We start from the raw sequence: 111,140 nt of genomic DNA, 5'->3' as shown, positions 1-111,140 counted from the left end.
AGCTGGGATGAAGAGAACAGGCAATCATCAGGTGATTCATCCCCTGTCACCCACTTCCAGGTTCTGGAAAACAGACCCTCTGGACATGCCGAACACGCCGAACACGGTGTTGGACTCCTGCCCATCCTGTCAAATAGCCACTGATGGGCCTATTGTCCATGAACTTATATAGTTCTTACTGGAACCCTGTTCTAGTTTTGGCCTTCAGCAAAGAGCTCCACAGGTTGTCTGTGAAGAAATTATTTCTTTCGTTTATTTTAAATCTGCTGACTATTAATTTCACTGGGTGTCCCCTTCTTTTTGTGTTATGTGAAGGAGTAAATAACATTTCCTTATTCAATTTTTCCACACAAGTCATGAGCCCTGTCTCATATCCCTGGTGTGACAGAGGTCCCCCTCTGCCTTGGTGGATCCTGCACTTTCTGGCCGATTTGCTCACCTCAGAGGTTCACGGCAGCCCTCAGTTTGGCTGCTTTTGCTAGAGGTTCAAACGTGCCATTCACTCAGCTAACCTCATGGCTGGCCAGCATGGGGGAAAGGGAGAGCAATCTCCACAGTCTCTGTTGTCGCACCTAGTGGGTCGGGGACAGGTCAGATTCCTCTTCAATTTAGACCTTGCCCTGTGATGAGACTCACATTCCAGGTCAACTCCTCCTGTGTCAAACAGGGAGTTAGGCGGATGGGGAGAACCCAGGCCCAAACTGTACTCGGTTCCAGCCCAGGGCCCTGTGAATAGCAGCTTTCTGCTGTGTCTCCTGCAACATCCCCTGAACCAGCTGCATGACAGCTACAACTCCCTGGGCTACTTCCCCATGGCCTCTCCCAGCACCTTCTTTGCACTGCAGGACCTTTTTCCTGTTGGCGCTCGTACTCCTCCGTCCTCCAGCAGCACGCCTTCTCACTCCCAGCTCCTTGCGTGCCCCTCACTAGTTGATGGGAGGTCCTTTTTCAACCAAGTGTCCTGATTAGCCTGCCTGCCTTAACTGGTTCTATCGGGTTCCTGATTGCTCTCAGGCAGCCCGTGCTCTGGTCCCTCAGGGAACAGGAAACTGTTCATCCGGTGGCCAGTATATTTGCCTTCGACCAGACTCCTGCACCCCACTGGTCTGGGTCTGTCACACTGGTCAGTCATCTCTTTCCCAAGCTGAGAAGTCCCAGTCTTTTTAAAATCTCCTCACACGGCAGGTGTCGATACCTTTTATAATTTCTCTTGCCCTTCTCCATGTTTCCCAAATCCAACATATCTTTTCTGAGATGGGGTGACCAAATCTTCATGCTGTATTCAAGCTAAATTAGACCCTATCTTTTTGTATGTATAGTTGGGATTGTATTTTGCCATGGGCATTACTTTGCTTTTATGAACACTGAATTTCATCGGCCATTGTGTTGCCCAGTCACCAAGCTATGTGAGATCTCCTTGTATCTCTTCGCAGTCTGCTTTGGACTTAATTGTCTTGAGTTTTGTGTCATCTGCAAATGTTGCCACTTCACTGTTTACCCTTTTTCCAAATCTGTTATGAGCATGTTGGACAGCACGCCTCCCGCTACAGACCCTCCCCTATTTACCTCTTTCCATTCACACCATTTATTCCTACCCTTTGTTTCCTATCTTTTAATAGGCGTGCCTCACAACAGGTTCAGGACCATCTAATGAGCCTTAATTTAATTTAATGACAAAAGCCTTTTGTTTTCTTAATCACTCTGCCTCTGGCTGGGAGCAGCACAGAATTCATCACATATCACCTTCGAGCTGTATTGTAGTTAAGAGCTTCATTTGGGGGTGGGCCATGCACTGTGAGCAGACCTCAGGTATGAAACTCAGGGAGGATGGAGCCCCATCTCACCCCCCTAAACAGTGTCGCCCACCCAGCTGGGCTCTCCCTGCTCTGGAGCTGGGAGATGCTGAAGCCTGAGAAGCAACCTGCCTGCAGGTAGGAAGCAGCCCCGGCTGAGAAGAAACTGGTGTGGGTTTATGACCTGATATCTCCCTGCAGTAACTGAACACTGCCAGGTCTCCCTTTCGACCAGACTTTCCAGTTGCAAACCAGGTATCTGGCAACCCTAAATGGCACCCAGACACAAAAGACAAAAAACGGAGTGTCTCGGTAAAAGCCAGATGGTTGGAAACATTATCAACCATGTTTGATTTTATAAACCATCTGTATCCTTATGTCTTTGGGCTCTTCCTGTACTCTTTGCTCATGCATTTTGTGCTCAGAGGCAACAGGGTGGGGTGTAGGTACCTGTCTATAAATAGGCTGGCCATTAATGACTATCAGCCCTAACGAGATCTCCTCGGGAGAGAAGAAAGGAGTAACTGCATTTATCATGAATATAAAGGAAAAGGTAACAATCTTTCTGTATGCAGTAATATAAAATCCCTCCTGGCCAGAGGTACAAGTCATTTACCTATAAGGGGTTAATCAGTTTCATTAACCTAGTTGGCACCTGACCAGAAGGACCAATGGGGAAAGAAGATACTTTCAAATCTGGGGGGGAGGGAAGGTTTTGTTTCTGCTCTTTGTTTATGTGTTCTCCCAGAGCCAGAAAGGGGCCAGGGCAGGAAAATCCATCTCTTACAGAAAATCCTGAAATGAGTCTCTAATATTACAAAAAGTGTAAGTAAGCAATGCAAGGTGTTAGATTATCTTTTGTTTTAGCGTGTGAATTTTCCCTATGCTAAAAGGGAGTTTTATTCTTGTTTTCTGTAACTTTGAAGCTAAGCCTGGAGAAAGGTCCTCTGTGTTTAAATCTTTTATTACCCTGTAACTTTACCTTCCATTCTTAGTTTACCGAGGTGATTCTTTTACTTTTTTTTTAAATAAAGAATCACCTCTGTAAACTCAGGATGGAAGGTAAACCAGCCAAACAGAGTGATTGGGGACTCCTTACTGAGAAGAATAGACAGGCCTGTAATCAGAGCTGATGCAGAGAATAGAAGGGTGTGCTGTCGTCCAGGTGCTAAAATACGGGATGTGGACCTGAGGTTGAAAAAGATCCTAAAGGGAGCAAGAAAGAATCCACTGATTATCCTTCATGTGGGAACAAATGATACCGGTAGATTCTCACTGGAATATATCAAGGGAGACTATGCCAGGCTGGGGAAGACGCTTAGGGAAATCGAGGCTCAGGTGATCTTCAGTGGGATTCTGCCTGTTCCTAGAGAAGGGCAACAAAGGTGTGACAAGATTATGACTATCAACAGATGGCTCAGGCAGTGGTGCTATAAGGAGGGCTTTGGGATGTATGGCCTCTGGGAGGCATTCGAGGACAGAGGACAGTTCTCTCGGGATGGACTTCATCTGAGTAGGGAAGGAAATAGACTTCTGGGATGGAGGCTGGCACAACTGATTAAGAGAGCTTTAAACTAGGAATTTGGGGGAGATGGCTGGGAGATGTCCAGTGTTAGAGAGCTTATTCCTTCACTCTCCCACTTCCCTGGTCCTTCTCGCATGAACAGAGAGCAACAATACCCAAAGTCCGAAGGTGCAAACAATTCGATGTTTATTGGGGTGAACTTCCAGCAAGCTTAAATCCAAGTTCCTTTTTCCTTATTTTTGAATCCCAACTTACTTCCTGTTTGCCCCTAATTTATATAGTAATATTCTTAGCTATACCTTCACCAATCATTCTATTGAAATTTACCTAACCAATCCTAACATAGTGTAACATGATTAGCTAACCAATTATATCCCACCACCTTAATGAGTTTACACCCAGCAAAATTAATTATACAGCAGACAGAAACAATCCCAGAACCAGACAGAGACCATGCGAATAAACAATAGCAGAGTGAGAACTATAATGACAAAACAATACAGAAGTGAGGATTTCACGACATCTATAAAAACATAAGAGTTTCCCAGCTGTGTCTGTTGATAAGTGAGTTCTTACCAGACAGAAAACTATCAACCTAAATGTCCTTTTACATCTTCTAGTCTCTTCCCTTTCTCTGGAGGTGATAGATCGGATCACCTTCCTGACAGCCCCATATTGACTAGTTTGGAATGAGAGGAGGTGACCGGTCGCCTCCCAGCTTATGGCTGCCTCTGCTGCTTAGCCAAAGGCATTGGCCTAAGAACAGGGCCTCAGACTGTCACAGTGAGAGAAGGACCTTACACAGATTCTTTCTTGTGTACCTCTATCACTAGCTAAATGAAAAACATACACCTGCATTCTTAAAGTACAGGCCTTTACAGGCAGGCCTGAATATCTATATCCTAACATCCGGGTAATCTCCATGCTGGATTTTAGCATTGAGAGGGAAGAAAACAAAGTAAGAAAGGATACAGCCATGGGTAGGAGAATGGACATAAGGAGGAAGGGCAGTGTGGATACCAGTCCAATAGGTTATACTGGCTGTACAATGTCCGTGCCTAATAGGGTACAGAATGTGAGCGAGGCCAAACAGCAAAAATTAAGATGTTTGTACACCAATGCGAGGAGCCTAGGTAACAAAATGGAGGATCTAGAGCTACTGGTGCAGGAAGTGAAACCAGATATTCTAGGGATAACAGAAACAGGGTGGAATAGTAGTCATGACTGGACTACAGCTATTGAAGGGTATGTGCTGTTTAGGAAAGACCGAAATAAAGGTAAAGGTGGTGGAGTAGCATTGTATATCAATGAGGAGGTAGAATGTAAAGAAATAAGAAGCGATGGAATGGATAAGACAGAGTCCGTCTGGGCAAAAATCACATTGGGGAAGAAAACTACTAGAGCCTCCCCTGTGATAGTGCTTGGGGTGTGCTATAGACCGCCGGGATCTAATTTGGATATGGATAGAGCCCTCTTTAATGTTTTTAATGAAGTAAATACTAATGGAAACTGTGTGATCATGGGAGACTTTAACTTCCCAGATATAGACTGGAGGACAAGTACTAGTAATAATAATATGGCTCAGATGTTCCTAGATGTGATAGCTGATGGATTCCTTCATCAAGTAGTTGCTGAACCGACTAGAGGGGTGTGACGTTATTGACATAATCTGGGACCTGTCAAAGTTTGACTCAGACTCACAATTTATCAGACCACTCTGTTTTATTAGCAAAGCTGCTCTGCTAATACATTTAGAAGTGAGCCCCCCGAGTGGGGCTTATGTCTCTTAATTTATACAGTTTTTTGGAGAACAGGTTACAGAGAAGTTACAGACAAAAGAAGAAAAAGATTTTAGTCACCACCCTTCGAGATCCCTGAGACCAGTCATGTATCTTCAATTACCTGCCACCCTTGACAATCTCCTTTAACAGCTTCCAGTTAACTTAACTAATTGCCCTTCACACCTTCCATTCTGATGCCTGCTTCTTAGACGTGCTGGCTCTATCTTAATTGCTTCTCCATTCAAAAGCTAACTGTCCCTACGTGTGCTCCCTCAGATACTTTGTAACATGTTTTGGCATGCCCTCTCATATACAATGTATCCAGCATGTCCCCTTATACAACGTTATACTTATACAATGTTATACTTCCACAGACCATATAGATCATTGTTGCAATCAAAGTCCTGTAGTGGCACCAAATCTTATACAAAGGGGTTCAAATGAGGTGTCTAAGACAAGGTTATGGTTTGCTGGTTATGATTATGCTATCTGTTTGCATGTATCATTTTTGTAGTTGAAGTTATGAATATTGGCTCTATACTGTCTGTATTTCAAACTTGTGCTACGCTTCTGGGGAACACTCCAGACAAGTTGGTGTCAGCTCTGCCTAGCCTGCTGGATGGCCAATAAAGGACCATCAGCTACACAACTGACCCATTGAGAGAAGGCAGACATGCCTTGGGACTCAGCCAGGAGTGCAGGGACATGCCTAAGGACAGAACTCTGAGGTGTTTCCAGGCCATGGGATGGGCAGCTTGTCTTTGGGACACAGACAGCAGAGACCACATGGCAAGAGACTATAAAAAGCTGCTGCAGCTCCTCCATCTTGTCTTCAGTCCTGCTTCCTACCTCTGGAGGGATTATGCTACCCTGAAGCTCTGAACCAAGGACTGAAGGATCCATCCCAGCTGTGGATGTTCTCCAGAGATGGGATTTGAACCTGCAGTTTATTCCATCACTGCTGCGAGCCTGAGCCAAGAACTTTGCCGTTACTGTGTGTCATTGATTCCATGTAACCCATTCTAGCTCTCATCTCTATCCTTTTCCTTTTATGACTAAACCTTTAGATTTTAGATTCAAAAGGATTGGCAACAGCGTGATTTGTGGGTAAGATCTGATTTGTATATTGACCTGGGTCTGGGGCTTGGTCCTTTGGATTGAGAGAACCTTTTTTCTTTTACTGGGGTACTGGTTTTCATAACCATCAGTCCCCATAATGCGTGGCACTGGTGTTGATACTGGGAAATTGGAGTGTCTAACGGAATGGCTTGTGTGACTTGTGGTTAGCCAGTGGGGTAAAACCAAAGTCTTCTCTGTTTGGCTGGTTTGGTTTGCCTTGGTGTGCATAGATACCCCAGCCTGGGGCTGTAACTGCCCTGCTTGAAGCAATTTCTCCTGAATTGGCACTCTCAGTTGGGTCCCGCCAGAACTAGCATCGTTACACTGGGTATTTAGCTTCAGGGGATGTGGGCACACACATATAGGACCCCCAATTTTCCGATGCAAGATCACAGAATGTTGGCAAAAGGACCAAAGGACAGCGTGTCAATTTAAGGATACCCCCCTAGAACAAACGAACCATTCTATTTCCAGGGCCTCGGATGGATCTGTTGAGAGTCACAACATTTATGAGGCCGCTAATGGGTTGGGAGAGTATAGGTGTGGGAGAGCTGGGAAGTTTTCATTAACCTAATAGTGTTTGTAGATGCATGATGGATGGACGTTCCTCCTCTGCTGTGGGAAACTGGGATGGAGGGACACTATTGTCAGGAACACTGTGTACACCCAGTTAAACGTTTTCATTGTACTGAAAGACGATGTTATAACCTGACCACTTGTGGATACTTCCTGCCTTCTATCTGTCCGGCACTGTCCCCTACCTAAACAGACGGCATTATTCAAGTAGGCCCCCACAAAGCACTTTTGCATGATGCCTTTGTGGTCTCTGTTCAGGATAAATACCATTTGTCCAATTTTTCGGCACCCTTGAAAATGTGTGCTCAGACCACCCCAGCTCCCTGTAATGGCTTCAGGGCGAGCTGCAGTTTCTAATTGCACCAGTATGCTATTGGGCCCGCACAGCCAAAGGACAAAAAAGTAGCATTCTAAGTGATATTGGAGGATTCTTTGGAAGCACCAATTCTATACTAAATCCACTTAATCTAAACTCTAAATGGTCATACAATTCTTGGCTCAAAGGCCAAATCACCCAAACCCTTAGACATACTAACACAGGTTTATCCTACTGAACTCTTAGGCAAGAGTTAATATTAAGTTAGCAGTGAGACAGAAACCCACGTAACTAAGAAGCAGAAACACCGGAAGCCCAAGGACACTGACAACTGTAAACACTTGATCATAAAATCATAGAATATCAGGGTTAGAAAGGACCTCAGGAGGTCATCTAGTCCAACCCCCTGCTCAAAGCAGGACCAATCCCCAACTAAATCATCCCAGCCGGGGCTTTGTCAAACCTGACCTTAAAAACCTCTCAGGAAGGAGATTCCACCACCTCCCTAGGGAACCCATTCCAGTGCTTCACCACCCTCCCTTGATAAACTTATATGGTCAAATGTCTATCCAGTAACTCGGCTCTCAGAACAGAACAAACCCTCCCTTCGCAGTCCTCTGGATATCTGTAAACACTCACCTCCACCCCACTCCTTCACCACAAGGTAGTCATGAATAATTGATGGAATCAAAACAGTTTGATGCGTATGTTGTGTTCCTGTCACTGTCACGTTAAGTGCGTTCTCTGTCTCTGAAACAATGTTTGTCTCTGTAAGAACAAGATAAATGCAAATGAAGTGATAAAAGAAAGGTATATAATTGGTCACTGTAACCCCACACCTTGGACGCTGTTTAGCAGTCTTCCCAGTACCGTGAATAACCCCCCTTTAGTATTGTCTGTGCCTGCCTGATTCTTGGGAAAAAGAATCTCTTTGCTTCACCATTGGATGAATGGACGATAAGGTGGTTAGAAAGCTGGCTAGATTGTTGGCCTCAATGGTTAGTGATGAATGGCTCCATGTTGAGTTGGCAGCCGGTACGAAGCGGAAGGCGCCTGAGGTTGGTCCTGGGGCCGGTTTTGTTCAACATCTTTATTAATGATTTGGATGATGGGATTAAATGCACCCTCAGCAAGTTCTCAGATGATACTAAGAGGGAGCGTAGGGATAGGGTCCAGAATGACCTAGACAAATTGGAGGATTGGGCCAAAAGAAATCTGATGAGGTTCAACAAGGACAAGGGCAGAGTCCTGCACTTCGGAAGGAAGAATCCCATGCACTGCTACAGGATGGGGACTGACTGACTAAGCAGCAGTTCTGCAGAGAAGGACCTGAGGATTATAGTGGATGAGAAGCTGGATATGAGTCAGCAGTGTGCCCTTGTTGCCAAGAAGACCAATGGCATACTGGGCTATATTAGTAGGAGCATTGCCAGCTGTCATAAATATAAAGGGAAGGGTAAACCCTTTTGAAATCCCTCCTGGCCAGGGGAAAGCTCCTCTCACCTGTAAAGGGTTAAGAAGCTAAAGGCACCTGACCAAAATGACCAATGAGGAGACAAGATACTTTCAAAAGCTGGGAGGAGGGAGAGAAACAAAGGGTCTGTGTGTCTGTCTATAGTCTGTCTTTGCCGGGGATAGACCAGGAATGAAGTCTTAGAACTTTTAGTAAGTAATCTAGCTAGGTACGTGTTAGATTATGATTTCTTTAAATGGCTGAGAAAAGAACTGTGCTGAATAGAATAACTATTTCTGTCTGTGTATCTTTTTTGTAACTTAAGGTTTTGCCTAGAGGGGTTCTCTATGTTTTGAGTCTAATTACCCTGTAAGGTATCTACCATCCTGATTTTACAGGGGGGATTTCTTTATTTCTATTTACTTCTATTTTTATTAAAAGTCTTCTTGTAAGAAAACTGAATGCTTTTTCATTGTTCTCAGATCCAAGGGTTTGGGTCTGTGGTCACCTATGCAAATTGGTGAGGCTTTTTATCCAACATTTCCCAGGAAAGGGGGGGTGCAAGTGTTGGGAGGATTGTTCATTGTTCTTAAGATCCAAGGGTCTGGGTCTGTAGTCACCTAGGCAAATTGGTGAGGCTTTTTACCAAACCTTGTCCAGGAAGTGGGGTGCAAGGTTTTGGGAAGTATTTGGGGGGAAAGACGTGCCCAAACAGCTCTTCCCCAGTAACCAGTATTAGTTTGGTGGGTGGTAGCAGCCAATCCAAGGACAAAGGGTGGAATATTTTGTACCTTGGGGAAGTTTTGACCTAAGTTGGTAAAGATAAGCTTAGGAGGTTTTTCATGCAGGTCCCCACATCTGTACTCTAGAGTTCAGAGTGGGGGAGGAACCTTGACACCAGCAGATGGAGGGAAGTGATTATTCCCCTCTATGCGGCACTGGCGAGGCCACACCTGGAATATTGTATCCAGTTTTGGTTCCCCCTCTACACAAGGGTTGTGGACAGGTTGGAGAGAGCCCAGTGGAGGCAATGAAAACGCCCTGACATTCCAGCCATGGCTGTTTGGGGTTCCCCCATGCCACAGAGTGGGGTGACGTGTTTCCCTTTAATTTTGTCCTTATTTTTTAAATTGGTTCCTGTTTAATCACTTATATTTGCTTGAGCTACATGTAATGATCAATTGGTCAGAGAAATGTAGAGAGCGGAGAAAGCACCGCAGAATGGGGACACCCTAGCCACTGCCCTAAGTGACCTCCACAAGACTGGGACATAGCCCTGTCCACGCCCGTGCTTCTGTTAGTCAGGGTGTGGTTTGTCACACATAAGAACATAAGAATGACCATGCTGGGTCAGACCAAACATCCATCGAGCCCAGTATCCTGTCTACCGACAGTGACCAATGCCAGGTGCCCCAGAGGGAGTGAAACTAACAGGTAATGATCAAGTGATCTCTCTCCTGCCATCCATCTCCACCCTCTGACAAACAGAAGCTAGGGACACCACAACCTTCACCGACAAAAGTTTTACCAACAAAAGTACTTGTGTAAACAAAGCCTGAGTTGCAGGCTAGTAAAGTGTCCATCGCCTCAAGCCCTGCAGTGTTTAAGAAGATTGCTATTTTCTGCTGGTCTTTCTCACCAACCCCTGCTGCTTGCATAGACATATCTCAAAACTGTCTGAAACTCTTCCTGGAGTCTGCTGAATTACCAGAATGTTTCATCTCCCTGGGGGCTTTCAGTTGTTCCATCTCCAGGATGGCTCCTTCCTTCCTTCACCTCAGCCCTGTTACCTCTGCCCTCTCCTCTCGTCTCCCCTCTGGTACCGGGGTTGTCCTGGGAACTCATCAGAAGGAGGCTCAGTCTGCACTCGAAGGAGGGAGGCGTGATCAGAACTAAAGCAGAGTTACGAGAGCTATCGGAGAGCCACGCGCTCCCAGCTGTGTGTCTGGTGCAGCCGCCACTCAATGGCCGTTCTCGCGAGCCCCAATCTAGTTCCCCCGAGCACGCGATCTGCTCTTAGAGGCCCAGACACACTTCCCACAGCCAGGCCAGGACCGTGCATTTGCGCTGTCTCTCACCCACCCAGCAGCCTATGTAACCACCCAGTCTTAGCGCTGTTACTCCCCCATCTCCCCGCCTCCCCCCGTCTGGTTTGTTACACACAGTATCTGTGTCCTGTTTTAACCTAACCCTAACCCTGATTTCATTTATACGCTCCTGGGGCAGGGTCTGTTTCTCCCTCTGTGTGTGCGAAGGGCCCAGCACAAGGGGCTCTGAACTGGAGCGGGGCCTCTGGAGGCTTCCACAATACAAATGATGATCAGAAATAATAAACACAACAACCCAGCCAAATGAGGGCCTAGTCCTCCCCCCGCCCTTTGCCTTTAGCTACGGTCGACAGACAAAGGTCAAACCCTGCTGGCCAGCTACAGAGTGTTAGTAACCTGAATACAGGTGGACACGGTGCCCCTGTTGGGCTCGGACAGGAGAATTCGGTCCGTCTCCTTGCAGTGCTGAAAGCCCAGGTGCTGCATACCGGGATTCGCCAGAGGAGAAGGCAGAGAGCTCAGCGATGGGAATCCAAGCGCCCTCCAGCTGGGCCACCCCTGGACAGTCTGACTCAGCCTGGAACATTAGATTTCAGTCCCACCTTGGACTCCACAGGGAGGGAACTAATCCAATGGAAACTAACCCAGTCTCTATCCTGCCTATCGGGCCCCCCTTGTTCCAGGCTAGGTGTGTGTGCGGTGAGGGGGGCTGCACTTTATCCACAGGAACATTCTGTCGGTGTTGCTTTTACTGAGTCTGTCCCCCCAAGGGACCCCAGTGTCTGTCATGCGTTGGCAGGTGTCTGAGTGGCAGCGGAAGTGCAGTCCTGGAGTTCACGCCTCACAGGAGCGGGGAGCTCACAAACTCCAGCTAGTCCTGGCTCCCTCTTCCAGCCTTTCCTCTGTATCCTGCCAAAAACCAGCCCCTCCCAGAGTGGGGGTCCATTTCCCTCTTGGCATGATGGAGAGACCGGGCTTACAGCAGGGAAGCCCGGACTCCCAGGGTCTGTCTGTCATCCTGTCACTCATTCTCTATCTGACCTTGGTGAAGGCCGTGCCTCAGTTTACTTATCTGTAAAATAAGGGGATTTGTTCATAGTGACTTTCCTTTGCTCGGTGTTTTGAAGATCCTTCAGCGAAAGGTGCTGCACAGTATGATGATAGTTACTGATGAGAATTACCCGTCTCTGATAACTTAGCAATAATCCTGCGTGTTTGCAGAAAGTGTTTGTGTCTCCCCACTCTCATCTGCCTCCAGATTTGTCTGTCTACTATCTACCCATCCGTCTTGGGGATTTACAGGGTATCAGACCCTATGGAAATCTAGGCACTATCCTCGTTTATTGCTAATCATCTATAATTGTTAAATATATACAAATACACAGAGCAGCCAATTCCTGTCTCACTCAGCAGAGAGCCCAAGAGTTCTCATCTCCCTTTGGGAAGGGCCTTTAATGACTGTTTACTCCTCAAGCTGGTTTAATAGCACAGAAGTGGAGACATGGAAACAGAGATATTGGCTAGAATGTATCAGGTCTCCAATTGTTTACATCCAGATGTCGCTTTTCCCCGGGGGCTGAGTGTCCCCACTGGTATTGCACAGAGCTATATTATAAACGGTGCACACCCCTGTGTCGGCTCTCGGCGTGGGATGCTGCCGCAGATGCTGGGGTGAGAGAGGTGTGGGGCACGGCTACCTGAGGGAGATTCCCAGGGAAGACACTTCCCTCTCAAGATTCACAGGTACCATCTCTTGCTGCTCGACACACCCACTACAAGGTGGGCATGAAGAGAAAATAGGTCTGTTGTTCTTTCCGCACTACACAAGCATGAAGCCTCCCAGGGCCCTTGCCACAGGGGATGAGTTCAGTCCAGTAGCACTGGCCAAAATGTCTCTCCTTGCTGTGCACCCCCGCCCTCCCTGGCTGATGGCCTCCAGCCCCGAGGTGGCTGCATTTCAGTGGCCCAGGGGATCCTTCATGATGAAAGGTGTTAGTAGTTGTTCAATACAAAACCAGATTCTGAGGCTGCGCGGAGGCAAAGTTCCCCTTGGAGAAAGACCTGAGTAAAGACCTTAGGAGCGAGCTGAGTTTTAATGCGCAGAGACTGTCACTTCCTCCTCTTACCTGACTTTTATTGGCTGGAAAGCACGGAGGTGCTAGGGCTCCTCACTGGAACATAAATGCCTGATCGACTTTCGTTATCGATAAGTTTATAGGGATCAGACTCAGAGGAGATTATTAGATCATCCCATCTGACATCCTATATAACACAGGGCATTCAATTTCACCTAGTTACCCCAGTATTGAGCCCAATGAGTTGTGTTAGATTAAGATCTGCGGTAGACTAGGATTTTCCACCATTGAATCGTAGAGGCACAGGCTGAGAAGGGACCACAAGTTTAACCCCCTGCCAAGATGCAGGATTTGTTGCGTCTGAACTATCCAAGACAGATAACTATCCAGCCTTCTTTGGAAAACCTCCAACAAAGGAGCTTCCACAAACTCCCAAGGCTTCCGCTCCATTGTCCTTCTGTTCGGGCAGTGAGGAAGGTTTTCCTGAAATTTCATCTAAACCTGCTGTGCTGGCATTGGAAACCATTGACTCTTTTCCTGCCCTCTCTGGTAGAACGATAGAATCATGGAAGATTAGGCTTCGAACAGATCACAGGAGGTGATCTAGTCCAACCCCCTGCTCAAAGCAGGATCAATTCCCAACTAAATCATCCCAGTGAGGGCTTTGTGAAGCCAGGCCTTGAAAACCTCTAAGGAAGAAGATTCCACCACCTCCCTAGGAAACTCATTCCAGTGTTTCACCACCCTCCTAGTCAAATAGTCTTTCCTAATATCCAACCTAGACCTCCCCCACTGCAACTTGAGACCATCGCTCCTTGTTCTGTCATCTGCTACCACTGAGAACAGCCGAGCTCCATCCTCTTTGGAACCCCCTTTCAGGTAGATGAAGGCTGCTATCAAATCCCCCCTCACTCCTCTCTTCTGCAGACTAAACAATCCCAGTTCCCTCAGCCTCTCCTAATAAGTCATGTGCCCCAGCCCCCCTATAATTTTTGTTCCTCTGTGCTGGATTCTTTCCAATTTGTCCACATCCTTTCTGTAGTGGGGGACCCAAAACTGGATGCAATACTCCAGGTGTGATCTCACCAGTGCTGAATAGAGGGGAGTAATCACGTCCCTCGATCTGCTGTCAATTCTCCTACTAATACAGCCCAATATGCCGTTGGCCTTCTTGGCAAAAAGGGCACACTGCTGACTCATATCCAGCTTCTTGTCCACTGTAACCCCTACGTCCTTTTCTGCAGAACTGCTGCCGAGCCACTCGGTCCCTAGTCTTCTGTCCTAAGTGCAGGAGTCTTCTCTTGCCCTTGTTGAACCTCATCAGATTTCTTTTAGCCCAATCCTCCAATTTGTCTAGGTCACTCTGGACCCTATTCTGACCCTCCAGTGTATCTACCTCTCCCCACAGTTTAGTGTCATCTGCAAATTTGCTGAGGGGGTAATCCACGCCATCCTCCAGATCATTAATGAAGACGTTGAACAAAACCACCCCCCGGACTGATCCCTGGGGCACTGTGCTTGACACCGGTTGCCAACTAGACATCAACCCTTTGATCACTGTCCGTTGAGCATGACAATCTAGCCAGCTTTCTATCCACCTTATAGTCCATTCATCCAATCCATACTTTTTTAACTTGCTGGCAAGAATAGTGTTAGAGACCATATCAAAAGCTTTGCTAAAGTCAAGATAAATCATGTCCACTGCTTTCTCCATATCCACAGAGCCAGCTGGGCTTTCCTCTGTTCTTCTCCGCTGTAGTAGAGAGCCCATTCTTACCCATGGATTTCTCCCCTTGAGAGTCTCCGTCTGACCATCCCTTTGATCAGATAAATAGATGAAGCTCTTTAAGTCTCTCACTATCTGGCATTTTCTGCAGCCTCCAATCCTTTTTGTGGCTCTTTTCTGCACCCTCCTGATTTTTCAGTCTCCTTTTTGAGATGTGGACCCCACAACTGGACGCAGTCAGTTTCACCCAGGCCACGTGCAGAGGTACAATCCTTCCATCCCTCCAGTTCACCACTCCCCCATTTATACATCCCAGGATCGCATCAGTCCTTTTGGCCACAGCATCAGACTTGGAGCTCACGGTGAGATGGTTGTGCACCGTGACCTCTAAATCCTTTTCAGGGTCCTTGCGTTGCATAATACAGTGATCTACTCTGTTGGTCAGGCCTGGGTTCTTTCCTAATGCAGAACAAAACTATTTCTACCAATGTCTTTAATGTTCCTTATCAATGTTCATAACTTCTGATTGATATTGATTGCTATCTGTTTTTTCCTTTTTCCCATTTGTTATATATTGCTTCCCCCACCCCACACCCGACCAATTGCCGACTTGATTTTGTCACTGAACTGGGTTTTAAACCAAAGCTGTTCACTTTCTTGACTGTAGAATTGTGTCTTTTTAGCTATTTAATAAACTCTTCTTAACAGATTCCCGGTTGTCACTGCCATTTTTCTGTCTAAAGTTTCTCTCCCAATCCGTGTTTTCTGATAATTTCCACCAGCTCTGGGGAATTAGCTCCTCTGCAGCACTAAGTATCTAGAGAGATTACTGTGTGGGAACTGTTCTCTGTTTCTCCATTGGAATGTAATCAGCTGCAATCTTTAATCTCGTTCTCCTCTATCATCTGACCCCTTCTTAGTCTCTCTTCTAAACTAAAGAGTTCCAGACTTTTCAGTCCGTCCACCTCTGGCAGCCTCCCCCATTCTCAGCCTGTCTGGGAAACCTCCTTTCTATCTGCTACGTGCTTATAGAGACTGGGTGAGCACATGTGCAGAGCAGGTTATTCTCTGTGCCATTCCTTAGGCATCTGAACATTGTCTTTGTGTGGGCCACTTCTGCGACTGAGCAGGTGTTTGTCAATGACACTGAGGGATTTTCCCTGTGGTGTGTTCTAATTGGGATGTTTCCCCTGGTCTACGTTTTGGAAAAGGTTTGGTGTTTTTTGCACTCTCATGTTTTGACTAACCGGGTATATGGGTAACGACCCACTACAGTGGCTACCTAGCCTGGCTCGTGTTTCCTGCTGGTGCCTATGAAGGTTTCCCACACCATGATGTGAAGGAAATATTGACACATGGAGCACCATGAAATATGGAATGGGCAGTATCTGGGTCAGCTCTTCAAAATTCATTTCTCTGAATAATGAAAATAATATTTTTCAGTGTGTGAAGAAGAGCACCCAATCTGCTTCACCCACGAGAACAGCCCCCAGTAGTGCATGTAGTGTCTCATATTCACATTGTCTCTCCGTCCAGGAATTACCCTAGAGCCTGGGCACATACAGGAAGTCAGGGGAACGTACGGTACAAGCAGGAGACACCGTTCTGCCTCAGAGTTGGACACCTTCTCCCCTACTCCATGTCAGATTCCAACACAAGTGACTTCACCAACCCTTCCACCTTCATCCTGCTGGGCATTCCTGGCCTGGAGGCAGGTCATGTCTGGATCTCCATCCCCTTCTGCACCATTTATGCCATAGCCATCATGGGGAACTTGATGATACTGTTCGTTGTGATGATGGAGCCCAGCCTCCATGAGCCCATGTACTATTTCCTCTGCATGCTGGCTGTCACGGACCTGTTACTGTCTACGTCCACCATACCCAAAACACTGAGCATCTTTTGGTTCAATTCCAGGGAAATCAATTTCAGTGCCTGCCTCACCCAGATGTACTTCATTCAGTGCTTCTCAATGATGGCATCTGGGATCCTTGTGGCCTTGGCTTTTGATCGTTACGTGGCCATCTGTGATCCCCTGAGACATTCCACCATCCTCAGAAACTCAGTGGTGGCCAAGATCAGCTTGGTCGTGGTTCTGCGTGCTGGCATGCTCCTAATGCCCAATCCCATCCTGGCAAGTCGGTGGCCATATTGCAGAACCAACATCATCCCCCAGACGTACTGTGAAGGCATAGCTGTGGTGAAGCTGGCCTGCTCTGACATCCGCATCAGTAGTTACTACGGCCTCTTTTTGGCATTCTTGGTAAGTGGTGTGGATATATTTTTGATCACAGTGTCCTATATCCACATCCTCAGGGCCATCTTCAGTCTCCCCACAAAGGATGCCCGGCTCAAGGCTTTTAGGACCTGTGGCTCCCACCTCTTTGTCTTCTTAATCTTTTTAATCCCACCTTTTTTCTCCATCCTCACTCACCGGTTTGGCCAGAATGTCCCCCTGCACTTCCACGTTCTCATTGCTAACATGTACCTCCTGGTGCCTCCGATGCTGAATCCCATCATCTATGGGGTGAGCATCAAACAGATCCGGAACAGGCTGTTCCAGCTCTTCACTCATAAAGGGACCTAAAGTTTTCTCCACGTGCTCTGACTCTCAGACCGAGCTCCGTGCAGAGCTGGCTGGTGCATGGTGCTGCATCCTCTTCCCTGAATCACTGACTGGACAGTCAAAGAGACCTAAACCTTTTCCTGATCATAGTGTGCAGTGTCAGCGTGAGAACGTGGGGAATTGGTCTATGTAGAACTCATTGGGTTGCCTTCTTTCTAATTGCTGGTAATGGACCCCCAAAATCCCACGCCATACCCCACCTCTTCTGTCAAGGCTCTGCCCCTGCTCCTCCTCTTTCTCTTATGTCTTGCTTCTCTACTCCCTACCCCCATCACACACTGGATCATTTTCACCTTCCTTACCCACCCTCAGTTGCAAGGGAGTCGTTTCAGATTTTGGTCGGGGTGAGCAACATAACTGTGATTCCCAGGGCTACCTAGGCTCTTGAAAACTCTAGTTTTTTGGCAGATAACTTTGCAAAATTTGTGGCAGGAGCACTGTATCTAATTCCAATATAAAAGACAGAAAATTAAACAAATATTAGACCCACTCCACTAACATGTTCTGACATCTGGTGGCCACTCACATAAGGGACACTGGTTAGGTTTAAAATTTATATATATATATAGACTATTGTTTAAACAACGAGGAGTCCTTCTGGCACCTTGGAGATGAACAAATTTATTTGGGCATAAGCTTTCATGGGCTAGAATCCACTTGAAGTGGGTACTAGCCCATGAAAGCTTATGTCCAAATAAATTTCTTCCTCTCTCAGGTGCCACAAGGACTTCTCATTGTTTTTCCTGACACAGACTAACACGGCTAGCCCTCTGAATACTATTGTTTATTACCAATCTGTCCCTCCCTCAATGCACCAGCCCCCTTTCATGAGCAGATTTCCCTTTACACTTCAAACAATGCACTATTTTAGGAAAAAATACAAACCACATTTGTTAACTACAGAAAGGGAGCTCTTAAGTGGTTATAAGTAATAAATGTAGAGATCAATGTAGATTACCTGAGAAATAAAACAAAATCACAATCTGAGTCCTATAAAGTAGACAGGATTTGAGTCAAGCCATGTCTCACCCTAAGGGTACCAACAGTTCCCCAATCCTCCATATACAGGCCGGGATTTCTCCTTTCCCGCCGGCGACCACCTGCCCAGTCAGAGTCTTTCATAGCGTCTGCCCTATGGACGGATCTTAACTTTTCCAAGCAAAAGCCCCCAGTACAGTTAGTGGGAAAGTTCAGGCACAAGAGGGAGTCCAGTTTTACATGAGCTGGTCACTTGTCCTTTCATGCTTCGATGTGTCTTAGTAGGGACCGTTATCCATATTCTGGCTAGAACATCCACAGGAAAGTCCATCAGAGGTACAGAAAAAGACAACAGAAATCATTAGGGGCATGGAACGGCTTCCATAATACACACTCTAAAGATTGGGCAACACGGGGCAGTCTTCACCCTAAGCCTGTCAGCCCCAGCCCTACCCCTTGCATCCCCCTGCACGCTAATCCTTTCCCCCAGCCCTGAGCCCCTTCCTGCTCCCTCAACCCCTCATCCCTGGTCCCACCCCAGAGACAGCACCTCCAGCCTAAGTCCTTGTACCCCCACACCCCAACCCTCTGCCCCAGCTCTGAACCCCCTCCCACACTGCAAACCGCTCAGCCCCACCCCTGCCACACATCACCCCCATATTGGTCCACATACCAAAATTAATTCCACCCAGGGACTTAAAAAAATGAGAGGGAACACTTGTCACCCAATGAAATTAACAGGCAGCAGATTTAAAACAAACAAACAAAAGTTTTTTTTCACACCCAACCTGTGTAACTCTTTGCCAGGGAATGTTGTGAAGGACAAAACTATACCAGGATTCCAATAAGAACTAGATAAATTCAAGGAGGATGGGTCCATCAATGGCTATTAAGCCATGGTAGGCAGGGATCCAAAACCATGTTCTGTGTGGCCCTAGCCTCTGTCTGCCAGACCCTGGCAATGGGCAACAGGGGATGGGTCACTTGATGATTCCCTGTTCTGTTCATTCCCTCTGGGGCACCTGGCATTGGTCACTGCGGAAGACAGGACACTGGGCTGGATGGACCAATGGCCATTCTTAGGTTCTGATGTTTTTATACAGACGGCAGATGCATCTGCCCCCGCTGTAACTCCCTAGATCCCACTCCCCTCCCAGCGCTGAGATGGAACCCAGGACTGGCTCTCTCTCTCTGTAGAGTTAGTAGGAAACTAAGAATACTTATTAAAATGTTTAAATTTACTCCTAACCAGTGTCCCTTATGTGAGTTGCCATAACATGTAAGAGCTGAATGGGTCTAATATTTATTTATTTATTTTTCTTATATTGGGGAATTAGAAACAGTTTTCAAATGTCTCAGCAGCCCCTCCCCTGTCCCGGCCCAGCCCCGCCCAGCCCAGCGAGAGCTGCCATAGTAGCTGAGAGGCGTCCTGCCCGTTGCCTGGTGCCTCTCCCCCGGCCCCAAGCTGCTGTGGCAAGAGAGGGCTGGGGGGAATCCTGTCTCCCCGCTGCAGCCCTGGGCAGCCTGAACCCCAAGGCCCTCATCAACGGCCCTTCCTCAGAGTCCGCACTCTCAGCCAGAGCCCTCACCCCTTGGAACAAGGGGTGCTCTTGGGAGACACACTGAGAGTATCAATGCAGGAGAAATTTCTTAGAGCAGGGCAGTCACAGCCCAAGGCTGGGGTTCCTTCACTACTAAGGCACCAAATCAGCCAAATAGAGAGGTCTTCGGATTCACCGCACTGGCTAACCAGAAGTCATAGACTCATAGAATGAGAGAATATCAGGGTTGGAAGGGACCTTGTTAGAGAGCTTATTCCTTCACTCTCCCACTTCCCTGGTCCTCGCATGAACAGAGAGCAACAATACCCGAAGTCCAAAGGTGCAAACAATTCGATGTTTATTGGGGTGAACTTCCAGCAAGCTTAAATCCAAGTTCTTTTTTCCTTATTTTCGAATCCCAACTTACTTCTGTTTGCCCCTAATTTATATAGTAATATTCTTAGCTATCCCTTAACCAATCATTCTACTGAAATTTACCTAACCAATCCTAACATAGTGTAACATGATTATGTCACCAATTATATCCCACCACCTTAATGAGTTTACACTCAGCAAAATTAACTATACAGCAGACAGAAACAATCCGAGAACCAGACAGAGACCATGCCAATAAACAATAGCAGAGTGAGAACTATAATGACAAAACAATACAGAAGTGAGGATTTCACAACGACATCTATAAAAACATAAGTGTTTCCCAGCTGTGTCTATTGATAAGTGAGTTTTTACCAGACAGAAAACTATCAACCTAAATGTCCTTTTACATCTCCTAGGCTCTTCCCTTTCTCTGGAGGTGACAGATCGGATCCCCTTCCTGACAGCCCCAGATTGACTAGGTTGGGATGTGAGGAGGTGACCGGTCGCCTCCCAGCTTATGGCTGCCTCTGCTGCTTAGCCAAAGGCCTTGGCCTAAGAACAGGGCCTCAGACTGTCACAGAGAGAGAAGGCCCTTACACAGATTCTTTCTTGTATACCTCTATTACTAGCTAAATGATGAACATATACCTACATTCTTAGCGTCTAGGCCTTTACAGGCAGGCCTGAATATCTGTATCCTAACAGACCTCAGGAGGTCATCTAGTTGAACCCGCTGCTCAAAGCAGGACCAATCCCCAAATAAATCATCCCAGCCAGGGCTTTGTCAAGCCTGACCTTAAAAACCTCTAAGGAAGGAGATTCTACCATCTCCCTAGGTAACGCATTCCAGTGTTTCACCACCCTCCTAGTGAAAAAGTGTTTCCTAATATCCAACCTAAACCTCCCCCACTACAACTTGAGACCATTACTCCTTGTTCTGTCATCAGCTACCACTGAGAACAGTCTAGATCCATCCTCTTTGGAACCCCCTTTCAGGTAGTTGAAAGCAGCTATCAAATCCCCCCTCATTCTTCTCTTCTGCAGACTAAACAATCCCAGTTCCCTCAGCCTCTCCTCATAAGTCATGTGTTCCAGTCCCCTAATCATTTTTGTTGCCCTCCGCTGGACGTTTTCCGATTTTTCCACATCCTTTTTGTAGTGGGGGACCCAAAACTGGACACAGTACTCCAGATGAGGCCTCACCAATGTCGAATAGAGGGGAACGATCACGTCCCTCGATCTGCTGGCAATGCTTCTACTTATACAGCCCCAAATGCCATTGTCCTTCTTGACAACAAGGGCACACTGCTGACTCATATCCAGCTTCTCGTCCACTGTAACCCCTAGGTCCTTTTCTGCAAAACTGCTGCCGAGCCATTCAGACCCTAGTCTGTAGCAGTGCATGGGATTCTTCTGTCCTAAGTGCAGGACTCTGCACTTGTCCTTGTTGAACCTCATTGGATTTCTTTTGGCCCAATGCTCCAATTTGTCTAGGGCCCTCTCTATCCTATCCCTACCCTCCAGTGTGTCATATCCCCCCTTAGTCGCCTCTTTTCCAAGCTGAAAAGTCCCAGTCTTATTAACCTCTCCTCATATGGAAGCCATTCCATCCCCCTAATGATTTTCATTGCCCTTTTTTGAACCTTTTCCAATGCCAATAAATCTTTTTTGAGATGGGGCAACCACATCTGCGAGCAGTATTCAAGATGTGGGTGTACCATGGATTTCTAGAGAGTCAATCTGATATTTTCTGCCTTATTTTCTATCCCTTTCCTTGTGATTCCCAACATTCTTTGACAGCTGCTGCCTATTGAGCGGATGTTTCCAGAGAACTAGCCACCATGACCCTTGGATCCCTGCCTCTTACCCCGCTTCTCCCCACAAGGCCATGCCCCTGGTACACATCTTCCCTCAAGGCCACAGCCCCTGCTCCACCTCCTGCCTCTTTGCCCCACTCCCTTTCCGCCTCTTGCCCCAAATGCCCACTGCTGCTGCTCGCTCTTTTTCTCCCCTCCCCGTCACTCGCTGGGTCACCTCCACCTCCCTGCCCCCCAGTTGGGCTCCATCTGCTCCGGGGCTGGGACGGGAGCTGCTGCAGCCTGGCAAGGACCCTGCAGTGAGTGCAGCGAGGATGCCGCCTTGGGGCCGACAGCCCGTCGGGATCGGCGAGGGAAGCCAGGAAGCCGTATAAAAGCAGCTGAGGGGTGGGAGAAGGGCTGTGTGGCAGGCAGAGGAGGTTGTGCACCACACAGCTTGTGGGCCCTGAAGCTCAGCTACAAGGTCCTGAGGGCAGAGACCATTGTGTGGCCCATTTCCTTAGCTTTCAGCTCCCTTGTGTTCCTCCCAGCTGGGGGCCTGCAGAAGGCAGGGTCCCTGCAAAGGGGATGGGCTGGGAGCCCTTTGTCCTGAGCCAGGCCTCGGGAGCAGGGCAAGGGATCAGCTTTGAAGCTGGGAGGACAAGAGCTGAGAGAGGCAGAAGGATCAGCCCCTGCATTAGCTGGGAAGACGGGATGCCGGGCAGAGGTGGGGTGGCTTCCATAGCTCACAGGGCAGGAGATAAACTGCCCACCTGACATTAGCCGGCTATTTACACAGGTATACGGACACCTTATCTGGAACTGCAGGGGACGCGTTGCCCAGGGGCTGAAGCTGGACAGGGAAGCTGAGTCTAACGTCTTCTCTACATGACGCTTTTGATCACTACATTTAGAAGCTCTGTAGCTAGGCTGCTAGGCAGCGTTATCCCCGTGTCATGGATGGACTGAGTCCTGCAGAGGTAAAGTGATTTACCCAAGGACACACAAGGAGTCGGTGGCAGAGCTGAGAATAGGAACTGGGAGTCCTGACACCGCCACAGGCCCCTCCCTCCCAGCACCACTGCTCTGGCCATGAACTGGCATTGTTCCTCTGGGTTGTATGAGACACGCTGAGGCTATTTGTGTCTCATGATCAGTGGAGCTGCAGTTCTTAAACGGGAGGAATTTATAAAAGAAACTGTGGCCACAAAGCAGGTTTCCGCACAGCTCAGTTTTCAGTCCCCTCTTGCTTGTTTACCAGGGACGGCACGTCGCCTGGAACGCTGCACAGTGCATCGACCTCAATGATGTGCTGCAAGGAACTACATCAGTGCAGTGCGCGAGTCAGCAGCCCTGATTAGGGCCCTTTGCTAGCAGAATACAAACCATAATAAATAGTCATCTTCCCTCCCAGCTCACTGGTCTCTGCTGATGCTTTATCTCCAATTAAATAACTTGGGCCAAATACTCCAATGGTGTCAGTGGGTGCAGGGACCCTATGAGCCAGGTCTGAGAAAGACCAAGCGATGGGTCAGCAGCTAGGGACTCATGAGCTATATTCTTGGCTTAAGACACTTCCTTTCATGCTGCCGCAGTTTCCCCATCTGTAAGAGGGGGATACCTCCTGGGAGTAGTGAGCAATAGCCTGTGAAGCACCTGTCAGCGGTGTCCATGTGTCACCGCGCCTCAGTGGCAGACAGCCGAGGACGCCAAATTCAGAACAAACTGCTGAGAAATGGGGCAGACTCACCCCAGAGGGGTGGTTGTTCTATCATTAGATTAAACCAGTGGTTCTCAACCTTTGCTGCAGCCGGCATCCCTTGGTTCTCAAAATGTGTTCTCGCCCCCCTGATCAAAAATTGTTGAAGTAGGTCAGTTCTTTAAACCTGTTTGTATATTACAGCAATCGTTAAAAATGTATAATGTTAATAAATACATAGGTTTGGTAGTTGTACTTACGAGCCTGTGCTTAATTTGTGTTTTCGATGATTTACCTTCTAAAAAAACCTGGCATGTCTCGCACCCCCTGAAAGGGCATCTTGTACCCCCAGGGGCTGCGTGTACACCAGGTTAAGAACTACTGGATTATACCAAGCCAGTAACAAACGTATCATAGAATCCTAGAATACCAGGGTTGGAAGGGACCTCAGGAGGTCATCTAGTCCAACCCCCTGCTCAAAGCAGGACCAATCCCCAACATCTGTCTCACCACACTAGTTAACTAGAAGCCAAAAATGCAGTGTCCTGATGCATCCCAGCCCTTGGCTCACCACCCGGACTCTGGACACCACGATGAGCACTCAGTTAAAATCTATTTCACCACATTTAGCTTCCTATCTCAAGAGACACTTAAGGTTAAATAGTAAAAGAAAAGAAGAAGAGTTACAAATGGTTAATAGATCAGATACATGCAAGTGGTCTTTCAGTGTTCAGAGATGAGTTTCATAGCAGTGATGGAATGCACTCCTAGCTTGAAAAGTCTCTAGAAATTACCGAAGTAGGTTGGGGATCACCAGCCTTGTTCAGAGATTCCTTGTTGGAAACCCAGTGCAGAGAAATGAAGACAAGATGGAGATGTCTCAGGGGTCCTTCTATATTCTCTGTCCTCTGCATGGAATTTTATAGCCCCAAACAAAGCCCACAGCCCAGGTGTCTGTAAAATTACTGGCCCAAGTGGTCCAGGATCACATGAGCATGTCACATCCCCTCACATCCTTTGATGAGTCACAAGGGAAGCCATTGATAATATTTTTGCAGAGGTGTGTTTCTTCTATGGCCATTGTGAGAGCTCAGTGATCTTGTTGGCTCTCAGTTCATATCTGCCTGGCCTTATCTACCTAAGGGGTTGTCAAGGTTCCTTCCCCACTCTGAACTCTATGGTACAGATGTGGGGACCTGCAATAAAACCTCCTAAGCTTACTTTTATCAGCTTAGGTTAAAACTTCCCCAAGGTACAAATTAATTTTACCCTTTGCCCTTGGAATTTCCACTGCCACCACCAAACTTTAACTGGGTTTACTGGGAAACGTAGTTTGGACACGTCTTTCCCCCCAAAATCCTCCCAACCCTTGCACCCCACTTCCTGGGGAAGTTTTGGTAAAAATCCTCACCAATCTGCATAGGTGACCACAGACCCAAACCCTTGGATCTTAGAACAATGAAAAAGCATTCAATTTTCTTACAAGAAGACTTTTAATAGAAGTAAAGGAATCACCTCTGTAAAATCAGGATGGTAGATACCTTACAGGGTAATTAGATTCAAAACATAGAGAATCCCTCCAGGCAAAACCTTAAGTTACAAAAAAGACACACAGACAGGAATAGTTATTCTATTCAGCACAGCTCTTCTCTCAGCCATTTAAAGAAATCATAATCTAACGCATACCTAGCTAGATTACTTACTAAAAGTTCTAAGACTCCATTCCTGTTCCATCCCCAGCAAAAGTAGCATACAGACAGACACAGACCCTTTGTTTTTCTCCCTCCTCACAGCTTTTGAAAGTATCTTGTCTTCTCATTGGTCATTTTGGTCAGGTGCCAGCGAGGTTACCTTTAGCTTCTTAACCCTTTACAGGTGAGAGGATTTTTCCTCTGGCCAGGAGGGATTTTAAAGGGGTTTACCCTTCCCTTTATATTTATGACAGGGGTGTTACCTAGGAACATAACACATGCGAAAGATACAAGTCCATGGCCAATAATCATAACTTCAGACAGAAAGATGATACACACATTTACACAGGATAATCCTACTTAACAAATCGTAACTTTCCCTTTGACACCTGAGATGACATACTTTGTAAAAGATTTATTGTAGTTGCATATCTGTGTCAGCAGCGATGACAAAAAATGTTCCATCATACAGCACCACACCGTGTTCTCATTCCACGATGGTGCTACAGCTGCTACCCACAATTCTGGTGGGATTCTCCAATGAGGTGTCTCCCCCTTGACCCATCTTCCCAGCAGGCCTGATCGGTTAGGGGTTCTCAGTCCCTGCCTCCTGGATGGGTCCTTGCAGATCGGGAATGTGTGTGCATCTGTTTGTGCATGTCAGTGTCTGTGTGTGTGTGTCTGTGCGTGCATGTCCCTGTCTGTGGCTGTGCATGCCCTTCCATGTGTGTGTTCATAGAATGATAGAAGATTAGGGTTGGAAGAGACCTCAGGAGGTCATCTAGTCCAAGCCCCTGCTCAAAGCAGGACCAATCCCCAACTAAATCATCCCAGCCAGGGCTTTGTCAAGCTGGGCCTTAAAAACCTCCAGGGAAGGAGATTCCACCACATCCCTAAGTAACCCATTCCAGTTCTTCATCACCCTCCTAGTAAAAGACTGTTTCCTAATATCCAACCTAGAGCTCCCCCACTGCAATTTGAGGCCATTGCTCCTTGTTCTGTCATCTGCCACCACTGAGAACAGCCGAGCTCCATCCTCTTTGGAACCTCCCTTCAGGTATAGAATCATAGACTCATAGAATATCAGGGTTCGAAGGGACCTCAGGAGGTCATCTTGTCCAACCCCCTGCTCAAAGCAGGACCAATCCCCAACTAAATCATCCCAGCAAGGGCTTTGTCAAGTCTGACCTTAAAAACTTCTAAGGAAGGAGATTCCACCACCTCCCTAGGTAAAGCATTCCAGTGTTTCACCACCCTCCTAATGAAAAAGTTTTTCCTAATATCCAACCTAAACCTCCCCCACTGCAATTTGAGACCATTACTCCTTGTTCTGTCATCTGCTACCACTGAGAAGAGTCTAGATCCATCCTCCTTGGAACCTCCTTTCAGGTAGTTGAAAGCAGCTATCAAATTTCCCCTCATTCTTCTCTTCTGCAGACTAAACAATCCCAGTTCCCTCAGCCTTTCCTCATAAGTTATGTGTTCCAGTCCCCTAATCATTTTTGTTGCCCTCTGCTGGACTCTTTCCAATTTTTCCACATCCTTCTTGTAGTGTGGGGCTCAAAACTGGACACAGTACACCAGGTGAGGCCTCACCAATGTCGAATAGAGGGGAACGATCATGTCCCTCGATCTGCTGGCAATGCCCCTCCATATAAATCCCAAAATGCCATTGGCCTTCTTGGCAACAAGGGCACACTGTTGACTCATATCCAGCTTCTCATTCACTGTAAGCCCTAGGTCCTTCTCTGCAGAACTGCTGCCGAGCCATTCGGTCCCTAGTCTGTAGCTGTGCCTTGGATTCTTCCGTCCTAAGTGCAGGACTCTGCACTTGTCCTTGTTGAACCTCATCAGATTTCTTTTGGCCCAATCCTCTAATTTGTCTAGGTTCCTCTGTAACCTATTGGGGGAAGGGATAGCTCAGTGGTTTGAGCATGGGCCTGCTAAACCCAGGGTTGTGAGTTAAATCCTTCAGGGGGCCATTTGGGATCTGGGGCAAAAACTGGGGTTTGGTTCTGTTTTGAGCAGGGTGTTGGACTAGATGACCTCCTGAGATCTCTTCCAACCCTGATATCCTATGATTCTATCCCTACCCTCCAACGTATCTACCTCTCCTCCCAGTTTAGTGTCATCTGTAAACTTGCTGAGGGTGCAATCCACACCATTCTCCAGATCATTTATGAAGATATTGAACAAAACCGGCCCCAGGACTGACCCTTGGGGCACTCCACTTGATACCGGCTGCCAACTAGACATGAAGCCATTGATCACTACCCATTGAGCCCGACAATCTAGCCAACTTTCTATCCACCTTATAGTCCATCCATCCAGCCCATACTTCTTTAACTTGCTGGCAAGAATACTGTGGGAGTCTGTGTCAAAAGCTTTGCTAAAGTCAAGGAACAACACGCCCACTGCTTTCCCCTCATCCACAGAGCAAATTATCTCGTCATAGAAGGTAATTAGATTAATCAGGCATGACTTGTCCTTGGTGAATCCATGCTGACTGTTCCTGATCACTTTCCTCTCCTCTAAGTGCTTCAGAATTGATTCCTTGAGGACATGCTCCATGATTTTTCCGGGGACTGAGGTGAGGCTGACTGGCCTGTAGTTCCCAGGATCCTCCTAATTCCCTTTTTTAAAGATGGGCACTACATTAGCCTTTTTCCAGTCGTCCGGGACTTCCCCGGATCGCCATGAGTTTTCAGAGATAATGGCCAATGGCTCTGCAATCACATCCGCCAATTCCTTTAGCACTCTCGGATGCAACGCATCCGGCCCCATGGACTTGTGCTCATCCAGCTTTTCTAAATAGACCCGAACCACTTCTTTCTCCACAAAGGGCTGGTCACCTCCTCCCCATGCTGTGCTGCCCAGTGCAGCAGTCTGGGAGCTGACCTTGTTCGTGAAGAGAGAGGCAAAAAAAGCATTGAGTACATTAGCTTTTTCCACATCCTCTGTCACTCGGTTGCCTCCCTCATTCAGTAAGGGGCCCACACTTTCCTTGACCTTCTTCTTGTTGCTAACATACCTGAAGAAACCTTCTTGTTACTCTTAACATCTCTTGCTAGCTGCAACTCCAGGTGTGATCTGGCCTTCCTGATTTCACTCCTGCATGCCCAAGCAATATTTGTATACCCTTCCCTGGCCATTTGTCCAATCTTCCACTTCTTGTAAGCTTCTTTTTTGTGTTTAAGATCAGCAAGGATTTCACTGTTAAGCCAAGCTGGTCGCCTGCCATATTTACTATTCTTTTGACATATCGGGATGGTTTGTCCCTGTTACCTCAATAAGGATTCTTTAAAATACAGCCAGCTCCCCTGGACTGCTTTCCCCCTCATGTTATTCACCCAGGGGATCCTGCCCTGAGGGAATCAAAGTCTGCTTTTCTGAATTCCAGGGTCTGTATTCTGCTGCTTTCCTTTCTTCCCTGTATCAGGATCCTGAACTCGACCATCTCATGGTCACTGCCTCCCAGGTTTCCATCCACTTTTGCTTCCTCCACTAATTCTTCCCAGTTTGTGAGCAGCAGGTCAAGAAGAGCTCTGCCCCGAGTTGGTTCCTCCACCACTTGCACCAGGAAATTGTCCCCTACACTTTCCAAATACTTCCTGGATTGTCTGTGCCCCGCTGTATTGCTCTCCCAGCAGATATCAGGGTGATTGAAGACTCCCGTGAGAACCAGGGCCTCCATAGTTGAAGGCTGCTATCAAATCCACCCTCACTCTTCTCTTCTGCAGACTAAATAAGACCAGTTCCCTCCACCTCTCCCTGTAGGTCATCTGCCCGAAGCCCCTAATCATTTTCATTGCCTTCAGCTGGACTTTGTCCAATTTGTCCACATCCCTTCTGTAGTGTGGGGACCAAAACTGGACACAATACTCCAGGTGTGGCGTCACCACTGCCGAATAGAGGGGAATAATCAGTTCCCTCGATCTGCTGGCAATGCTCCTACTAACACAGCCCAGTATGCCGTTAGCCTTCTTGGCAACAAGGGCACACTGCTGATTCATATCCAGCATCTTGTCCACTGTAATCCCCAGGTCCTTTTCTGCAGAACTGCTGCTTAGCCAGTTAGTCCCCAGCCAGTAGCGGTGCATGGGATTCGTCCATCCTGAGTGGAGGACTCTGCACTTGTCCTTGTTGAACCTCATCAGATTTCTTTTGGCCCAATCCTCCAATTTGTTTAGGTTACTCTGGACCCTATCCCGACCCTCCAGCACATCTACCTCTCCCCCCATTTTAGTGTCATCTGCGAACTTGCTGAGGGTGCAATCCACACCATCCTCCAGATCATTAATAAAGATGGTGAAGAAAACTGGACCTAGGACTGACCCCTGGGGCACTCCTGTTGATACCGGTTGCCAACTAGACTGTCAGGGTTCCCTCCCCACTCTGAACTCTGGGGTACAGATGTGGGGATCTGCATGAAAGATCCCCTAAGCTTATTTCTACCAGCTTAACTTAAAAACTTCCCCAAGGCACAAATCCTTCCTTGCCCTTGGATGGGATTTCTGCCACCACTGAGTGAATTAGAGAAAGTTTCAGGAAAAGGACCACTTGGAGTTCCTGTTTCCCCAAAATATCCCCCCAAGCCTCTTCACCCCCTTTCCTGGGGAGGCTTGAGAATAATATACCAACAAAATAGGTAAACAAAATGAGCACAGACCAGACCCTTGGGTTTTTAGGACACTAAAAATCAATCAGATTCTTAAAAACAGAACTTTATTATAAAGAAAAAAGTAAAAGAAGCACCTCTGTAAAATCAGGATGGAAGGTAATTTTGCAGGGTAATAAGATTTAAAACACAGAGGATTCCCCTCTAGGCAAAACTTCAAAGTTACAAAAAACAGACATAAACCTCCCTCTTATCATATGGAAAATTCACAAGCTAAAATAAAAGATAATCTAATACATTTTCTTGCTTTACTGACAATTTTTGTAATTTTAAATGCTTATTTCAGGTGAGGTTTTAGGAGAGGTTTTTTTCCTGCCTGGTCCCTCTCTTTCACCTGAGAGAACACAAAACAAAAGAAAGCACAACAAAACTTCCTCCCACAGATTTGAAAGGATCTTCTTCCTTTATTGGTCCTTTTAGTCAGGTGCCAGCCAGGTTATTTGAGCTTCTTAACCCCTTACAGGTAAAGGAGAGATTTTATGCTTCCCTTATCTGAATGGTTATGATGAAGATTCTTTTGCAGGCTACAAGAGGTCAAAGGGGGAAGGAGAAAGAGAGCAGAGAACGGGTTAACTCAGCAGCTAGAAAGCTCAGTCTGATGTTAAGAAGCTGGCCCCAGTCCAAGGTCACGGTGCTAGAGGAAAAGTCTGCAGCTGCGTTTCTCTCTCACCCAACCACAGCCAGCCATGAGAAAAGAAAACGTACACTGAACCAGGGCTGCAGAAATGGAAAACACTGGCGAGAGGGGGGAGCAGAGCTTCGTGTCCCTGGAGCCATTGTGTTTTGGGAAAGCAGAGAAGACCACAGAAAGCCGGTTTGGACTGGTACAAAGAGCACCAGGAACAGAGGTTGCAAAATGGAACACCCCCAAAGGAGCCCAGGATTTAAAACCCTCCTGAGAGCTGAAGCAATTCGGAGATTGGCAGAGGACCCTGGACGACTTGTGCGCACAGGACAGAACTCCCGTCCACCCTTCCCCCTCTTCTTCTTATGTTACACCCAGGCCTGGCCAGCCTCAGGTAGTGAGTGTGTGAGTATGAAAGTGGGTTAGGGCTTGGGGCACTACTGCTTTCTTCCTTTGTCTGAGTGTCATGGGGAACACCCATCACTCTCCACTGTTATTTTATTATTTTAGCAATAAATCTTTGAAACTTAGACACTTGGTGTGTTCTGTCATCTCCTCCCCCAACGATCCTGTGGCCTCAGCCTGACCACTTGATGCCTCAGGCAGATTGGCAACAGAAAACTGTCACAACAGGAGTGTCTGACCCAGAGGGAAGCCCAGAGAGGGAAGTCCAGATGAAAGGTGAGGGGGGACCGGAGAGTCCGCCTACCTTTAATAGGGAGGCTCTTTCCCAGGAGGAGGGTGAAAAATCTGCATTTAAGATGCCAGACCTCTCTCCTGTGAATCAGGTTTTAAGGAAAGACTGGGGGTCAGATCTTCTGGAGTGGAGCACACCCCAGCTAACCTTTTGGGAACAGAGAGTGGGGTATCCAAGGGGGTCTTACCAATCCAAATCACTCCATTTGAAAGATTTTTTTGCTATGCTTGTATTCAGTTTTCTTAGACATAGACTTGCGTGTTCTATTTTATTTTGCTTGGTTATTCACTTTGTTCCATGTGTGGAATTAATTTTGATTTGTGGACCAATATGGGGGTGATGTGTGGCAGGGGTGGGGCATGTGTCCTCCCCTTTAGCTTGTGCCCGCCCAGTGTGGGTTTGGAGTGTGGGAGGGGGCTCAGGGCTGGGGCAGAGGGTTCGGATGTGGGCGTACAAAGACTTTGGCTGGAGTTGCTGTCTCTGGGGTGGGACCAGGGATGTGGATTTGAGGGAGCAGGAAGGGGCTCAGGGCTGGGGCAAAGGATTAGCATGGAGAGGGATGCAGGCTCTGGGGGTAGGGCTGGGGTTGACAGATTTAGGGTGCAGGCTGCCCCGCGTTGCCCAATCTTTAGATTGTGTATTAATTATATTGGTTACTTAAGAATCCCCAGTTATCACTTTAAGGACTGATAGGTTCTTGTCCCAAAATCAGGCCCAGTAGTCTTTAAATTATTATATAGTTGAGAACCCTGATGTGCACAGTTACAACAACCACACTATAGGAACTTTTTTATATTTAATATAATTTATTAATAGATTTTCACAGTCACAAACACCCCAACTTAACAAGATAGATAGAGAATGTACATCTGCACGTCCATAGACTCACACCATCCCTTGTAGAACCCCCTGAAGTGTTAGTCATCATCTTCCTCATCATCATCACCTTCCCCACCATCACCAGTGGCCATCATTCTGGCACCTTCCAAGGACCACATCTCCTTCTCCTACTGCCCCTTGGCTGGGATGCCACTTTAATAATATATTATGCTGATGCCGTTATGTTTGATGCATATTCAGTAGGGGATTTCCCCCCTTTTCCTTATTTGTATTACCTTACTTTACCAATGTTGGAGTATCTTTTCCTATAGGTTAGTATATCAATGATCTCAACTTATTATCATATACGTAAATTCGTTACCATGGCCCTTTTGTGGTTAGGTGTCAAGTTTGTTATTTCTATCCGAAGAGGTTATTCCGGGGTTTTCCAAGTTGTGGTGGACCTGTTACGTTTAAAAGGGTATGAACTTAAGAAAGCCCCTGTTTCAACCCGCTTTAACACATCATATGTGGACTTTCTGCTTTAGCTCTTCACCATCTATCTGGGTGAAAGGTCCCAGACATTTGTATGCTAACTTTGCCTTAGCTCAACATACAGGATGTGGTCTGCAGGTCCCTTGCGTTACAGCCAAACTACTTTTATATAAACCAATTATAACCTATTATAATAAAAAAATCATCAAACCCATAAGGCAATAAGCCATGGGTTAATGACCCAAGGTTTCCCTCCACCCTGCAGTAATTAGACACTGCCAGATCCCTCTGTCCAGTTGAAAACTGAGTACCTGGCAACTTGAAATGGCACCTGGACACAGAAACCAAAACCCAGGTCTGGCTGCTGCCAGAAAGAGCAGCTGAATGTGCAAGAGGGTGGCGGGAGCTGGCGCAGTGGAAGGACAGAGTCCTCTTCCCAGAAGTAACGTGGGGTAGTGTGGGGGGAAGACTGCGGGGGGCCCCAGGCTGAGGGGTGGGGTAAGGAGGAGTCATATGGGGAGGTCATGTGTCCTCCCCTTTAGCTTGTGCCCGCCCAGTGTGGGGGGGCACCAGGAATTTATGAGTGCAGGTGACACACGCTGAACAAGGAAAGTGAGAGTGACAATTTCAGTGTGTGTGATGGGGAGCGGGGAAAACACTCGTTCAGTGTCCTTTGCTCTGTACCTCGGCTTGCTTTTCTCCTCTGCTACGGACCACAAGGCAGTCTTTTTCAGGACATGGATGTCTGTCTTCTATAAAAATTCAAAATTCGATCTCAGAGACCTCTAGTTCAATAGATATATTGCTGTGACACTCTCTACTCCCAAAGCAACACCCTGGCACCCCCTGTATTCACCTCTGTTATATCATTGCAACAAATCTTGTACAAAATATGTCACGTGAGGTGTCAGTGGAGTATGGTGCTTTGCCGAATATGATTATCCTGTTTTTATACATGTCTCATTTTTGTACTTTAAGTCATTAAGATTGACTATCTACTTGCATTTCAAATGTGTTTGCTCCTGTTGTAACTCCCACAAGGTAGTTTACACCCAGTCTAGCCAGCACATGCGAATGGACTATTCAAGTTGGTGGCCCCTCAATGAACACAATGGTGCATGGAAGAAACTTATCCCCATCTGATGGACTTTCCTGTGGATGTTCTAGACAGAATATGGATAACGGTCCCTACTAAGACACATCGAAGCATGAAAGGACAAGTGACCAGCTCATGTAAAACTGGACTCCCTCTTGTGCCTGAACTTTCCCACTAACTGTACTGGGGGCTTTTGCTTGGAAAAATTAAGATCCATCCACAGGGCAGACACTATGAAAGAGTAGGAGTACTTGTGGCACCTTAGAGACTAACAAATTTATTTGAGCATAAGCTTTTGTGAGCTACAGCTCACTTCATCGGATGCATTTCAGTGGAAAATACAGTGGGGAGATTTATATACATAGAGAACATGAAACAATGGGTGTTACCATACACACTGTAACCAGAGTGATCACTTAAGGTGAGCTATTACCAGCAGGAGAGTGGCGGGGGGGGAAATCCTTTTGTCTTGATAATCAAGGTGGGCCATTTCCAGCAGTTGACAAGAATGTCTGAGGAACAGTGGGAGGTGGAGGGAGGGAATAAACATGGGGAAATAGTTTTACTTTGTGTAATGACCCATCCACTCCCAGTCTCTATTCAAGCCTAAGTTAATTGTATCCAGTTTGCAAATGAATTCCAATTCAGCAGTCTCTCGTTGGAGTCTGTTTTTGAAGTTTTTTTGTTGAAGAATTGCAACTTTTAGGTCTGTAATCGAGTGACCAAAGACATTGAAGTGTTCTCCAACTGGTTTTTGAATGTTATAATTCTTGATGTCTGATTTGTGTCCATTTATTCTTTTACGTAGAGACTGTCCAGTTTGGCCAATGTACATGGCAGAGGGGCATTGCTGGTACATGATAGCATGTATCTCATTAGTAGATGTGCAGGTGAACGAGCCTCTGATAGCGTGGCTGATGTGATTAGGCCCTATGATGGTGTCCCCTGAATAGATATGTGGGCACAGTTGGCAACAGGCTTTGTTGCAAGGATAGGTTCCTGGGTTAGTGGTTCTGTTGTGTGGTATGTGGTTGCTGGTGAGTATTTGCTTCAGCTTGGGGGGCTGTCTGTAAGCAAGGACTGGCCTGTCTCCAAAGACTGTGACTGGGCAGGTGGTCCCTACCTGGAAAGAAGAAATCCCAGCCTGTGTATGGAAGATTGGGGAACTGTTGGTACCATTAGGGTGAGACATGGCTTGACTCAAATCCAGTCTACTTTATAGAATTCAGATTGTGATTTTTTTTTTATTTCTTGAGTGATCTACATTACTTATAAGCACTTAAAATCTACTTTTTTGCAGTTAATAAATCTGGTTTATATTTTTTACCTAAACACTGCGTTGTTTGAAGTGAAAGGGAAATCTTCTCATGAAAAGGGGCTGGTGCATTGAGGGAGGGGCAGACTGGGTAATAAACAAGAGTATATATATCTAAATTTTAAACCTAACCAGTGTCCCTTATGTGACTTGCCACCAGATGTCAGAACATGTTAGTGGAGTGGGTCTAATATTTATTTAATTTTCTCTCTTTTATATTAGAATTAGATACAGTGCTCCTGCCACAAATTTTGCTAAGTTATCTGCCAAAAAAAAATAGAGTTTTCAAGAGCCCAAGTAGTCCCGGGAATCCCGGTTACGGTGGGCACCCCGACCAAAATCTGAAACGACTCCCTTGCAGCTGGGGTTGGGTAAGGGAGGTGAAAATAATTCAGTGTTTGATGGGGGTAGGGAGTAGAGGAGCAAGATATGATGGAAAGAGGAGGAGCAGGGACAGAGCCTTGCCAGAAGAGGTGGGGGTACAGCGTGGGGTTTTGGGGTCCATTACCACTAATTAGGAAGGTGGAAACCCAATGAGTTCTACATAGACCAATTCCCCACGTTCTCACGCTGACACTGCACACTATGATCAGGAAAAGGTTTAGGTCTCTTTGACTGTCCAGTCAGTGATTCAGGGAAGAGGGTGCAGCACCATGCACCAGCCAGCTCTGCACGGAGCTCGGTCTGAGCGTCAGAACACCAGGAGAGAACTTTAGGTCCCTTTACGAATGAAGGGCAGGAACAGCCTGTCCCGGATCTGTTTGATGCTCACCCCGTAGATGATGGGGTTCAGCATCGGGGGCACCAGGAGGTACATGTTAGCAATGAGAATGTGGAAGTGCAGGGGGACATTCTGGCCAAACCGGTGCGTGAGGGTAGAGAAGAAAGACGGGATTAAAAAGATTAAGAAGACAAAGAGGTGGGAGCCACAGGTCCTAAAAGCCTTGAGCCGGGCATCCTTTGTTAGGAGACTGAAGATGGCCCTGAGGATCTGGATATAGGACACGGCCATACAAAACACATCCACACCAGTTATCAAGAATGCCAAAAAGAGGCCGTAGTAACTACTGACGCGGATGTCAGCGCAGGCCAGCTTCACCACAGCTATGCTTTCACAGTACATATGGGGGATGATGTTGGTTCTGCAATATGGCCACCGACTCGCCAGGATGGGATTGGGCATTAGGAGCATGCTGCTGCGCAGCATCACAGCCAGGCCGATCTTGGCCACCACAGTGTTTGTCAGGATGGTGGAATATCTCAGGGGATCACAGATGGCCACGTAACGATCAAAAGCCAAGGCCACAAGGATCCCAGATGCCATCGCTGAGAAGCACTGAATGAAGTACATCTGGGTGAGGCAGCCACTGAAATCGATTTCCCTGGAATTGAACCAAAAGATGCTCAGTGTTTTGGGCATGGTGGACGTAGACAGTAATAGGTCGGTGACAGCCAGCATGCAGAGGAAATAGTACATGGGCTCATGGAGGCTGGGCTCCATCATCACAACGAACAGTATCATCAAGTTCCCCATGATGGCTATGGCATAAATGGTGCAGAAGGGGATGGAGATCCAGACATGACCTGCCTCCAGGCCAGGAATGCCCAGCAGGATGAAGGTGGAGGGGTTGGTGAAGTCACTTGTGTTGGAATCTGACATGGAGTAGGGGAGAAGGTGTCCAACTCTGAGGCAGAACGGTGTCTCCTGCTTGTACCGTACGTTCCCCTGACTTCCTGTATGTGCCCAGGCTCTAGGGTAATTCCTGGACGGAGAGACAATGTGAATATGAGACACTACATGCACTACTGGGGGCTGTTCTCGTGGGTGAAGCAGATTCTTCACACACTGAAAAATATTATTTTCATTATTCAGAGAAATGAATTTTGAAGAGCTGACCCAGATACTGTCCATTCCATATTTCATGGTGCTCCATGTGTCAATATTTCCTTCACATCATGGTGTGGGAAACCTTCATAGGCACCAGCAGGAAACACGAGCCAGGCTAGATAGCCATTCTAGTGGGTCGTTACCCATATACCCGGTTAGTCAAAACATGAGAGTGCAAAAAACACCAAACCTTTTCCAAAATGTAGACCAGGGGAAACATCCCAATTAGAACACACCACAGGGAAAATCCCTCAGTGTCATTGACAAACACCTGCTCAGTCGCAGAAGTGGCCCACACAAAGACAATGTTCAGATGCCTAAGGAATGGCACAGAGAATAACCTGCTCTGCACATGTGCTCACCCAGTCTCTATAAGCACGTAGCAGATAGAAAGGAGGTTTCCCAGACAGGCTGAGAATGGGGGAGGCTGCCAGAGGTGGACGGACTGAAAAGTCTGGAACTCTTTAGTTTAGAAGAGAGACTAAGAAGGGGTCAGATGATAGAGGAGAACGAGATTAAAGATTGCAGCTGATTACATTCCAATGGAGAAACGGAGAACAGTTCCCACACAGTAATCTCTCTAGATACTTAGTGCTGCAGAGGAGCTAATTCCCCAGAGCTGGTGGAAATTATCAGAAAACACGGATTGGGAGAGAAACTTTAGACAGAAAAATGGCAGTGACAACCGGGAATCTGTTAAGAAGAGTTTATTAAATAGCTAAAAAGACACAATTCTACAGTCAAGAAAGTGAACAGCTTTGGTTAAAAACCCAGTTCAGTGACAAAATCAAGTCGGCAATTGGTCGGGTGTGGGGTGGGGGAAGCAATATATAACAAATGGGAAAAAGGAAAAAACAGATAGCAATCAATATCAATCGGAAGTTATGAACATTGATAAGGAACATTAAAGACATTGGTAGAAATAGTTTTGTTCTGCATTAGGAAAGAACCCAGGCCTGACCAACAGAGTAGATCACTGTATTATGCAACGCAAGGACCCTGAAAAGGATTTAGAGGTCACGGTGCACAACCATCTCACCGTGAGCTCCAAGTCTGATGCTGTGGCCAAAAGGACTGATGCGATCCTGGGATGTATAAATGGGGGAGTGGTGAACTGGAGGGATGGAAGGATTGTACCTCTGCACGTGGCCTGGGTGAAACTGACTGCGTCCAGTTGTGGGGTCCACATCTCGAAAAGGAGACCGAAAAATCAGGAGGGTGCAGAAAAGAGCCACAAAAAGGATTGGAGGCTGCAGAAAATGCCAGATAGTGAGAGACTTAAAGAGCTTCATCTATTTTTCTGATCAAAAGGATGGTCAGACGGAGACTCTCATGGGGAGAAATCCATGGGTAAGAATGGGCTCTCTACTACAGCAGAGAAGAACAGAGGAAAGCCCAGCTGGCTCTGTGGATATGGAGAAAGCAGTGGACATGATTTATCTTGACTTTAGCAAAGCTTTTGATATGGTCTCTAACACTATTCTTGCCAGCAAGTTAAAAAAGTATGGATTGGATGAATGGACTATAAGGTGGATAGAAAGCTGGCTAAATTGTCATGCTCAACGGACAGTGTTCAAAGGGTTGATGTCTAGTTGGCAACCGGTGTCAAGCACAGTGCCCCAGGGATCAGTCGGGGGTTGTTTTGTTCAACGTCTTCATTAATGATCTGGAGGATGGCGTGGATTACCCCCTCAGCAAATTTGCAGATGACACTAAACTGTGGGGAGAGGTAGATACACTGGAGGGTCGGGATAGGGTCCAGAGTGACCTAGACAACTTGGAGGATTGGGCTTGTCATAAATATAAAGGGAAGGGTAAACCCCTTTAAAATCCCTCCTGGCCAGAGGAAAAATCCTCTCACCTGTAAAGGGTTAAGAAGCTAAAGGAACCTCGCTGGCACCTGACCAAAATGACCAATGAGGAGACAAGGTACTTTCAAAAGCTGGGAAGAGGGAGAAAAACAAAGGGTCCGTGTCTGTCTGTATGATGCTTTTGCGGGGGACAGAACTGGAATGGAGTCTTAGAATTTAGTAAGTAATCTAGCTAGGTATGTGTTAGATTATGATTTCTTTAAATGGCTGAGAGAAGAGCTGTGCTGAATAGAATGACTATTCCTGTCTGTGTGTTTTTTTTGTAAGTTAAAGTTTTGCCTAGAGGGATTCTCTATGTTTTGAATCTAATTACCCTGTAAGGTATCTACTATCCTGATTTTACAGAGGTGATTCCTTTACTTCTATTAAAAGTCTTCTTGTAAGAAAACTGAATGCTTTTTCATTCTTCTAAGATCCAAGGGTTTGGGTCTGTGGACAACTATGCAAATTGGAGAGGATTTTTACCAAACCTTCCCCAGGAAGTGGGGTGCAAGGGTTGGGAGGATTTGGGGGGGAAAGAAGTGTCCAAACCACGTTTCCCAGTAAACCCAGATAAAGTTTGGTGGTGGCAGTGGAAATCCAAGGGTAAAATAATTTTGTACCTTGGGGAAGTTTTAAACTAAGCTGGTAAAAGTAAGCTTCGGAGGTTTTCATGCAGGTCCCCACATCTGTACCCTAGAGTTCAGAGTGGGAAAGGAACCTTGACAGGGCTAAAAGAAATCTGGTGAGTTTTAACAAGGACAAGGGCAGACTCCTGCACTTAGGAAGGAAGAATCCCATGCACTGCTCCAGATTAGGGCCTGAGTGGCTAGGCAGCAGTTCTGCAGAAAAGGACCTAGGGGTTACAGTGGACAAGAAGCTGGATATGAGTCAGCAGTGTGCCCTAGTTGCCAAGAAGGCCAACGGCATATTGGGCTGTATTAGTAGGAGCATTGCCAGCAGATCGAGGGAAGTGATTACTCCCCTCTATTCAGCACTGGTGAGACCACACCTGGAGTATTGCATCAAGTTGTAGGTCCCCCACTACAGAAAGGATGCGGACAAATTGGAAAGAGTCCAGCGCAGAGGAACAAAAATTATAAGGGGGCTGGGGCACATGACTTATTAGGAGAGGCTGAGGGAACTGGGATTGTTTAGCCTGCAGAAGAGAGGAGTGAGGGCGGATTTGATAGCAGCTTTCAACTACCTGAAAGGGGGATCCAAAGAGGATGGAACTCAGCTGTTCTCAGTGGTAGCAGATGACAGAACAAGGAGCGATGGTCTCAAGTTGCAGTGGGGGAGGTCTAGGTTGGATATTAGGAAAGACTATTTGACTAGGAGGGTGGTGAAACACTGGAATGCGTTACCTAAGGAGGTGGTGGAATCTCCTTCCTTAGAGGTTTTCAAGGCCCGGCTTCACAAAGCCCTGGCTGGGATGATTTAGTTGGGGATTGATTATGCTTTGAGCAGGGGGTTGGACTAGATCACCTCCTGTGATCTGTTCGAAGCCTAATCTTCCATGATTCTATCGTTCTACCAGAGAGGGCAGGAAAAGAGTCAATGGCTTCCAATGGCAGCATAGCAGGTTTAGATGAAATTTCAGGAAAACCTTCCTCACTGCCCGAACAGAAGGACAATGGAGCAGAAGCCTCGGGAGTTTGTGGAAGCTCCTTTGTTGGAGGTTTTCCAAAGAAGGCTGCATAATTATCTGTGTTGGATGGTTTAGACGCAACAAATCCTGCTTCTTGGCAGGGGGTTAAACTTGTGGTCCCTTCTCAGCCTGTGCCTCTACGATTCAATGGTGGAAAATCCTAGTCTACTGCAGATCTTAATCTAACACAACTCATTGGGCTCAATACTGGGGTAACTAGGTGAAATTGAATGCCCTGTGTTATATAGGATGTCAGATGGGATGATCTAATAATCTCCTCTGAGTCTGATCCCTATAAACTTATCAATAACGAAAGTCGATCAGGCATTTATGTTCCAGTGAGGAGCCCTAGCACCTCCGTGCTTTCCAGCCAATAAAAGTCAGGTAAGAGGAGGAAGTGACAGTCTCTGCGCATTAAAACTCAGCTCGCTCCTAAGGTCTTTACTCAGGTCTTTCTCCAAGGGGAACTTTGCCTCCACGCAGCCTCAGAATCTGGTTTTGTATTGAACAACTACTAACACCTTTCATCATGAAGGATCCCCTGGGCCACTGAAATGCAGCCACCTCGGGGCTGGAGGCCATCAGCCAGGGAGGGCGGGGGTGCACAGCAAGGAGAGACATTTTGGCCAGTGCTACTGGACTGAACTCATCCCCTGTGGCAAGGGCCCTGGGAGGCTTCATGCTTGTGTAGTGCGGAAAGAACAACAGACCTATTTTCTCTTCATGCCCACCTTGTAGTGGGTGTGTCGAGCAGCAAGAGATGGTACCTGTGAATCTTGAGATGGAAGCGTCTTCCCTGGGAATCCCCCTCAGGTAGCCGTGCCCCACACCTCTCACCCCAGCATCTGCGGCAGCATCCCACGCCGAGAGCCGACACAGGGGTGTGCACCGTTTATAATATAGCTCTGTGCAATACCAGTGGGGACACTCAGCCCCCGGGGAAAAGCGACATCTGGATGTAAACAACTGGAGACCTGATACATTCTAGCCAATATCTCTGTTTCCATGTCTCCACTTCTGTGCTATTAAACCAGCTTGAGGAGTAAACAGTCATTAAAGGCCCTTCCCAAAGGGAGATGAGAACTCTTGGGCTCTCTGCTGAGTGAGACAGGAATTGGCTGCTCTGTGTATTTGTATATATTTAACAATTATAGATGATTAGTAATAAACGAGGATAGTGCCTAGATTTCCATAGGGTCTGATACCCTGTAAATCCCCAAGACGGATGGGTAGATAGTAGACAGACAAATCTGGAGGCAGATGAGAGTGGGGAGACACAAACACTTTCTGCAAACACACAGGATTATTGCTAAGTTATCAGAGACGGGTAATTCTCATCAGTAACTATCATCATACTGTGCAGCACCTTTCGCTGAAGGATCTTCAAAACACCGAGCAAAGGAAAGTCACTATGAACAAATCCCCTTATTTTACAGATAAGTAAACTGAGGCACGGCCTTCACCAAGGTCAGATAGAGAATGAGTGACAGGATGACAGACAGACCCTGGGAGTCCGGACTTCCCTGCTGTAAGCCCGGTCTCTCCATCATGCCAAGAGGGAAATGGACCCCCACTCTGGGAGGGGCTGGTTTTTGGCAGGATACAGAGGAAAGGCTGGAAGAGGGAGCCAGGACTAGCTGGAGTTTGTGAGCTCCCCGCTCCTGTGAGGCGTGAACTCCAGGACTGCACTTCCGCTGCCACTCAGACACCTGCCAACGCATGACAGACACTGGGGTCCCTTGGGGGAGCAGACTCAGTAAAAGCAACACCAACAGAATGTTCCTGTGGATAAAGTGCAGCCCCCCTCACCGCACACACACCTAGCCTGGAACAAGGGGGGCCCGATAGGCAGGATAGAGACTGGGTTAGTTTCCACTGGATTAGTTCCCTCCCTGTGGAGTCCAAGGTGGGATTGAAATCTAATGTTCCAGGCTGAGTCAGACTGTCCAGGAGCGGCCCGGCTGGAGGGCGCTTGGATTCCCATCGCTGAGCTCTCTGCCTTCTCCTCTGGCGAATCCCGGTATGCAGCACCTGGGCTTTCAGCACTGCAAGGAGACGGACTGAATTCTCCTGTCCGAGCCCAGCAGGGGCACCGTGTCCACCTGTATTCAGGTTACTAACACTCTGTAGCTGGCCAGCAGGGTTTGACCTTTGTCTGTCGACCGTAGCTAAAGGCAAAGGGCGGGGGGAGGACTAGGCCCTCATTTGGCTGGGTTGATGTGTTTATTATTTCTGATCATTATTTGTATTGTGGAAGCCTCCAGAGGCCCCGCTCCAGTTCAGAGCCCCTTGTGCTGGGCCCTTCGCACACACAGAAGCAGAAACAGTCCCTGCCCCAAGGAGCGTATAAATGAAATCAGGGTTAGGGTTAGGTTAAAACAGGACACAGATACTGTGTGTAACAAACCAGACAGGGGGCAGGCGGGGAGATGGGAGAGTAACAGCGCTAAGACTGGGTGGTTACATAGGCTGCTGGGTGAGGGAGAGACAGCGGAAATGCACAGTCCTGCCCTGGCTGTGGGAAGTGTGTCCTGGGCCTCTAAGAGCAGATCGCGTGTTCGGGGGAACTAGATTGGGGCTCGCGAGAACGGGCCATTGAGTGGCGGCTGCACCAGACACACAGCTGGGAGCGCGTGGCTCTCCGATAGCTCTCGTAACTCTGCTTTAGTTCTGATCACGCCTCCCTCCTTCGAGTGCAGACTGAGCCCCCTTCTGATGAGTTCCCAGGACGACCCCGGTACCAGAGGGGAGACGAGAGGAGAGGGCAGAGGTAACAGGGCTGAGGTGAAGGAAGGAAGGAGCCATCCTGGAGATGGAACAACTGAAAGCCCCCAGGGAGATGAAACATTCTGGTAATTCAGCAGACTCCAGGAAGAGTTTCAGACAGTTTTGAGATATGTCTATGCAAGCAGCAGGGGTTGGTGAGAAAGACCAGCAGAAAATAGCAATCTTCTTAAACACTGCAGGGCTTGAGGCGATGGACACTTTACTAGCCTGCAACTCAGGCTTTGTTTACACAAGTACTTTTGTTGGTAAAACTTTCGTCGATGAAGGTTGTGGTGTCCCTAGCCTCTGTTTGTCAGAGGGTGGAGATGGATGGCAGGAGAGAGATCACTTGATCATTACCTGTTAGTTTCACTCCCTCTGGGGCACCTGGCATTGGCCACTGTCGGTAGACAGGATACTGGGCTCGATGGATGTTTGGTCTGACCCAGCATGGTCATTCTTATGTTCTTATGTGTGACAAACCACACCCTGACTAACAGAAGCACGGGCGTGGACAGGGCTATGTCCCAGTCTTGTGGAGGTCACTTAGGACAGTGGCTAGGGTGTCCCCATTCTGCGGTGCTTTCTCCGCTCTCTACATTTCTCTGACCAACTGATCTTTAAATGTAGCTCAAGCAAATATAAGTGATTAAACAGGAACCAATTTAAAAAATAAGGACAAAATTAAAGAGAAACACGTCACCCCACTCTGTGGCATGGGGGAACCCCAAACAGCCATGGCTGGAATGTCAGGGCGTTTTCATTGCCTCCCCTGGGCTCTCTCCAACCTGTCCACAACCCTTGTGTAGAGGGGGAACCAAAACTGGATACAATATTCCAGTTGTGGCCTCGCCAGTGCTGCATAGAGGGGAATAATCACTTCCCTCCATCTGTTGGCAGTGCTCCTACCAATATAGCCCAATATGCCATTGGTCTTCTTGGCAACAAGGGCACACTGCTGACTCATATCCAGCTTCTCATCCACTATAATCCTCAGGTCCTTCTCTGCAGAACTGCTGCCTAGCCACTCAGGCCCTAATCTGGAGCAGTGCATGGGATTCTTCCTTCCTAAGTGCAGGACTCTGCCCTTGTCCTTGTTGAACCTCATCAGATTTCTTTTGGCCCAATCCTCCAATTTGTCTAGGTCATTCTGGACCCTATCCCTACACTCCCTCTTAGTATCATCTGCGAACTTGCTGAGGGTGCATTTAATCCCATCGTCCAGATCATTAATAAACATGTTGAACAAAACCGGCCCCAGGACCAACCTCAGGCGCATTCCGCTTCATACCGGCTGCCAACTCAACATCGAGCCATTCATCACTAACCATTGAGGCCAACAATCTAGCCAGCTTTCTAACCACCTTATCGTCCATTCATCCAATGGTGAAGCAAAGAGATTCTTTCTCCCAAGAATCAGGCAGGCACAGACAATACTAAAGGGGGGTTATTCACGGTACTGGGAAGACTGCTAAACAGCTTCCAAGGTGTGGGGTTACAGTGACCAATTATATACCTTTCTTTTATCACTTCATTTGCATTTATCTTGTTCTTACAGAGACAAACATTGTTTCAGAGACAGAGAACGCACTTAACGTGACAGTGACAGGAACACAACATACGCATCAAACTGTTTTGATTCCATCAATTATTCATGACTACCTTGTGGTGAAGGGGTGGGGTGGAGGTGAGTGTTTACAGATATCCAGAGGACTGCGAAGGGAGGGTTTGTTCTGTTCTGTGAGCTGAGTTACTGGATAGACATTTGACCATATAAGTTTATCAAGGGAGGGTGGTGAAGCACTGGAATGGGTTCCCTAGGGAGGTGGTGGAATCTCCTTCCTGAGAGGTTTTTAAGGTCAGGTTTGACAATGCCCTGGCTGGGATGATTTAGTTGGGGATTGGTCCTGCTTTGAGCAGGGGGTTGGACTAGATGACCTCCTGAGGTCCCTTCCAACCCTGATATTCTATGATTTTATGATCAAGTGTTTACAGTTGTCAGTGTCCTTGGGCTTCCGGTGTTTCTGCTTCTTAGTTACGTGGGTTTCTCTCTCACTGCTAACTTAATATTAACTCTTGCCTAAGAGTTCAGTAGGATAAACCTGTGTTAGTATGTCTAAGGGTTTGGGTGATTTGGCCTTTGAGCCAAGAATTGTATGACCTTTTAGAGTTTAGATTAAGTAAATTTAGTATAGAATTGGTGCTTCCAAAGAATCCTCCAATATCACTTAGAATGCTACTTTTTTGTCCTTTGGCTGTGCGGGCCCAATAGCATACTGGTGCAATTAGAAACTGCAGCTCGCCCTGAAGCCATTGCAGGGAGCTGGGGTGGTCTGAGCACACATTTTCAAGGGTGCCGAAAAATTGGACAAATCGTATTTAACCTGAACAGAGACCACAAAGGCATCATGCAAAAGTGTTTTGTGGGGGTCTACTTGAATAATGCTGTCTGGTTGGGTAGGGGACAGTGCCGGACAGATAGAAGGCAGGAAGTATCCACAAGTGGTCAGGTTATAACATCGTATATCAGTACAATGAAAACGTTTAACTGGGTGTACACAGTGTTCCTGACAATAGTGTCCCTCCATCCCAGTTTCCCACAGCAGAGGAGGAACGTCCATCCATCATGCATCTACAAACACTATTAGGTTAATGAAAACTGCCCACACCTATACTCTCCCAACCATTAGCGGCCTCATAAATGTTGTGACTCTCAACAGATCCATCCGAGGCCCTGGAAATAGAAAGGTTTGTTTGAGGTAGATACGCTGGAGGGTAGGGATAGGATACAGAGGGCCTTAGACAAAGAAATCTGATGGGGTTCAACAAGGACAAGTGCAGAGTCCTGCACTTAGGATGGAAGAATCCCATGCACCGCTACTGGCTGGGGACCGAATGGCTCGGCAGCAGTTCTGCAGAAAAGGACCCAGGGGTTACAGTGGACGAGAAGCTGGATATGAATCAACAGCGTGCCCTTGTTGCCAAGAAGGCCAATGGCATTTTGGGATGTATATGTATATGATTTTTTCATTGTTCTTAAGATCCAAGGGTTTGGGTCTGTGTTCACCTGTACCAATTCATGAGGATATTATTATCAAGCCTTCCCCAGGAAAGGGGGTGTAGGGCTTGGGGGGATATTCTGGGGGAAGACGTCTCCAAGTGGGCTCTTTCCCTGTTCTTTGTTTAAAACGCTTGGTGGTGGCAGCATAGGGTTCAAGGCCAAGGCAAAGTTTGTACCTTGGGGAAGTTTTTAACCTAAGCTGGTAAGAATAAGCTTCGGGGGTCTTTCATGCAGGTCCCCACATCTGTACCCTAGAGTTCAGAGTGGGGAAGGAACCTTGACAGTTACATACAGTAACAGTGTTTTGTCTTAATTTGATTTCTAAAATCCTTGGAGCAGGGGCTGTTTCTCCTTCTGTGTTTGCAAAGGGCCCAGCCTAAAGGGCCCTGAACTGGAGCGGGGCCTCTGGAGGCTTCCACAATTCAGTTAATAATAATAAATTATAAACACAACAATCCAGCCAAATCAGGGCCTAGTGACCCCCCACCCCTTTGCCTTTAGCTACAGACGAAGTTCAAACCACTCTGGCAAGCTGCAGAGTGTTATTAACTTGAATACAGGTGGACACGGGGCCCATGTTTGGTTTGGACAGGAGAATTTGTTCAGTCTCATTCCACGGCTTAAAACCCCAGGAGATCTGCACCAGAGAAATACCCCAATTAGCCAGAAGAGCAGGCAGAGAGCTCAGCTGTGGGAATCCAAGCGGCCTCCAGCCGGGCAGTTCTGGACAGTCTGACTCAGCCTGGAACATTAGATTTCAATTCTACCTGGGAGACACTGGGAGGAAATGAACCGAGAGGGAGAGAAAAATCCAATGCAAACACTAATCCAGTCTCTATCCTACCTACAGGCCCCCCCTTTGTTCCAGGGAAGCTTTGGGAGGAGGGCGAGGGCTCTGTCTCCAGGACAGGCCCCTGGCTGCCCTTTGTCCACAGGAGCATTCTGTTGGTGTTGCTTTTACTGGAACAACCCGGAAGCGACCCCAGTGACTGTGATTCATTGGCAGGTTTCTGAGTGGGAGCGAAAGTAGGGTCTTGGAGTTCACACTGGGTTCTGTCTGTCATCCTGACACTCAATCTCTGTGATACCTTGGCCAAATCACATCTCCCTGTGCCTCACTTTCCTATCTGTATAATGGGGATATGTTCATGGTGAGTTTCCTTTGCTAGGTGTTTTGAATGAAAGGTGCTGCACAGTATGATGATGAAAAAAACAACGAAGAGTCCTTGTGGTACATTAGAGACTAACAAATTAATTTGCGCATAAGCTTTCATGGGCTAAAACTCACTTCCTCAGATGCATGGAGTGAAAAATATAGTAAGCTGGTATAAATTCTGCAGTTCTGTAGAAAAGGACCTAGGGGTTACAGTGGACGAGAAGCTGGATATGAGTCAGCAGTGTGCCCTTGTTGCCAAGAAGGCCAATGGCATTTTGGGATGTATAAGTAGGGGCATTGCCAGCAGATCGAGGGACATGATCGTTCCCCTCTATTCGACACTGGTGAGGCCTCATCTGGAGTACTGTGTCCAGTTTTGGGCCCCACACTACAAGAAGGATGTGGAAAAATTGGAAAGAGTCCAGCGGAGGGCAACACAAATGATTAGGGGACTGGAACACAGGACTTCTGAGGAGAGGCTGAGGGAAATGGGGATGTTTAGTCTGCGGAAGAGAAGAATGAGGGGGGATTTGATAGCTGCTTTCAACTACCTGAAAGGGGGTTCCAAAGAGGATGGATCTAGACTCTTCTCAGTGGTAGCAGATGACAGAACAAGGAGTAATGATCTCAAGTTGCAGTGGGGGAGGTTTAGATTGGATATTAGGAAAAACTTTTTCACTAGGAGGGTGGTGAAACACTGGAATGCGTTACCTAGGGAGGTGGTGGAATCTCCTTCCTTAGAAGTTTTTAAGGTCAGGCTTGACAAAGCCCTTGCTGGGATGATTTAGTTGGGGATCGGTCCTGCTTTGAGCAGGGGGTTGGACTAGATGACCTCCTGAGGTCCCTTCCAACCCTGATATTCTATGATTCTATGATTGTATGAAATATTACAGCACATTAAAAGATGGGAGTTGCCTTACCCAGTGTGGGGGGTCAGTGCTAATGAGCCAATTCAATTAAGGTGGAAGTGGCCTATTCTCAACAGTTGAAGAGAAGATCCATTGCCTACAGCCAAGCTCTAAGATACAACTGCATTTGCTCCAATCCCTCAGACAGAGACAAACCCCTACAGGATCTCTGTTAAGTGTTCTTACAACTACAATACCCACCTGGAGAAGTGAAGAAACAGATTGACAGAGCCAGAAGAGTTCCCAGAAGTCACCTACTACAGGACAGGCCCAACAGAGAAAATAACAGAACGTCACTAGCCGTCACCTTCAGCCCCCAACTAAAACCTCTCCAGCACATCATCAAGGATCTACAACCTATTCTGAAGGACGATCCCTCACTCTCACAGACCTTGGGAGACAGGCCAGTCCTCGCTTACAGACAGCCCGCAAAACCTGAAGCAAATACTCAGCAGCAACTACACACCACACAATAAAACACTAACCCAGGAACCAATCCCTGCTACAAACCCCGTTGCCAACTCTGTCCACATATCTATTCAGGGGACACCATCATAGGACCTAACCGCACCAGCCACACTATCAGGGGCTCATTCACCTGCACATCCACCAATGTAATATATGCCATCGTGTGCCAGCAATGCCCCTCTGCCATGTACATTGGCCAAACTGGACAGTCTCTACACAAAAGAATAAATGGTCACAAATCAGACATCAAGAATTGTAACATTAAAAAACCAGTAGGAGAACACTTCAGTCTCCCTGGACACTCAATAACAGACTTAAAAGTGGCAATTCTTCAACAAAACAACTTCAAAACAGACTTCAATGAGAAACTGCGGAACTGGAATTAATTTGCAAACTGGACACCATCAAATTAGGCCTGAATGAAGACTGGGAGTGGATGGGTCACTACAAAAAGTAAGTTTCCCTCTGCTGATACTCACACCTTGTCAACTGCTGGAAATGGGCAATGTCCACCTGGATTTCATTGGCCTGATTAGCACTACAAAATTAATTTTCCCTCTCTTGATATTCACCCCTTCTTGTCAACTGTTGAGACTCGGCCACTTCTACCTAAATTGAATTGGCCTCGTTAGCACTGACCCCCTGTCACGTAGTCACCGTGCGATGCTCTGGAACTACTCCATACGAAGCCATTCAGGACCCTGGGGAGCCTCCTCTCTCGGAGCAGACTGTCTCCAGGGCAAGAAGCTTACACAGCTTTGACCTTCCTGGGTCTGACCTTGGAGCATTCAGCATCCTCTGCCCCTCCGCGAGCTTCCCACAGCGAGTCAGCCCAGGCGGGGTCCTGGGGAAGCCAGAGGGTCCTGCCCCCCAACTCTGCAGTCAGACATGACTCTCAGACAGCCAGTAAAACAGAAGGTTTACTAGACGACAGAAACACGGTCTAACACAGAGCTTGTAGGTACAGAGAACAGGACTCCTCATTCCGGTCCATCTTGGGGCCAGGGAGGCCAGAGCCCCGTCTGGGCCCCCCCTCCATTTCCCCAGCCAGCTCCAAAAGGAAACTCTCTCCAGCCCCTCCTCTGGCCTTTGTCTCTCTCCCGGGCCAGGAGGCCACCTGATCCCTTTGTTCTCCAACCCCTTCAGTTGGCACCTTTGCAGAGGAGGGGCCCAGGCCATCAGGTGCCAGGAGACAGGGTGTCGGCCATTCTCTGTGCAGACACCATCCCACTGGCCCTCTAGGGCTCTGCAACGATTGCACCCCCTTATCCCACCACCTAGATACTTAAGAAATGCCTAGGGGCAACTGAGGCATCCACACAGTATTCAAAGAAAACATTAAGAACATTCCCACTTCGTCACACCCCCACACTGGCTAAGGCAACTCGCATCTTTTCATGTGCTGTAATATTTATACTGCTTACTGTATTTTTCACTCCATGCATCTGATGAAGTGGGTTTTAGCCCATGAAAGCTTTTGCCCAAATAAATGTATTCATCTCTAAGGTGCCACAAGGACTTCTCATTGTTTTTGCTGATACAGACTAACACGGCTACCCCTCTGAAGTATGATGATCGTTACTGATGAGAATGACTGATCTCTGATCCCTTAGCCACAGTCCAGTAAGGCTGCAGAAAGTGTTTGTATCTCCCTTAAGTCATCTATCTCCAGATCTGTCTGTCTACTATCTACCTATCCATCCTGGGCATTTACAGGATATCAGACCGTATGGAGACCTAGGCATTATCCCTAGTTTTCTTCCTAATAGACTATAATTTTTAAATATACACAAACTATCAGAGCAGCCAATTCCTCTCTGACTCAGCGGAGAGCCCAAGAGTTCTCATCTCCCTTTGGGAAGGTCCCTTAATTACTGTTTACTCCTAAAATTGGATAAATAGCACAGAAGAGCAGACAGCCCTGTCTCCAGCCTCTTTACATTCAGATGCAGATTCCCCACTAGACGCTGAGTGTTCCCCACTGGGATTGCACAGAGCTATATTATAAATGGTGCACACCCCTGTGTCGGCTCTCGGCGTGGGATGCAGCTGCAGATGCTGGGCTGAGAGCAGTGTGGGACACGGCTACCTGAGGGGGATTCCCAGAAAAGACGCTTCCATCTCAGGATCCAGGTACCATCTCTTGCTGAGGAGCTCACCTGCTAGACAAACCGAGTGCAGCGTGTGCATGATGAGAGAAAGAATAGGTCTGGGGTCCTTTCTGATCTGCACAACCAGTAAACATCCCATGACCCTTGCCACAGGTGATGAATTTGCTCCAGTATCACTGGCCAAAATGTCCCTCCTTGCTGTGCACCCCCGCCCTCCCCGGCTGATGGCCTCCAGCTCTGAGGTGGCTGCATTTCAGTGGCACAGTGGCTCCTTCAGGAGGAAAGGTGTCAGTAGATGGACAATACAAGGCCAAATTCTGAGGCTGTGGCCCATGATTTGCTCAGACTCCACTGAGGTAAAACTCCCCTTGAAATAAAAATTGATTAAAGACCTCAGGAGCCAGCTGTGTTAATGTGCAAACACTGTCACCTCCTGCTCTTTCATCTCAGGGCTCTGACTCTTAACAGGGGGCTGTTACCTGACTTTTATCTGCTGGAAAGCATGGAGGTGCTAGGGCTCCTCACTGGAAAAATTATAACAATTTTTCAACATGGGCAAGACATCGCCTTTCCTAGCTTCATTCGAGAAGTCGGCTGAGCTGTTATGTCTGAAACTTTCAAAAAACAATTCAGCCGGCAGCAGACACGCAGGGTGGGAAATATCACTTCAAACGGTTAAAATTTGGCAAACTTATAAGCAAATGAAACTTAAGGTCTTCTAATGGAAGGTGTCAGAGAGACTTAACTCACCATGGTGCCACCAGCACCATCGACAATGGCCCATCCATTTGTGAATCCCATCCAGCTGAGCTCTGTGCTCCAATAAGGTCAGTGGCAAGGAGTTCCAAAGGCCAGCTATGGATTATGTAAACAATTTTCTTTTCTCCGTGTTATATGTTCAGATTTTCAATGTAATTGAATATTCCCTTGTTCACGTATTCTGAGACAGAGTAAATATAAATGTCTGATCTTTATCTTTTCTTTATCAATTGAGTCAAAGGGTTCAACATCAGAAGGCAGCATTAGATCATCCTGTCTGACCTCCTGTATAACACAGGCCAAGAAATTTTACCCAATTACCCCTATGTGGAGCTCAATAACTTGTGTCTGACTAAGGCCTGTTCTACACTAGGATTTTACATTGTACAATTACAGAGCTACAGGGTGAGAAGGGACCTCAAGGTACATCTAGTCTCACTCCCTGCCATGATGCAGGATTTGTTTTGTTTAAACCATCCAGGAGAGATGACTCTCCAGCCTCCTTCGGAGAACCTCCAGCGAAGGAGCTTCCACGACCTCCCGAGGCATCTGTTTCACTGTCCTCCTGTTGTTGCAGTTAGAAAGTTCTTCCTGAGATTTCATCTAAATCTGCTCTGCTGGAGTTTGAACCCATCGCCTCTTGTCCCGCCCACGGTAGTGAGACAGAATGACTTTTCTCCATCTTTTCTATGGCAGCCTTTCAAGGATCTGAAGACCGCCGTCATGTCCCCTCTCAATCTCCTCTTTTCCAAATTAAACATACCCAGTCCCTTCAGCCTTTGCTCGTATGGTTTGTATTCCATCCCTTGGATCCTCTTCGTCTGTCGCCTCTGGATCCTTTCCAGGTTCTCTACATCCTTCCTATACACTGGTGACCCAAACTGGACACAATGCTCCAGCTGAGGCATAACCAGCGCTGAGTAGAGGAATATTATCACCTCGGGTGAGTTGCATGCTGTGCCTTTGTTAATGCAACCCACAACTGCATTTTCTTCCTTTGCAATAGCAAAAAAATCCACACACCAGAGAGAAGCCGCTGTATCAACCTAACCCTGATGTGGACAGTATGAGGTTGATGGGAGAATTCTTCCATCAGCCTAGTTACCACCTCTTGGGGAGGTGGATTACCTGTGCTGATGGGAGAACCTCTGCCATCAGTGTAAATAGTGTCAAAACAGAAACACTAAGGCAGTGCTGCTGTAGCATTTTAAGTGTAGAGAAGCCATCAAGCAGATCTTCCAGAAAAGTGTCCAGTCTGGAGCCCCGGACATGCAGAGTTGTAGAATCCACCACTACCCTTGGCAGTTTGTTTCAATGGTTAATCACCCTCAGTGCTAAACATTTGGCCCTGTTTTCCTGCTGGAATTTGTCTGCTTTCAGCTTCCAGCCATTGGGTCTTGCTCTGCCTTTCTCTGCTTCACCAGTGTTTTCACCCCATAAAAGTCTCTGCTTGATCGTCTTTTTGATAAATTAAATATGTGATGCCCTTTACGTCTCTCACTGTCCGGCATTTTCTCCATCCTCCAATCATTTCTGTGGCTCTTTTCTGCACCCTCTCCAATTTTTCAACATCCTTTTTGCAATGTGGACCCCAGAACTGGACACAGTCGCTTTCACCAATGCCCTGTGTAGAGGTAAAATCTTTCCTCTGCTCCAACTCACCACTCCCCTGTTTATGCATCCAAGGATCACATCAGCCCTTTTGGCCACAGCATCACACTGGGAGCTCACGATGAGCTGGTGTCCACAATGACCCCTAATGACCTTTTCAGGGTCCCTGCGTTCCATGATACCGTGCCCTAGTCTGTGGGTCGGGCCTGCATTGCCTGTTCCGAGAGAATAACTTTTCATGTGACTATATTTAAAAAATGTTTTTGTACGGACCCAGCTCTCCAAACACTCCACATCAGCCAGGGTGCCTGCCCTGGGCTCCTCATTGTAACCACTCTGACAACCTTTCGGTCATCCGCAAATTTTATCTGCAGTGATTTTCTATTTGCTGCCAGATCATTGATGAAAATATTGAATAGCATCAGGCCTAGAACTGATCCCTGCAGAAGCCCACTAGAAAGACCCCGGTTCACCGCCACTGACAATGGCTTTCGGAGATCTGTCAGTTAGCCAGTTTTTAATCCACTTTACAGGTGCTCTACTGACATTGCAGACTGTTCATTTTTCATATGAGTGTTTTCCCTGCTGAATCCCATGTCTCAGAGAAATTGAAGTTTCTTGCATCTGTGCAGTTCCCTTGACCAGCCAAACGTCCACTCTCATTAAAGGATGAAATCAGTTGTATTTGACAAGACCTCTTTCCATAAACCATCTTGGTGACTGGCGTTAATTATATTCCTCGACTTTTTTTGAACTAATCTGACACCAGCTTTTCCAGTAAAAAGAAAAGGAATACTTGTTGCACCTTAGAGACTAACCAATTTATTTGAGCATAAGCTTTCATCAGTTTGAGCATAAGCATAAGCATAAGCATAAGTTAATTATATTCCTCGACTTTTTTGAACTAATCTGACACCAGCTTTTCCAGTAAAAAGAAAAGGAATACTTGTTGCACCTTAGAGACTAACCAATTTATTTGAGCATAAGCTTTCATCAGTTTGAGCATGAGCATAAGCATAAGCTTTCATCAGTTTTCTTGTTAATTCTCTTCAGCTTTGGGGAATTAGAGCTTTTGAAGCACTAAGTATCTATAGATATTACTGGTTGGGAACTGTTCTCTTTTTGTCCAAATGAATGTAATCAGTTCTATTCTTTATACTCCTTTCCTCTATCATCTGCCCCCTTCTTTGTATCTTCTCTAAACTAAATAGTTCCAGACTTTTCAGGTTGTCCACACATGGCAGCTTTCCCCATTCTCAGAGCCTGTCTCAGAAATCCCCTTTATAATGCTGTATCCATTTTAGAGAATTTTTTGAGGGTGAACAAACCTGAGCACATATCCAGAGCAGGTTATTCTTCATCCCATTTCTTAGGCATCCAAACATTGTCTTTGATTTGTCCGCTACTGCAAATGAGAAGGTGTTTCCATTGAGCTGCTTTCAATGACGCCCGGGTCTTTTCCCTGAGGTGTGTTAGAATCATAGAATCATAGAATCATAGGGTTGGCAGGGACCTCAGGAGGACATCTAGTCCAACCCCCTGCTCAAAGCAGGACCAATCCCCAACTCGTTGGGTCTTCTAGTTGGGATGTTTCCCCCTGGCACATGTCTTGGCAAAGGTTTGGGGTTTTTTACATGCTCAGATTTTGAGTAACTGGTTGAATGGGGAACTCCCTACAGAATGGACTTCCTAGCCTGGCTTTCAGTGCATTAAGGAACAATGCTGGATAACCAGTATCCACACTTGTGTTTCCTGCTGGTGCTTAGTAAGGTTCCCACACCACAACATGTAGAATTATTGACACATGGAGAACCATCAACTATGGAATTGGCATTAGTAGGGTCAGTTGTTCATAATTCATTTCTCTGAGTAACGAAAATGTCATTTTTCAGTGTGTGAAAAGTGAACAATCTGCTTCACCCATGAGAACGGCCTCCAGTAGTACATGTAATGTCTCATACTAACATTGTCTCTCCACCCAGGCATATGCATTGCGACCATCACGCTAGAGCCTGGGCACATACAAGAAGTCAGGGGAACCTACGGTACACGCCGGAGACACCGTTCTGCCTCAGAGTTGGACACCTTCTCCCCTACTCCATGTCAGATTCCAACACAACCGACTTCACCAACCCCTCCACCTTCATTCTGCTGGGCATTCCTGGACTTGAAACAGCCCACATCTGGATCTCCATCCCCTTCTGCACCATGTACGCCATAGCTGTCTTGGGGAACTTCACCATCCTGTTCATTGTGAAGACGAAGCCAATCCTCCATGGGCCCATGTACTATTTCCTCTGCATGCTGGCCATCAGCGACCTGGTCATATCTACGTCCATTGTGCCCAAAATGCTGAGCATCTTCTGGTTCAATTCCCGGGAGATCGATTTCAGTGCCTGCCTCACCCAGATGTACTTCATTCACTGCTTCTTAGTGATGGACTCTGGGATCCTTGTGGCCATGGCTTTGGATCGCTACGTGGCCATCTGTGATCCCCTGAGATATTCCACCATCCTAACAAAGCCCATGGTGGCCATGATTGGCCTGGCCGTGGTGCTGCGTGGTGGCATGCTCATACTGCCCTATCCCTTCCTGGCCAGACAGTGGCCATATTGCAGAACCGCCATCATCCCCCACACGTACTGTGAGCACATGGCCGTGGTGAAGCTGGCCTGTGCCGACATCCGCATCAGTAGTTACTACAGCCTCTCTGTGGCATTCTTGGTGACCGGTCTGGATGTGTTTTTTATTGCTGTGTCGTATATCCAGATCCTCAGGGCCATCTTCAGCCTCCCCACAAAGGACGCCAGGCTCAAGACTTTTGGGACTTGCGGCTCCCACCTCTGTGTCATTTTAGTCTCTTACATCCCAGCTCTCTTCTCCTCCCTCATGCACCGGTTTGGCCACAATGTGGCCTTGCATTTCCACATTCTCATGGCCAACGTGTACCTCCTGGTGCCCACCATGCTGCACCCCATCATCTACGGGGTGAGGACCAAACAAATCCGGAACAGGCTGCTCCAGCTACTTACTTATAAAGGGATGTAAAGTTTTCTCCTGGTGCTCTGGCTCTCACACCGAGCTCTGTGCAGAGCTGGCTGGTGACATGGTGCTGGGCCCTCTTCCCTGAATCACTTACTGGAGAGTCAAAGAGACATTAAATCCTTTCCTGACCTTACTGTGCTGATTCCGCATGACAAACCGGGGAATAGGTCTATGTACAATTCAGTGGGTTGCCACCTCTCTAACTGCTGGTAACTGGATCCTCGTAACCCTACCCCTTCCCCCTCCTCTTCTGCCAAGGCTCTGACCCTGCTTCACCTCTTCCTCCCCAAGGCCCCGCCCCTGTCACTTGCTCCTCTGTTCCTCTCCCCCTGTCACTTTCAAGATCATTTCCACCTCCCTCCCCTACCCCAGCTTACAGGGGAGCATTTCAGATTTTGGTGGGGGTAACCATGATTCCAAGGGCTACTTAGGTCTTGAAAACTCTAGTTTTTTGGCAGATGATTTAGCAATCAGCTGACAGGAGCACTATATCTAATTCTGATACAAAAGAAAGAAATTTACATAAGTATTAAGCCCACTTAGCTCTAATACTAACATGTTCTGACATCTTGTGCCAAGTCACTTAAGGGACACTGGTTAGGTTTAAAATATAACTGTACATTCTTACTTTGTTACTAACTCTGCAGAGAGAGAGAGAGAGATCCCACCAGGACTCCTGCGTTCTATCTCAGCTCTGGGAAGGGAGTGGGGTCTAGTGCATTACAGCAGGGTGGAGGGGAATAGATACATGTAGGGTCTCTATAAGAACATCAGAATATCCATACAGGATCAGACCAATGATCCATCTAGCCCAGTATCCTGTCTTCTGACAATGGCCAATGTCAGGGGCCCCAGAGGGACTGAACAGAACAGGAAATCATCAAGTGATCCATCCCCTGCTGCCCTCTCTCAGATTCTGGCAAACAGAGGCTAGGGACACCATTCCTGCACATCCTGGATAATAGCTATTGATTGACCTATCCTGCATGAATGTATCTAGTTCTTATTGGATCCATGTTATAGTTTTGGCCTTCACAACATCCTGTGGCAAAGAGTTCCACAGGTTGACTGTGAGGAAATACTTCCTTTTGTTTGTTTTAAATCTGCTGCCAACAAATTCTATTGGGTGACCCCTAGTTCGTGTGTTATAAGAAGGAGTAAATAACATTTCCTTGTTTACCTTTTCCACACCTCTCATGATTTGACAGACCTCTGTCATATCCCCCCTTAGTTGTCTCTTTTCCAAGCTGAAAAGTCCCAGTCTTATTAATCTCTCCTCATATGAAGCTGTCCCATACCCCTAATCGTTTCTGTTGCCCTTCTCTGTACCTTTCTGCACACGGCATTCAAGGTGTGGGCCTACCAGGGATTAATATAGAGGCAATAAGATATTTTCTGTCTTATTATCTCTCCCTTTCTTTATGATTCCCAACATTCTGTTTGTTTGATTGCGCTGCACATTGAGCAGATGGTTTAACCCTATTTACACACAATAGGTTGTATGAACTCTCTGTACCCTGATACCTGTGGGCTTTTCCTGAACTCTTCGCTCATGCTCCTTGTACCAGGGGGCAGAGTAGTAGTAGGATTTTATGTTTGTATTTTATATAAATTAAAGTAAAAAATAAAGAATAATAACATAGCATGAATTAAATGTATTTGGTGTATAATTTAATTATATCCTGCCAGCGACCTTTTTTAAATATCAGAAAGGAATGGTCTAATGGGCCATTGGTAAAGATGCATCAGCCAGAATCTGTGTCTGAGTTGATTTCAAGGCAGTAACAGACCTTTTAGAGTCACCACTTTGTTCTAGGTTTAGTATTTTAAAATAAGTAAAAGAATGCAGTAATTGTTTTTCTTGTGCATTGCAATCTGATGTTCCTGTTGTTAAGGAAAAGTTAGCACATGTGGCTTACCCTCGGCTTTCTGACTTATGCCCGTCACCCCCTTGCTTGCCAATTAGCCGTTCTTTCTGTCCAGGTGACAAGCCTCATGGGGGGAGGACTTGGGTAGCCCTTGTAAGTGAGAATATTTAAGAAAAGAGACCAGAAGGGCTGGGGGCTAGTTAAAAAGCCCACCCTCCTTGTTAATTTGGTAGTGAAACAAAACTGGTGCTCATGGAAGGGACAGTTCAGAAAGAAAAACAGGATCAGGCCCAAGCAGGCAGGCAACAAATAGAGAGATTGGAAAACAGGTTGGAAACTTGGAGGTCGTAGTGGAAAAAGAGGAGTAAATAATTACAGGAATGGAAAACATAAATCCCGGAATAATACTTGGAATGGTAAAATCTAAGTTAATTGGGTGTCCTTTTGGGAAATAAATAAATAATTTAAAAAAGAAAAGTAAAAAGTTAACTCTGTAGTTGCTGGAAAAAATTAAGCAGTTGAACTTTGTGAAATACTGGAAAGAAAAAGAATTCTTGGTTTCTTTGCAGCCATTTTTGAAAAAATGGGCCCTTTTCCAAAGAAATGCAATTATACAGTGCTACTTAATTAATATCTTATTAGGCTCCAAGGGGCTACAATAGCTGGTGTCTTCCTTTTCAGGTCTCTGTGTGTTTGACAGCAGAAGTTAAAAGTAAAAGGCAATCAAAAGTCTGGTAAAGTTTATTGTGCCCTTTTTAAAGTAAGAATCTTTAAGCTGTGGATCCAAAAGCAAGCCGGAAAGCATTTGTTTTAATGTAAATTACCTAACTGATAAGGTAGAGGCCACTGAAACCTGGGCTGCCTATAAAACAAATACAAGAAAATATGGGTAATTCCTCTGTTTTGCCTTCAATTAACAAGGGTATTTGTATAAAAAGGAGATATTTTAAGCAATGACTGACTGCCCAAAAGGGGTAGATCTGTGTTTTTTTGTCTTTCAGAAAATCAGAGAAAACTGATGCCAGCTGAAAAGCAATTCAACATCTCATGAATTTACTGGCACAATAGGAATTCTGTTCTGTGTTCTATGTCCTGTCTTGTGGTGTTTGTCTTGTGGCCAGAATTGCTGTGTTTAATTTTTCATAGGACAGTTTAGTTTAAAACTAAATAGAAGGGTTAAATCAAAATGCAGATACTTGTTTTATTCAACTTGGAATACAAAGTGTTTGGATAATATCAGAAAAATGTGATATACTAAAGTTTAATACATTTGCTTAAGTAAAAAAAAAAAAATTCATTGGCCGGATCTTTTAATTAAAAAAAATGTTGTTAAAATTTGCACACCAACAGTCTTTGAAAGCAAGGACATGAAAGGTTAACCCACTCTCCATATTATACATGGGATCCTTCTGGCTACGTCAAATTTCTAGCCAGAGGGCTGGGGAGGGAGGAAAGCTATTGGACATCAGAGGTTGTACCAAGTGGACTCCTCAAAAGTGGGTGTGCTTGTCCTGGCTTGTTGCTCCAAAGCTCTGTAATAAAGTCATTTTCCTAGAAGGGTGTATGTGGCATACATTAAACAATAAGACTAAAGTGCTGTATAATGGGCAATGTACATGTGTTCCTTTTTAAACAAAGGCGTATAAGTAAAAAGTGAAAGTTTCCTTTGCAGGTTAATAAAAGCCAAAAATGGGAAAAGAAAAAAAATGGAAGACGACCTAATTCAACGCTGTAGCTGGCAGGCTCAGTCCAAAGATAAGACACTGGCCTGCCCAAGGACACTACTCACAGCTAGGATTTGGCTAACAGCCAAGAAAGAGGGGGGCTTGAATGTGCCCAAGCAGCTGTGAGATCTGCAACATGCTGCCAGACATTAATGAAACGTGTTAGGTCTCTGTGTTTACAGGTGAAAGGAATCCTGCTTCAAGAATCCTGAGCAAACCTGCCATTTGTTAAAACCAGGTGACTGGGTCTACATAAAGGTCCATCAAATAAGACTACTCTGGCCCCATGCTGGAAAGGCCCTTATTAAGTCCTGCTAATTACCAACACCGCTGTGAAGTGCCAAGGACTGACTGCCTGGACCCCTGCTTCTTACTGCAAAAAGACCCCTCCACCTCGAGATGACTTCACTTCGACTACTGATCAGCCTGTCCCTCCTTCTGGGTTTTTTTTTTCTTTCCTCCTTTTGGACAGCTGGGAAAAGGACAAGGTGAAGTGCTAGTAACCTCTCCCTTGTCCACTGACAAAGCTAACCTGCATTCAGTATTTGTTAAAGAAACCAAAGCACTACAGGGTGACGTGCTAGTAACCTCTCCCCGTATAATGCAAAACCGTGACTGTTCCAGGAAAGAAGAAGAAACGCCTGCTTTGCTGAAACCACCAAAATCCAAAAATTCCTGACTGCAAAAGACACTGAGAATTGGCCTTGGTGGCAAAGACGGAGCATTGTACATTGGCAGGGAGGAAGTTGCGGGACGTACTCTTGGGAATGTGAAGTGAAGTGGTGGGGTGGGTTTATTCCAGAGGCTGGAACCTGTGCTTGTAGGCAAGTATGAATACCAAAAACGCTTTACAGCCACGCACATTACTCCCACCATCTGCCACCACTCCTTTGCAGGTAAAGGTTCCTGGATCCATCATAGCTATGTTAAGTTGGCGCTGGGACCCCCACCCGACCCTGACAAGCCATTGGATGAGCCACTTCACAAATGAACACCACGACCAACCCATGGACTAAGCTTTCCAGCTACTGGGACCTTCACAGCCCACCAGGACTTCTTGTGTTCCTGTTTATCAGACTTACATTGGTGGTGTTGTTTTTTGTATGATATAAAGGAGGATGCCAACATTGGTATGAGAGTAACAGCCGTGTTAGTCTGTATTAGCAAAAAGAAAAGGAGTACTTGTGGCATCTTAGAGATTAACTAATAAATAAATTGGTTAGTCTCTAAGGTGCCACAAGTACTCCTTTTCTTTTTGCAAACATTGGTATGGTTTGCCTGGGGGGTTCCTCTCCCTATTCCCAAGTCCAGTACAAGGATGGGAGGGCAATAGCTTTTTGAATTTAACCCGTGCCATAAAACAGAGTGTAAATCAAACGCAGTGTTGGATTTGTATTCATACCCCCACATATTTGGGTCAGGGGGTCCCATTGGTAGGGGTACCTATTCCCCTTAATCGAACACTCCAAACTAAGCTATGGGCAAACACTACATTTAACTGGAATGTTATGATCCAAAGATGGTCTGTTAATATGGTGGCCCAGGGTAATTATGCTTTATGTGTGTCACAACGTAAGGGCATAGAAAATACAGTTTTTGTAGGAAATTTTGTGGGGTGTAAGAACACCACCCAAATCAGCTCTGGTGTGGGAGGCCCCTCTACCTACTCCAGGACCCCGTGGCCAGTCCCCGAGGGGTCTGGCTGGTATTGGTTATGCAATTACACAGCCTATAAGGTTCTCCCAGCAGGATGGTGTGGTACATGTACCTTAGGGGCTATAGTACCCGCCGTGACAGTACACCAGAACCTGACCCAGGGAGAGATCCGCAATCTAGTATGGAGGGACCGACGAAGTATTCCTTTAAACCCCCTCTCTCAACGGCCCAGAGGCTTTCACTCCTTTGTGCATTGGTTTCTGCCATGGTTGGGAGTAAGAGAGCTAAAAAAAGCTATAGTTAATATTTCAGCTGCTTTGGAACTAATGGCAAATGCTACTGCAAATGCTCTATCTGCCCTTCAAATTGAAGTCACCCAGCTATCCCAAACTACATGGCAAAACCGCCTAGCCCTGGATTATCTCCTTGCAAATCAGGGCGGGGTTTGTGCTCTGGTCAACTCAAGCTGTTGTGTATTTGTAAATCAGCACCATAGGGTGGAAACTGACATCCACATCCTCAAGCAACAGGCAGCCCTATTCCACCACATCAGCCTCGACAATACCAGTGCCGGATTCCAGGAGGTCTGGGACTGGCTCATCTCATGGCTACCAGATGTGGGGACTTGGAGACGGCGTATTTTGTATTTACTTTTTTTGACTGTTATTGTTTTTGCATTATTTTTTGTATGCCAACAATGCTGCAGTATGTGCTGTCGGCAGTTGCTAACCCTGCAGCACGGTTACTCAGCCCCGATATAACTTACTGACTTACAAAAAGAAAGGGAGGACTGTTAAGGAAAAGTTAGCACATGTGACTCCATTTTGGTTTGGGGCCCACCATTGTTTAAATGCCAGCACATCATGCACCAGGAGGAGTGTTCCTTAGATACTGCATTCCTGTGAAAATCCTCCTCCTTGTCTCCAGCTGGCCTTGACTCCCGGTATCTGTTCTTTGTCAGTCCCTAAACTCTGTATCTCCTGGCCTTTGATGTGAGGCCTCCCATCCTGATAATAAAAGTTACTGATGCATGGCTTTAGGACCATGCTGTGTAATTGACATACTGGTTTAGCACGAGGAATGCACCAAGCAGGGATAGGTGGTAGATAAGACAAGGGTTTGTTTATTGGCTAAGGTTTCTGATGCATGAGGGCAACATGCTTTGCTAAGAGGTATATAACTTTGTATAATCTGTATTCGGGGTCCCCTCCTGGCTAGCAGGGGGGCACCATGCTTGAGCGTAATAAACTTGGTGTTTTTTGGGAACTCTGCAGTTGTGGACTTTGTTTATGTGCCTCAGCCTAGATTAGAACCGTGCGTGTCCTACCAGGTGTAATTCGCAGCAGTTGTGTGCGTGTCCTACCAGGTGTAATTCGTAACACTGTTCAAAAGTCCTGTGTAAATCAATTCTGTGTTGTGTGTGTCTCGGGTGGGGAGATGGGGGAGTAACTGCACTCAGATGGGTGGTTACATAGGCTGCTGGGTGGGTGTGAGACAGTGGAAATGCACAGTCCTGCCCTGGCTGTGAGAAGTGTGTCCTGGGTCTTTAAAAGCAGATCACGTGTTCGGAGGAACTAGATTGGGGCTAGCGAGAATGGGCCATTGAGTGGTGGCTGCACCAGACACACAGCTGGGAGTGCACATGTGACGTTATTGACATAATCTGTAACCGTATAGATAACTGTTGCAACCACTGTTATATATTCACAGCAAATATTGTACAAAGGTTGTTGTGTGAGGTGTCTATGGAAAGGTTATGATTTCCTAATTATGATGATTCTTTCTGTATGTGTGTATCATTTGTGAAGTTAAAGTTATGAATATTGGCTATGTCCTGGTATCTCAATGCGTTCTGATTCCAAGAAGCCTTCGTAAAGCATTTGGTCAGCTTCTTGAGAAAGGAATTTTCAAGTTAAGTCCCTGTGGAAAGATGAGGCCCTGAACCATAAACCCTTCGTATCGGAGGCCCGGTATGAGGCCTGAGTCCTGAACTAAAGTGATGGTCAAGACCTTGCTAACATAAAGCAAAGTTAGGCTGGGAACCAGAGGCAGGCCCTGCTCACAGAAGTTGGCAACAAGAAGGCTGCTAAAAGCACGTAGACACATATAAGCACTAATAAGATGAACGTGTGCCAGGATGGCACCAGAACATCCTGGTACGAACACCTCCCACAGAGATAACAAGGAACAGGCAGACCAATCCTAAAGACAGGGTCAAAAGGACAATATGATGAATAGACTTGTTTGTTCGAACCAGCCTGTACCAGGGGAGAGGCAGCACCCTAGAGCGTAGAGGGGCTGTACCTCAATACATCATGAGTGATGTGTAACCTATTTGTACCTGTCTACAAGAATAAACTTCTGAGTGGTTGTCTTTGTCTGGCCTAGGGAGCAGTGGAGAGTCCCACCACGGACTAAGCCGGTCCATTGTCGGGGGGCACATATTCGTGGTATGTCCGGTAGAGTCTATAGGGAACTATTCCTGTGCTTCATTTGACAATAAACCTGGCCGGGTGCCTTCGTACCTTGTCGGAGTCTGTGGTCATTGGGGGTTCCCTCGGGGTCTCCTGTGTCAGCAATCTGCAGAGCCGGTGCAGCACACATAGGGAACACGCACGCAGCCGACTATTGTCATCATCAAACTAGAGCAGAGCACCACACCAGTGACGACTGACTACAGTGCCCAATCAAGAAACACTTAACTGACAATAGACCTTGGGAGACTCCAATCCACATAAGAAGTCTTCCTGGGGATGTTCAAGATGGCATGTGGGCAATGGCTGCCACCTGGAATTGCTTGTATGACTTGTGGTTAGCCAGTGGGGTGCAACCAAAGTCCTCTCTGTCTGGCTGGTTTGGTTTGCCTTAACAGTAAAGAAACCTCAGCCTCGGACTGTAACTGCCCTGCTTGAAGCAATTTGTCCTGAATTGGGTCTCTCAGTTGGGTCCCATCAGAACCAGCATCGTTACAGTGGCGTAGTCGGCAGGATCCACAGAACCAGGTCAATTAAGCTTTGGGGCAGAACCCCACGCTACCCAAATCTGAATTTTGGTAGTGAGAGTCTGGTTGGTTAAAGAGCAGTTGCAATGGGTGAGCGAAGAGCATATGAGGCCTTGGCAAAAAAGCCCTGGAAGATCTGTGCTCAGAAAAGGGGATAAGCTTTAAAAAGAAAGCTACAAATCAAGGACTGAGAGATCTGTTAATGTCCAGTGATCAGAAGGCAGGAGCACAGCTCTTACCTGATACTACATAGAATATCAGGGTGGGAAGGGACCTCAGGAGGTCATCTAGTCCAACCCCCTGCTCAAAGCAGGATCAATCCCCAAATGATCAGGTAAGATGAGCTATTACCAGCAGGAGAGCAGGCGTGGGGCGGGGGGAACCTTTTGTAGTGATAATCAAGGTGGGCCATTTCCAGCAGTTGACAAGAAACATCTGAGGAACAGTGGGGGGGCGAGGAGGGGAAATAAACATGGGGAAATAGTTTTACTTTGTGGAATGAAACATCCACTCCCAGTCTTTATTCAAGCCTAAGTTAATTGTATCCAGTTTGCAAATTAATTCCAATTCAGCAGTCTCTCCTAGGAGTCTGTTTCTGAAGTTTTTTTGTTGAAGAATAGCCACTTTTAGGTCTGTAATCAAGTGACCAAAGAGATTGAAGTGTTCTCCAACCAGTTTTTGAACGTTATAATTCTTGACGTCTGATTTGTGTCCATTTATTCTTTTACGTAGAGACTGTCCAGTTTGGCCAATGTACATGGCAGAGGGGCATTGCTGGCACATGATGGCATAAATCACATTGGTAGATGCGCAGGTGAACGAGCCTCTGATAGTGTGGCTACGTGATTACGCCCTATGATGGTGTCCCCTGAATAGATATGTGGGCACAGTTGGCAACGGGCTTTGTTGCAAGGATAGGTTCCTGGATTAGTGGTTCTGTTGTGTGGTGTGTGGTTGTTGGTGAGTATTTGCTTCAGGTTCGGGGGCTGTCTGTAGGCAAGGACTGGCCTGTCTCCCAAGATCTATGAGAGTGATGGGTCGTCCTTCAGGATAGGTTGTAGATCATTGATGATGCGTTGGAGAGGTTTTAGTTGGGGGCTGAAGGTGATGGCTAGTGGCGTTCTGTTATTTTCTTTGTTGGGCCTGTCCTGTAGTAGGTGACTTCTGGGTACCATTCTGGCTCTGTCAATCTGTTTCTTCACTTCAGCAGGTGGGTATTATAGTTGTAAGAACGCTTGATAGAGATCTTGTAGGTGTTTGTCTGAGGGGTTGGAGCAAATGCGGTTGTATCGTAGCGCTTGGCTGTAGACAATGGATCGTGTGATGTGGTCAGGGTGAAAGCTGGAGGCATGTAGGTAGGAATAGCGGTCAGTAGGTTTCCGGTATAGGGTGGTGTTTATGTCACCATCGCTTATTAGCACCATAATGTTCAAGAAGTGGAACTCTTGTGTGGAGTGGTCCAGGCTGAGGTTGATGGTGGGATGGAAATTGTTGAAATCATGGTGGAATTCCTCAAGGGCTTCTTTGCCATGGGTCCAGATGATGAAGATGTCATCAATGTAGCGCAAGTAGAGTAGGGGCATTAGGGGACGAGAGCTGAGGAAGCGTTGTTCTAAATCAGCCATAAAAATGTTGGCATACTGTGGGGCCATGCGGGTACCCATAGCAGTGCCGCCTATTTCAAGGTATACATTGTCCCCAAATGTGAAATAGTTGTGGGTGAGGACAAAGTCGCAAAGTTCAGCCACCAGGTTTGCCGTGACATTATCGGGGATACTGTTCCTGATGGCCTGTAGTCCATCTTTGTGGGAATGTTGGTGTAGAGGGCTTCTACATCCATAGTGGCCAGGATGGTGTTTTCAGGAAGATCACCGGTGGATTGTAGTTTCCTCAGGAAGTCAGTGGTGTCTCGAAGATAGCTGGGAGTGCTGGTAGCGTAGGGCCTGAGGAGGGAGTCTACATAGCCAGACAATCCTGCTCTCAGGGTGCCAGTGCCTCAGATGATCGGGTGTCCAGGATTTCCAGGTTTATGGATCTTGGGTAGCAGATAGAATACCTCAGGTCGGGGTTCCAGGGGTGTGTCTGTGCAGATTTGTTCTTGTGCTCTTTGGTTACTCGATTACAGACCTAAAAGTGACAATTCTTCAACAAAAAAACTTCAGAAACAGACTCCTAGGAGAGACTGCTGAATTGGAATTAATTTGCAAACTGAATACAATTAACTTAGGCTTGAATAAAGACTGGGAGTGGATGTGTCATTACACAAAGTAAAATTATTTCCCATGTTTATTCCCGCTCCTCGCCCCCCACTGTTCCTCAGATGTTTCTTGTCAACTGCTGGAAATGGCCCACCTTGATTATCACTACAAAAAGTTCCCCTTACACTCTCCCCTGCTGGTAATAGCTCACCTTACCTGATCACTCTCGTTACGGCGTGTATGGTAACACCCATTGTTTCATGTTCTCTGTGTATATAAATCTCCCCACTGTACTTTCCACTTCATGCATCCGATGAAGTGAGCTGTAGCTCACGAAACTTATGCTCAAATAAATTGGTTAGTCTCTAAGGTGCCACAAGTCCTCCTTTACTTTCTGCTCTGCCAGCTGCCCCCAAGAGCTGCAACAGCGACCAATCTGCTTCACCCATCGGGAAAGTATCCAGTAGGGCATGTAGTGGCTCATATTACCATTGTCTCTCCATCCAGGCTTTTGTACTGCGAACATCACCCTTGGCTCTGGGAACGCCTCAGAGTTGAACACCTTTTCCCTTACTCCATGTCAGATTCCAACAAAACCGACTTCACCAACCCCTCCACCTTCATCCTGCTGGGCATTCCTGGCCTAGAGGCGGCCCATGTCTGGATCTCCATCCCCTTCTCCACCATGTACATCATAGCCGTCTTGGGAAACTTCATCATCCTGTTCATTGTCAAGACAGAACCAAGCCTCCATGGGCCCATGTACTATTTCCTTTGCATGCTGGCCATCACCGACCTGGTCCTGTCTACATCCACCCTGCCCAATATCCTGAGCATCTTCTGGTTCAATTCCAGGGACATCGATTTCAGTTCCTGCCTCACCCAGATGTACTTCCTTCACTGCTTCTCAGTGATGGAGTCTGGGATCTTCGTGGCTATGGCATTTGATCGCTACGTGGCCATCTGTCATCCCCTGAGACATTCCACCATCCTGACAAACCTCGTGGTGGCCAAGATTGGACTGGCCTTGGTGCTGCGTGGCGGCATGGTCGCATTGCCCTTTCTCCTCCTGGCGAGGCAGTGGCCATATTGCAGAACCAATATCATCCCCCACTCGTACTGCGAGCACATAGCCGTGGTGAAGCTGGCCTGTGGCGACACCCGCGTCAGTAGTTACTACGGCCTCTTTGTGGTACTCTGTGTCAGGGGTCTGGATATGATTTTTATCGCTGTGTCCTATATCCAGATCCTCAGGGCCATCTTCAGCCTCCCCACGAAGGATGCCCGGCTCAAGGCTTTGAGGACCTGCAGCTCCCACCTCTGTGCCATCTTAACCTTTTACATCCCAGCTCTCTTCTCCTCCCTCACACACCGCTTTGGCCAAAATGTGCCCCTGTATTTCCACATTCTCGTTGCCAACATGTACCTCCTGCTGCCCGCCACGCTCAACCCCATCATCTACGGGGTGAGGACCAAACAGATCCGGGGCAGGCTACTCCGGCTCTTCACTCATAAAGGGATTTAAAGTTTTTTCCTGGTGCTCTGGCTCTCAGACTGAGCTCTGTGCAGAGCTGGCTGGTGACTTGGTGCTGTGCTCTCTTCCCTGAATCACTTACTGGGCAGTCAGGGAGACATTAGACCAGGGGTGGGCAAACTTTTGGCCCAAGGGCCCCATTGGAGTTGCAAAACAGTATGGATGGCCTGTTAGGGAAGGCTGTGCCTCCCCAAACAGCCTGGCCCTGCCCCCTATTCGCCCCCTCCCACTTCCTAACCCCGAATGACCCCCTCAGAACCCCCCCCCATCAATACCCCCCACTCCTTGTCCCCTCACCACCCCCTTCCGGGACCCCCCACCCCTAACTGCTGCTCTGGGACCCCACCCCCTATCCAATCCCCCCTGCTCCCTGTCCCTGACTTTCCTGACCCCCTATCCACACCCTGCCCCCTGACTGGCCCCCCAGGACTCCCACGCATATCCAACCCCCCTGTTCCCCATCCCCTGACAGCGCCCCCCAGAACCTCCACCCCATCCAACTGCCCCCTCTCTCCTGACTGCCCCCGGGACCTCCCGTCCCTTATCCAACACCCCCGCCCTGCATTAGACCCTTTCCTGACCTTACTGTGCTGTGTCACTGCGACAAACTGGGGAGTCGGGCAGGGTAGATCTCATTGGTTTGCCACCCTTCTCATTCCTGATCACTGGACCTCTGCAAATATAAGAACATAAGAATGGCCAGACTGGGTCAGATCAAGGATCCATCCAGCCCAGTGTCCTGTCTTCCGGCAGTGGCCAGTGCCAGGTGCCCCAGAGGGAATGAAGAGAACAGGCAATCATCAGGTGATCCATCCCCCGTCACCCATTTCCAGCTGCTGGCAAACAGACTCCATCCCTTCCCATCTTGGCCATTGACGGACCTTCTCAACATGCTCTGGCAAGGAGTTCCACAGGTTGGCTGTGTGTTGTGTGAAGAAATACTTCCTTTTCTTTGTTTTAAACCTGCTGCCTATTAATTTCATTTGGTGACCCCTAGTTCTTGTGTTATGAGAAGGAGTAAATACCACTTCCTTATTTCCTTTCTCCACACCAGTCATGATTTTATAGACCTCTCTCATATCCCCCCTTAGTCGCCTCTTTTCCAAGCTGAAAATGGAAGCCGTTCCATCCCCGTAATGATTTTCATTGCCCTTTTTTGAACCTTTTCCAATGAAAATAAATCTTTTTTGAGATGAGGCGACCACATCTGCACGCAGTATTCAAGATGTGGGTGTACCAGGGATTTCTAGAGAGTCAATCTGATATTTTCTGCCTTATTTTCTCTCCCTTTCCTTGTGATTCCCAATAGTCTGTTCGCTTCCTTGAAGGCCGCTGCCCATTGAGTGGATGTTTTCAGAGAACTAGCCACCATGACCCTTGGATCCCTGCCTCTTACCCCGCTTCTCCCCACAAGGCCATGCCCCTAGTACACATCTTCCCTCAAGGCCACAGCCCCTGCTCCACCTCCTGCCTCTTTGCCCCACTCCCTTTCGGCCTCTTGCCCCAAACGCCCACTGCTGCTGCTCGCTCTTTTTCTCCCCTCCCCGTCACTCGCTGGGTCACCTCCACCTCCCCGCCCCCCAGTTGGGCTCCATCTGCTCCGGGGCTGGGACGGGAGCTGCTGCAGCCTGGCAAGGAGCCTGCAGTGAGTGCAGCGAGGATGCCGCCTTGGGGCCGACAGCCAGTCGGGATCGGCGAGGGAAGCCAGGAAGCCGTATAAAAGCAGCTGAGGGGTGGGAGAAGGGCTGTGTGGGAGGCAGAGGAGGTTGTGCATCACACAGCTTGTGGGCCCTGAAGCTCAGCTACAAGGTCCTGAGGGCAGAGACCATTGTGTGGCCCATTTCCTTAGCTTTCAGCTCCCTTGTGTTCCTCCCAGCTGGTGGCCTGCAGAAGGCAGGGTCCCTGCAAAGGGGATGGGCTGGGAGCCCTTTGTCCTGAGCCAGGCCTCGGGAGCAGGGCAAGGGATCAGCTTTGAAGCTGGGAGGACAAGAGCTGAGAGAGGCAGAAGGATCAGCCCCTGCATTAGCTGGGAAGACGGGATGCTGGGCAGAGGTGGGGTGGCTTCCATAGCTCACAGGGCAGGAGATAAACTGCCCACCTGACATTAGCCCGCTATTTACACAGGTATACGGACACCTTATCTGGAACTGCAGGGGACGCGTTGCCCAGGGGCTGAAGCTGGACAGGGAAGCTGAGTCTAACGTCTTCTCTACATGACGCTTTTGATCACTACATTTAGAAGCTCTGTAGCTAGGCTGCTAGGCAGCGTTATCCCCGTGTCATGGATGGACTGAGTCCTGCAGAGGTAAAGTGATTTACCCAAGGACACACAAGGAGTCGGTGGCAGAGCTGAGAATAGGAACTGGGAGTCCTGACACCGCCACACCCCCAGCACCACTGCTCTGGCCATGAACTGGCATTGCTCCTCTGGGTTGTATGAGACACACTGAGGCTATTTCTGTCTCGTGATCAGTGGAGCTGCAGTTCTTAAACGGGAGGAATTTATTAAAGAAACTGTGGCCACAAAGCAGGTTTCCACACAGCTCAGTTTTCAGTCCCCTCTTGCTTGTTTCCCAGGGACGGCACGTCGCCTGGAACGCTGCACAGCACGTACAGCCCAACCGTGAGCTGCAACGAACCAAGGCCGGGCCGTGTGCAGCTCATTACGGCCCTTTGCTAGCCGAACACGAACCATGATCAATAGTCACCTTCCCTCCCAGCTCACCGGTCTCTGCTGATGCTTCACCTCCAATTAAATAACTTGGGCCAAATACTCCAATGGTGTCAGTGGGTGCAGGGACCCTATGAGCCAGGTCTGAGAAAGACCAAGCGATGGGTCAGCAGCTAGGGACTCATGGGCTATATTCTTGGCTCAAGACACTTCCTTTCATGCTGCCTCAGTTTCCCCATCTGTAAGAGGGGGATACCTCCTGGGAGTAGTGAGCAATAGCCTGTGAAGCACCTGTCAGCGGTGTCCATGTGTCACCGCGCCTCAGTGGGACACAGCCGAGCTTACCAAATTCAGAACAAACTGCTGAGAAACAGGGCAGTCTCAGCCCAGACGGCTGGTGGTTCTATCCTTAGATTATACCAAACCAGGAACAAACGCAAACATCTGTCTCACCACACTGGTTAACTAGAAGCCAAAAATGCAGTGTCCTGACGCATCCCAGCCCTTGGCTCACCACCCGGACTCTGGACCCCACGATGAGCTCTCAGTGACAATCTATTTCACCACCTATAGCGTCCTAATCTCAAGAGACACTCAAGGTTAAATAGTAAAAGAAAAGAAGAAGAGTTACAAATGGTTAATAGATCAGATACATCCAAGTGGTTTTTCAGTGTTCAGAGGTGACTTTCACCGCAGTGATGGAAGGCACTGCGAGCTTGCAAAAGCCTCTCTAGAAATTACACAAGCAGGCTGGGGTCACCTGTCCTTGTTGAGAGCTTCCTTGTTGGAAAGCCAGTGCAGAGAAGATGAGATGAGTCCAGGGTCACATGAGCGTATCCCAGGTCCTTACATGCTCTGATGACTCACAGGATCAGCCATTTCCCATATTCTTGTAGAGGCGCGTTTCTTCTGTGGCCCTTTGTGATCACTAAGTGTCCTCGAAGGGCCACCAACGTACCGCCTTAGCCACCCGAGGGGTGTTACCCAGGAACACAACACATAGAATCACAGAACTGGAAGGGACCTCCAGAGGTCATCTAGTCCAGTCCCCTGCCCTCCTGGCAGGACCAGCACCACCTAGACCAGCCCTGACACGTGTGTGTCCAACCTGTTCTTGAAAACCTCCACTGATGGAGATTCCACAACCTCCCTGGGCAATTTATTCCAGGGCTTAGCCACCCTGACAGCTAGGAAGTCTTTCCTAATGTCCAGCCTACACCTCCCTTGCTGCAATTTAAGCCCATTGCTTCTCGTCCTGGCCGCAGAGGTTAAGGTGTAAGATCCCGTAGATTGTCAATAATGACTTCAGACACAAAGCTGATAGATGCATAGAAACGGGATAATCATACTTGGCAAAAATGGCCGCATTCAGTCATACAGCACCACACCAGGGTCTCCTCCCACGACGCTGCTACAGCTGCCAGCCACCAAAGGACGGGGCGTTGCCCGGGTTCGAGCAGGGCAAGCAGCTGGGATGCTGGAGCCACTGGAGGACGGGTAGAGAGCAGATAAAAACCTGTGTTGCCCCAGGGAGCCTGCTCCTTGTACAAAGAGAAGAGGGGAAAGTTTGTGAAAGTGAGAGGTGAGTGTCCAGGAACTCGGCTTTTTCCTCCAAGCGTCGCCAGCCAGCCCCCCTGGCTTTGACCAACCGTAACTTGTGCTTGACTAAAGCATCGTCCAGAAAGGCGGCCAGGGCTAGATCCACAAACGCAGTTCGGGGCCGCTGCCTTTCTCAAACCCGGCTCATCTGCTGCCGGACCCTGCAGGAGCCTCGGCTTCCGCCAGGGGCCTGCACGAAGCCACCCGAGGGCTGACACTGCTCCTCCGCTCGCAGACACCGAGTCTGTGGGGGCCCCAGGGCTGGCGCGCTCATGGGAAAAATACCGGCTGCTTAGCACCTCTTGGCAGCCCTGTTCCCCTCGCTACCCCGGCGCGTCTCACCCCCCGGCAGCCCTGCCAAGCAAATCCTCCCCGGGCCTCCCACCCACCCCAGGAGGTGCTGGGAGGGAGGGGGAGGAGTGGGGATGGGGTGCACTTGAGGGAAGGGGCAGAAAGATGCAAGAAAGAGACAGGACGGGGTGGGGGACGGGGGAGCGATGGAGTGCGGGTGGGGGCTGGGGTGGAGTGGGGTTGAGCACTCCCCGGACAGAGAGGAACTCAGCTCTAATGCCACAGCTAACGAGCTGCGGAGAGTCTTCGCTCAGGCCTCAGTTCTGGTGGGATTCTCCAGCGAGGTGGAAGGATCAGGCCCTTTTCCTGCATGCAGAGCAGAGAGACCGTGCCAGGGAGGGGCCCTGGGACAGACGCCATCCAGCAGCTCTGGCCCTTGTCGCCAGTGGGAATGTTACAGTGTCTGATGACCCTGGACGGACCTAGGGCAGAACGGGGCAGCTCCTGGGGACCCCTGGGGGCCAGTCGTACCTGGGGCAGCTCCTGGGGACCCCCTGGGACCAGGCCATACCTGGGGTACGACGGGGCCAGTCATGGGGATCTCCGGGGCCTGGACGTACTGAAAGGATCAGACCCTTTTCCTGTAGCCATAGGATACGGCCTCTAGCTATCTTGTAAGGCCTAAAAGCCTACGGCCTTTGTCTGCAGCCACATTGAAAGGTGAACACGGCGCCCCTGTTGGGCTCGGACAGGAGAATTTGTTCAGTCTCATTCCACTGCTTAAAAACCCAGATGCTCTGTACCAGACAAATACCCCCAGTGAGCCAGATGGGCAGGCAGAGAGTTCAGCTCTTGCAATCAGGCTCCTTCCTCCAGCCATTCCTCTGCACCCCACCCAGCGAACAGCCCCGGCCGGAGTGGGAGTCCATCTCCCTCTTGGCATGCCAGAGAGACCGTGCTTGCAGTAAAGAAGTCAGGACTCCTGGGTTCTGTCTGTCATCCTGCCACTCAATCTCTGTGAGACCTTGGCTAAGTCACCTCTCCCCATGCCTCAGTTTACCTATCTGTACACTGAGGATACGTTCACAGGACTTTCCTTTGCTAGGTGTTTTCAAGAGCCTTCAGTGAAAGGTGCTGCACAGTCTGATGATCGTTACTGATGAGAATGACTGATCTCTGGTCCCTTAGCGACAGCCCCGTGTGTCTGCAGAGAGTGCTTGTGTCTCCCCTCAGCCATCTGTCTCCAGATCTGTCTGTCTACTCTCTACCCCTCCATCCTGGGCATTTACAAGGTATAAGACCCAATGGAGACACAGGTCTTATCCCTACTTTTCTTCCTAATCAAGTATAATTTTTATATATACACAAATACACAGAGCAGCCAATTCCTCTGTGACTCAGCACAGAGCCCAAGAGTTCTCACTTCCCTTTGGGAAGGTCCCTCAATTATTGTTTTCTCACAAAGCTGGATAAATAGCGCAGAAGCGCAGCCAGGGGAAGAGAGGCATTGGCTAGCGTGTCGCAAGTCACCAGCCTGTTTACATTCAGATGCCACGTCTCCGCCAGAAGCTGAGCGAACCCCCCTGGGGTTGCACAGAGCTGTGTTATAAACGGTGCGCACCCCTGTGTCTGCCCTCAGCGTGGGACACTGCTGCAGATGCTGGGGTGAGAGCGGTGTGGGGCACGGCTACCGGAGGGCGATTCCCAGGGGAGACACTTCCCTCTCAGGATTCACAGGTACCATCTCCTGCTGCGGAGCTCACCTGCTCGACAGACCTAGTGCAACCTGGGCGTGATGGGTCAGAGAATAGGTCTGGGGTCCTTTCCGCTCTGCACAGCCAGTAAAAATGGCAGTTGTGGGGCGCTTGTCTCCTTCACCTTTGCTCTGCGCTGCAGCATGTCCCGAACACAGCTCTGTTCCCACAAGCCCCGTGACATCCGCCCGTGGAATTGGAATGCCGATGACCTCATACACGGAATCATACCCCAATACAGGTTTAATACATGCCACTTTATTATTCTTTAGTTTTTATATTACATTATATAAAATACCACTGCACTGCCCCTCGGTACAAGGAGCATGAGCGAAGAGTTCAGGAAAAGCCCAGAGATATCAGGCTACAGAGAGTTCATACAATCTAACGGGAGTGAACAGGGTTAAAACTTCTCCTCAAAGTGCAGTGGCAATCAAGCAAACGAACAGAATGTTGGGAATCATAAAGAAAGGGAGAGATAATAAGACAGAAAATATCATATTGCCTCTATATTAATCCCTGGTAGGCCCATACCTTGAATGCCGTGTGCAGAAAGGTACGGAGAAGGGCAACAGAAATGATTAGGGATATGGGACAGCTTCATATGAGGAGAGATTAATAAGACTGGGACTTTTCATCTTGGAAAAGAGACAGCTAAGGGGGGATATGACAGAGGTCTGTCAAATCATGAGAGGTGCAGAGAAAGTAAACAAGGAAATGTTATTTACGCCTTCTTATAACACACGATCTAGGCGTCACCCAATAGAATTAGTCAGAAGCAGATTTAAAACAAACAAAAGGAAGTATTTCCTCCCAGTCAACCTGTGGAACTCTTTGCCACAGGATGTTGTGAAGGCCAAAACTATAACATGGATCCAATAAGAACTAGATAACTTCATGGAGAATAGGTCAATCAATAGCTATTATCCAGGATTGGCAGGGATGGTGTCCCTAGCCTCTGTTTGCCAGAAGCCGGCAGTGGGTGATGGGGATGGATCACTTGGTAATTCCCTGTTCTGTTCATTCCCTCTGGGGCACCTGGCATTTTCCACTGTCGGGAGACAGGACACTGGGCTAGATAGACCATTGGTCTGACCCAGTAGGGCCGTTCTGATGTTCTCATAGATACCCCAGATGTATCTGCCCTCCCCACCCCCGCTGTAACGCACTAGACCACACTCCCCTCCCAGAGCTGAGATAGAACCCAGGAGTCCTGATGGGGTCTCTCTCTCTGCAGAGTAGTAACAAAGTAAGAATATACATGAATATTTTAAACCTAACCTGTGTCCATTAAGTGACTTGGCACAAGGTGTCTGAACGTGTTATTATCAGAGCTGAGTGGGTCTAATATTTATTTAAGTTTCTTTCTTTTACATCAGAATTAGACACAGTACTCCCGTCAGCTAATTGCTAAGTTATCTGCCAACAACCTAGAGTTTTCAAGACCCTAAGTACCCCCTTAGAATCATGGTTAAAGTTGCCACCCCCAACAAAATCTGAAAATGCTGCCTTGTAGTTGTGGTGAGGGGAGGGAGGTGGAAATGTTCCAGTAAGTGACAGGGAGAGGGGAATAGAGGAGCAAGCGACAGAGGCAGGGGGCCTTTGTGGGAAGAGGCAAAGCAGGATCGGGGCCTTGGCAGAAGAGGTGGGGCAAGGGGTGGATACATAGACCTATTCCCCAGTTGGTCACACAGACACAGCACAGTAAGGCAGGAAAGCATTTACTGTCTTTTTGACTGTCCGGCAAGTGATCCAGGGAAGAGGGCTCAGCACCATGTCACCAGCCAGCTCTGCACTGAGCTCGGTGTGAGAGCCAGAGCACCAGGAGAAAACTTTAGGTTCCTTTAGGAGTAAGTAGCCGGAGCAACCTGTCCCGGATCTGTTTGGTCCTCACCCCGTAGATGATGGGGTGCAGCATGGGGGGCATTAGAAGGTACGCATTGGCCATGAGAACATGGAAATGTACCGCCACATTGTTACCAAACCGGTGCATGAGGAAGGAGAAGACAACTGGGATGTAAGAGGTTAAAATGACAAATAGGTGGGAGCCGCAGGTCCCAAAAGTCTTGAGCCGGGCGTCCTTTGTCGGGAGACTGAAGATGGCCCTGAGAATCTGGATATACGACACAGCGATAAAAAACACATCCAGACCGGTCACCAAGAATGCCACAGAGAGGCTGTAGTAATTACTGATGTGGGTGTCGGCACAGGCCAGCTTCACCACAGCCATGTGCTCACAGTACGTGTTGGGGATGATGTTGGTTCTGCAATATGGCCACTGCCTTGTCAGAAAGGGATAGGGCAGTACGAGCATGCCACCACGCAGCACCACGGCCAGGCCAATCTTGCCCACCACAAAGTTTGTCAGGATGGTGGAATGTCTCAGGGGATGGCAGATGGCCACGTAGCGATCCAAAGCCATGGCCACGAGGATCCCAGAGTCCGTCACTAAGAAGCTATGAATGAAGTACATCTGGGTGAGGCAGGCATTGAAATCGATGTCCCTGGAATTGAACCAGAAGATGCTCAGCATTTTGGGCAGGGTGGATGTAGACAGGACCAGGTCGCTGACAGCCAGCATGCACAGGAAATAGTACATGGGCCCATGAAGGCTCTGCTCCATCTTCACAGTGACCAGGATGGTGAAGTTCCCCAAGATGGCTATGGCGTACATGGTGCAGAAGGGGATGGAGATCCAGACGTGGTCTATCTCCAGTCCAGGAATGCCCAGCAGGATGAAGGTGGAGGGGTTGGTGAAGTCAGTTATGTTGGAATCAGACATGGAGTAGGGGAGAAGGTGTCCAACTCTGAGGCAGAACGGTGTCTCCTGCATGTACCGTACGTTCCCCCAACTTCCTGTGTGTGCCCAGGCTCTTGGGTGATGGTCGCAGTACAAATGCCTGGATGGAGAGACAATGTTAGTTTGAGACACTACATGCACTACTGGGGGCTGTTCTCATGGGAGAAGCAGATTGGTCGCTCCTGACACACTGAAAAATGACATTTTCATTAGTCAGATAAATGAATTATGAACAACTGGCCTTACTAATGCCAATTCCATGGCTGATGGTGCTCCATGCGTCAATAATTCCACATGCCGTGTTGTGGGAACCCTTAAAAGACACCAGCAGGAAACACGAGAGTGGATACTGGTTATCCATCGTTGTTCCTTAATGCAATGAAAGCCAGGCTACAGAGTCCATGCTATAGGGAGTCCCCATTCAACCGGTTACTCAAAATCTGAGCGTGTAAAAAAACCCCAAACCTTTGCCAAGACATGTGCCAGGGAGAAACATCCCAACTAGGACACACCTCAGGGAAAAGACCCGGGCACCAATGAAAGCAGGTCAACAAAACACCTGCTCGTTCGCAGTCGTGGCCAAATCAAAGACAATGTTCGGATGCCTAAGAAATGGGATGGAGAATAACCTGCTCTGGATTTGTGCTCAGTTTTGAGTCTGAGACAGTTTAGTTTAGAGAAGAGACAAAGAAGGGGGCAGATGATGGAGGAGAGGAGAAGAATAGAACTGGTTACATTCAACTGGAAAAAACAGAGAACAGTTTCCAACCAGTAATACCGATAGACACTTAGTGCTTCAAAAGCGCTAATTCCCCAAAGCTGAGGAAAATTATCAAGAAAACTGATTGGGAGGAAAATATTAGACAGAAAAATGGGAATGAAACTCAGGAGTTCTTTAAGAAGAGTTTATTGAATAGCTAAAAAGTTGCGATTCCACAGTCTAGGAAGTGGAGAACTTTGACTCAAAACCGAGTTCAGTGGCAAAGTGAAGGCAGCAGTTATGTGGGGAAAAGCAACAGATACAAATGGGAAAAAAGGGAATATAGCTATCGGGCAATACAAATGGGAAGTTATGAAAATTGATAAGGAATGTTAAAGACATAAGGGGAAACTCCATGCTTCACGGGACTAAGGATAACAAAAAGGGGGTTATTAAGTATATTAAGAACAAAAGAAATCCTAGGAAAGGTTTAAGCCAATTCCTAGAGGGAGAAAGGAAACTTCTTAATGTTGCAGAAAACATAGATGTGTTGAAGAACTAGGTTTGTTCTGCACTGGGAAAGAGGCAGTAGGAGGCACTCCTATCACGTGAGGTGATGGAATAGTCTCCAGCCCATTAGCGGCCAAGGAGGATGTTAAACAGCCTCCACAGTAGAACCGTAGAATTACGAACACCAGAGTTACAAACTGACCGATCACCCACACACCTCACTCGGGAGTAGACGTACACGACCTGTCAGCAGCAGAGCCAAAACAAAAGGGCACATATAGGACAGTTCTGTGTTAAACGAAAAGTATTTTAAAAAGGGGGGGGGGGGATTTAAAGAAAAAAGATTTGACAAGGTCAGGAAACACTGGAAAAGCTGGTCTGGGGTTAGTTCAAAAAAAGTCGAGGAATATAATAACGCCCGTCACCAACACGGTTTGTGGAAATCAGGTCTTGTCAAATAAAACCGATTTCATCCTTCAAGGAGAGTGCAGGTTTGGCTGATCAAGGGAACTGCATGGATGCAATTAACTTCAATTTCTCTGAGACATGGGATTCAGCGGGGAAAACACTCATATGAAAAATGAACAGTCTGCATTATCAGTAGAGCACCTGTAAAGTGGATTAAAAACTGGCGTTGTCCATGGGGTGAACGGGGGTGTTTTTAGCAGGGTTCTAAGCCCGATGCCATTGAATATTTTCATCACTGATCCGGAAGGAAATAGAAAATCGCTGCAGAAAAACTTTGCAGACAGCCCAAAGATTGGCAGAGTGGTTCCACTGAGGAGGGCAGGCACACCGGCTGATCTGGAACATTTGATGAGCTGGGCCCACACAAACAAGTTGTTTTAACACAAAAAGAAAAGGAGGACTTGTGGCACTGATGAAGTGGGCTGCAGCTCACGAAAGCTTATGCTCAGATAAATGTGTTAGTCTCTAAGGTGCCACAAGTCCTCCTGTTCTTTTTGCAGATGCAGACTAACACGGCTGCTATTCTGAAACCTGTTTTAGTACAGTCACATGAAAAGTTATTCCCTCAGAACAGGCAATGCAGGCCCGACCCACAGACTAGGGCACTGTATTATGGACGCAGGGACCCTGTAACGAGGCTGGTTCTAGCGGGACTCAGCTGAGAGTGCCCTTTCAGGACAAATTGCTTAAAGCAGGGGAGTTACAGCCCAAGGCTGGGGTTTCTGTGCATACCAAGGCAAACCCAACCAGCCAAACAGAGAAGACTTAGGTTTTACCCCACTGGCTAACCACAAGTCACACAAGCAATTCCCTTAGACACTCCAATTTCCCAGTATCCCCACCAGGGCCCCTCGTTATGGGGACAGATGGTTATGAAAACCAATACCCCAGTAAAAGGAAAAAGGTTCTCTCGATCCCAAAGGACCAAGCCCCAGACCCAGGTCAATATACAAATCAGATCTTATGCACAAATCACGCTGTTGCCAATCCTTTCGTATCTAAAAACTAAAGGTTTATTCATAAAAGGAAAAAGATAGAGATGAGAGCTAGAATGGGTGAAATGGAATCAATGACAGACAGTAACTGCAAAGGCCTTGGTTCAGGCTTGTAGCAGTGATGGAATAAACGACAGGTTCAAATCCAGTCTCTGGAAAACATCCCCAGCTGGGATGGGTCTTTCAGACCTTGGTTCAAAGCTTCAGTGTAGCCAAGTCCCTCCAGAGGTCTGAAGCAGGACGGAAGACAAGATGGAGGAGCTGCAGCAGGTTTTTACATTCTCTTGCCATGTGGCCTCTTTCTTTGTCCCAAAGACAAGCTGTCCATCCCATGGCCTGGAAACACCTCAGAGTTCTGTCCATAGGCAGGGCCCTGCATCCCTGGCTGAGTCACAAAGTGTATCTGCCTTCTCTCAATGGGTCAACTGTATCAGTGATGGTCCTTAATGGGCCATCCAGCAGGCTGGGCAGAGCTGACACCAACTTGTCTGCGGTGTCACCCAGAAGCGTAGCACAAGTTTGAACTACAGACAGTACAGAGCCAATGTTCATAACTTCAACTACAAAAGTGTTACATGCAAACAGACAGCATCATCCTAACCAGCAAACCACCACCTTGTCTTAGACACCTCATTTGACCCCCTTTATACAAGATTTAGTGCCACTATAGGACCCTATGCTGCCACCACCAAGCATTTAAACAAAGAACAGGGAAACAGCTCACTTGGAGACGTCTTCCCCCAAAATATCCCCCCAAGCCCTACACCCCCTTTCCTGGGGAAGGCTTGATAATAATATCCTCACCAATTGGTACAGGTGAACACAGACCCAAACCCTTGGATCTTAAGAACAATGAAAAATCAATCCAGTTCTTAAAAGAAGAATTTTAATTAAAGAAAAGGTAAAAGAATCACCTCTGTAATATCAGGATGGTAAATACCTTACAGGGTAATCAGATTCACAACATAGAGAATCCCTCTAGGCAAAACCTTAGTTACAAAAAGACACAAAAACAGGAATATCCATTCCCTCCAGCACAGCTTATTTTACCAGCCATTAAACAAAAGAAAATCTAACGCATTTCTAGCTAGATTACTTACTAATTTTACAGGAGTTGTAAGGCAGCATTCCTGATCTGTTCCCTGCAAAAGCATCTCACAGACAGACAGACCCTTTGTTCCGCTCCTCCCCTCCCCCCCGACTCCAGCTTTGAAAGTATCTTGTCCCCTCATTGGCCATTTTCGGTCAGGTGCCAGTGGGGTTACCTTAACTTCTTAACCCTTTACAGGTGAAAGGATTTTGCCTCTGGCCAGGAGGGATTTTATAGCACTGTATACAGAAAGATGGTTACCCTTACCTTTATATTTATGACAGATGCATAAACAGGGGAGTGGTGAGTTGGAAAAGGGGAAGGATTTTACCTCTGCACATGGCATTGGTGGAACCAACTGTGTCCACTTCTGGGGTCCACATTTCAGAAAGGAAGTTGAAAAATTGGAGAGGGTGCAGAAAAGAGCCACAAAATTGATTGGAGGATGGAGAAAATGCCGGACAGTGAGAGACTTAAAGGGCATCACATATTTAACTTATCAAAAAGACGACCAAGCAGAGACTTTTATGGGGTGAAAAACATTGGTAAAGCAGAGAAAGGCAGAGCAAGACCCAATGGCTGGAAGCTGAAAGCAGACAAATTCCAGCTGGAAAACTGGGCCAAATGTTTAGCACTGAGGGTGATTAACCATTGAAACAAACTGCCAAGGGTAGTGGTGAATTCTACAACTCTGCATGTCCGGGGCTCCAGACTGGACACTTTTCTGGAAGATCTGCTTGATGGCTTCTCTGCACTTAAAACGCTACAGCAGTGCTACCGTAGCATTTCAATCTAGACACGGCTCACACTGATTTCAGGGGCTCTCCTGTCAGTGTAGGTGATCCACCTCCCCGAAAGGTGGCAGCAAGGTTGGTGGAAGAACTCTTCCATTGACCTCCTACTGTCTATACCAGAGTTAGGTTGATATAATACATCCTTCTGGGGTGTGGATTATTTTGCTCTTGCAAATAAAGCAAATGCATTTTGGGGTTACATTAACAGAGACATAGCATGCAAGACACGGTAGGTGATACTACCACTCCACTCGGTGCTGGTTAGGCATCAGTTGAAGCACTGTGTCCAGTTTGGGTCACCAGTGTATAGCAAGGATGTAGAGAAACTTGAAATGACCAGAGACAGGTGACATAAATGAGGAGAGGGATAGAATTCAAGCCATACAAGCAAGGGCTGAAGGAACTGGCTATGTTTAGTTTGGAAAAGAGGAGATAGAGTGGGACATGACAGCAGTCTTCAAATACTTGAAAGGCCGCCATAAAAAAGATGAAGAAAAGTGGTTCTCTCTTGCCACAGAGGACAGGACAAGAGGCAAAGGGTTCAAACTACAGCATCACAGATTTACATTAAATCTCAGGATAAACTGCCTAAATGTAGGAACAGGAGGACAATGGAACAGAGTCCTAGGGAAGTCATGGAGGCTCCTTTACTGCAGGTTTTCTAAAGGAAGCTGGATACTCATCTGTCCTCGATGGCTTAGACGCAACAAATCCCGAATCTTCGAAGTGGGTTAGACAAGCTAACCCTTGCAGTCCCTTCTCATCCTGTGGCTCTAAGATTCTAGGATGTAGAATCCTAGTGTAGAACAGGCCTTAGTCAAACACAAGTCTTTGTCTGATGATCTAATGGTCTCGTCTGACCATAAACCCTATGAACCTATGAATAAAGAAAGTAGGTCAGGGATTTATATTTACTCTGTCTCACAACACACAAACAAGGGAACATTCAATTACATCAAAAGTCTGAATGTATAACACTGATGAAAGAAAATTGTTCACATAATCCATAGTTGGCCTGTGGAACTCCTTGCCACAGACGTTACTGAAGCAAAGTGTTTAGCTGAATGGGATTTACAAATGGATTGGCCATTGTCGGTGGTGCTGGTGACACCACGGTTAGATAAATCTGTCTGACACCTTCAATTAGGAGACCTGATTTTCAGTTGCTTATAAGTTTGCCAATCTTTAAGCGTTTGGACTGAAATTTCCCACCCTGGGTGTCTGCTGCCGGATGAATTGTTTTTTCAAAGTTTCAGACATAACAGATCAGCCGACTTCTCGAATGAAACTAGGAAAGGCGATGTCTTGCCCATGTTGAAAAATTCTTATAGTTGTTCCAGTGAGGAGCCCTAGCACCTCCATGCTTTCCAGAAATTAAAAGTCAGGTAACAGCCCCACCCGTTAACAGCCAGAGCCCTGAGATGCAAGAGCAGGAGGTGACAGTGTCTGTGCATTAACACACAGCTGGCTCCTGAGGTCATTAATCAGTTTTTACTTCACAAGGAGTTTTGCCTCAGTGGGGCCAGAGCAATGTACGGGCCATGGCCTCAGAATTTGGCCTCGTACTGTCCCTTTACTAACCCCTTTCCTCCTGAAGGATCCCCTGTGCCACTGAAATGCAGCCACCTCGGGGCTGGAGGCCATCAGCCGGGGAGGCACAGCAAAGAGGGACGTTTTGGCCCATGATACTGGATCAAACTTATCCCTTGTGGCAAAAGCCCTGGGATGTTCAATGGCTGCACAGAGCGGAAAGGACCCCAGACCTATTCTCTGTCCCATCACGTCCATGTTGCACTGGGTTTGTCGAGCAGCTGAGCTCCTCAGCAAGAGATGGTACCTGTGAATCCTGAGACGGAAGTGTCTTCCCTGGGAATCCCCCTCAGGCAGCCGTCTCCCACACCTCTCACCCCAGCATCTGCAGCAGCGTCCCACACTGAGAGCTGAGACAGGGATCTGCACCGTTTATAATATAGCTCTGTGTAACCCCAGGGGGTTTGCTCAGCCTCTAGGGGAGAAGCGGCATCTGGATATAAACAGGCTGGAGACCGGAGACACTCTCGGCAATGTCTCTCTTTCCATGTCTGCGCTTCTGTGCTTTTTATCCATCTTTAGGAGTAAACAGTAATTAAGGGACCTTCCCAAAGGGAGAGGAGAACTCTTCAGCTCTGTGCTCAGAGAGGAATTGGCTGCTCTGTGTATTTGTGTATATTTAAAAATTATAGTTGATTAGTAAGAAAACTAAGGATAATGCCTAGATCTGCCAAGGGTCTGATATCCTGGTTATTTACAGGGTTTCTGGATAGATTGTAGAAGGACAGATCTGGAGACTATGGGGAGACACAAGCACTCTCTGCAGGCACACGGGCCTGTTGCTAAGAGATCAGAGATCACTAATTCTCATCTAGAACTGTGACCATACTGTGCAGCACCTTTCATTGAAGGATGTTCAAAACACCTAGCAAAGGAAAGTCACTATGAACATATCCCCATTATGCAGACAGGTAAACTGAGGCATGAGGAGAGATGAAGTGGACACGGTCTCACAGAGATTGAGTGGCAAGATGACGGACGGAACCCAGGAGTCCTGACGTCCCTGCCATAAGTACAGTCTCTCCATTACACCAACAAGGAAATGGACTCCACTTCTGGCAAGGGTTATCCATTGGGTGGGATGGAGAGGAAAGTCTGGTAGAGGGAGTGTCATAAATATAAAGGGAAGGGTAAACCCCTTTAAAATCTCTCCTGGCCAGAGGAAAAATCCTCTTACCTGTAAAGGGTTAAGAAGCTAAAGGTAACCTTACTGTCACCTAACCAAAATGACCAATGAGGAGACAAGATACTTTCAAAAGCTGGGAGGAGGGAGAGAAACAAAGGGTGTCTGTCTGTCTGTATGCTGCTTTTGCCGGGGACGGAACAGGAACGGAGTCTTAGAACTTTTAGTAAGTAATCTAGCTAGGTATGTGTTAGATTATGATTTCTTTAAATGGCTGAGAGAAGAGCTGTGCTGAATAGAATGACTATTCCTGTCTGTGTGTCTTTTTTGTAACGTAAGGTTTTGCCTAGAGGGATTCTCTATGTTTTGAATCTAATTCCCCTGTAAGGTACCTACCATCCTGATTTTACAGAGGTGATTCCTTTACTTCTATTAAAAGTCTTCTTGTAAGAAAACTGAATGCTTTTTCATTGTTCTAAGATCCAAGGGTTTGGGTCTGTGGTCACCTATGCAAATTGGTGAGGATTTTTACCAAACCTTCCCCAGGAAGTGGGGTGCAAGGGTTGGGAGGATTTTGCTGGGGAAAGACGTGTCCAAACTACATTTCCCAGTAAACCCAGTTAGAGTTTGGTGGTGGCAGTGGAGATCCAGGGTCAAAGGATAGAATGAATTTGTACCTTGGGGAAGTTTTAACCTAAACTGGTGAAAGTAAGCTTAGGAGGTTTTCGTACAGGTCCCCACATCTGTACCCTAGAGTTCAGAGTTGGGGGAGGAACCTTGACAGGGAGTCTGAGCCTTCGCCATCTTCTGAAAGTGAATCTGAGGTTTTCAGAACTAGCTGGAGTTTGTGAGCTCCCTGTTCCTGTGAGGTGTGAACTCCAGGGCTCCACTTCCACCCCCATTCAGAAACCTGCCAACACATCCTAGTCCCTGTGGTCACTTCAGGGGAACAGACTCAGTAAAAGCAACACCAACCGAATGTTCCTGTGGATAGAGGGCAGCCAGAGGCCTTGTGACGTTGCACCCCTTAATGTTTTATGGAAATATGCTTATCAATGTTAATATGACATAACTGGAATATGTTTTATGCTACTGTCAAGATTCCTTCCCCACTCTGAACTCTAGGGTACAGATGTGGGGACCTGCATGAAAGACGTCGGAAGCTTATTCTTACCAGCTGAGGTTTAAAACTTCCCCAAGGTACAAACTTTTTGCCTTGGCCTTGAACAGGATGCGGCCACCAACAAGCAATTTAAACAAAGAACAGGGAAAGAGCCCACTTGGAGACGTCTTCCCCCAAAATATCCCCCCAAGCCCTGCACCCCCTTTCCTGGAGAAGGCTTGATAAGAATCCTCACCAATTGGTACAGGTGAACACGGACCCAAACTCTTGGACCTTAAGAACAATGAAAAATTCATAGAATCATAGAATCATAGAATATCAGGGTTGGAAGGCACCCCAGAAGGTCATCTAGTCCAACCCCCTGCTCGAAGCAGGACCAATTCCCAGTTAAATCATCCCAGCCAGGGCTTTGTCAAGCCTGACCTTAAAAACCTCTAAGGAAGGAGATTCTACCACCTCCCTAGGTAACGCATTCCAGTGTTTCACCACCCTCTTAGTGAAAAAGTTTTTCCTAATATCCAATCTAAACCTCCCCCATTGCAACTTGAGACCATTACTCCTCGTTCTGTCATCTGCTACCATTGAGAACAGTCTAGAGCCATCCTCTTTGGAACCCCCTTTCAGGTAGTTGAAAGCAGCTATCAAATCCCGCCTCATTCTTCTCTTCTGCAGACTAAACAATCCCAGCTCCCTCAGCCTCTCCTCATAAGTCATGTGCTCTAGACCCCTAATCATTTTTGTTGCCCTTCGCTGGACTCTCTCCAATTTATCCACATCCTTCTTGTAGTGTGGGGCCCAAAACTGGACACAGTACTCCAGATGAGGCCTCACCAGTGTCGAATAGAGGGGAACGATCACGTCCCTCGATCTGCTCACTATGCCCCTACTTATACATCCCAAAATGCCATTGGCCTTCTTGGCAACAAGGGCACACTGCTGACTCATATCCAGCTTCTCGTCCACTGTCACCCCTAGGTCCTTTTCCGCAGAACTGCTGCCTAGCCATTCGGTCCCTAGTCTGTAGCGGTGCATTGGATTCTTCCATCCTAAGTGTAGGACCCTGCACTTATCCTTATTGAACCTCATCAGATTTCTTTTGGCCCAAACCTCCAATTTGTCTAGGTCCTCTGTATCCTATCCCTCCCCTCCAGCGTATCTACCACTCCTCCCAGTTTAGTATCATCCGCAAATTTGCTGAGAGTGCAATCCACACCATCCTCCAGATCATTTATGAAGATATTGAACAAAACCGGCCCCAGGACCGACCCCTGGGGCACTCCACTTGACACCGGCTGCCAACTAGACATGGAGCCATTGATCACTACCCGTTGAGCCCCACAATCTAGCCAGCTTTCTACCCACCTTATAGTGCATTCATCCAGCCCATACTTCCTTAACTTGTTGACAAGAATGCTGTGGGAGACCGTGTCAAAAGCTTTGCTAAAGTCAAGAAACAATACATCCACTGCTTTCCCTTCATCCACAGAACCAGTAAACTCATCATAAAAGGCGATTAGATTAGTCAGGCATGACCTTCCCTTGGTGAATCCATGCTGACTGTTCCTGATCACTTTCCTCTCATGTAAGTGCTTCAGGATTGATTCTTTGAGGACCTGCTCCATGATTTTTCCAGGGACTGAGGTGAGGCTGACTGGCCTGTAGTTCCCAGGATCCTCCTTCTTCCCTTTTTTAAAGATTGGCACTACATTAGCCTTTTTCCAATCATCCGGGACTTCCCCGGTTCGCCACGAGTTTTCAAAGATAATGGCCAAGGGCTCTGCAATCACAGCCGTCAATTCCTTCAGCACTCTCGGATGCAACTCGTCCGGCCCCATGGACTTGTGCACGTCCAGCTTTTCTAAATAGTCCCTAACCACCTCTATCTCCACAGAGGGCTGGCCATCTCTTCCCCATTCTGTGATGCCCAGCGCAGCAGTCTGGGAGCTGACCTTGTTAGTGAAAACAGAGGCAAAAAAAGCATTGAGTACATTAGCTTTTTCCACATCCTCTGTCACTAGGTTGCCTCCCTCATTCAGTAAGGGGCCCACACTTTCCTTGGCTTTCTTCTTGTTGCCAACATACCTGAAGAAACCCTTCTTGTTATTCTTGACATCTCTTGCTAGCTGCAGCTCCAGGTGCGATTTGGCCCTCCTGATATCTTTCCTACATGCCCGAGCAATATTTTTATACTCTTCCCTGGTCATATGTCCAACCAATTAATCCAATTCTTAAAAGAAGAATTTTATTTAAAGAAAAGGTAAAAGAATCACCTCTGTAAAATCAGGATGGTAAATACTTTACAGGGTATTCAGATTCAAAACATAGAGAATCCCTCTAGGCAAAACCTTAAGTTACAAAAAGACACAAACACAGGAATACACATTCCCACCAGCACAGCAAATTTCACAAGCCAAAAAAACCAAAAGAAAATCTAATGCATTTTCTAGATAGATTACTTACTAACTTTACAGGAGTTGGAAGGCTTGCATCCTTGATCTGTTCCCGGCAAAGGTATCACACAGACAGACAAAACCCTTTGTCCCCGGTCCAGATTTGAAAGTATCTTGTCCCCTCATTAGTCATTTTGGTTCAGGTGCCAGTGAGGTTACCTTAGCTTCTTAACCCTTTACAGGTGAAAGGATTTTGCCTCTAACCAGGAGGGATTTTATAGCACTGTATACAGAAAGGTGGTTACCCTTCCCTTTATAGTTATGACAGCTACATATGCCATGTATCATTTCTCTGCAAAGGTTATGATCTACTGAATACATTCATCCTATTTGTGTGCACATATCATTTTTGGGCTGATTTTTTAGAAAGGAATGTGAAAGTTAAGTGCCCAATCAAGAAACACTTAACGGACAATGGATCTTGGAATACTCCAATCCACATACGAAGTCTACCTGAGGACTTTCAAGATAGCATGTGAACCATGGCTGCTACCTGTAAGTTCTGAGTCATGCATGGGCATGTGACTTGCCCATGTGACTCCAAAACTCCATCTTGGAGCTGGGATTCTACACAGGGGGAGGGAGGGGTCTCCACCCACAAGAGAAAGTCTATTTAAGCCCCTGGGAAACTCCTCCATTTTGTCTTCAGCTGGCTCAAGAGATAGCCTCTCCACCCCCAAAGGATACCTGAAAGAAACTGGAACAAAGGACAGTAACCATCAGGGTGTGAGTGACTGCTGGACCTAGACTAGAAGGAGACTAGTCTGTAAAAAAAACTTACTGGAACATCTCTGAGGGGGAGATTTTCATCTGTAATCACTTTCTTACTGTATTAGGTTTAGACTTGCATGTTTTGTTTTATTTTGTTGGTGATTCACTTTGTTCTGTTTGTTATTACTTGGAACCACTTAAATCCTACTTCTTGTATTTAATAAAATCACTTTTTACTTTTTAATTAACCCAGAGTATGTATTAATACCTGCGGGGGAGGGGAGGGGGGAACAGCTGTGCATATTTCTCTATCAGTGTTATTGAGGGCGAACAATTTATGAGTTTACCCTGTATAAGCTTTATACAGGGTAAGGTTTATACAAGGTAAAAAGGATTTAGTTGGGGTTTGGACCCCATTGGGAGCTGGGCACCTGAGCGTTGGAGACAGGAACATTTCTTAAGCTGTTTTCAGTTAAGCCTGCAGCCTTTTGGGGGACATTGTTCAGACCTGGGTCTGGGTTTGTAACAAGCTAATGTGTCTGGCTCAAGCAGGCAAGGTTCTGGAGTCCCAAGCTGGCAGGGAAAATGGCTTAGAGATAGTCCCAAAATATCAGTTGGCAGTTCCCCAGGGGTTTTCTGTGATCCAACCCATCACAGTCACGTAGTCGAGCAGGATCTGTGCACAGCTGATTGCTTTGAGATACTGGTAGTGATTTTAAGTGTGTTTTGGGTGTGGTGGCTGGAGAACAGACAACGCAGTTACTGGTTTGTTATTTTCTGTTTGCTTATTTGTGGGAAGGGAATATAGGCAGGAAAATCAGCAACATGAGTGAGAGCAAGGCTCAGAAAAAGCTAGAACTGCACAGGCTGCAAATGGTTGAGAAAGAAAATGAACATAAAAGACAGATGGAATTAAAACAAATGGAAACTTATGCAGACGCAGCCAAGGAGGAAGCTGCCCACAAAAGGGCAATGGAAGCAGAGGCAGCCAGTGACAAAAGAGCCCTGGAGTTAAGAGAGAGAGAAATACAGGCCCAGATTGAGGCCCAGAAGCATGAACTGGCTCTTATGGAGTGGAAGAGACAAAACCCTCCAGTTGCTGGCTCCACTTCCCCCAAAATCCACAAATGGGAGCAACTATGTCCACAGTATGATGAATCCAGCGATACTGCCAAATATTTCATCACCTTTGAGAGACTGTGCACCCTCCATGCAATCCCCAAAGATCCAAAGATGACCACATTGATAGGAAAATTGACTGGCAGAGCTCTGGACATATTCAATAAGATGCCTATTGATGATGTTTCAAACTATGGTAAATTTAAGGAACTGGTTTTGAAACAGTTTCACGTTACACCTGAAACATACAGGGTTAAATTCAGGAGTCTTAAGAGGGGATCTGGATTGAGTAATGTGGCGTATGTAAATGAAATGACAGACTTGTTAGATAAGTGGGTGAGGGGAAATGGCATTACAAGCTTTGAAGGAATATGTGATTTGGTTACTCAGGAACAATTCCTGCATATGTGCAGGGATGATGTAAAACAATATTTGTGGAACAAAAAGGGGAATTAGCTGGGTTTGCAGACTCTTCTGAGGAGTTGAGGTTTTTTTTTGGTTGGGTTTTTTTTTTTTTTTGAGTATTGATTAGGCAATTGCATTGGGCCCAATGACCCACACTTGTGGTGGCCGTGGAATTGATTAACATGGTTAGCTCAGAACTTGTAGGGTTCCAGTTACCCCCTTTGGTAGTCCCCTCAGCTCCCCCGGATTGCCCTGTCATAAATATAAAGGGAAGGGTAACCACCTTTCTGTATACAGTGCTATAAAATCCCTCCTGGCCAGAGGCAAAATCCTTTCACCTGTAAAGGGTTAAGAAGCTAAGCTAACCTCGCTGGCACCTGACCCAAAATGACCAATGAGGATGTAACGATGCTGGTTCTGGTGGGACCCAACTGAGAGTGCCCATTCAGGACAAATTGCTTCAAGCAGGGCAGTTACAGCCCAAGGCTGGGGTTTCTATGCACATCAAGGCAAACCAAAAAAGCCAGACAGAGAAGACTTTGGTTTTACCCCACTGGCTAACCACAAGTCACACAAGCCATTTCCTTAGACACTCCAGTTTCCCAGTATCACCACCAGTGCCATTCGTTATGGGGACAAATGGTTATGAAAACCAATACCCCAGTAAAAGGAAAAAGGTTCTCTCGATCCCAAAGGACCAAGCCCCAGACCCAGGTCAATATACAAATCAGATCTTACCCATAAATCATGATGTTGCCAATCCTTTCGAATCTAAAATCTAAAAGTTTCTTCATAAAAGGAAAGAAATATAGATGAGAGTTAGAATTGGTTCAATGGAATCAATGACATACAGTAACGGCAAAGTTCTTGGTTCAGGCTTGTAGCAGTGATGGAATAAGCTGCAGGTTCAAATCAAGTCTCTGGAGAACATCCCCAGCTGGGATGGGTCATTCAGTCCTTGGTTCAAAGCTTCGGTTTGTAGCAAAGTCCCTCCAGAGGTCTGAAGCAGGACTGAAGACAAGATGGAGGAGCTGCAGCAGGTCTTTACATTCTCTTGCCATGTGTGTCTCTCTTTCTTTGTCCCAAAGACAAGTTGCCCATCCCATGACCTGGAAACACCTCAGAGTTCTGTCCAAAGGCAGGTCCCTGCATACCTTGTTGAGTCACCAGGCATGTCTGCCTTCTCTCAGTGGGTCAGTTGTGTCGCTGATGGTCCTTAATGGGCCATCCAGCAGGCTAGGCAGAGCTGACACCAACTTGTCTGGGGTGTCACCCAGAAGCATAGAGTAAGTTTGGAATACAGGCATTATAGAGCCAATACTTTTATCTTTAAATACAAAAATGATACATGCAAACAGACAGCATAATCCTAACCTTGTCTTAGACACCTGATTTCACCCCCTTTATACAAGATTTGGTGCCACTACAGGACCCTGGTTGCAACCATGTTCTATACAGTCCCAGTTCAAGTCAACAGCACCACAGAGGGGACAAGATACTTTCAAATCTGGAGGGGGGAAATAGCCTATTTCTGTCTCTGTGATACCTCTGCTGGGAACAGATCAAAAATGCAAGCTCTCGAACTCCTGTAAAGTTATTCAGTAATCTAGCTAGAAAATGCATTAGGTTTTCTTTTTTTTATTTATTTTTTTGGCTTGTAAATTCGCTGTGCTGGAGGAAATGCGTATTCCTGTTTTTGTGTCTTTTTGGAACTTACGGTTGGGCCCAGAGGGATTCTCTATGATTTGAATCTGACTGCCTGTAAGATTATCTTCCCTTCTGATCTTACAGAGTTGTTCTCTTATCTTTTTTTTGTTGTTGTTGTTCTTCTAATAAAGTTCTGAATTTTAAGAATCTGATTGGGTTTTTTGGGTCTTAAAAATCCAAGGCTGGTTTGTGCACATCTTCTTTATTCTAAAGCCTGCCCAGGAAAGGGGGTGTAAGGGCTTGGGGGGGGGGGTATTTTGGGGAAATAGGAACTCCAAGTGGTCCTTTCCCTGTTCATTGTCTAAAACACTTGGTGGCGGCAGCGTTTTACCTAATCCAAGGGCAAAGACTTTGTGCCTTGTTGAAGTTTTAACCTAAGCTGGTAGAAATAAACTCAGGGGGTCTTCCATGTGCGTCCCTACATCTGTACCCTAGAGTCCAGAGTGGGGAAGGAACCTTGACACCCCCCCTTGAGCTGCCTCTGAGCAGTATTTGCCCCTCTGTTCAGTAGGTCCCACCAGGGGGTTTACCTCTCAAACTGCTAATACACATTGGCCATCGAGGGAAGATAAGCATCCTACCCCCATCCTTTCTTTTGGGACTTCTTTAAAGTATTGTTGAACAAGTTTGGGGTATATTTTTTTATTACTATTATTAGTTTTGTAAGGCGCCTTTAGATTTCCTAATTTAGATTTAAGATTTAGAGTTAAGTTAGTGTTAAATTTCCCTTCTTGTTACCACTCAAGAAAGAGATTTTGGAGTCACTGTAGATAGTTCTCTGAAAACATCCACTCAATGTGCAGCAACAGTCAGAAGTGTGAACAGAGTGTTGGCAATCATTAAAGGGATAGATAATAAGACAGAAAATATCATATTGCCTCTATATAAATCCATAGTACACCCACATCTTGAATACTGCATGCAGCTGTGGTTGACACATCTGAAAAAAATATATTTTGGAAAAGGTACAGAGAAGGACAACAAAAATGGTTAGGGGTATGGAACGGCTTCCGTATGAGAAATTATAAAGACTGGGACTTTTCAGCTTGGAAAAGGCACGGCTAAGTGGGGATATGAGAGAGGTCTATAAAATCATGACTGGTGTGGAAAAGTTGAATAAGGAAATGTTATTTTTCTCCTTTACATAAGACAAAATCTAGGGGTCACCCACTACGTTCCTTCTAAGTTGCACAGCAAGCTATCGAGGGCCACACTGCTGGGGAGAGGTGCCCCTCCCCTGTCCCATCCCAGCCTGGCCCCGCCCCTGCCCAGTGCCTCTCACCCAGCCCCAAGCTGCTGTAGCAAGAGAGGGCTGAGGGGAGTCCTCGCTCTCGCCACCACAGCCCCGGACAGCCTGAAACACAAAGCCCGTCATCCACAGCCCTACCTCAGACTCCACACCCTCAGCCAGAGCCCTCACCCCCTGTAACAAGGGGTGTTCTTGGACACACTGAGAGTATCAGCGCAGGAGAAATTGCTTAGAGCAGGGCAGTCACAGCCCAAGGCTTGGGTTCCTTCACTACTAAGGCACCAAACCAGCCAAACAGAGAGGTCTTCGGATTCACCCCACTGGCTAACCAGAAGTCATACAAGCAATTCCCTCAGATGCACCAGTTCCCTTGTATCACCGCCAATAGCACTCCTTATAGGAACAAATGGTTATGAAAATCAGTGTCCTCAATTAAAGGTTCTCCTGATCCCAAAGGACCTAGCCCCAGACCCACGTCAATATATAACTCAGATCTTACCCACAAATCACACTGTTGCCAATCCTTTGATAAACTAAAATCTAAAGGTTTATTCATAAAAAGAAAGAAATATAGATGAGAGTTAAAATTGATTAAATAGAATCAAATATATACAACAATTGCAAAGTTCTTGGTTTAGGCTTAAAGCAGTGATGGAATAAACTGCTGGCTAAAGTCAAGTTGCTGGAGTATATCCACAAATTTGGATGGGTCATTCAGTCCTTTATTCAGAGCTTCAGAACTTGTAGCAAAGTCCCTCCAGAGGTTAGAAGCAGGATTGAAGACCAAATGGAGGGGTTTCCAGGGCTTTTTATATCCTCTGCCATGTGCAAGGACACCCCTTTGTTCTTACTATGGAAAATCACAGCAGCAAGATGGTGTTTGGAGTCACAATGGCAAGTCACATGTCCATGCATAGCTCAGTTCTTTACAGGTAGAGCAGCCATTGCTCACGTGATACCTTGAACGTTCCCAGGAAGTCTCCTCAGATGTGGATTGGAGTCTTCTAAGGTCCATTGTCAGTTAAGTGTTTCTTGATTGGGCACTTAACCTGAATAGTCCCTTCTCAATCAGTTAGCCAAATGCTTCACTCGTGCTACTTAGAATCGAACATATTGAAATACAAGTAAATAACCAATATTCGTAACTTTAAATATAAAAATGCTACACACATACAAAGAGCATAATCACAATCAGCAAACTAGAACCATTTCATAGACACGTTACTTGTACAAGATTTGGTGCAACTATATGACCTTGGTTGCACCAATGATCTATACGGTCACAGTTCCTTTAGATAATGTCATTCCCCCAATGCAAAATTGATGCAGGAAGGGATGACACAAACATTGCTGACTGCATCCCAAGAGCTCCCCATCCTTGGTTCAGTCTTACTACAGCCAGTATTGGGTTAGAAGCTGTATCCGTGTATAACAGAAATGGTTCATCAAAGTTATGTTCAATAACATGATTGAATCTCTTTACAAACTCAAGGTAAAACTTGGTTAGAACACTAGTGGATTGGATCTGCTCTTGCAGCTTGGTTCCTGTATGTCTCATGTGATCTTGCCAAGAGCTAAAGAATATAGCTACTTTATCCATACAAGCTCTGGCAAATGTTTGGAACCCAAGTACTATCAAGTCAATGTAGATGTTAATGTTGTCCATGGTATAGGAATCTTGGCATTTATCCCAGGCACTGCTGCAGGCTGGGGACCGACTGGCTAGGCGGCAGTTCTGCAGAGAAGGACCTGGCGATTATAGGGGATGAGAAGCTGGAGATGAGTCCGCAGTCTGCTCTTGTTGCCAAGAAGACTAGCAGCCTCTTGGGCTGAATTAGTGGGAGCATTGCGAGCAGATCGAGGGAAGTGATTATTCCCCTCTATTCAGCACTGGTGAAGCCAGATCTGGAGTATTGCATCCAGTTGGGGTCCCCCCACTACAGAAGGGATGTGGACAAATTGGAGAGAGTCCAGCAGAGGGCAACGGAAATGATTAGGGGGCTGGGACACAGGACTTATGAGGAGAGGCTGAGGGAACTGGGATTGTTTAGTCTGCAGAAGAGAAGAGTGAGGGGGGATTTGATAGCAGCTTTCAAATATCTGAAGGAGGGGTCCAAAGAGGATGGAGCTAGGCTAGGTTCTCAAAGGTGGCAGGTGAGAGAACAAGGCGCAGAGGTCTAAAGTTGCAGTGGGGGAGGTCTAGGTTGGATATTAGGAAACACTATTTCACTAGCAGGGTGGTGAAGAACTGGAATGGGTTACCTAGGGAGGTGGTGGAATCTCCATCCTTAGAGGTTTTTAAGGTCCAGCTTGACAAGGTCCTGGCTGGAATGATTTAGTTGGGGTTGGTCCTGCTTTGAGCAGAGGATAGGACTGGATAACCTCCTGAGGTCCCTTCAAACTCTAATCTTCTATGATTCTTCTACCATTCCCTCTGAAGCACCTGGCATTGGCCACTGTTAGAAGACAGGCTACTGGGAGAGATGGACCGTTGCTCTTACCCAGATGGCCATTCTGATGTTCTTATATAGAATGCAGATTTATCACCCTCTGCTGTATGCTATTAGACCCCTCTCCTCTCCCACAGCTGAAATAGAACCCAGGAGTCCTGATGGGGTCTCTCTCGCTCTCTCTCCTGAGTTAGTAACAAAGTAAGAATATACATTCAAATTTTAAAACTCACCAGTGTCCCTTAAGTGACTTGATGTAAGAAAGATGTTGGTATCAGAGCTAAGTTGGTCTAATATTTATTTATTTTTCTTTTTTAAACAGGAATTAGATACAGTGCTCTCGTCAGCTAATTGCTAGGTTATCTGCCCAAAACCTAGAGTTTTCAGGTGCCTAATTAAATAGAGACCCCCTTGAGACTGTCACTTGATGCACTGGGGTACCACTGATGACAACCCTCCTGCCAGAACGGGCGCTCCACCACTCTTGTCTTACTGAGCCAGACACTCCAGTTCAGCTCCAGCACAGACTCAGAGGTTGGACCACGCCCCTCTCCATGCCACAGAAACTGAGATTCACTCAGCCCAGGGGACTTATCAGTTAACAGGGACTTTCCCAGTGTTTAGCCTTTCTGAGAGCCTGATCCCCAAATTAATCTGTTTTACTCTGTATAAAGTTTATACACGGTAAATTCATAAAATGTCTGCCCTCTATATCACTGACAGAGAGATATGCACAGCTGTTTGCCTCCCCCAGGTACCAATTGCTTACTCTGGTCTTATTAATAAACAAAAGTGATTTTATTAAGTATGAAAAGTAGGATTTAAGTGGTTTCAAGTAATAACAGACAGAACAAAGTAAGTCACAAAGTAAAATAAAACAAAACACTCACGTCTAAGCCTAATACATTAAGAAAGTGATTACAGGTAATATCTCACCCTGAAAGATGTTCCAATAAGTTTCTTTCACAGACTAGACTCCTTCCTAGTCTGGGCCCAATCCTTTCCCCTGGTACAGTCCTTGTTAGTTCCAGCAGACATCTCAGGTGGTAAGCAGGAGTTTTCTCATGACTGGCCTCCCCCTTTGTCCTGCTCCACCCCCTTTTATAGCTTTGGCACAAGGCGGGAGTCTTTTCTCTGTGCTTGGCCCCCACCCCTCCTTCTAAATGCAAAAGTACAAGATTTAAGATGGATTTCAGTATCAGGTGACATGGTCACTTGTCCATGGGAGACCTCATTCTTCATTACCCACCAGCTGGCCCACATGTACATGTTAGAGAGCTTATTCCTTCACTCTCCCACTTCCCTGGTCCTTCTCGCATGAACAGAGAGCAACAATACCCAAAGTCCGAAGGTGCAAACAATTCGATGTTTATTGGGGTGAACTTCCAGCAAGCTTAAATACAAGTTCCTTTTTCCTTATTTTCAAATCCCAACTTACTTCCTGTTTGCCCCTAATTTATATAGTAATATTCTTAGCTATACCTTAACCAATCATTCTACTGAAATTTAACTAACCAATCCTAAAATATTGTAACATGATTAGCTAACCAATTATAACCCACCACCTTAATTAGATTACACCCAGCAAAATTAATTATACAGCAGACAGAAGCAATCACAGAACCAGACAGAGATTATACAGACAAACAATAGCAAAGTGGGAACTATAATGACAAAACAATACAGAAGTGAGGATTTCACATCCCAGCTATTGATAAGTGAGTTCTTGCCAGACAGGATGCTATCAAACTAAGTTTCCTTTTACATTTTCTAGGCACTTCCCTTTCTCTGGAGGTGATAGGAATTATCAGGACAGGATTGTATTCAGGACAGGATTGTATTCCTAACAGCCCAATAGCACCTTCTTTCAATGTGACTAGTTTGGAATGAGAGGATGTGACTGTTCGCTTCTTGGGTTATGGCTGCCTCTGCTGCTTAGCCAAAGGCCTTAGCCTAAGCACAGGGCCTCAAACTGTCACAGTAAGAGAAGACCCTTACACCAGCAGACAGTGATTTTGATTCTTTCTTTTATACCTCTAGAACTAGCCAAGTGATAAGAATACCCCTAAATTCTTAAAGTACAGGCCTTTACAGACAGGCCTGAATATCTATATCCTAACAGTACACAGGAAGGCTTGCAGGTAAACGAGCCATTTACAACTCATTGTTTCTGAAGCACTCTTAATGGTCTCCACTTAATCTGACTAGGTTAGTAGTACAAGTTTATACCTTATATTTCTAAAGTCAGAAATAAGAATGATACATGCATACGAATAGGAAAATGAAATTTAGCACATTATAAATTTTCCAATGATATGTTACAAGAGACCTTTTGCATAAAGCATATCCCAGCTCTGTCCTTTTCAGATTCATAAGCCTATTTTCGTAGAGCATATGGAGTGCAACGTCACAGTAATGAACTATAGTTTTTAAACATACACAGATAAGGAGAGCAGCCAATTCCTCTCTACCTGAACACAGAGCCCAAGAGTTCTCATCTCCGTTTGGGAAGATCCCATCATTGCTGTTTACTCCCAAAGCTGGATAAATAACACAGAAATGCAGACATGGAAAGAGACATTGGCTAGAGTGCCTCCAGTCTCTAGCCTGTTTCATTCCATATGCTGCTTCTCCTCTAGAGGCTGAACAAACCCCACAGGGATTGCACAGAGCTCTATTATAAACGGTGCACAGCGCTCTGTCAGCTCTCAGCGTGGGATGTTGCTGCAGATGCTGGGGTGAGAGCGGTGTGGGAGACGGCTGCCTGAGGGGGATTCCCAGGGAAGACACTTCCGTCTCAGGATTCACAGGTACCATCTCTTGCTGAGGAGCTCACCTGCTCGACAAACCCAGGGCAACATGGGCATGATGGGCTAGAGAGTAAAACTGTGTTCCTTTCCGCTCTGCGCAGCCATAAAATTTTCTTTCATCAGTGTTATCTGTTCAGACTTTCAATGTAACTGGAAGAAAAGGAGGACTTGTGGCACCTTAAAGACGAACCAATTTATTTGAGCAAAAGCTTTCGTGAGCTACAGCTCACTTCATCGAATGCATTTCAGTGGAAAATACAGTGGGGAGATTTATATACACAGAGAACATGAAACAGTGGGTGTTACCATACAGACTGTAACAAGAGAGTGATCAGGTAAGGTGAGCTATTACCATCTCTAAGGTGCCACAAGTACTCCTTTTCTTTTTGTGAATACAGACTAACATGGCTGCTGCTCTGAAATGTAACTGAATGGTCCCTTGTTTGTGAGTGGTGAGACAGAGTAAATATAAATGCTTGATCTAGTTTATTTATCGATAGATTCATAGGCTTCATGGTCAGAAGGCACCAGTAGATCATCCCCTATTACCTCCTGTATCATACAAGGTGTTACATTTCACCCACTTTCCCCTGTATTGAGGCCAAAGACTTGTGTTTGACTAAGACCTGGTCTACGGTACAATTTCACATCATAGAATCATAGAGCCACAGGGTGAGAAGGGACCGCGAGGGTCAGCTAGTCTAACCCCCCGCCAAGATGCAGGATTTGTTGCATCTAAACCATCCAGGACAGATGAGTATCCCACCTTCTTTGGAAAACTTCTGGCAAAGGAGCTTCCACGTCTGTTCCATTGTCCTCCTGGTTTTACAGTTAGGAAGTTTTTCCTGAGATTTCATCTCAATCTGCTCTGCTGGAGTCTGAACCCACTGACTCTTTTCCCACCTCTGTGGCCACACAGAACAACTTTCCTCCAACTTTTTTTGTTATGGCAGCCTTTCAAAGATCTGAAGACCTCTGTCATGGCCCCGCTCAGTCTCTCCTTTTCCAAACTAAACATATCCAGTTCCTTCAGCCTTTGCTCGTGTGGCTTGCATTCCACCCCTTTGATTATCTTTGTCTCTCGCCTTTGGATCCTTTCCAATTCCTCTGGATCCTTCCTATACATTGGTGACCAAAACTAGACACAATACTCCAGCTGAAGCCTAACGAACACTGAGTAGAGGAATATTATCATCTGCGGTGACTTCCATTCTGTTAATGCAACCTAAAACTCTAATTTTTTTTTTGCAATAGCCAATAAATCCGCTCCCCTGAGACATGTAGCTATATCAACCTAACCCCGGTGAAGACCCCACCATGAAGTCAACCTAGCTACCGCCTCTCAGGGAGGTGGATTACCTATGCTGCCGGATAAGTAGTGTCTTCACTGAAGAGCTATGGCAGCGCCGCACTAGCATTTTAAGTGTAGACAGGCCCTCAAGCAGATCTTCCAAAAAAGCATCCGGTCTGGATCTGAAGACATGGGGACTTGGGGAACCCACCACTTCCAAACAGATGAAGCTCTTTAAGTCTCTCACTGGCCTGCATTTTCTGCAGCCTCCAATCTTTTTTGTGGCTCTTTTCTGCACATTCTCCAAATTTTCAAATCTTGAAATGTGGACCCCGGAACTGGATGCATTCGGTTTCTCCAATTCCATATGCAGAGGTAAAATCCTTCCCCTCCTCCAACTCACCACTACAATGTGTTGGTTATCCACAGTGACCCCTAAATCCTTTTCAGGGTCCCTCAATTCCATAATACAGTGATCGAGTGTGTAGGTCGGGCCTGCGTTCCCTTTTCCAAGGTGATAACTTTGCATTTGACTGTATTAAAACATTTGTGTCTGCCCTGGCTGCCTCATTGTAACCATTCTGCCAATTTTGGGTCCTCTGCTATTTTATCTACAGTGATTTTCTATTTGCTTCCATATCATTGATTAAAATATTGAATAGCATTGGGCCTAGAACTCATCCCTGCAGAACTGCACTAGAATCACCCCCATTCCCTGCAACGCCCCATTGACAGCTGCTTCCTGAGATCTGTCAGTTAGACAGTTTTTAGTCTATTTTATGTCTGCTCTACTGATATTGGATAGTGTTTTTATCTGAAAGTTTTCCCCGACTACATCAAATGCCTCAGAGACATCGAAGTCTATTGTACATGTGCAGTTCCCTTGGGCAATCAAACGTGTACAGTCATTAAAGGATACACTTTTTTGGCAAGACCTGTTTCCATAACCCTGTTGGTGACTTGCATTAATTATATTCCTAGACTTTTTGTTAACTAATCCCATGCCAGATTTTCCATTTTTTCCTAACCTTGTCAAATCCTTATTTAAAACCTTTCCCTTTAATTTTTAATCATTTATGTTTCTGGTGTTTGTGTAACCCTTCTGCCCGTCAGAGCTGGCAGCAACAAGGGCCGGGTTCAGTATCTAGGGGATCCATTCCAATAACACAATGCAAAACCGGCTCGAGCCCCCACCCAGTGACCTGGGACAAATATATACCACCCCCGCTGGGCGCCTCCAAGAGGCAATACTTCCCCTCTCGCAAGCACAGCGTCTGAGTGTAGCAAAAGCCTTTTAATAACAGAGAGGAACAATGTGGCATTATGTTGGGCAGACACCACAAACAGAATTCATAACACAACCCATGAGCAAAAAACCCACCCCAAGCAAATTGGGCTGTTTCCTTTCCCTTTGGTTCTTGAGTCCAGCAACCCCAAATCACCCACAGTCCCAAAAGTCCAAAAACCCAAAAGTCTCTGTCCCTGGTCAGTGGAGCAGTCAGAGTTTGAAACTTTATCTGCAGAGTTTTACCTCCCACCCTGGGTGGAGATGGGGGGTTCAGGGACACCTTACGTGGTCCAAAGCTGACTGCCCCACCTCTCCGTGAGGCTCCGCTCTGCTCCACCAGCCATCCCACGAATCTCTCTGCTCTGCCAGGTTTCAGAGGAGCAGCCGTGTTAGTCTGTATCCACAAAAAGAAAAGGAAGACTTGTGGCACCTTAGAGACTAACAAATTTATTTGAGCACAAGCTTTCGTGAGCTACAGCTCACTTCATCGGATGCACGCAGTGGAAAATACAGGGGGGAGATTTATATACACAGAGAACACGAAACAATGGGTGCTACCATACACACTGTAACCAGAGTGATCATAGAATCTTAGAATATCAGGGTTGGAAGGGACCTCAGGAGGTCACCTAGTCCAACCCCCTGCTCAAAGCAGGATCAATCCCCAAATGATCGGGTAGGATGAGCTATTACCAGCAGGAGAGCGGGCCAGGGTGGGGGGAACCTTTTGTAGTGATAATCAAGGTTGGGCATTTCCAGCAGTTGACAAGAACGTCTGAGGAACAGTGCGAGGAAATAAACATGGGGAAATAGTTTTACTTTGTGGAATGACACATCCACTCCCAGCCTTTATTCAAGCCTAAGTTAATTGTATCCTGTTTGCAAATTAATTCCAATTCAGCAGTCTCTCCTTGGAGTCTGTTTTTGAAGTTTTTTTGTTGAAGAATTGCCACTTTTAGGTCTGTAATCGTGTGACCAGAGAGATTGAAGTGTTCTCCGACTGGTTTTTGACTGTTATAGTTCTTGACATCTGATTTGTGTCCATTTATTCTTTTGCGTAGAGACTGTCCAGTTTGGCCAATGTACATGGCAGAGGGGCATTGCTGGCACATGATGGCATAGATCACATTGGTGGATGTGCAGGTGAACGAGCCTCTGATAGTGTGGCTGATGTGATTAGGCCCTGTGATGGTGTCCCCTGAATAGATAAGTGGACACAGTTGGCAACAGGTTTTGTTGCAAGGATAGGTTCCTGGATTAGTGGTTCTGCTGTGTGGTGTGTGATTGCTGGTGAGTATTTGCTTCAGGTTGCGGGGTTGTCTGTAAGCAAGGACTGGCCCATCTCCCAAGATCTGTGAGAGTGATGGGTCATCCTTCAAGATAGGTTGTAGATCCTTGATGATGCGTTGGAGGGGTTTTAGTTGGGGCTGAAGGTGATGGCTAGTGGTGTTGTGTTATTTTCTTTGTTGGGCCTGTCCTGTAGTAGGTAACTTCTCGGTACCATTTTGGCTCTGTCAATCTGTTTCATCACTTCAGACAGGTGGGTATTGTAGTTGTAAGAATGCTTGACAGAGATCTTGTAGGTGTTTGTCTGAGGGGTTGGAGCAAATGCGGTTGTATCGTAGAGCTTGGCTGTAGACAATGAATCGTGTGGTGTGATCTGGGTGAAAGCTGGAGGCATGTAGGTAGGAATAGCGGTCAGTAGGTTTCTGGTATAGGGTGGTGTTTATGTCACCATCGCTTATGAGCACCATAGTGTTCAGGAAGTGGATCTCTTGTGTGGACTGGTCCAGGCTGAGGTTGATGGTGGGATGGAAATTGTTGAAATCATGGTGGAATTCCTCAAGGGCTTCTTTGCCATGGGTCCAGATGATGAAGATGTCATCAATATAGCGCAAGTAGAGTAGGGGTGTTAGGGGACGAGAGCTGAGGAAGCGTTGTTCTAAGTCAGCCATAAAAATGTTGGCATACTGTGGGACCATGCAGGTACCCATAGCAGTGCCGCTGATTTGAAGGTGTACATTGTCCCCAAATGTGAAATTGTTTTGGGTGAGGACAAAGTCACAAAGTTCAGACACCAGGTTTGCCGTGACATTATCGGGGATACTGTTCCTGAAGGCCTGTAGTCCATCTTTGCGTGGAATGTTGGTGTAGAGGGCTTCTACATCCATAGTGGCCAGGATGGTGTTTTCAGGAAGATCACCAATGGATTGTAGTTTGCTCAGGAAGTCAGTGGTGTCTCAAAGATAGCTGGGAGTGCTGGTAGCGTAGGGCCTGAGGAGGGGGTCTACGTAGCCAGACAATCCTGCTGTCAGGGTGCCAATACCTGAGATGATGGGGTGTCCAGGATTTCCAGGTTTATGGATCTTGGGTAGCAGATAGAATACCCCTGGTCGGGGTTCCAGGGGTGTGTCTGTGCAGATTTGTTCTTGTGCTTTTTAACAGAGTTTCTTGAGCAGATGGTGTAGTTTCTTTTGGTAACCCTCACTGGGATGGGTAATGGCTTGTAATGGCTTGTAAAAAGTCTCTGCATAAAAGAGTAAATGGACACAAATCAGACATCAAGAATTATAACAGTCAAAAACCAGTGGGAGAACACTTCAATCTCCTTGGTCACTCGATTACAGACCTAAAAGTGGCAATTCTTCAACACAAAACTTCAAAAACAGACTCCAACGAGAGACTGCTGAATTGGAATTAATTTGCAAACTGAATACAATTAACTTAGGCTTGAATAAAGACTGGGAGTGGATGTGTCATTACACAAAGTAAAACTATTTCCCCATGTTTATTTCCCCTCCTTGCCCCCCACTGTTCCTCAGACATTTCTTGTCAACTGCTGGAAATGGCCCACCTTGATTATCACTACAAAAGGTCCCCCCCCCCCCCCACATGCTCCCCTGCTGGTAATACCTCACCTTACCTGATCACTCTTGTTACAATGTGTATGGTAACACCCATTGTTTCATGTTCTCTGTGTATATAAATCTCCCCACTGTACTTTCCACTGAATGCATCTGATGAAGTGAGCTGTAGCTCACGAAAGCTTATTCTCAAATACATTTGTTAGTCTCTAAGGTGCCACAAGTCCTCCTTTTCTTTCTGCTCTGCCAGCTGCCCCCAAGAGCTGCTCCAGCCATCCCACAAACTGCTCTACTCCACCAGCTGCTCTGCTCTGCCAGCCATCCCACAAACTGCTCCACAATATATCTTCAGCCCCTGCCCCCACTTAACCCAACACTCAGTGATTTTACCTCTTAGTAATTTTAGCTTTTTTGTGATTTCAGCTTGTAGTAGGGCAATCTCAGTGCTGGTACACCATTGGCCCAAAGTGAACTCAGCTCAGCACCCTTTAACTAGACACCTAATGGAATCAAAATTAGCTCTGATATTTCACAGTGGAGAGAGAAGAAAGTGCAACTAACATGTAAGGCCTTCACCAGGGGCCCATACCACCAGGTATTAATACTTATCCCCAGCTACTCTCAATTCACTGAGAGTTGGAACCCATGTTCCTTGCCTAGCGACTGCTACTTAGTTGATGGCGAGTCCCTCCATCATAAGAAAAGGCCAAGTACAGTTCCACTGTCCTTGATTCACATAATCAGGATAATAACAGTCTATTCCTGCCCCAATAACAGAGAAACTGGGGCTCCTACAGCAGCCAAAGTGACCATCTAGGCGGGGTGGGTGTGCCTATGCATATGAGATCAGAACCTGAAGTTCTTTTCCACAACTTGCCACAACTTACCACCAGATGTCAGGGTGGAGCTCATCCTGACTCTGCTCACATTTGTAACTCTCAGGTTCTACTGTAGATGTCGCTTAACATCCTCCTGGACTGCTAGTGGACTAGGAAGAATTCCATCAGCTCATCTGATATGAGATCGTCACTTTCTTGACTGTGGAATTGTGGCTTCTTAGCTACCTATTAACTCTTCTTTAAGAACTCCCAATTTTCATTCCCATTTTTCTGAATATTTTTTTCCTCCCAATCAGTTTTGTGGATAATTTGCCATCTTTCAGGAATTAGCCCTTTTGAAGCACAAATTATCTATAGCTATTACTGGTTAGGAGCTGTTCTGTTTCTCCATTAGCATGAAATCAGTTCCATTCTGTTGTCTTGTTTTTCTTTATCGTATGCCCCCTTCTTTGTGGCTTCTCTAAACTAAACAGTCCCAGACATTTCAGTCTGTCCGCATATGGCAGCCTCCCCCTGTCATAAATAAAAAGGGAAGGGTAACCATCTTTCTGTATACAGTGCTATAAAATCCCTCCTGGCCAGAGGCAAAACCCTTTCACCTGTAAAGGGTTAAGAAGCTAAGGTAACCCCGCTGACACCTGACCCAAAATGGCCAATGAGGGGACAAGATTCTTTCAAATATGGAGAAGGGGGGGAACAAAGGGTCTGTCTATCTGTGTGATGCTTTTGCTGGGAACAGGTCAGGAATGCAGCCTTACAACTCCTGTAGAGTTAGTAAGTAATCTAGCTAGAAAATGCGTTAGATTTTCTTTTGTTTAATGGCTGGTAAAATAAGCTGTGCTGGAGGGAATGGATATTCCTGTTTTTGAGTCTTTTTGTAACTTAAGGTTTTGCCAAGAGGGATTCTCTATGTTTTGAATCTAATTACCCTGTAAGATATTTATCATCGTGATTTTACAGAGGTGATTTTTTACCTTTTCTCTAATTAAAATTCTTCTTTTAAGAACCAGATTGATTTTTTCATTGTTCTTAAGATCCAAGGGTTTGGGACTGTGTTCACCTCTGCAAGTTGGTAGGGATTTTTATCAAGCCTTCCCCAGGGAAGGGGGTGTAGGGCTTGGGGAGATATTTTGGGGGAAGACGTCTCCAAGTGGGCTCTTTCCCTGTTCTTTGTTTAAATGCTTGGTGGTGGCAGCATAGGGTTCAAGGCCAAGGCAAAGTTTGTACCTTGGGGAAGTTTTAAACCTCAGCTGGTAAGAATAAGCTTAGGGGGTCTTTCATGCAGGTCCCCACATCTGTACCCTAGAGTTCAGAGTGGGGAAGGAACCTTGACACCTCCATTCTCACAGTCTCTCTCAGAAATCCGCCTTCCATCTGCTGTATCCTTTAGAGAGACTGGGTGATCAAAAGTGAGCGGGTGTCCAGACCAGGTTGTTCTCCACCCCATTCTTTAGGAATCTGAACATTGTCTTTGTTTTGGCCACTGCTGCGAATGAGCAGGTGTTTCCATGGAAGAGCCATCGATGACACCCAGGTCTTTTCCCTGAGGTGGTTCTAGTTGGAATGTTTCCCCTGGCACATGGACTCGCAAAGCTTTGGTTGGGTTTTTTGGGGTTTTTTTTTTACACTTTCAGATTTTGAGCAACCGGGTGCCTGGGGAATGGCATGGACTTTCTAGCCTGGCTTTCATTGCATTAAGGAAGAGTGAGGGATAACCAGTATCCACACTTTTGTTTCATGCTGGTTCCTATTAAGGTTTTCCAGACCACGACATGTAGAAATTCTTGATGCATGGAGGACCATCAAATGTGGAATTGGCATTAGTAGGGTCAGATGTTCATAATTCATTTATCTGAAAAATGAAAATGTGTGTGAAGAGCGACCAATCTGCTTCACCCATGGGGAAAGTATCCAGTAGGGCATGTAGTGGCTCATATTAACATTGTCTCTCCATCCAGGCTTTTGTACTGTGAACATCACCTGGGCCCTGGGAACGCTTCAGAGTTGAACACCTTCTCCCTTACTCCATGTTAGATTCCAACAAAACCGACTTCACCAACCCCTCCACCTTCATCCTGCTGGGCATTCCTGGCCTAGAGGCGGCCCACGTCTGGATCTCCATCCCCTTCTCCACCATGTACATCGTAGCCGTCTTGGGAAACTTCATCATCCTGTTCATCGTCAAGACAGAACCAAGGCTCCATGGGCCCATGTACTATTTCCTCTGCATGCTGGCCATCACCGACCTGGGCCTGTCTACATCCACCCTGCCCAAAATGCTGAGCATCTTCTGGTTCAATTCCAGGGAAATTGATTTCAGTGTCTGCCTCACCCAGATGTACTTCATTCACTCCTTCGTCGTGATGGAGTCTGGGGTCTTCGTCGCCATGGCATTTGATCGCTACGTGGCGATCTGCCATCCCCTGAGACATTCCACCATCCTGACAAACCTCGTGGTGGCCAAGATTGGACTCACCTTGGTGCTGCGTGGTGGCATGGTCATACTGCCCTATCCCTTCCTGGTGAGGCAGTGGCCATATTGCAGAACCAGCATCATCCCCCACTCGTACTGTGAGCACATAGCCGTGGTGAAGCTGGCCTGTGGCAACACCCGCGTCAGTAGTTACTACGGCCTCTTTGTGGTACTCTGTGTGAGGGGTCTGGATATGATTTTTATCTCTGTGTCCTATATCCAGATCCTCAGGGCCATCTTCAGCCTCCCCATGAAGGACGCCCGGCTCAAGGCTTTGGGGAGCTGCAGCTCCCACCTCTGTGCCATCTTAACCTTTTACATCCCAGCTCTCTTCTCCTCCCTCACACACCGGTTTGGCCAAAATGTGCCCCTGTATTTCCACATTCTCGTTGCCAACATGTACCTCCTGGTGCCCCCCACGCTCAACCCCATCATCTACGGGGTGAGGACCAAACAGATCCGGGGCAGGCTACTCCGGCTCTTCACTCATAAAGGGATTTAAAGTTTTTTCCTGGTGCTCTGGCTCTCAGACTGAGCTCTGTGCAGAGCTGGCTGGTGACTTGGTGCTGTGCTCTCTTCCCTGAATCACTTACTGGGCAGTCAGGGAGACATTAGACCAGGGGTGGGAAAACTTTTGGCCCAAGGGCCCCACTGGAGTTGCAAAACTGTATGGACGGCCTGTTAGGGAAGGCTGTACCTCCCCAAACAGCCTGGCCCTGCCCCCTATTCGCCCCCTCCCACTTCCTAACCCCGAATGACCCCCTCAGAACCCCCCCCATCAATACCCCCCACTCCTTGTCCCCTCACCACCCCCTTCCGGGACCCCCCACCCCTAACTGCTGCTCTGGGACCCCACCCCCTATCCAATCCCCCCTGCTCCCTGTCCCTGACTTTCCTGACCCCCTATCCACACCCTGCCCCCTGACTGGCCCCCCAGGACTCCCACGCATATCCAACCCCCCTGTTCCCCATCCCCTGACAGCGCCCCCCAGAACCTCCACCCCATCCAACTGTCCCCTCTCTCCTGACTGCCCCCGGGATCTCCCGCCCCTTATCCAACACCCCCGCCCTGCATTAGACCCTTTCCTGACCTTACTGTGCTGTGTCACTGCGACAAACTGGGGAGTCGGGCAGCGTAGATCTCATTGGTTTGCCACCCTTCTCATTCCTGATCACTGGACCTCTGCAAATATAAGAACATAAGAATGGCCAGACTGGGTCAGATCAAGGATCCATCCAGCCCAGTGTCCTGTCTTCCGGCAGTGGCCAGTGCCAGGTGCCCCAGAGGGAATGAAGAGAACAGGCAATCATCAGGTGATCCATCCCCTGTCACCCATTTCCAGCTGCTGGCAAACAGACTCCATCCCTTCCCATCTTGGCCACTGATGGACCTTCTCAACATGCTCTGGCAAGGAGTTCCACAGGTTGGCTGTGTGTTGTGTGAAGAAATACTTCCTTCTCTTTGTTTTAAACCTGCTGCCTATTAATTTCATTTGGTGACCCCTAGTTCTTGTGTTATGAGAAGGAGTAAATACCACTTCCTTATTTCCTTTCTCCACACCAGTCATGATTTTATAGACCTCTCTCATATCCCCCCTTAGTCGCCTCTTTTCCACACTGAAAAGTCCCAGTCTTATTAACCTCTCCTCATATGGAAGCCGTTCCATCCCCGTAATGATTTCCATTGCCCTTTTTTGAACCTTTTCCAATGCCAATAAATCTTTTTTGAGATGGGGCAACCACATCTGCGCGCAGTGTTCAAGATATGGGTGTACCAGGGATTTCTAGAGAGTCAATCTGATATTTTCTGCCTTATTTTCTCTCCCTTTCCTTGTGATTCTCAATAGTCTGTTCGCTTCTTTGACGGCCGCTGCCCATTGAGTGGATGTTTTCAGAGAACTAGCCACCATGACCCTTGGATCCCTGCCTCTTACCCCGCTTCTCCCCACAAGGCCGTGCCCCTGGTACACATCTTCCCTAAAGGCCACAGACCCTGCTCCACCTCCTGCCTCTTTGCCCCACTCCCTTTCCGCCTCTTGCCCCAAATGCCCACTGCTGCTGCTCGCTCTTTTTCTCCCCTCCCCGTCACTCGCTGGGTCACCTCCACCTCCCCGCCCCCCAGTTGGGCTCCATCTGCTCCGGGGCTGGGACGGGAGCTGCTGCAGCCTGGCAAGGAGCCTGCAGTGAGTGCAGCGAGGATGCCGCCTTGGGGCCGACAGCCAGTCGGGATCGGCGAGGGAAGCCAGGAAGCCGTATAAAAGCAGCTGAGGGGTGGGAGAAGGGCTGTGTGGGAGGCAGAGGAGGTTGTGCATCACACAGCTTGTGGGCCCTGAAGCTCAGCTACAAGGTCCTGAGGGCAGAGACCATTGTGTGGCCCATTTCCTTAGCTTTCAGCTCCCTTGTGTTCCTCCCAGCTGGTGGCCTGCAGAAGGCAGGGTCCCTGCAAAGGGGATCGGCTGGGAGCCCTTTGTCCTGAGCCAGGCCTCGGGAGCAGGGCAAGGGATCAGCTTTGAAGCTGGGAGGACAAGAGCTGAGAGAGGCAGAAGGATCAGCCCCTGCATTAGCTGGGAAGACGGGATGCTGGGCAGAGGTGGGGTGGCTTCCATAGCTCACAGGGCAGGAGATAAACTGCCCACCTGACATTAGCCCGCTATTTACACAGGTATACGGACACCTTATCTGGAACTGCAGGGGACGCGTTGCCCAGGGGCTGAAGCTGGACAGGGAAGCTGAGTCTAACGTCTTCTCTACATGACGCTTTTGATCACTACATTTAGAAGCTCTGTAGCTAGGCTGCTAGGCAGCGTTATCCCCGTGTCATGGATGGACTGAGTCCTGCAGAGGTAAAGTGATTTACCCAAGGACACACAAGGAGTCGGTGGCAGAGCTGAGAATAGGAACTGGGAGTCCTGACACCGCCACACCCCCAGCACCACTGCTCTGGCCATGAACTGGCATTGCTCCTCTGGGTTGTATGAGACACACTGAGGCTATTTCTGTCTCGTGATCAGTGGAGCTGCAGTTCTTAAACAGGAGGAATTCATTAAAGAAACTGTGGCCACAAAACAGGTTTCCACACAGCTCAGTTTTCAGTCCCCTCTTGCTTGTTTACTTTCATCACAGTGATGGAAGGCACTGCGAGCTTGCAAAAGCCTCTCTAGAAATTACACAAGCAGGCTGGGGTCACCAGTCCTTGTTCAGAGCTTCCTTGTTGGAAAGCCAGTGCAGAGAAGATGAGATGAGTCCAGGGTCACATGAGCGTATCCCAGGTCCTTACATGCTCTGATGACTCACAGGATCAGCCATTTCCCATATTCTTGCAGAGGCGCGTTTCTTCTGTGGCCCTTTGTGATCACTAAGTGTCCTCGAAGGGCCACCAACGTACCGCCTTAGCCACCTGAGGGGTGTTACCCAGGAACACAACACATAGAATCATAGAACTGGAAGGGACCTCCAGAGGTCATCTAGTCCAGTCCCCTGCCCTCCTGGCAGGACCAGCACCACCTAGACCAGCCCTGACAGGTGTGTGTCCAACCTGTTCTTGAAAACCTCCAGTGATGGAGATTCCACAACCTCCCTGGGCAATTTATTCCAGGGCTTAGCCAGCCTGACAGCTAGGAAGTCTTTCCTAATGTCCAGCCTACACCTCCCTTGCTGCAATTTAAGCCCACTGCTTCTCGTCCTGGCCGCAGAGGTTAAGGTGTAAGATACCCGTAGATTGTCAATAATGACTTCAGACACAAAGCTGATAGATGCATAGAAACAGGATAATCATACTTGGCAAAAATGGCCGCATTCAGTCATATAGCACCACACCAGGGTCTCCTCCCACGACGCTGCTACAGCTGCCGGCCACCGAAGGACGGGGCGTTGCC

The 111,140-nt window shown here is 47.1% G+C and overlaps 6 protein-coding genes across 6 annotated transcripts; 4 read left to right on the top strand and 2 right to left on the bottom strand.

Moving 5' to 3' along the window:
• Positions 1-16,051: 16,051 nt before the first annotated feature.
• On the top strand, positions 16,052-16,999 carry LOC102931201 (olfactory receptor 52H1). Its single transcript, XM_007072413.4, has one exon. It carries the CDS (start codon positions 16,052-16,054, stop codon positions 16,997-16,999), a length of 948 nt encoding a protein of 315 aa, XP_007072475.4.
• An 18,559-nt stretch (positions 17,000-35,558) lies between these two features.
• On the bottom strand, positions 35,559-36,506 carry LOC102930976 (olfactory receptor 52B2). The gene has a single exon (XM_007072412.3). It carries the CDS (start codon positions 36,504-36,506, stop codon positions 35,559-35,561), a length of 948 nt encoding a protein of 315 aa, XP_007072474.3.
• Positions 36,507-50,602: 14,096 nt separating this feature from the next.
• Positions 50,603-56,123, top strand: LOC119565125 (putative olfactory receptor 52P1). Its single transcript, XM_037889546.2, has 2 exons — positions 50,603-50,727; positions 55,058-56,123. The coding sequence occupies exons 1-2, from the start codon at positions 50,603-50,605 to the stop codon at positions 56,121-56,123; spliced, it is 1,191 nt and encodes a 396-aa protein (XP_037745474.2).
• An 11,021-nt stretch (positions 56,124-67,144) lies between these two features.
• On the top strand, positions 67,145-68,092 carry LOC119565123 (olfactory receptor 52M1-like). The gene has a single exon (XM_037889544.1). The coding sequence runs from the start codon at positions 67,145-67,147 to the stop codon at positions 68,090-68,092; it is 948 nt and encodes a 315-aa protein (XP_037745472.1).
• An 8,158-nt stretch (positions 68,093-76,250) lies between these two features.
• On the bottom strand, positions 76,251-77,204 carry LOC119565124 (olfactory receptor 52K2-like). The gene has a single exon (XM_037889545.1). It carries the CDS (start codon positions 77,196-77,198, stop codon positions 76,251-76,253), a length of 948 nt encoding a protein of 315 aa, XP_037745473.1. The 5' UTR covers positions 77,199-77,204.
• Positions 77,205-105,610: 28,406 nt separating this feature from the next.
• Positions 105,611-107,767, top strand: LOC119565122 (olfactory receptor 52E8-like). The gene is made up of 2 exons (XM_037889543.2): positions 105,611-105,629; positions 106,827-107,767. The coding sequence occupies exons 1-2, from the start codon at positions 105,611-105,613 to the stop codon at positions 107,765-107,767; spliced, it is 960 nt and encodes a 319-aa protein (XP_037745471.2).
• The last annotated feature ends 3,373 nt before the right edge of the window (positions 107,768-111,140 follow it).

This window comes from Chelonia mydas, chromosome 1 (genome assembly GCF_015237465.2).
Source record: "Chelonia mydas isolate rCheMyd1 chromosome 1, rCheMyd1.pri.v2, whole genome shotgun sequence".
Taxonomy (NCBI): domain Eukaryota; kingdom Metazoa; phylum Chordata; order Testudines; family Cheloniidae; genus Chelonia; species Chelonia mydas.
The sequence above is the reverse complement of the archived record's forward strand: the minus strand, read 5'-3'. Positions and strand labels throughout refer to the sequence as shown.

Excerpts from the sequence above, each read along its gene's own strand:
- LOC119565123 (XM_037889544.1), top strand. The coding sequence starts at position 67,145 with ATGTCAGATTCCAACAAAACCGACTTCACCAACCCCTCCACCTTCATC.
- LOC119565124 (XM_037889545.1), bottom strand. The coding sequence starts at position 77,198 with ATGTCTGATTCCAACATAACTGACTTCACCAACCCCTCCACCTTCATC.
- LOC102931201 (XM_007072413.4), top strand. The coding sequence starts at position 16,052 with ATGTCAGATTCCAACACAAGTGACTTCACCAACCCTTCCACCTTCATC.
- LOC102930976 (XM_007072412.3), bottom strand. The coding sequence starts at position 36,506 with ATGTCAGATTCCAACACAAGTGACTTCACCAACCCCTCCACCTTCATC.
- LOC119565125 (XM_037889546.2), top strand. The coding sequence starts at position 50,603 with ATGGTGCACACCCCTGTGTCGGCTCTCGGCGTGGGATGCAGCTGCAGA. Across the intron at positions 50,728-55,057 it reads GCTTCCATCTCAGGATCCAG|GCATATGCATTGCGACCATC; the intron begins GTACCATCTCTT and ends CTCTCCACCCAG.